Here is a 120091-nt window from a genome sequence, read left to right on the forward strand (position 1 = left end):
TCGCGGACAAAGAATCTGTCCAGGATATCTAACAAAGTCATTCAACTCAACCTGCACCCCTATCCCACAGCAGCAATATTAATATGCCCGGAAGACCAAAGAAAATACTCAGAACCATGATTTTTCCAGTGGCCCAGTAAATAGATCCTTTCTGCAGACCCAAGAGTCAGAGCAACTGTGAAGTGCAACATAAGTTGCCATGACAAGCAAACATTTCCTGATGCAGCAGGAAGAAACATCAATAGTACAAGGCTCCAATAATAAGAAAAATTAAAAATGGAGAAAATATTTGGAACAGATACTTCACAAGAAATGCAAATAGTCACACAAAAAGATGCTCGATATTGGGGTGGCTGGCGGGGGGGCACAGTCCATTAAGTGTCTGACTCTTGGTTTTGGCTTAGGTCACGATCTCAGGGTCCTGGGATCAAGCCCCCCACTGGGCTCCACACTCTCACAACCTGCCTAACATTGTCACCTTCTGCCTCCTCCCCTGCTCCTGCTCACTCACACTCTCAAATCTTTTTTTTTTTTTTTTAAAGATGCTCAACACCAATATTCATCAGAGAAACACAATTAAAATCACAATGGGAGGGACGCCCAGGTGGCTCAGCGGTTTAGCACCACCTTCAGCCCAGGCGTGATCCTGGGGACTGGATTGATCCTGGAGATTGGATTGAGTCCCATGTTGGGCTCCCTGCATGGAGCCTGCTTCTCCCTCTGCTTGTTTCTCTGCCTCTCTCTCTCTCTCTCTGTCTCATGAATAAATAAAATCTTTTTTTTTTTTTAAAAAAAAAAGGTAAATATAAATAGATCAATACAACATAGAAGGACTATACTACACGCAGTACTATGGATGAATCTCAAATCTCCCTTGCTGAGGGAAGACATCTAGACACATGGAGTAAAGCCCGTATGGGTCCATCACATGAAATTCTAGAAAGGGGAAATTTGTTCCGTAAGCAGAGGTTCTCAACCAGTGTGAGACATCTGGAGACACTGCTGGCTATCACAACTGCAGGGACGATTACTGACATCTGGCAGGCAGATGCAGATGTTTAGCAGAATCGCTACACATCCTACAAAGGCACACAATGGCCTCCTGCATGACAGAGAGCCATCTGGCCCACAATGGCAACAGTGAAAACTCCAGTTGTCCAGTGCCAGGAGGCCGTGTGGTGGTGGCCTTGAGCTGCAGTGGGAGTGGGGAGCTATCTACAAAGGAATCCATACAGGGAATTTCCAGGGGTAATGTAAATGCTCATCACCCGAACTGTGGTGGTCTCATGAATGTGTCCAAATGTCAAGTCAAACTGCCCACTTAACATGGGTGCGTTTTACTCTACGTAAAGTCCACCTCAACAAAGTTACAAAATGAAACCATCAGGGCATTAGAAGTAAGCACAGGAGACATTTCTAATATAGACTCAAACAAGGAGGGTCTTTTTAGAGGACACAGAAGGTTCATATATTTGACTACATAAAAATGAAAAGCTAAATTTCACATGGTAAAAGGAAAACATGATAAAGTCAAATGACAAATGGGGGAAACATCAGTCACTCGTATGATGAAGGACTGATTCCTTCCTACAAAAACAGTTCTTAAAAACATAACATCTAACACAAAGAAAGCTTGGCCAAAGGACAAGTCCTTGTGACAGGAGATACCAACGGCTCCTGGTGTGTGAAGATGATCGGCCTCACTCACAAAGACACAAAGTAAAACAACCTGGCAGCAATGGTACCTGCTGCTCTCACAAGCCATACAAACACCAGCATGGGGCGGAGATGGGGCACCAGCACCTGTGTCGCTACTGGGAGAGTATGTGCACTGGTACCAATGGGACGGCAGGCAGCATGGCAACAACTACTAACTAGGCAATATTTACTAATGCCTTTTGAGCCAGTAATTTTCACTTTAGGAATTTATCATACGTTACGTAAATGTACAAGAATAGTCACTGCAACAACACACGCAACGGCACAACTAGGAACTATCCAAATGTCCTCTGTAAGGTTATCAACTTAATTATGAGACGGCAGTAAAACTATATACACCATGAAGCACTTAAAAAGCATGTGTAGAGATCCAGAAATATGATCTGCAACCAATATTAAGTGGAAACCCTGGGTACAGGTACAGACCAGTGTATGTGGTGTGTGGGTACCCAGGAAAACAGACTGAACCTGCATCCGCACGGCCAACAAACCACCTCTGGAAGGGCGAGAGAGGCCCTGGCTGCATTAGCTTCTAGAGCCACTGTAACAAAGCCCCATACGCCAGCACTCAGAACAACAGAAATGTATTCTCTCTTGGTTCTGGAAGCCAGGGGTCTGAAATCAAGGTGTTAGCAGAGATGTACTCCCTCAGGAAGCTCTGCAGGGGAGGGTCCTCCCTACCTTTTCCAGCCCCTGGTGGCTCTTGGTGCTCCTGGGCTTATGGCCATGTCCCTCCAGTCTCTTCCATCCCCATCCTCACACGGCTGCTTCCTGGTGTCTCCTCTGTATGCTCCTCATAAGGACATGTGCCATTGGCTTTAGGGCCCACCCTAAATCCAGGATGATTATCCCATCTAACCACAGTCCTTAACCTAACCTAACCACACTTTCAAAGACCCTTTTCCCAAATAAGTTACCATTTACAGGAGATTTGGGGGTAAGGACATGGACACAGCTTGAGAAGCCACCATTCAGCTCATACCAATTGTGGCCCTGAGAATGCTTTCCTGTTGGATTTATCGAATCTGACCCCTTGTGTCTGTTCTCCTACTGGCACACAGCCCAGCTCCAGTGCCATCTCCCTGGGCCTCGGCTGCAGAGGGCTCACCGTGAACCCCATGCACCTGCCAGCATGCTCCTTCTCAAGCAGTCGAGGCAGGGTAGTCTCTTGCTCAAAACCCTCTGAGAGCCCTCTCTCTCCCTCAGAGCACAAGACAAAATCCATCCCCAGAGCCCCAGCCCTGGCTTCTCTCCAGCATCCGCTCCTAATGGTTCCTGCTCCAGCTACAAAGAGAGGCCTCCTGCGGGCTCCCCAAGAACACCAAGCATGCTTGCCCTCAGGGCCCCTTCCCCAGATATAGGCACATTCCCCAAGCCAGGCCTCTGTGCGATGTGCCCGCATCAGAAGGGCTTTCCCCTCAGAAGGCAGCACCAATCTCCTGCACCCGCCCCTCCTGCAGGTTCAGCACACAACAAGCCATGGTCTGACATGGTTTCTGTAGAGCACATCTGGCTGGAACATAGCCTTGCATCATGTATGCACCATCTATGGTGACCTCTGCAGAGCGGCCCAGAGGCAACTGGCACCATGTGGCCACAGAGCCGAAACTGCTCACTCCCCAGCCCTCGATGGAAAGAGCTGCACATTCTTGCTCTATCCCTTACCCACACCACCAACCACATCCCCGCTCTTACCATCGCCTGACATACCCATCTGTCACCTGTCTCTCCCCATGGCGACACCAGCTCAGTGAGCACAGGGAACATGGGCATGCTCTCTGCACAGCCAACCATCAGGGCCACAGTGGCAATGAGAGGACACACGGGCAAGGCTCAGTGCCGGAGTGGGGGTAGGACGGCCTTTTACTCCCGACCTTTTATTTTTTAAAGATTTTATTTATTCATGAGAGACACAGAGACGGAGAAGCACAGACACAGGCAGAGGAAGAAGCAGGCTCCATGCAGGGAGTCCGACGTGGGACTCAATCCCAGGTCTCCAGGATCACGCCCTGGGCTGAAGGCCGTGCTAAACTGCTGAGCCACCCGGGCTGCCCTACTCCTGACCTTTAAAAAAAAACTTCTCATTTCATATCTTGTGTGTGCATTACTTACTAAGAACATAAATAACTGCCTATTTAAAACATGAGAAAAGATGGTCAACTAGTCTTCACCAAAGCAGGAAAAGAATATCCAATGGGAAAAAGGACAGTCTCTTCATCAAATGGTGTTGGGCAAACTGGACAGCCACAAGCAGAATAAAACTGGACCACTTTCTTACACCAGACACAGAAATGAGTTTAATGCACTAAAAACCTAAATGTGACACTGGAAACCATCAAAATCCTAGAGGAGAACACAGGCTGCAAGCTTTTTGACCTCAGCACAACTTCTTGCTAGACACATCACCAAAGGCAAGGGAAACAAAAGCAAAAATGAACTACTGGGACTTCATCAAGATAAAGAGCTTCTGCACAGCAAAGGAAAGAGTTGACAAAACCAAAAGACAACCGACAAAATGGGAGAAGATATTTGCAAATGACGTATCTGATAAGGGGTTAGAATCCAAAATCTATGAAGAACTTATCTAACTCAGCATCCAAAAAACAAATAATCCAGTCAAGAAGTGGTCAGAAGACATGAAGAGACATCTCTCCAAAGAAGACCTACACATGGCCAACAGACACATGAAAAGATGTTTAGCATCACTCAGCATCAGGAAAATACAGATCAAAACCACAATGAGATACAACCTCACACCAGTCAGAATGGCTAAAATCAACAACAAAGGAAATGAGATGTTGGAGAGGATATGGAGGAAAGGGGAACCCTCCTGCACTGTTGGTGGGAATGCAAGCTGGTGCAGCCACTCTGGAAAACAGTATGGAGGTTCTAACTTAAATACAATCATCCTAAACACACACACACAAAAACAAAACAAAACAAAACAAACAACAACAAAACCAACTACCCAATGATCCAGTAATTACACTACTGGGTATTTACCCCAAAATACAAAAACAGTAAATCAAAACACAAAATGATAGGATGCACGCATCCCTATGTTTTACAGCAGCATTATATAGTCAAGATATGGAAACAGACCATGTGTCCATCAACTGAATGGATAAAGAAGACGTAGTATATATACACTGGAATATTACTCTGCCACAAAAAAAGAATGAGCTCTTAACCATTTTCAACAACATGGATGGATCTAGAGAATATGATGCTAAATAAAATTAGAGAAAGACAAACACCGTATGATTTCACTCATATGTGGAATTTAAGAAACAAAACAAATGAGAAAAGGGAGAAAAGAGAGATAAACCAGGAAACAGACTCGTAACTACAGAGAACAGACTGATGGTCACTAAGGGGGAGGATGGGGGGGGGCAGGTGATGAGGATGAAGGAGCACACTTGTGATGAGCACCGGGTGGGTCATGTATGGAAGTGTTGATCTCTTATGCTGTACTCCTCAACCTAATATCACACTGCATGTTAACTAACTGGAATTTAACTAAAAACTTTAAAAACACCATGGAACCAGAAAAGCATGCATGTGAACAGCAAGGGAGTTATCACCTAACTTCAAATTATGTGGGGAACAATGTTCACTAAGCAGTAACATCCACAGTAGCCAAACTGTGGAAGGAGCCACGATGTCCTTTGACAGATGAATGGTTAAAGATGACAAGATATGTATATATAATGGATTATCACTCAGCTGTCAGAAAGGACGAATACCCACCATTTACATCGATGTGGATGGAACTAGAGGGTAATATGCTGAGGAAAATAAGTCAATCAGAGAAAGACAATCATTATATGGTTTCACTCATACGTGGAATATAAGAAATAGTGAAAGGGACCATAAGGGAAAGGAGGGAAACTGAGTGGGGAAAAATTAGAGAGGAAGACAAACCATGAGAGACTCCTAATTCTGGAAGACACAATGAGGGTCACTGGAGGGAAGGAGGGTGACTGGGTGACGGGCACTGAGGAGGGCACATGATGAGATAAGCACTGGGGGCTATACTATATGTTGGCCAACTGAAGTTAAATAAAATATTAAAAAAACAAAAAAATCATGTGGGGATAAAGAAGCCATCAAATGTGCTACCTGTTTTGGCAGAAAGTAGAGCTACTGTGAAGAACGAGGACAGAATTAACCAGCTACGCAATGTGGCTGCATGGGGTGACGGAGGAACCAGGCACAGAATGATGTAAAGAGCTCAGTCTTCCCTCATTCTAGCAGCAAGTAAATAATGACTATGGTGGAAACTGAGAAGAAGCATGATTTACCTGATGTAATATTTACCAAGATGGAGGCAATTCCAGAAAAAAAAGAATCCAAATGGTTTTTTTAAAAAGATTAGAACCACAGAAACAAAGGAGCTGGATTTTTTTTTTTTTTTTTTTTTTTTTTACAGCAAGCCATTCATTACTATAATTTTTTAACCACTCATGGAACTTTGACTGGAACACAAACAGCAGAAAGAGCGCAGGACAGCTCATGGGACCATCTGCTGCCATGATGACCCCACCTGGATTACCACGGCGCCTGCCTTAGACCCTGGCAAAGGGAAGAGCACCCAGCTGGGTGGAGTATCCTATCGTTTCCCACGAGGTCTTTCTGAAAAGACAGGCTGAACGCCGACCTTCAATTCAAGCTGAACTTCTTTCTGGTTGCTCTCAGGCATGGCACAGGTGGTGCTGCCAGCGTGGTGCCCACCTCCTGCCCACGGCTGGGGAATGCATTCCCAGAGGCCCACATCTGCACAGCTTTGGCTCCAGGCTCAGCAAGACCGGGGGCAAGTGAGACATGCGTGACGGTGCCCAGAAGCTCATGACAGTGACACCATGATGCACACACAGTGTTGTGCGCCCCACAGGCTTGCTGACTGCCAGTCCCGCAGACCAACAAGGCCCAGCAGAAAACGGGCTAGGCCCCCAGTTTACAGAAGCTCCACAGACTGCCAGTTTCCCAGTCCTTGTACACGAGCTCCTCCTGGTCACCACCCCACAGCCCCCAGATACACAGGCTTCTCAGATTTTCTCACGAGCTGCCCAGCTGTGAACCAGCCCGTGTAGGCAGAGCGCTTCTCTTGTGCTTCCAACTTGCCTCTCGCAGATCCTGATGCCGGCACCTCTGCCACCCGTGGGAGCCAGCGGGGATCTGCTCCTACCGCTGTGCAGTGATGGCTGTTCTCATGTGACCTTGACTTGACTTCACTTTCACCAAGAGGCCTATACTCCCCTTTACCGGTTTTCTCAATTCTGAGGTTTTAGAATGAAATAGCTTTTAATCTCCTCTGACTAGAAACTGTCAGAAACAGAAACTTAGTCTAATGCTTTTATTGCTTTAACGTAAACATACTAGTTGCCAGGTAATCTCCCTGATTTCCAAAATTTGGACTTAGAATTATAAGGCAGATAAAAATCTTAAATATACAAAACTAAAGTTAGTTTTACCGAACTTAAATATTTTCCCTCACGGAAAAAAAAAGAGAGAGAGAGAGAGAGAATGCCACAAGAAACACGCAGTTCTCCTTTGTGGTAACCTGGGGTTTGGGATGGTGGTTCCCCTATATCCCAGGTTAAATCACTGTAATGAAACAGAACATACTAGCACATACCAGAACCTTACATGTTCAGCTATTTATATTTACCTTAATAGACTTAAAGCAAAATACACCTCTTTTCCAAAGTCTTCTTTCAGCCAGTGGATTTTCCCTAAATCTTTAACACAGTGATTTTCTGTTTCTAGAAAAGACAAGACTTTCCAATCCTTCCCAGCTGAACAGAAACACCACTCTCCAGCCACCACCCACATGGAAGAGGAAGCAGGATGGAGAAGACCTTTCGGATGCAGCAGGCAAAGACTGTCACATTCAGATACAGAGAAAGTCATCTGCAGATGCTTTAATCCAGCTGTGTTTGGGGTGGGTCTCGGTTCCTTCAGGAGGAACTGGGATACCAGCTGCCGGCACAGCTAGGTATTGAGAACAATCAGTTTGTGGAGCTGGTAGAGAAAGGTGTTTTTCCCTCGGCTGCTTTCCCGGTCAGCCTGCTCCATGACCAGCTTTGGGTCGACCTGAGGGGGAGACAAAAGGACCAGTCAGACCTTTCCAGGACATGGATTATTCTAGACATCAGTTAAAGTAAGTACAATGAATATATATAACTAGACACACACACACACACACACAGACATGTTAGACCAGAGAAAGTTGTCTTTCAGTTTCCAAAGGTGTTTCTAGAACACCTTTCTCGGTCCTCTCCAGCACTCACTGCTCTGTGTCTGACAACGTACCTTTAATACAGTGACCTTTCCTGGAAGCTCACAGGCATCCCCCCCCACCCCCAACATGAACTTTAACACTGTCACAAGATTTCAAGTATGCATAGGTCTCCTAAAACACATCAACCTCTAAATAAAGTTCTGCTTTCAAAGTCAGTCCTGCTATTAACTTGAACACCACAGAGTCTGCAGGAAAGGTGCTGGCGCCCCTCCTGTCACAGGCAGAGCCTTGCTCTCAGGGAGCTGGCTCGGGGTCTGTCCTGAGGGCTCTAGAGAGGGGCACCAGACAAGGAGCACACGACAAAGGAAAGTCTCCTTCAGACTCAGATGGGAAAGCACCACACATCCAGGGGCATCTTGTTGCTTCAACTGCAGCTGGTGTCTGTACAAACACATCCCTGGCTCCAGAATTAAAGGTGAAAGCCCCTCCTTTAGTTCCCTCCAGGTCAAATTTTACTCTGTTTTCTAAACTTTCCATGTAAATGTAAACATCAGGGTGCCCCAGGTGGGCCCTGCCTGACTTCCCCCACTGCTGTGGACTGAACTGTGCCCCAAATCCATAAGTTGAAGTTCAAATCCCTACTGTCACAGTATCTGGAGATGGGGCCTTTTGGTGGTAAGTGGGGTTCTATGAGGTCACCAGGGCAAGGCCCTCACAATGGGATGAGAGCCCTTCTCAGAAGAGACACGAGGGAGAGCTCACCTCTCTCTGCCATGTGAGAACACAGTATGTGGGCTCGTGTCTCCCAGCTAGGAAGGGGGCCCTCGTCAGAACCTGGCCCAGCTGTGCTGGTGCCCTGACCTCCGAATTCCAGCCTCTGGAACTATAAGAAAATAAATGTCTGCGGTTAAGCCACCTCGCTGTGGTGCACTGTCAGAGAGCGGAGCAGACTGGGGCCATGCCAATGTGTCTGGATCTACTTCACTCAAAGTTAACAGGCAGTCGCCCTTGGCATCAGAGAGAGCGCACCACTGAGAGACAGCAGATCCCTATGACACCAGCCCATGAGCCAAGAGAACCGTCCACACTGCCTGTCCCATTCTACTCTCTCAGGACCCTCCACGACCCTTGCCATGCACTCCTAGGGGGCAGGCTGTCCTCACGGCACTATTTCTCACTCACCTGATTCCATTCATATGGTTTTTCATGCCACTTAGGGACAATTCTCTGTCTTGGTTTCAACTGACAGAACAAACTAAAATTAAAAATAAGAATTAAATCTTAATTATATGTCAGTAACCGAAAAAACTATGATTAAAAAAAGATTTAAATCCAGAATTATAACTACAGTAAATTTTTAAAAGGTCTTTATGTAGCTATGACCAGAGAATAATCCACTATCCACTAAAAAACAGGACAACAGAGCGCAGGTACAGGTGCAGAGGACCAACCCCCATTCTCCCTGTCCCTTCACAGCAAGCAGCGGTTGCTCCGGCCCATACATCACTGCATCACTGAATGGAGCACGGATTTTATGTCCTCTCCTCTTAGACAGCCTGACAAGCTGGAAACGCCATCAGCTTAAAAAGGCAGAGTTAGAGACTTCTAGCAATGAACAGAGTATAGAGGTCTGGAAATCTTCTTGCCCCCAAAACAACTGTAAAACTCAACAAAATACTTAAAAAACAAAAACAAAAAAAAAACAAAAAACAAAAAAAACCCCAACCCCACAAATCCCCAAACATTTGAAGGCTCTGGAAATTAACCAAAAGCAAACAAGTTGAGAAGTATTCATTCACAAAGAACCGCTGAATTCAGGTAAGAAGAGTGGAGTCTGGGGTGGAGCTCCGGCCTGGGGCTAGCTCCTCCCACCATCCCCCAGCTCAATCTAGGACCTGAGGGCTAGCAGGGCCAGTCTGGCCATGAAAACCAGCACCTTCGTCACAGCCAGACTGAGCTTACTTGATTAGGTGCAGAGGGTTAAAAACCCTCCCAGTGTCTGGCAACACTGTCAGCAAATAAATGGGGAAAGCCCATGGCTCTGCTAGCCTTAGGTCACGGTCCTCCTTGGGGCCTGGGCAGACCAACAGACAATCTAGAAGCCCAAAAGGAAGGTCTTGGGAGTGAGAGTACAAGAGGGCCAGGCAGGCCCTCCACACACTCCCTGGGGGATGAGGAGGCCTCACACACCTCACACACATGCAGACAAGACCGATGGCAGCCCTTAGCTGGCCACAGAGCCCTGGATGACTGGGAGGAGCCACGCATGCACAAGAAAGTCCTGGGAAAAAAATAAAAACCAGGGAAGAGTTCAGAATTGCCTGAACTTTGGCTGCACTCCCCAAACCACAAGTACATCTCCTAGCAGAGAGTAGAAGCTTAAAGGCTTAGGTATTGAAGTACAACTTCTCATTAATCACTGGCTGAACACTAAGCAATGCACACCCAAGAACAACTCCCAGTAAGCCAGGATGAAAAGGAGAACTAAAACAAAAACGAAAACAGAAACCAAGTATCAGTGGCCTCACAACACGGAGGGAAACATACCCAGCAGAACCCTGCAGGGGGATCAGGACCCTACATACTGCTACACTACCTCATCGAAGAAATGGGCAGAAGACATGAATAGACATTTCTCCAAAGACGACACACAAATGGCCAACAGACACATGAAAAGATGCTCCACATCATTCGGCATCAGGAAAATACAGATCAAAACCACACACCAGTCAGAATGGCTAAAATGAACAAGTCAAGAAACAACAGATGTTGGCAAGGATGCAGAGAAAGGGGAATCCTCTTACACTGCTGGTGGGAATGCAAGCTGGTACAGCCACTATGGAACACAGTATGGAGGCTCCTCAAAAAGTTATAGGATCCAGCAATTACATTACTAGGTATTTGTCCCAAAGGATACAAACATAGTGATTCAGAGGAGCACATGCACCCCAATGTTTATAGCAGCAATGTCCACAATAGCCAGAATATAGAAGAGCCCAGATGATCATCAATGAATGAATGGATAGGGATCCCTGGGTGGCGCAGCGGTTTGGCGCCTGCCTTTGGCCCAGGGCACAATCCTGGAGACCCGGGATTGAATCCCATGTCAGGCTCCCGGTGCATGGAGCCTGCTTCTCCCTCTGCCTATGTCTCTGCCAATCTCTCTCTCTCTCTCTGTGTGACTATCATAAATAAATAAATAAATAAATAAATAAATAAATAAATAAATAAATAAATAAATAAATTTAAAAAATTTAAAAAAATAAATGTAAAAAAAAAAAAGAATGAATGGATATAGAAGATGTGGTATATAGACACAATGGAGTATTCAGCCATCAAAAAAACCTTGAAATTTTGCCATTTCCAACAACATGAATGGAACTGGAGAATATTATGCTGAGTGAAATAAGAGAAAGATCCATATAATCTCACTCATATGGAATTTAAGAAACAAGACAGAGGATCATAGGGGAAAAGAGGGAAAAATAAAACAAGATGAAATCAGAGAGGGAGACAAACCACAAGAGACTCTTAATTCTGGGAAACGAACTGAGGGTCGTTAGGGGGGGATGGGGTAACTGGGTGATGGGCATTAAGGAGGGCACATGATGTGATGAGCACTGGGTGTTATATACAACTGATGAATCACTGAACACTACGTGTGAAACTAAAATTTTAAAAATTAATCAATTTTCAGCAAAAAAGCATGAGACATTTCACAAGAAACAGGAATGTGTGATCTACATTCGGCGAGGGGCGGGGGGGGAAGCATCCCAAAGAAGCTGAGTGGGTCCAAACGTGGGTTTTAGCACACAAGACTTCAAAGCAGCCACTGTGAGTATACACAAAGAATTAATAAAGCAATCCATGTTTAAAGAAAATACAGGAAAATAGGACAATGACTCAAAGATAATTGCAATAAAAATTAAAAACTATACAAAAAAAAATTCTGGAGTTGAAAAGTACAATGACCAAAATGGACAATCCCCTACAACACAGCACACCTGCAGAGCTCAGATGGCAGGGTAGAGTAGCAGTAAACGTATGGACCAGTCAATAGAAACTAGTCTGGGGTGCCAGGGCAAGAGGGTACAGTCGGTTAAGTGTCCCGACTCTTGGTTTAGCTCGTCATGATCTCAGAGTCTCTCTAAAATAAACAAACCTTTTTTAAAAAGAAAAGGATTATAAAAAGATTCTGAACAACTTTATGCCAACAAATTAGTCAATTTAAGTGAACAAACTCCTACAAGACACAAATTACCAAAACTACTTAAAAAGAAATAGAAAATCTGCACTTGATCTTAGCCAAAAGGCTGAGAAGCGATAGAAACAGAGAATCTGAACAGACCTAAAACACAAGAAATTGAATTTGTAACTTAAAATTTCTCCACAAAGAAAAGTCCAAGCTCAGATGGTTTTACTGAAAAATTCTGTCAAATGTTTAAGGAAGAAATAATACCAATCTTACACAAACTCTCAGAAACAGAGTAGCTGGGAACACTTCCCACCACATTCCTGGAAGCCAGTTTTACCCTGATACCAAATCAGACAAAGATATCACAAGGAAGCTTGCGATAAACCAACCACCCTCAAGAACACAGATGGAAAAATCCTTAACAAAAACATATTGCAAACAATCTACAAATATATAAAAAGGATTATACACCATGTGGAGCTCAAAACAGAAATGCAAGGCTAATTTTAACATCCAAAAATAAGTGTGTAATGTACAGTATAATACAAAATACCATAAAAACTGAATGAAAGGGGGGAAAAAACAAACATGATTATCTCAAGGACAGAAAATTATTTGGCAAAATGCAACATCCTTTCCTGGTAAAGGCTCTCAGCACACCAGGAACAGAAAGGAATTCTCCAACCTGACAAAAAGGAACCACGAAACACCTACAGCTAACATAATAATAGTGAACAACTTAATGCCTTCTCTCTAAAACCCAAACAAGACAAAGATGCTTTGAGAATCTGCCTTTGGCTCATATCATGATCCCAAGGTCCTGGGACTGAGTCCTGGATCAGGCTCCCCACAGGCCTGCTTTTCCCTCTGCATATGTCTCTGCCTCTCTCTCTGCATCTCTCATGAATAAATAAAACCAGAAAAAAAGAAGCCAAAAGCACAAAGGTCAGTAAAGAGGAAGAAAAACTGTCTTTACCCACAGATATTCTCCTATATGTGAGAGAAAAATCCTAAAGAATCTACAAAAGCTACTAGTATTAACAGGTTTAACAGGGTCATGGGATAAAGATCAAAACATAAAAATCAATTCCTCATTTCTAGCAATGAATAATCCAAAAATAAAAATAATTTCATTCACAATAGCATCCAAAAGACTACAATACTTAGAAATAATTAAACAAAAGTATAAGACCTGCACGCCGAAAACTATACAAACTTAGAAGCAGCAAAGTGAACAGAAAACTACTAAACATTCCATCTTCATGAAGCACATAAATTCAATACTGTTAAGATGGTAAATCTCCACAAACTGATCTGCAGATCCAACACAATCCCTACTACAATTTCAGCAAGGTTTATTGCAGAAACTGACAAGCCAGTCCTAAAATGTATATGGGGGGGGGAGAAGGCCGCTGGCTCAGTTGTGCGGCATGTGACTCTGAATTCAGGGTGTTGAGTTTGAGCCTCACATGGGGTCCAGAGATTACTTAAAAATAAAATTAAAAAAATAAATGTCTAGGAAAAGGAAAAGGATCTAGAATAGTAAGCATAATTTGGAAAAACAAGAACAAAATACGAAGACTAACATTACCTAATTTGAAGACTAAGTATAAAGCCATAGCAATCAAGACAATATAATGCAAGACGAGTATTGGCATAAAATACACATAAGTAGAATAAGATAGTCCAGAAATAAACCTTTACAATGTTTGTGGCCAATTCATTTTTGACAGGAGCCAAAGCATTTCCATGGAGGAAAGTAAGAGCTTTTCAGCAAGTGAGATTGTCATGAATGGATGTTCATCTGAAATAAGATGAACTTTAGACTCTCACATCTTATACTATACAAAAGTGTCATCTCACAACAGACCAAAAACTAAAATACACCAAGTAAATATAAAAGAGGAAAAACTTCTGTCACACTGAGCTTAGCAAAGATTTTTCAGATATGACACCAAAAGCATAAGCCAAAAAAAAAAAAAAAAAAGATAAAGCAGCCATCATCAAATCTAAACATTGTGTTCTTCAGAAGACAGCATTAAGAAAATGAAGACAACATGCTGGGAAAATATCTGCAAATAGTATATCCACTAGGAAACTTTTAGCCAGAATTTAGAGCTTCTACTACTCAAAAATAAGACAGCTCAATTTAAAAATGGGTAAAAGATTTAAACAGATATTCCACCAAGAAATACATAATTGGTTAGATGCTCTCTATCATTAGTCATTTAAGAAATGCAAAATAAAACCAGAGCGATACCCCACCAGACTGTCAACAGTACATATGCCGATGGTGACGATGATGGCAAGTGCTGGTAGGAATGTAAAAGGCCAGGCACCATGGACAACGGTTTGGCCGTTCTTTAAAAAATTAACAGGAATTCATCATATAACCTACCAATGATACTCCCCTAGATCTCTACCCCAAGGAGCTGGAAGTAAGCATTCACCCGAAGACTTTACACAACTCCTCACGGTAGCGTATTCACCACAGCCTGATACTGGCAACAATCCACACATTTCATCAACTGGCAAACAGAATGTGGCACACAGACTATGGAGTATCACCCAGTGACCAGAAAGAACATGTTACAACATAGATGAGCCGCAAACATGTGCTAAGTGAAGGAAGCCGGATTTAAAAGAAGAAAATCAAAATCATCATGATTCCGTTTACATCAGGTTTATGGAGAAGGCAAATAAATCCACAGAGACTGGGCGTAGATCAGGATTTGCCAGGGTTGGGATCAGGGGGTTGCCGCTTACAGCTAGGCTACAACAACTTCTGTTTTTAAAACAGCTTAATTGTTTTAAAAGTAAGTAAGTAAGTAAGTAAGTAAGTAAATAAATAAATAAATAAATAAACAAAACAGCTTAATTGAGATACAATTCATGTACAACTATTAAAAATTTTAAGTATACAATTCAATAATTTTCATAAATTTGTAAAGTCATGCAACCATCACAATTCAGTTTTTAAATATCTGAGTGAAATTTTGAGGATGACAGAAATGTTGGAAAAACCAAGTCATGGTCAGGGTTATTAGCACAACCATACAAATGTAATATAGTCATTGAAGTGTCACCCTCCCCGCCCCACCCCTCCCTATGGCCTAGTCAGAACATGGTCACCCTTGCTGACAGCGGCTATAAGGAGCTAGAAAGGATCATCGGTCACACTGGTCCTTGTTTGCCCAAGGCAGTGAGTGTCCTGTACCATAAGGACTGAAGTTGTGTTGGCCAAGTAGCATCTGACCTCCTGATGACATTCCACACCTTCCCATGTGGATTTTGGGTGGATTTCTTTTAGTTTTATATAAGCATTTTTAAATGTTTTCTAGCATTGTTTCTGATCTGGGTGCCAGTCCCTTAGGCAAATACCCTGAGATGGCCTGAGCACTTTATGAGTGTCAAACTTCACAAAGTTCACAGAAAAAATATTTTTATGTAAAAAAGTGAAGAGAGAAAACTAAAATTAGCCTTTCTCACAATTGCTAAGGCAGCTTTGTATATTTAATACCTTTTTAAAAGTGTACAACTTACCCTAGAAGTTTCTGACGAGCATTATCCTGTAACTGTGCAATTCTTTCCGGCCCAAGAAATTTCGATCCATTTGGTCCATCACACACTAGCTTGTTAATAGCAGCCCTGAGAATATTAATCTGTAAATAAATAGCAACATAAATATTCATATGGTTTTACTATAACTGAATTGCATTCTACATTAAAAATAATTCATTAGCATTCAGAGTTGTTCATATTCTTTTTAATATTTATTTATTGATTGAGAGAACAAGTGAGCACACAGGGCAAGAGTGAACGGGGGGAGGTGCAGAAGGAGACAGAGAATCTCAGGCAGACTCTGATGAGCACGGAGCCCAATGTGGGGCTTGATCTCATAACCCTAAGATCATGACCTAAACTGAAATCAAGAGTTGGGACACTCAACCAACTGAGCCACCCAGGTGCCCCCAGAATTCATGTTCTCACAACTATGTCAATATGGTTTCTGGAACAAATTATTAAAACACAAACAACATCAATAACCACTACTGTAATTTAAGAAACAGTAACAAAAGAAAAAATTAAAAATCAGCAAGAAAAGGCTCGGATTTTTCAGTCTAATCACACTTATTAAGTTCACAAGGTCACACGGCTCAACATCTACCTATATCATATGGATTCTTCTTGCTTTGCAATGTTTATACTGAAGCCCTAGAAGTAATCTCACCCCCAGAGGTATGACAAGCCATGTTCTACCAGTCTCTGTCATGGTTTTATAATAAAACTTTCCATTCTGACTAACTGGAGATCTACAGCAGAGCTGCACAGACAGACAATGAAATGCGCCCCCAGCCCAGCCAGCGAGCGCCTCACGCTCACAGCTCGCAAGTCCCACTGAGAAGCTGACTCAGAGCATTACTATTAAAGCCCAGGTTCCCTCTAGACTGACCAGATCCTCTTGTCCTTTCTCTGTCCCTGCACCTGTGTCATGACTCCCCAGTGTCCTCTGATCTAGAGGTTTCTTAGCCTTTTCTTGTTTTTCAAGACCCTGACTGTTCTCTAAAGAGTTCTGGGCAGGTCTTTCATGGGATGTCCCTGGTTTGGGCTTGTGTGACATTTTCCCATGATTAGACTGAGGTGATGAACTCTGGAGAGGAACACCCAAAGGTAAGGTACCCTCTTATATCATCACACTAGGGCATGGGTGCCATCACCATAATAGGTCACTGGGATGTCGGCCTTGAGCACTTCGCTGAGGTGGTGCCTGCTGGGGTTTCACACTAGAGTCTCTCCCTCCTCTCCCCTCTTTTTCTGCTTGGAAGTACATCCCTAAGTCCAGTCTACTCTCTGGGGACACATTAAGGTCCACTCCCTGGAGGAAGGTGTCTACAGGTACTATTGCCAATTCCTCTGTATGCAAGATCTGTCTCTTACTCCTCGTTTATATCCTTATGGACACACAGATAATCATCTGACAGTGAGCTCTAATCCAATACATTTATTTTGTTGCTTTAGCCCGTAGGAGCCCTTTCAGTTGGCCCACGTGTCCCCCTAACATGCCCCCAACCTTTTGTTGTCTGAGCACTTCTTTACTTCCTGGCACTACAAAAAGCTCTAAGGCTCATCCCTTATTTTCCCTGCTCCAACCCTAGGGAAGTCACTTCCCCAAGGAGCCCTGGTTCCCTTTCCTGGAAAATCCTATCCAAAACCAGTCTGGGCACCAGGTTTGAGGGGTCATTAGGGCATCATGGCTATGGGGTGTCATGGTTTATCAGCCCTCACAGAGCTAGGTATCAGATGTATATGAAGCCACCACCACATACACACACAATATGCATCCATGCACGTGTAAGTTAAACATGATTTCACACTGATGAATGTCTGGCTCCTCGTGTGTCCCAGAGTCCAATCTGGCCCTCCTGTCCTGTCTGGAACTCCTCTGTGTCCAATGAGAAACCTGGCTCCCTCATCCAGGGAGCTACCTGTTCAAACCACCCCCCCCCCCCCCCCAGTACCATGTTAAAGCAGTTCCAGAGCAAAGCAGCCAGACCACGGAGGGAACAGTAAACACTGTATGCAGCTGCTTTCAGGTGGCAGCCTTATAGGTTCCAGTCAAAGCACTGCCTTCCAAAGCTCCTCTCCTCCTCAGTGCAATCACCCATCATGTGTGTGTCTCAAATGCACACCTTAGCATGCCCCTCCTTCATGAGGAGTGTTGTGTGGGTTAAAAGGCACATGGAGTCGTGCATCCAGTTCCAAGCATCCACAAAGCAGCCCCTCTGCTTGCAATAACTGCCAATCTGCTCTCTGACCTATGGCCTAGCCTTCCCCAGAATACGTCGTATGAAGGGGATCATACATAGACTCCAAGTCCTGGCTTCTCCACCATGGAGACACACAGTCAACACCTACTCATGTCGCATGAATCAATTCACTCCTTTTGTACTGCTGAAGGATGCCCCACTGCATGACCGTTGCATGGTTTCTTCAAGCATTCCCCTACTGGACATCCTGAACATCTTGATTGCTTCAAGTTTCCAGCAGTTACGAATTATGAATGAAGCAATTAGCATTCATCTACAGATTTTATGTAAGTGTTCAAATCTCTTACATAAATACTTAGGAGTGGGATTCTTGGATCTTACGGTAGATGTGTTCAACTTTTAAGAATATTGTCTCCCAAAACAGGAGTTCCATTCTGCATTTCTACCTGCACTGAACAGTTTCTGTTGCTCCACGTCCTCTCCAGTATTCTTTACTGTCAGGTTTGAGTCAGTCATCGTAATAGGCACACACAGGAAGATCACTGTGGTTTTGGTATTTTGTTTTTTTTTTAAGATTTTATTTATTCTTGAGACAGAGAGAGAGAGAGAGAGGCAGAGACATACGCAGAGGGAGAAGCAGGCTCCATGCAGGAAGCCCGATATGGGACTCGATCCCAGGCCCTGGGATCACGCCCTGAGCCAAAGCCAGATGCTCAACTGCTGAGCCACCCAGAGGTCCCGGTCATCATGGTCTTAATGTCCATTTCCTAATGAACAGGAACAGTTGAGCATCTGTGTTTACTGCTGTCCATAGTTTCATTTAGTTACTTTTTAAAATTACCAGGTCTTAAGAGTACCTTACATATTATGGGTCTTTTATCACATAAATAATTCACAAGTACTTTCTTCTGTGCATAGTCTGTCCTTTCATCCTCTTAGCAGGGTCTTTGGCAGATCAAAGTTTTTAATTTTGACTAAGTCCAGCTTCTCAATTTTTTCTTTAACAGATTGTGCTTTTGATGTTGCATTTACAAACTCACTGCCAAACCGTAGGTCATACAGATTTTCTCCTATACTTCTTAAAATTTTATCATTTTACATTTTACCATTAGGCATATGATCTAAGGAGTATTTTTAGGTCCAAAAGCACCTCTAAATGAAAGAGCAGTTAAATCAATAAGACGAAACGCTGACAACTGGTAACAACAATGCCTTGGGGACAAGTCAAGCTTGGCACCGCTCACCTTACTACCTCCTTTTCCCCACCCCCTTCGACGAAGTGATGCCAACTTCGTCTACTTTATATGCAACTTCTGAAAAGAAAAAGGAGACAGGTACTCTACAGCAGTGCTGCTCAAGCCATCTGTGGTGAAGGACCAGCTTTATTTCTCACTTTGTATAATGCAATGAAACTGAATAGCTGAATAACTACAACATATAAAAGTAAAATCATACAAAATAAAAGCCCCAACTTTTCATTATTAGATTTAAAAACCATGAAATTACTTTGTCGAATTGCTCCCTAACTTTCTAAGTGCTTCATCCTAACGGCTCCAGAGTATCTGCTCAGCAGGTACCTCTGTGTCTGTAAACAGAATGAGGCCGACCAGGATTTGGCTTCCTTGCTTCCCACCAAAAACCAGCAAGATGTGTAGCTTGTCTTAACCTGGAAGGAGACCTGGACAGAGATTCACAGCAGTCCTTCTGCCCTACCGTTTACTTTCACTGCCCAGAAAAGCTTACTGCGTCAGGAGATCCCACAGGAGTAATTCAGAGAGCACCATCCCTGATGGTGATCCCACTAACAGGAAGCTACTTCATACAGACAAGGTGAATAAAACAGGCAGGTTAAGGTAAAGTGAGCATTTCCAGGACCAGAGGTGTATGTCTGTATTTAAAGCACTACGTCAGACACCACGCTCACTGTCAAGTGGGTGTGTAGACCAACCAGGAGAGGACAGCTACTACAGCGTGATGGACACACCAGTCTTACCTCTACAATATCCTCCACGTTGAACTGAACGTCAAACGCTAGCTCGATGTCATGCTCTGGCAGTATAGGAGCCCCTGTAGTTGGATTCCACCCCAAACCACAAAGGACTCCTGTATAGCATTTTCCATCCCGATCAACCCTAAATGAAAAATTTTTTAAAGAGTTAATATTTCAAAATTATTAAACTACTATTTTAACGTCAAAGGAACTGGCCAGGGCAGCCCGGGTGGCTCAGCGATTTAGCGACGCTTTTGGCTCACGGCATGATCCTGGAGACCCAGGATCGAATACCACATCAGGCTCCCTGCATGGAGCCTGCTTCTCCCTGCCTGTGTCTCTGCCTCTCCCTCTCCCTCTCTGTGTCTCTCATGAATAAATAAAATCTTAAAAAAAAAAAAAAGAAATGGGTAAAGGAACTGGCCAATATAATAATCCGAAGTTTTGCCAACCCGAGTACAGCAACTAATCTCATTTTTGCATTTGCTCTTCCAGTTTTTATACTGGAAAGCATAGAGTATACGTAGTTATAAGGACAGTAAGTATGTTTATTAATCCCTCACTTAGGTTTCTATTCTCACTGCAGCAGATAACATAAAGAATATTTTAGCACATTCAGTTTTTTTCCCTACCTTTGAATTCCTCCCATGGGTTAAATTCTTATTAGTGAGGTTTCTGCAGAAAAGGTTATACACATATATTTATGGCTTGTGAAAGAAGTCTAGCACTTAAGTAAAAGCTTACAAGATGTCTGTCCCACCTTCCTATCCTGAAACAGCTGTATACACAATACAAATCTTTACATCCTCATTTGACCAGAAACTGCCCACTACGCCCCTCCAGTATGTGTCCTGTACCTTCTATATTCAAAGTTTCCCTAAATCTGATGATCCTCTTCATCTAGGTTGCCACCTGCCTGGCCCAAACAACTGCCACTTCTTGCCTGGACTCCTCTTCCCCACACCTACTCCTGCTTCTTCAAGTCTGGTTCCCATGCAGCAGAGAGTGTTAATTAGCTTTTCAAAACAAATCCAGTCATCTTACCCCCTTGCTTAAGGGCTTCCAGTGGTTTCCTGTGGCATTTTTGAGCAAAACCTGAGTCTACTCTGAGCCAGAGTGTGCATTCTCTGCTTTGCTTCCCCATGTCATCTCAAACCACATTCTCCCTGCATCCCCCCTCCCCCCACCAGGCTCCAGCAACTCTGGCTGCCCTGCAGGCCTGTCAGGCTCCTCTAGGGGGAACTCTTCCTCTCTTGACATGCCCCGAAAGGCTCGTTCTCCTGTCCTAGGTGGTAGTTTGAATACCACCAGCACCATGGCCCAGACAGGTTCAACAAATGATTATAAAATGAATGAACAGTTAACACTTAATACTTTTTAAAACATTTGGCTCATTTTCTTTGACTCTTAACTCAGACCTTTCCCCACAATCCAGATCAATAAAGTTTTGATGAAAATAATCTAGGCAAAAACAGAGCTTTTTTCTTAGTTCCAGAGACAGACATACACACACAAACACACAGACTTCCTTTTACTTCAATGAAAATGAAAGAGAATCCCACTTTAAGTAAAGTCAAAGAAGAGAGAGCCAGAATTGAGACTTATAAATTAGGTACTGAGCATCTACTTTACAGAACAGTCATCAAAATGTCTCTTTAAATAGTTCATTCCCCACATTATTTTTAATAGAATGTAATTTATTATTATTTCAATTCATATAAAATATTTCCAGAAAAGCAGTAGCAGCCCTAGGCCACCAACAGTAAAACTAATAATGGCTTTTCATCAGGTTAATAAAGTGTCACATCACCTCCACCTCACTAACGGCTGTGACACTGACACAAGTCCCTCACATGTACTAACAAATGTTCATCAACAAGGACAGTCCCGCTGTCCTTGCACTGACCCATACCAGGGTAGTAACTCCCTGCTCATCGGCTCTAAACCTTCAATCAATAAAGGTAACCAAAGCATTGGCTTTGAATCATTTCTGGGGATCTTACAAACTTATGTGAACCTACTAGTAATTAGGACCACAGAAATATTTTTACTTCCATTATAATACATATTTTAAACTCAGATGGAGAACTGCCAAAATCAGGGAACAAAAGCAAGCGTGTTCCATGAAGATACAGCCAAGGGCCTGCCGGAGACATAATTCATTCTGAGACAACTTACATAAAGGAACTCAAGTTTATAGAAGCTGACAACTGTTATGCTTGCAAGAGCTAACATCTCCAGACAATTATGTTCAAAATAAATACAACAAAAGAACAACCTGTACTGCAAGCTAATATTCTAGAACTCCCTCCATGAGCCAAAGAAGGGAATGTATTTCCTCAAAAGACACTTCCATATAAAAAGTTCTGTTAAACATTCTGCAGTGTGCATTCTTATGAACCTGCAAAGTTCAGCTGACCCTGGACAACACGGGTTTAAAGTGTGCAGTTCCAGTTACATGTGAATTCTTTTCAATGAATACACTGGAAAATTTTTTGGAGATCTGTTGAAAAAATATTTTTCTCTAGGTCACTTGATTTCAAGAACATGGTATAGCATACATATAACACAGAAAACACAGTTATCAGAAAGGCTTCCCTTCAACAGCAAGCTATGTTGTTTAAGGGACAATTGCATTTGTTAAAAAATCTACTGACACTTCCAAATCCTGGTGAGGCTACTCCCCAGGAAGGACCTTCTGCTTCCTTCCACTTCCCAGTGATGCTGCCAGGAACAAGAGTAGGATGGACATTACCATCTACAGAGTGCTGCCCAGGCCCCATATGCCATGCTGAGAGCACTCTACATCTCAGGGACCACCCCCCCCCCAACAAACCCATGAGCTCACAACAGCCCTTTTTTTACCACGAGGGAAACCTCAGAGTCTGGAGACCCTGCCCCAGGCCTGGAAGCATGTGGCAAGCCAGAGAGAAAGCCTAGGTCCACCTGCCACCACAGCCTTCCCACTAGACCTCAGAGTGCCTCCTCTCACCACACATTCCAATCACCTCACACTCCCAATACTTAAAGACACCTTTGCTTTATTCTCAAGTTTTTTAAAGCTTTTTAAAAACATGACTTAGGGCAGCCCCCGTGGCTCAGAGGTTTAGTGCTGCCTTCAGCCCAGGGCGTGATCCTGGAGACCCGGGATCAAGTCCCATGTCGGGCTCCCTGTGTGGAGCCTGCTTCTCCCTCTGCCTGTGTCTGTGCCTCTCTCTCTGTGTGTCTCTCATGAATAAATAAATAAGATCTTTAAAAAAAAAACATGACTTAGATCAATATTCTTTTAATTATAAAAACAGTACATGATCACACCATAAACAATTCAGACAATACATCACTGTACAGAAAGTGGCATATTGTACAGACAGTGAGGTCCATAGCTCCCATCCAACGTGCTGTTCTTACAACAGAAAGCTGACACTTTCCAGTGAGAAGTGGGGTCTGTGGTCCTGCACCATGCGCTTGAGTGTGACTGTGGCACTTCTGTGTCTGGTCATGAAGGGGACACAGCTTCCACCCAGCTCTCTCAGGATGCTGACCTTTAGCACCAGGCATCACGCTGTGAGAAGCCCCACTGAGCCCACACAAACAGCACAGAGGAGGTCCTCGTGAACAGACACTGAGGCCTCCCGCCCCAGGCCAGAATCAGTCACCAGACATGCGAGCAGAGAGGCTGAGGTGTGATTTCCACCCCTCAGCCGTCGGGGTCTCCTGCCGAAGACCCAGATGCCAGGGAGCAGTGACAAGCTGTCCAGGGTGGGCCCTGAGTCCCTTCCACAGTACCAAGAGGGCTGCTGGGGGTAACTATCATGCAGCCATAGAAACTAGAACGAACAGTAACAAAGTTCCCTTTTAACCCACTCCCATTAGTTTTTAAGTTTGCCCAGTGGATACTGTTGTTGTTTCAGAAGGCTGGAGCGCTGCCCTGAGGAAGGTGCTATAACACCAGGCCGAGACCACTTGTGGTGCCCTTCCACTAGCCATGAGACCCGGTGGCAAGACCCCAGCAGGGAGATAAGAGTGGCACCATGGCACCACACTGAGAACGCCCTAGCCCATCTTCGCTGCCCTTCCTGTAACACTAGGCTCACTGCTATGGCGTAATTTCACCCTTGCCAGGAAAACAGTACAGAGGACACCACAGTGGACGTGAACAGACATTCAGGGAAGCACACAGGGGGGAAGGGGCTGCAGGAACAACAGGAGAAGCGAAGCTCCCCTGGGACAGGGGTGCCAAAGGGCAGCTCCAGGCAAGGGGGACAGGAAACCCACACCCTTCTTGGGGGCAGAGCCACCAAGGCCCAGTCACCGGGCTGGCTGAAAGCAAAGGGAGGTGGCAGGAAGCACAGAGGAGGGGCTGGGGCCGGGAGCAGAGCAGCGGCTGGTCAGTGGTCCCCAGGTACCAGATGCGACCGGACAGTGGCCTCTCCTGGCTCTCTGCTTGCTAGCAGAGATAACCACCCCCCACTCCCTGCCAGTGTGCTGGAGGTAGCAAAATTTCCCTCTGGTCTTCAATTTCCCACCATTTTTGACAGGACAGTGATAGAGCTGACCCAGAGGACATGCACTCTGTGCTGGGACAGCTGCTGGCCAGCTACAACTGTCCCAGAGCCACACCCAGGAGGGAGCAAGACTCAGAGACCCACAGCAGCCACTCTGCCCTGAAGGGCCACCAGGCCCTGGGCCTCAGGTGAGAGGAACAAGCTTGCCTACATTAAACCCCCTTTCCCTCCAAAGCTCTGCAAAAAATGGTTCCTACTGACTCATCAAATTAAAAAAAAAGCTTACTCAGAGGCAGGCTCCATCTTTCCCTCCTGGGGACCACCTAGCTGAGCCTATGCATCTGGTCATCCAGTATCACCCACATGGTCACAGAAACTAGCCCATGCTGACATCTTTAAACTAAACTCAACAAAATGAATACAAGGTATCAGCTATGTGCAAACCACTACATATTGTTTACAATCTTCTTCTAGTAATTTTATTTTTCTTCTAGAAAGATGGTATTTTATTTTTCTAAAGATTGTATCCATGTAGGGACACCTGGAGGGCTCAGCAGTTGAGTGCCTGCCTTCGGCTCAGGGCATGATCGCGGGGTCCTGGGATCAAGTCCTACATCAGGCTCCCTGCAGGGAGCCTGCCGATCTCTCTCTCTGTATCTACCTCTCTCTGTGTGTCTCTCATGAATAAATAAATAAAATCATTAAAAAATGTATTTGAGAGAGAGAGAGAGAGAGAGAGAGAGAGAGCGCATGAGCAGGGAGCAGGGAGATGAAGAAACAGGCTCCCTGCTGAACAAGAAGCCGACAATTGGGCTCAATCCCAGGACCAAGACCTGAGTCGAACGCAAACGCCCAAACCATCGAGCCACTTAGATGCCCCCGAAAGATGGTATTTTAAATACCAATTACCTCCATGTTTCCTTAAGCATCTCTATAACATCATCACTTTCTACTTTGGCGATTTTAAAAATAATATGCCGTTGTCACACATACTCTCCAAAAAAGATCGTATTTAACAGAAAAGTCCAAGCAGGAGCTTGGTCTAGTGAGAGAAGCAAGGAGAGGGTCAGGAGCAGTCAGTGAGGAACTTCCATGTGCACGTTCGGAGTCGCCTCCTGACTTCCACACAGTGGCATTCTTCCTGATTAGATAACCACATGTCAGGCATTGTTCTTAAAGGTCTGTCTCCCCTGGGGGGACTCAGAAGCTACCCTATTCTTCAAGATTATTCCCTACATCATTTTGGCAAAATGAGAGAAAAGTCCAATTCCAACATTTAAAGGCATATTAAATCCTTTCAGGACAAGAGGGAGTCAGAAACAAATGCATATATAAATATAATAGGGCAGTGTTTATAACAGCCATTTTACGTCCACTCAGTGGTATATGATGCAATTATGAAAACAAGTATTTACAAAGATATCATAACAATATGAAAATGCATTTATGGAAAAGATACAGTAGAAAAACCTAAAAAATGTTTTGTTTGTTAAAAAAATGTACATAATAATTCTGAAAATACTTTAAATGTTTAAAAATGATCACAATACTTTCTTCCCATTCAGCTTTTTCCAGATTTTTCTAAGTAGTACATACAGAATCATTTCCTACTTGGAAAACCACCACTATCAGAGACTGTGCTAGTGGGCTCTGCAGAGGCACATGCTGAGGGGCTGAGCAAGCAGGGTTGGGGGGTGGTGCCAGCACCCCAGCCAGCTGTGCATCTCCTTGGGGCATGAGGCCTTCCCCAAGACCAGACCTTGTTTCTCTGCAGCTGCCGCCCCTCTGCAGAGGCCCACCAGTGCTTCCCTGGTGATAATGCTCTGCACGCACGAGCTGTCAAATAAAAACCATATGACGCAGCTGTCCCCATTGTAAGGATGACCATATGACTGACAAGGTGTCCTGCAGACCACCCATAGCAAGGAAAGATAGAGTAACCTTGGCAGCCCCTTAACAGAACAGCCATCAGCACATTTATCCTTACTTTCTTTTTCCAGCCCCGCTTTTCCTCAGGCTCCCACGAGATACTATCTATATCTGTGCAAGCTCCCTGAGCTCCTTCTTGCATGATGTCCAAGTGTAGGTGGCGGTGATGGCAAAGCCACCTCAATCACACTGGAGCACCAGGATGATCAACAAGCAGCCCGACGTGCCATGGCCAGGTGCCCTTGCATGCATTTCCTCTCCCAAAAGAGGAAGGCGGAGAGGTGCCCGCTCCTCCCACCTACGTTCTCAGTTCACAAAGCCTGGACAGAAAGGATAAACATGCCCACACCTTAACTCCATCACTGGTGCAAACAGTGCACTGAGGAGAGCAGGGAGGCCAGGAACATGCGGCATCAGAGAGGTCTCTCTCAGCAGCATGGTGGACCCTGTCGGACAGTCAACAGAAGGGATGTCAGGCACAGACTTCACTCTACAGAACGTCCCATGTGCCCCCCCGCACAACCTTCATCCCCTTGTCCACGGAGTCCATCCCTGCGGGCATGCTTCCACAGCAAAGTGCCCCCTGGAGTCCCACCCCACAGAGCCCTGCAGCATCTGCCTGGTCAGCATGCTGCACCCTTCATCCTGTGGGGGACAATGTTTGTGTCGTTACTCTTCTTCCTCTCATCATGCTATCGAGTTTATCCCAGGGCCAAGAAGCTAGATTTGTTCTACTTGGTAAATAAGCATGATGGAATGAATGATCCATCAAGAAATCAACACCCACACCCCATACAAAAGGAAACGTGGTATGCTCCATTTCTTAAACTTGCATCAGCCAATGCAGTCAGAAAACAGCCTGAAATTATAGCAAGAGCACATACTTGCTCACTAATTATAGGCTAAAACATTCTTAGTAACGGAGGAGAGGGAGGGGATAGAGCAGACAAGAGAACACAGCCCTTGGCTCACCGGTTGCATTGACAGAAAGGGAAGCTGCAACCAGCATCCTCTGGTGAAGGTCCTCAGGGGCATCGCTGATGATAACAGAGTTGATGCTTTCCTTCTCGATCCAAACGCATCTGAAAGGGGCATCATCAGCAGATGGAAGCTGATCCACCCAGTAGGCAATGTGCTGTGTCCAACCCCCAACTAACCCACCTCAAAGACAAGGTCAAACACGCAAGTGCAGTGCTCACAGGTGAAAGCTGCTTAACATCCTGCTGTCCTTGCCTCTTCTTTCCGTCTGGGACCATCACCTCTCCACCCTCCTGTCTCTCCGACCCCCAGGCCTCGAGTACCACCTGCACGCTGACAATGCCCAAATCACTACCTCTGCCCCAGACTTCGTGTCCTGTAACCCCAACTTCAGGCCACCACCTACCCCAGAAGGGCATCCTCCATCCTTCCCCTTCCCATATCACCAACCCTTATCACATGCCAATCTGTTGATTCCACACCCAAAAGCTCGCATAAAGCAGTCTGTTTCCACACCTCCTGCCATGGACTCACGGTGGTCCACAATGTCCCCACCCAGGATTATAGCAATAACCAGCCTCAGAAGTATGCTCCTACCCAAGTATCCTTCTACTCCCAAACCCAATGCATTCTTCACACTGGGTTCTGCATGCCTTAAAGTGCCTACAGACCACCTGCAAATCTTATGAAAATGCAGGCTCTCACAAAAGGTTCAGGTGGGGCCTGAGCTCTGTTTCTGACAGGTTCTAAGAGGTGCCTATTCTAGACGGTTTGCATTGTAGCCCAAGGATTGTTTCAAATGAACATAAGGCTTTCCAATTGTGTTCAGATGAAGTCTGGATCTTGCTTATGAAGCTCACCCCATCTGCCACAGCTCTGAAGCCCCTCTGCTTCCCACCCACTCTCCAACCTCACTCCGCTTATTTGGAAGCACAAAGTCAAACTGAAGCTGAGCGCTCACACTGAGGAATGCCCTCCAGCTAGCCTTCACCTCCCCACTCACTGACCTTAGCCAACTCCTCTGCATCCCTCACATCTTGGTCTCTCTGGAAACCTCTAAGGCTGCTCATGGGATCCCTTCAAGATGCTTTCAACATGTTCTTCAGCCCCTTTCATAATGTGCAAAAGCCTCATCAACCCTTCTTCGGGATTTTTTTTTGTCCTTGCATACCATCCCCACCGGACACACAATTTTTGGGATCACAATGATTTTGTTCACTCTTTTCCCTCCAACCATACACTGTTCCCAGAACACAACAAGCATTCACAGGGTTGCTGAATGAATAACAATTATAATAAAAACAGAAAACACAAAGCCCTTTTTGGAAGACGTTGAAGACTGTCTCATGCAGAATGGCTTCCATGTAAGAGAGAAAGAAGACTTCAGATCTGGAGCTAAGGGAGGAATGAAAAGGAACTGGAAAAGAGAACAGCCCAACAGTTTAAAGAAAGATTAGTTTCTGATAAGCTCTGTAAAAAAAGCAGCAGTGTACAAAGAAATCCATGACGAACCTAAGTTAATCATACCTGAACTTGGATATTCTGGTCAAACTATGACACTTCAGTTCATAAGGGTTAAAAGGCCCATGAAGTATCGCCTGTAGATACAAAATATGCAAAATGCTAGCAATAGGCAAGTTGTCACTTAATATGCATTTTTTAAAAATCCAAAAGTCAGCTCAAGTTTTGAAACAGAAAACAGCTTCACCTTAGTTATAATATCTTTAAGATGCAGTGGGGGGGAAATGCCTTATGGTGCTTTCTCTGGGACGCAGTGATTCTTTCAATGGCTTCACTAACATTCCTCCTCCACAGATATACTTTGGCCAAAAAAAGGAAATACTACCCAACACTTCAGTAAAAAATATTACTCTTTCAACTGCATCAGACTAAACTAACGGAGTAGGGAGGCTGAGAGCATGCGGCCATGGGCTGGGGTAGCAAGATGGGAGCCCTGACCAGGGGTAGGGCATGTGGCAGCCCCTTCTCGGAAACAGGCAGGTGCACCAACTCCAGCGCCCACCAGGGTTGGGGCACCTCTGGGGTGGGCCTGGTTCTCTATAGCACACACATGGCTTCAACTGGGTATAAATAAGCATCAGTTGCCTTAAAAAGACTGGGTTAGATAAAGAACTAGTCCGAGCATTTCCCTACACTAGACCCCAAGTTCTGCCCTTACTAATACAGGCACCACTGTGGAAAAAAAAAGTACCAATGTTGAAAACCAGGAAAGAAAAACCCATCATGACTACTGGCTATGACTCAGCATATAAGTGTACAATGATTTTAAGTTTTAAACTGTATTTTAAAACAACTCCTATAAGTTACCTTGCAGTTGGGGGGACCTAGTTTATTAGAAGAGAAGCTCTCTAACAAAACCCGGATCAGGTACTTTTCATCATCCTTCACGGGAGATGACACAGTCATGTCTGCCATGTTTTGTATGGACTTGGAGAAGAGACCCTTGAGAGCTTCGTGGCTTTGCTAAGCAGAATAAGGAAAGTTCATTTGCTGAAAGGAAAAACTGTATTAAAAGCACTTAATTTGGGATCCCTGGGTGGCTCAGCGGTTGAGTGTCTGCCTTTGGCTCAGGGCATGATTCCACAGTCCCGGGATCGAGTCCCACATCGGGCTCCCTGCAGGGAGCCTGCTTCTCCCTCTGCCTGTGTCTCTGCCTCTGTGTGTGTGTGTGTCTCATGAATAAATAAATAAAACCTTAAAAAAATAAAAAAAAAAAAGCACTTAATTCCAAGCTAACCAAAGTATTTTAGGGGTATGATTAGTAGGTCACTAAGGTCAGGGAAAATTCTATCAAGCACGTACACCTTAAAATTCAAACAAAGGAAGACAGGACTCATTTAAGGTTCATCAGCCTTTACTACCTTTCAGTCAGAAAACTGACAAGGGTGAGAAACAGTTCTTAAAAAGAACTTCTACACACAAAACTTCTACTCCACACCAGAAACACTACCAGAATTCCAAAAAGGGTTTCTCACACATGGAAATACAAAGTCCAGCAGACTCTGTCACTGCCATTCTGTTGCTGGTTTCCCCTTTCCCGAATCCCAGCCCCCTTCAATGTCAGCAGAAATTACAGACGGAAAATAAATGGCCTTCAACATCTGACTCAAATGTGGCATCTCTGAAACTTTCAAAGAAAAACAGCTTCACAATTGATTTTGAAAGAAATAGTTGAAAGTCATTTTGAAATATCTGAAATACTTGAAACAAGTATTTTATTAATTGCTTTCATTAGGGAGCTAAATCCTTGAATCCAATACAGAAAAAAACAACTCCCCAGAGAACATTTCTACATCTAATTTTTATTCCAGGAAGAAAAAAATAACCTAATAGAAGGAAACTAACAAAAGTAACAGCCAGTCACCATAATTTAGTGTCAAAGAAACCTAGAAGACATTTAAAATGGTACCAGACACTACACCTAGCTATATTCATCCCTCAGTGAGAGGAAAACAGCACCCCGCTTCTCTGCTGCCTCCCCACATCAAACACCCCCCCCCCCATGCACACATGGCCACATGCGCTCCAACAAGGACAGATGAAGGTGCATACTTTGGACTCATAGGGCTCCTCGGCGAGCTCCGCGTAGCCTTCCTTGATGAGGATGTCTCTCACGTTGACAGTGTCCTGGACCCCTGCATACCGGTACACATCCACATGCAGGACACTGTGCACCACAGAGAAGACCCTGACGAGGAGAGCACAGCCACTCACCAGGGAGGCGAACCGCTGGCTGGCCCCACCGCTCCAGTGCTCACCACACACGAGAGACTTTGCAGAGGGGCGCATTTTGCAAATCTTAAATTCCAACGCCTACAGGACAGAAAAAGATGGCTGAACCAGCTTTATAAATGAGTAGAACACTCCAAATACTGCTGAAACGTGGCCCAGAACATGGATTTTCACCAATGTGCTCATAAAAAGCCTATTAAAAACAATTCTGGTCTATTAACAGATGAACGTATAAGGAAGACATGGTGTATATACACAGTGGAATATTACTCAGCCATCAGGAAGGATGTGATCTTGCCATTTGCAACAACATGGATGAAACTAGAGAATATTATGCTAAGTGAAATAAGTCTGAGAAAGACAAATACCTATTATTTCCCTTATTTGTGGAATCTAAAAAACAAAAGAACAAACAAAAAGCAGACAGACCCATAAATATGAACTACAAAGTGGTGGCTGCTGGGGGGGGGGGGTGCAAAATGGGTTAAGAGGCACCAAAAATATAGGCTTCCAGTTACGGGAGCAAACAAGTCACAGGCGTAGAGAGGACAGCATGAGAAATGTAGTCAGTGGTATTGTATTTGTATTGTATGGTGACCACTAGCAGCTATGCCTGTGTGAGCAGACCATAAGGTATATAGTTGTGGAATCACTATGCTGTACATCTGAAATGATCATATTTTGTGTCAACTATACTTCAACAGAAATAAGTAAATGATTATATACAGTAAAAAAAAAAAAAACTTGGGGGGGGGCGGTTCACAAACAAAGTGAGGATTTCATAGGTAAAGAAATCTGATGTTGCCTTTCAACCCAAAGAGAAGTCTGGAATGCCTCTGGATACACACAGGTACATCTAGCTCACCAAAGTTCTAGCTGTTTGCAACAAAACCAAAAACATCAGAAATAGTTTTCAAAATTAATTGAGTTAAACAGCTAACTTTTTTGCTAAGTGTGAAACCTTCCGTATATTTTAACTCCACAAATAATACTGACAAATCTATTGGAAAAAAGCAGATAAATTTGGCCTGTGTGACCAAGCAAGTCCCTTCCCACTCTCTGTGGGCTGAGGGTAGACCATGTGACCTCTAGATTCACACCATAGGAGCTTCTCTACCTTACCTGAAATGGGAGTTCAAGAAGTTGATAAGGAATCTCCATTAAAAGATCCAGGTCGACATGAGATCTATTGCCATAGTCCACGAAGAACACCTAGAGAATGGGCAAGAACACACTTTCATACAGGGTCAGACACTGAGCGCCACCTGGCCAGTGACCACACAAGGATCTACTCTAGCTCCAGAGTCCAGTAGTCTTATGACTGGAACTTAAATCCACAATCACTGAGGTACATAACTTTTTACAAGGCTACTTTTTGAACTGAAATGATTTTACATTTAATTTCCACTTAAAATTAGAATAGGCTTTCTATAAACTGCTACAAGTTTGTCTCATTTCCTTTTTAGTGATTAGTTATAGAAAAACATACCTCAGCAGAATTTCCAGAAACATAAAGGATTTGAGCTCTAAAGTAGCTTTCTTTATCAAAATCAGCAAAAGGAGCCAGACAGACCAAGTCTGGATGTGGGTGGACAGGCAAGGGTACTAATTTCAGTTGGTTTATTTCAGCAGTAAGCTTTTTCAGAATCTCAGAGTTTTTTTCATCAATCCTATATCCCCAAAAGTGTCCCACCTCAACAACCTGAAAAAGGAAAAAGAGCAAAGACTAAATTTTAAAATGATTTCTATAAAAAGGTTCTCATAAGTTCACACTGCAGGGCCAACATTCAATACTATACTTCCTAAACTGGATCCCTGGACCTTGAGTAATTCTCTAGGCTTTTAACAGGTGCTTACAAACAAGGCGGTTCCCTGGCCATGAGGAAACGTGTGTCCCAGAGCCCTCTCTTGGTTAGCTCACTAACACCTGAAAGGCTCTAGAGGGCACAGAAGACCAGGACTGTTTCCCCATGATGGGCCCAGAGTCCTTAAGCCCAGCCCACAGAGTGCAGGCAGCTCAAGGGTAGCAAGGGCAGGTGTGGTGTGAACAGACAGCCCCTGGAAGAGCAGTGACAAACGGGAGGAGGAGTAGGTGTTCCATGGAAAAGGGCCTCATGGAGCATATCCCACTCATCCTGCCAGGCCACTCCATGGACCCACAATGGCTGCAGCTTCTCAGTCAGCCTGGAGCCTAGATGTCTGTGTGAAGTCTCCTGGTGAGTGCAGTCACAGATCTACCAGGAAGCAGGTATGTATTTCCACTGAAATTTTATTTGAAGTAAAAACCACACCTTACACAGTATTGATGCTGATGCCAACTTTGTTGACATAAACTGAATTACACAGCCATGTACCACTAATGCCAATTAACATGTTCACATGTATCATGTTCCTGAAATTACTGTTATAGCATTTTAAAAGGTACCTAGTCTTTTTAAAATTACACTTTGATTCCAGAAGTTCTGTTTCATTGTTTACAGCCACATTTCAATTCAACATAACAGTAATTCAAGCCCATGTTGCTAGATCACTAAGTGTATAGGCTGTGTTACCTGTGTGTACATGTACTATTTCACATTTATAGCATGACAATTCTAGGCTAAGACGACAGAAAAGGGGACGCCTGGGTGGCTCAGCCGTTAAGTGTCTGCCTTCAGCTCAGGGTGTGATATTGGGGTCCCAGGATTGAGTCTCACATCGGGCTCCCTGCATGGAGCCTGCTTCTCTCTCTGCCTGTGTCTCTGCCTCTCTCTGTGGCTCTCATGAATTAAAAAAAAAAAAGAAAAGCGCTAATGATTCAACCGCACCATCTTACCTCTGTGACATCAACTGTTAGGAGGAGATCTGTAATTGTCTGAGATGGGTCTAATGTGTTAAATGAGACTTGCATAGGATCTACTGTCTGCTTCTGGAAGTCCACATTCACCCTACATAACGTGATTTAAAATAAGTAAATATATGTCAGATATTACAGAGAAAACATGTTTATATATGTGAAGTTACTGCCCCAACTATTCTACTGCTTATACAAAAAAAAAAAATTTCTGACAGGATGAGCACGGGGTGTTATTCTATATGTTGGCAAATTGAACACCAATAAAAAATAAATTTATAAAAAAATTTCAATAAAATGCCAAACCCAGAGATGACTAATTTGATTTCATCTCAAATTGGAGTTTCCAATGGCTTCCTGAATGCCCTAGAGGGCTGTGCACCCCAATAGTTACACACTACCCTTGAAAAATATATTCTAAAGGTCAAGACTCTTACAGAAAACTTACTTTTAAGGATATACATTCTAAATCTAAGACCTGCAATGTATCCTAATTTCTGGTTTTAGAGAGGAGTGACCTTGACCTTTCCTAAGTACCAGAATCCATGCCTGATTCAATTCTGTTACAAACACATACATGATTTTCTAATAAACCAAGGACCTATCCCTTCATCTCTTAGAATGGTAAGATAGTAAATGCTGAAGTTTGAGAATATGAAATATAAATTTGACAAAAATAAAATGTCCCTTTCCTAATAGGTTTTTATTTCTAAGATGAAGAGGAAGAATCATACAAGAGATCCTGACCCAACTCTCTCCCCAACTTTTTTTTTTTAAGATTGTGTTTATTTATTCATGAGAGGCACAGAGAGACAGAGAGGCAGAGACACAGGCAGAGGGAGAAGCAGACTCTATGCAGGGAGCCTGACGTGGGACTCGATCCTGGGACTCCAGGATCACGCCCTGGGCCGAAGGCAGGTGCTAAACTGCTGAGCCACCCAGGGATCCCTTTCCCCAACTTTCAAACCCATTTATGACTAAAAGTGACTCAGGCAAAGTTCCCAGAAAAGATCTCCCATGGGTTACAGATCCCCAAAGTCTCAGAATTCAAAAACTCCCCCCCCAACCCCCGCAGGATGATACTTGATGGGACAGATCTCCCTTTCTCAACAATTCCCCAAATTCCTGTCCAATTCCTCACAGAATTAAAAAGATCACATATAAGAAATGATGATTGAGAATTCCTACACACAGTACTCAGAGAGTGTGACCCAAAGGCAAAGGCATCTGTTACAAATCCTGAAGGGTGATTTAATCTGGTCCAAGAAAAGAAAACCCACACACAAAAAAAAAAAAAAGAAAAAGAAAAAAAAAGAAAACCCACACACCCAATAGCAGCTGCCAAGTGGTGAATGTCACTACTCAGCCCTCCTGTTCCTCAGCAAGGAAGGGGCAGCTGTGCTGACCAGCACCCAGGCACTCCCACCTGCATCTCTGTTTTGTCCCACTGTCTGCTCTGCTGAGAACAGAGAATACTCTACTATGCTTAAACGGAGGAAATGAGGAACTCTAAGATTGAAGAAAGTTAACTAATATTATGTCCAATCCCTACTATTTAAACTGAGAATTACATGATTCCACTCAATCTTCTCAACAACCTTGTAAAATACCATATCTATTAAACAGACACAATAGAAAAGAAGATTTTGTAATGGGCAAAAGACCTGATACAGATTTCTCTGAAGAAGATACACAAAAGGCCAATGAGTACATGAAAAGATGTTCAACATCCCTAGTCATCAGAGAACTGCAAATAAGAACCACAGCAAGGTAATAGCTCATGCCTGTCAGAGTGGTCATCACCAAAAACACAAATGTTGAGGTGGATGTAGAAGAAAAGGAAACCCCTGTGTGCTGGTGGGATTGTAAACTGGTACAGCCACTATGGAACACAGTATGGATGACCCCCCCAAAAAATCAAAAAGAGAACCACCATATGACGCAGCAATTCCACAAAAACACTACCTCAAAAAGTATCTGCATCCCTGTGTTCAGAGCAGCATATGTACTAGAGCCCAGACATGGAAACAACTTAAGTGTCCATCACTGGATGAATGCATAAAGAAGTTGTGGTATATATACCCAGTGGAATATTCAGCCATAAAAAAACACGGAAATCCTACCACGGACAGATCTCAAAGGCATTATGCTAAGTGAAATAAGTCAGAAAGAGAAAGACAAATACTGTACAGTCTCACTCACATGCAGAATCTATTAAAAAAAAAAAACTCATAGAAAAAGAGATCAGACTTGTTATTACCAGAGGCGTAGGGTAGGGGAATAAGGATGAGGCATTGGAGGAAGATGGTCAAAAGATACAAATTTCTGGGACGCCTGGGTGGCTCAGTGGTTGAGCATCTGCCTTTGACTCAGGTTGTGATCCTCGGGTCCTGGGATCAAGTCCTGCATTGGGCTCCGCACAGGGACCCTGCTGCTCCCTCTGCCTATGTCTCTGCCTCTCTCTGTGTGCCTCTCATGAATAAATAAATAAAATCTTTAAAAAAAACCCACAAACTTCCAGTTCTACGGTAAATAAGTACTTGGGATGGAGCATGCAACATAGTCCCTACCACTACCACTATACAATAAGGCATACAGGAAAATGGTTAGAACAACGGATCCTAAGAGTCCTCATCAAAAGAAGAAATTTTTGTTCTTTACTTTTTATTGTATCTCTATGAGAAGAATGATGTTAGCTGAATGTACTGTGGTAGTCCTTTCACAGCACAGGAAAATCAAACCGTCAGGCTGAACGCCTTAGACTTACACAGTGATGTATGGCAATTATTTTGCAATAAAACTAGAAAAAAGACATGAATTAAAGCGCTGAGGTTCAGAGAGATCAAGTGACGTATGCAAATACAGCCAGGAGATGAGGAAACCAGGACTCTGGCTGCAAAGCCAGTGCTGCTAGTGTGAGCTTAAGCAAGGTTCATTTAAATGCAGTCTCTGAAACTGTAAAAGCAGGTGGACAGAGTCCTAACGGACCGCCTCCTGAAAATACCTGGTGCTCCTAAGCTTTGAGACAGCCCCTCCTTGCACCTTCCCTTCAATCTCCTCTGCAGAGTGGACATTCAGTTCAAGGGAGACTTTCAGCTGAGACATCTTAATTGCCATATACACTGCTGGGAGAGTTTTGAACCTCTCCGTTGGATTCCGTGAAAATTCCACAAAGGCTCTGCTCCACAAATATAAGGAAAAAATTAGTCTATAGGCATCTGAAAAAAAGAACTAAGTGCATATTAATTTCTGTCAAGATTAGATAGAAATTTTTAGTTCCACCTCCCCTTGAAACATCAGTAACTCTTCATTCTATAATTAACCAAGAAGTGTTTACTTAAATGAATATTATTCACTTAAGAGAAGTAAAAATCCCAATGATGTACCATTAAAGTAAGACCAGGTATCAACCGTATATATTACGTAGATAATGCAGAGCAAACACCAAGCACAGACGAAATTTTTAGCTACTAAATCTTAATTCTCAAAATGAACACAGAATGACTTCTTAAGTTTTGGGTTTTTTTTTTTCTATTTTACCATAAAATAAAACACAGATAAGAGAAAAATCACACAATGAGTAGGTCAGGGATCTCCCTCCACAAACACTATCCATATTTACCACCTAGTCACGCTAATGAACATCCCACACTACCAGCCCCTCTCCCATCTCTGGGTGCTCCTCCATCCCAGTCTCTGGGGGATGAGAACCAAGCATGCACTAAGGGTGTCTGCTGAGCATTTCTTGATATCAAGAAATAAAGCTTCAAGTTCACATTTGCTTGTACATGAATACCCCTGGGTCAACACATACTCATGCATACAGACCTATAACCCCTACAAATACCGTCATGGAAAGGTGTAACTGAGCCCTGGAAAGGACGCAGCCAGTGAAGAGCATCAAGCAGAAAGGAGAGTTAGTCCCTAACTCGGCCGGCCTATTCAGTGTGCATCCCTGTGCCAAGCCCCTCTGTGGCCTGAATTTGCTGTCCTTCGACAGCTGGCTCTCCTCTACCCTCCAGCCTCCTCACCTGCCTCCTGGTGGACTCACTGCTGAGCACGCACAGCCTCTCCCTCCCCTACAGCCTATGCCAATTCGCTCACCCCTTGTCCTGTCACCCTTCCCTAGAGGGCTCCTAAGTCCCTCCTCAGAAGCAGTTTCTTTCACACTTGAGATCACACTTCTATGATGCTCATCTTGCAGTGGGATTCTGAACTCCCACTTGTGGGACCCTGACCCACCCCTCTCCCGCCAGGATCCGCTCCTCACAGCCCTTCTTTGGTCAATGGTGTTTGAAAGACCTGCCCTCCTGGCCCCCCCTTTTCTTTGTCCTATACATGCAATCAACAGCCAAACCCAAGAGAGCTTCTGTCTCACGTGTTGTCTTTGTTTCAAACGTTACCTCTAGTTTAGGTAACTACAAAGACCCCTCTCTCACCATTCCCTGACCAAAGCCTACAAAACACTGCAGCTCAGAACAGTCAGGAGTCTCTGACATGCCCATCTACTCATGTTCATACTGGTCAGGCAGCCACAAAGGACCATCCAGAGCACCGCACCTGGCCTCCTGGCACACGCAAATCTGACACAAAGTCAGCTGCTGGCAAAGCGGCCTCCAGCTGTGCCTCACACACACCCCACAGTCTCCAAAATCCCATCTGGGCTTACACTGGGCTCCTACTGGAGCAGCAGCCCCAACCTGCCCCACCAGCCAGCTCCACCGCCCACCTCAAACTCCTCCCTCAGGAAGTCCCAAGTGAACATTACTGCTCCTAAGGCCCAGAAAGAAGGTCTTCTGACCACCTGGGCTTCTCCCATGACATTTCACAACAGGCGAATGTCTACAGAACCCCACAAAGAGGATGAAAGCTTCATAAGAGGGGAAACCGTGTGCCTATGTACTTACTACCTGTGCTCAGATGCCCTTCACACCCGACACGGGTTCCTCACTAAACTAGACCCTGCGTGATCCCAGAAGGAATATGGCTTTTTACCCTTTCAAATAGCGATTCATGTCATCCTCTGCCTTTAAACACTTGATACATAAGAACTGCCTATAAACAGAAGAAAATACATACTTCTCCAAGTAACTGATATGACATTGCTATGTGACTAAAAAGCCAGAAATACAAGAAATCATGTAGGATTAAAATACCTTTTTTTTTTTAAAGACTTTTTTTTTTCTTTATTTATTTATGATAGTCACACAGAGAGAGAGAGAGAGAGAGGCAGAGACACAGACAGAGAGAGAGAGGCAGGCTCCATGCACTGGGAGCTCGACGTGGGATTCGATCCCAGGTCTCCAGGATCGCGCCCTGGGCCAAAGGCAGGCGCCAAACCACTGCACCACCCAGGAATCCCGGATTAAAATACCTTTAAAGAAAAGCTCAGACACAAAGAATATGAAACACACAGAATCCAACCCAGTGATAAAGACTAGTGAGAGCCCAGACTGTAGGCCACTCAACCCATCAAAGAAAGCCCACCCATAACTGGAACCTCAGTCAAGGCAAATGGACTTCCAGTATTCAAGAAAGAGAGCTTCACTGTGTGATGCCAGTTTTAAAGAAGTGATTTTGTAAATGTGATTAAGAATTTTAGTGTAATTTGTATTAGAATATTTAAAAAGGCTCAAGATGTTATAAGTTTAATTAATAAAATCTGTAATGGTTGTTAAAAGAACTCAGACTTCGTTGGGGTTATGAATTTGTCATGTGAGGTATTTACATGCTTACAGAGAAAATCAATGTTAATCATAGGACTAGAACTTGAAATGTTTAAGGGAATTAATCCAAATTGAAAAGGAACTAAATATGCTCAACATGGGTTACTGGACATCAGTCAAAGAAACAGTAGAAGTATTTCTTGTTCACTAGATTTACAAAGTTTTATAAATGAAATACAATTTACAAAACACCAGAAAAAATTTCTAATTTTAAAACTAAAAATCAACTTAAAACTGTGAATAGTCTTTTCTGCATATTAACAGTCCCCCTTGGAAATAAAAAACTCAAAATGATACTTCAAAAACACACCTTATCTCATTTTCTATATCTGCAACTAAAATAAGGTAAAATGTAACTGAGTTTTTACAGTATTTGTCTTTCAAAAATATTTGGAACATTTATGTTCTAAATAATTACAAATAATTACAAGCAGATAAACCATACTCTGGGGCATCTTTGTGGCCTACAAAGTGACATATCACTAGGGACACCCGTGAAAAACCATGGACTGGCACACACTCCAAGCACCTGTCACAACACTGCACGGCACAGAGCTTTCTTGGTATCAGACCACCAACCTCCCAGCTTAGCTCCTATAGGAGCTCACTTGGTTGAAAAAGATAAATCACTACTAACAAGATAAACCAAAGCTGCATTCCAAGGCAATGTGAAGCAGCCCAAATAGACACCCATTTCCATATGCACTCAGTTGTAAGAATTTAGTTCCTGCAAATACCAAACACACTATGGCTCTTTCGTAACTGCAGTTAATTACAGAAATACACAACTTACTTTGCACCATCAAATACAATGGATTTGACTTGACCACACTGTCGAAAGAGAGACTGTAGTTGTTTATAGTAGAGAAATCCATAGGGAGGAATGTGTTTCAACTGTAACACATAATGCAGTACTCATCAGAGCAGACGTCAAAGTTAACGGAACAGTAATAATATTCATAAGCTAAAGCTATTATTTTAGTTCACAGATACATAATTCACTACTTTAACCATAAAGTGTAGGTTCTATAGATAGATATGTTTCATGAATAATGACTTTTACATTATAACTAAATTTTAATAATAAATATACATTACATATAAGATAATTCTTTGTTAAAATAATCCAAAGTCTTAACACAGAAGTACTTTTTCTGTTTATGTTTTATTTTGCCTTAAAATAAGCTGACTAAATCCATCTCTTTAGAAGACTCTTCCTATGTAAGGAATAATGGGAACTAGAGGGGAGCTAGCACTGGTTAGGGCAGGGGGCATTTCCCCCACCACAGCCACAAGTAAAGCACACTGAGCTGCAGAAGAGCTTTTCCAGCCCTGGGAGCTCACTTTCTCCCTTCTGTTCTGGTGACTCACATTCTAGGCTCTGGCTCTGGCAGGAAACGAGGGACCCCAGCCCTGGCCCCGGCACCCAGGTCCTACATGTCTCAGGACCCAGTCCAGCCCCACGAAAGGCGGTAGGGGAGAGTGCCGGGGCTCCAAGGTGTCTCATCAAGTCTCCTAAGGGAAGGTATGGGGCCGCCATAGGACTCAACCACCCCATGAAGTAAGGCTGATGGTAAATCCCAACCTCAAGGGGTCAGCGGGAGGCTCAGAGAAGCATGAACATGAAGTATGTAACAAGGGGCTTCTCGGGTAAGTGGTCAATGCTAGCTATCATCTGGTTTTTATAACACACACACACACACACAAGTTGTGGCCCCGAGACAGCATGGAAAACAGACTGTCTCATGGATGGAAGAAGCAAGCACAGCTCCGCATCTGAGGACAATCCCGTAGGATCCTTCTCCAAGTACACAAGAGACGAGAGAACACCATGAAGGGATTCAAGGAAGCCAATCAAAAGAGCCTGGTCCACCCTGAAAATCCACAGGAGCAGAGTCCCCAGAAGTGAGAAAAAGCTAATGATTGCCTTTTACATTAAAACCCCTTCCCTAAATATGAAGTGCGTCTCAGCCGCCTGTCTCCAGCCTGAGCATCAGCAACTTCTAGGCTCCTCAAAGGCCTCCACAACACTCTAGTAATCTGTGACCCTTCCTGCCCTGTGTGCCCTATCGCTTCAGTAACTGATGACAACGAGAATAGCTGGCATGATTGAGAGCTTACTGTTTGCCAGCAAGTCTGCCAAGTGCTTTACATCCCTCATCATCAGAGAGACTGATAATGGAACTGAGTAGTCCAATAAAAGTCCAGTTCCTACATGCTGTACTCCAGTTGTGCATCCTGAGTGACCATGTGCTCAAGCGGAAGCAAACAGTCCACACATGCAACCCAATGGTCTGTGCCTATGGCTGATCATCAGACTCACTAAAAACACGTTCTTTCAATGCTTATTTTAGGCCATTCCTTCTAGCTAAGATTCTGTGGCATGGGGCCCTCAAATACGAATTTAAAAATAAACACTCTCTAGGTGATTCCATTAGACACTCAGGTCTGGATCACAGTTTAAATCCCACTAACATTTTTACTTTGTGTGAAATGAAGTTGTTAACTAAGTATTCTTAAACTTATGGAGAAGTATCTTAAACTCTTCAAAGAGGCACATGATCAGTCAACATTAGCTATAAATTTTTAATTTCTCAGGGCTTTCTTTCAAGGCCAGGTCTGCAAAAAAAGGAAAGAAGACTGCTGAGCAATTAGATGTACTTGAAAAGGTCACACATAATATTCACTGGAGGGGGGGGGGGTGAAATATACCAGGTCTTTGTAAAAAAGGGAACTGGAAGAACATAATGATCTGTAGTAACTACTACAGAAATGGAGGTCCTACCACGATGGTTGTCTTTGGGTCTTTGCCAGCCAGCTCTCTCACCGCCATCTCCTCATCAGGCTGTCCGAAAGTGAAGTAATTTGGGTAAAAAGCACCTGCCAATACCACCTGGAAGAGAATTGTATTTTCATAAACTAGCAACATTATCATCTGTCTCACCAATACGTTAATCTCTTCCCAAAATTATGTAGCAAACATCTGTAAGGTAAAAGATGAATTTATATAAAAATACTAAACCTTCTACCAATCAAGCAAAAAAATCACAATTCTGATATTTCACGGTCTCTAACAGAAGCACTCCAGACATGCTCCTTCTTCAAAAGAGCTGGAGCCTATCTCAAAAGATTTAGCAAGCAGTGGTGAGCTGAATGAGGGCATGAATGACTGTACACACTTTCCCATCTGCTGCCTAACATACTCACCTCTACTGGCCAGGCACCTCTCTAGACCCCAAGAAGCACATCCAATAAGCATTTCTAAAAAGCACTCTGCAAAGAGTCCCTTCAATCAATCAAAATACACCATTTGAAACATATATTCGTGGAAGACTCCCCAGCCTCAAAGCAATATGACATCCAGAAAAACAATGTTTTCCAACATGACTCTGTTCACTGAAATTACCTACAACCCAATTCTACATGCTGATGTACACAGATGTAGTCCTTCTCTAAACCCCCAAAGTAGAAGCATTAGCCCCTTTCTAGAATATGTTTCCCTCTGCACAATCCCTGAAAGGTCCCACCCAACAAGCTAGCCTGATCAGGGCCTCTGAAGTTGGTATTTCAATTGCAAGGGAATAGCTACGTGTTGAATAATAGTAAGAATGTTTTTAGTTTCTTAAAAGCAAGAACCCAAGGACTTCTCTTGAAGTAGTAAAAACAGTAGTTGGGTGCTACAGAAACATTCCTCTGAAAGTTAGGTGTGGGGCTGGATGACCAACTTAACTCCATGATGTGGAAAACCTGAACTATGCAAGACAAGGTCTCTCCTACCCCCAGAGCAGTATGAATATCATGGGCCTAAAATAAAATCTCCTGAAGCATGATTTGTACCAGAAAGAAGGCATAAGCACTTTCTCAACCACACCACCTAGTAAGAAAAAAGGATAAGAAGAGATGTCCAGGAAACCCCAGCACACCTGCAGGATGAACCGCTGCTTATATATATACTCCTGGTCCATGACAGGCCGCCGAGAATCAACATACATGTTGAACTGGGAGATCCTATTCTTCAGTTCTTCATATAATTCAGCCACCTAAGAAAAACACATTGAAATATGATGTCTCAAAGTACCTATGCTACTCAGAATAGTGAACACACTGGAAAATAAGTGCATGATGGGGAAAGCATTCATACATCTACAGGATCAAACATCACATTTATTAAGAATCATCTTATTAAAGATGAATAAGAAATGGAAAGGATGTTCAATGTAACACTAACAAAATAATAAGACACAAAACCTTACAGATTTCATGATATGCATCTATAAGTGCCAAGTGTGCACAGGTGCCTGTACGTGCGTGCAAGCACACACACACATGCACTACAAACGTGTACTCACAATGCCCTCTGGGGATCTAAGAGCAAGTAACCAGAACCATATCCTCTGCCTTAAGTCCTTTACACACCTCAAACCTCCGCATGAATGTGTACTGCTTCTGTGATTAAAAACAACCTGAGAACAGGGGCTCCTGGGTGGCTCAGTTGATTAAGTGTCTAACTCTTGATTTTAGCTCAGGTCATGATCTCAGGGTCATGAGATTGAGCCCGTGTCAGGCTCTGCACTGAGTGTGGAGTCTGCTTGAGATTCTTCCTCTCTCTCAGCCCCTCCCTGCCTCAAATAAATAAATAAATAAATAAATAATAAATAAATAAATAAATAAATAAATCCTAAAAACAAAAACAAGCTGAGAAGAAACTGAGGGTTGATGGAGGGACATGGATGGTAGACAGGTATGGAGGGCATTTGCTCGGATGAGCACCAGGTGTTGTAAGTGACGAATCACTAAATTCTATACCTGAAACCAATACTATACTATATGTTAACCATCTAGAATTTGAATAAAAAACAAAAACAAAAACAAGCTGACCAATGGTTCAACATCTGCTCTGATCAAATCACCCAGATGCAATAAAACCACCTGACACAAAACATCAAACTTCAAAGTGCATACATGAGAATACACAACCCCACATACCTAGAAGTGGTTCATGAATTATTTTACCACAAAATTATCTCAATAAACTAAAGAAGTTTAAAAAAAAAGCATACAAACCACAGGTGTGAATGTTAACTGGAAAAAAACTGAAAAGAACTAGAAAGACAGAAAAACTTAAAAGCCATGACCTGTAAGGTGGAAAAGCCTGGAACATGAGAGGAAGGACCAAGCCCATAAACCACATGTCAGCCTATATACTTCTGTGTTCTGGAAAGTTTTCTTAAGGCTGTGGTCACATAGGACTTCTCTAGTTAAAAATCAGCCTAAGAGTATGCAAGTCACTTTTTCTGACCAAAATACAATAAAATCTGAAATGAACCACAAAACAATATATCAAAAATATTTTTTTAAAGATTTTATTTATTATTTATTCATGAGAGACACAGAGAGAGAGGCAGAGACACAGGCAGAGGGAAAAGCAGGCTCCATGCAGGGAGCCTGATGTGGGACTCGATCCTGGGACTCCAGGATCATGCCCAGAGCTGAAGGCAGACAATTAACTGCTGACCCACCTAGGCGTCCCCTTTTCTGTCTTAACCTAGAATTGTCATGCTATAGATGTGAAATAGTACTTGTACACACACACACACACACACACACACACACACACACACACCACAGCCTATACACTTAGTGATCTAGCAACATGGGCTTGAATTACTGTTATGTTAAATTGAAATGTAGCTGTACACAAAATGAAACACAACTCTTCTGGAATCAAAGTGTAATTTTTAAAAGACTAGGTACTGTTTAAAATGCTATAACAGTAATTTCAGGGTCCCTCAAAAGTATTTCTAAGTGGAAATTCAAATACCATTCTTAAAAACTCTTCAGTCAAGGAGGAATCTGACACTAAAAAAAGTTAGAGAAAGGAATAATGACAACCCCTACTTATCAAAAATCAAAGGGATGGGACTGAACTGTGCAAACAAGAAAATACACAGCTTTAAATACTTTTTAACTTGAAAAACCAGAAGTATTAATGGATTAAATACTCATATCAGAAAGACTAAAATAGTAAATCAAGAGACAAAGAACTAATAGAAAAAAGATTTTTACTTTTTACTTCAATTAAAATTGATTTTTTTAAAAAAGATTTTATTTTTATTTATTTATTCATGAGAGACACACACACAGAGAGAGAGAGGCAGAGACATAGGCAGAGGGAGAAGCAGGCTCCATGCAGGGAGCCCGACGTGGGATTCAATCCCGGGACTCCAGGATCACGCCCTGAGCCTAAGGCAGGCGCTAACTGCTGAGCCACACAGAGACCCCTCCTAAAATTGATTTTTAAAATTTAAAAAAAAAAAAGGGGGGGGGGAATCCCTGCGTGGCCCAGTGGTTTAGTGCCTGTCTTTGGCCCAGGGCGTGATCCTGGAGTCCCAGAATCGAGTCCCACGTCGGGCTCCCTGCATGGAGCCTGCTTCTCCCTCTGCCTGTGTCTCTGCCTCTCTCTCTCTATCATAAATAAATAAATAAAAATCTTTTTAAAAAATTAAATTTTAAAAAAACCTCTAACTTTACACTTCCCCTAAAAAACCTACACAATAAGACGGACAAACCAAGCCAAGAGTAAGTCCTCTGAAACTAAACCAGGCTAAGCATGTGCAAACTGAGCAGTGAAGGGTTAACTCACAGCAGGCCTTGAGATATCCACACCCTGCTCATTCCAAAGCCTGTTTGGTTCCTGGGACAAAGCCTCTCAGCCCTTGGAACACCCTGCCTCAATAGTGTCCTGTTTGCCTGAGGCATTGGGGCTGACTAGTAGTTCCAGGAGCAACAGGATTTATGGTGGAGGCACTGTTGCCATGTAGTACCCGTGTGACCTCTGGAGAAGACAGCAACTAAGTAACTAGGGTCAGCTATGTGGGCGCCCTAGGCCTACATAACCACCCTCACATAAAATCCTGGACACTGAGGTCCAAGTGAGCCTCTCCGGTTGGTAACACTTCACAGGTGCTAACTCCCATGGCTGTTGGCAGAGCTGGCCATGCCCACAAGCCTGCAGGGGAGACAATGGGTCCTTGCATATTGGTGTTATCTGGACTTCTCCCCATGTGCCTTTCGCCTGTGCTAGTCTGAACCTGTACCCTTTGTTATAATAAACTGTAACCATGAGTAGAATAGCTTTTCTGAGATCTGTGAGTCCTTCTATCAAATCACTGGGCCTGAGGATAGCCTGTGAACACAAATATCTAATCAAGAATCAGAGAGGACAAAATACACGATATTCAGAATGAAGAAACGATGTTATCCCTCTTGAAATTATAATAGTAAATAAAATGGATTAAATACATATAATCATATATACAGCTGTAGAGATGTACTGCATATTATACTTAAACATAAATATTCATGAATCACAGAATACAAAAACTGTATCATAAATATGCAACGTGTACACAGACCCACCCCCCCATCCCCACCCCGGAGTCAGAGCACTCCTGACAACACTGCATACCATAGGCACTTCACACACCTGGACACACGATCTTTATTCTCATCCACAGAACTTACAACTTACCTCTCTGATCCTCTTGATCTGAACGTAATGTAACCGCCCCCAGTCAAGTTCATCCTTTAAATAAATAATACTCCATGTTAATTCACAAATTAGAGCAAATTTGGCTACCATAATACATCTGCGTCACCCAAAAACAGATGTCAAAACGACCAGAGAAAAATCATGGCTGACTCTTTAAAAGGAAGCTTTAACCTTAACACAGATAGCTGTTATAGGGATGCCTCTAGGCATGGCAAATTTAAACACACAACCCCATTAACAGTCTTTTGAATCTCATCAGTTTAGAACAAAACCTGACAGTAAAAAAAAAAAAAAAATGAAGGCCTACGTGTTGAATTCTTGTAGGCCTATTCTCTAAAGCTTAGCTGACAACACCTAGAGGAAAGGTTTCAGGGTTCTTAGTTAGGAACAGACACCTCCAGGCTCCCAGCTGCAAGCACTAAGCTCTAGCCACCCAGGTGGTTCCTGACCCTCTGGTGGATCACGGGGACTCAGAGGTGGACGGCCAGCCACACAGCGGGGCTCTGCCACAGGCTGTGAGAGTCACCCTAGTAAAGGACCGCTGCCACCAGAGACAGGCTTTTGCCTCAGGACAGCCCGTTCACTGTTATGGCCGCTGGGCTGCTGCTCTCTGGAGACAGGCTACAGGGGCCTCAGCTCAGGCCCGGCACTCTCCTGTGTCACCTGCAGTGATCAGGCCCAGAGAGAGGCCACAGGGAGTCTCCCCAGATCCCTTACAACCAGCCACAAACAGAAGAAACAGACAACCAACCTTTGGATGGCGCAGTTCTCCACTCTGTCGGCAAGTCTGCCAAGTCTAAAAGTAAATGACCCAGTTTCAAAACATTTCATTAAGCTAATTAAAAATTTTTTAAGTCTAATTTCAACACATTTTGACCGCTGAAAAGTTACAAATTTAATTTTTTCCAATCAACTTCATAAAACTGGCCTCCCACCCCCATTTACTTCTTCCAACATGGTCTGTTCCATGTTGGACATCAACAAGCCTCATGATGCTTTCAGCAAAGACAGGGCTATGGTATGAAAATGTACTAACAACCTGTGGTAGCTGTTTCCTCATTTGCACAGAGAAAACTTACCTTGAATGCCTCAACAAGCGCAATACAGTCACTCTTACTATTGCCAGAGAAATTCACTTTGTTCCTATTAATAGATAACAAACAGTGTCATTCCATATCATTAAAACAAAGTGACTTTTAAAGATAAGAATGTCATGTACCTGTATCCATCAAGATGCTGCCTAAAAGGCATCGCAAAAAAATTCTTCAAAGAAAGAGCTGCCGCTAACAACACAAAAACAAAGATGAGGCAAGATCATTCAAGTGGCATTCCACAACCCTTCCAGCGGAGTTCTGTACGCTCACACTTACCTATAATAAGACATTCATCTAGACATCCAAATACGTGTCCAAGAACTATGAGTTTACCGAGTTGTTGATTAACAGGAAGCTGGGCTAAAACTCTTCCTAAGAAGGTCAGTTCACCATCATGGGGGTTCTCATCTTCTCTCTGCCCACTCACTGCAAGTGCCCCCACCTTTAGGAAACAAATTAGCCCCGTTAGCAAGTACTGACTTCTTCTCTTTTTCCCTTACAGTACCGAGTCTAAACAGGAAATAAAGACCAAATTCCAGCGATTAAGATCCTAAAAGACATCTAGGTTGACTTCTGAAAAACTGATGCTACCAAAAAAATTTTTTTAATTTGCTTCTAGTAACTTAGAATATATTTTATTATTTTTTTTAAAAGGGTGACACTGCAAGGTAACACTCAAAATACTCCCACAAAAGTCTACTTCATTTACAATTTAACAAATATGGCATGCATGATATGAAACCAAAGATCTAACTACCACATCATGGTGGTCACAACTCAACTTATTTACCTATAGGGAGAAACCTCCTTAACTTGACAAAGTGTATTTCAGAGAAACCAATACAGGAATCAACAGCAAAATGCCAGAGCATCCCCAAGTTCAGGGCTAGCAGCAGAATATCTATAGCCCCATAAAGAGGTATGCAGACCAAGGCCCAGGGTGCAATCAGCAAGTGTGCAGAGTGTGAGCAGGGTGTAGAGTCGAAGAATCGGAGGAGGCAAAGCTGTTTCCAGCAATCCAGTATGGATTGCACACAGAAGTGCAAGAAAAGAGTCAAGGAGCTGACGGGCACCACAGGCAGATGTGGCCAGGTGAAACTGCCCCAGAACCCCCTCCAACACTGCCCTTTAGGCTCATCCCACATGGCCTTCGAAGAAGAAATATGCAAACGCCATTTGGCATTCATTACTTTAACATTTGCAAAAAAGTATATTCAAGAATAACCATTGCATCCCATCCTACACCTCTCTTCTCCCAGTGCACCGCAGGCAGGCAAAGCCCTGGAAAGCTAAGGGCCTCAGCAGGACAACTAACGAAAATAGGTCAATGACAGGTATGGAGTCTGCAGTCAACAATGAGGCATTACACGTTTTCAAGCAAATGCGGATTTTTTTTTTTTTTGCGGATTCTTTTATGATAATCAAAACACTTTAAAGATACCCACACATTATGAAACTTCTAAAATTTACCCAACAAAATCTTAGCTTTTCCCAACACTGATGTACATCAGACACACGTACCTCCTTTAGTAAAAGGATGGTTCGTTCAATATCACTCAGACTAGGTGGAGAAAGGGCGGTTGCCAGCAAAGCTCTTGGTTCACCCATGTCCAGCAATTTCACTTTCAATACTGTGCTTCCTAAGGGACAACGCTGAAAAAAGCAAAAACTGAGAAATAAGGAAATAATTAACCTACCCACATGACTAGTACTTCAGACACAGAAGCAGAAGAGAGGAGGAGAGAAAAAGAAAGAGGGAGACAGAGGGTGAGAGGAGGAGGAGGAGGAGGAGAGAGACAAGAGAAGACACAGATAGGGGAGGGAGGGGAGACAGACGGACTGGGGATGGAGAAGATGGGGGGGAAAGAGATGGGGTAGGGAGAAGAGGGGAGAGAGACAGATGGGGGAGGGAGGGGAAGAGAGACAGATGGGAAGGAAGCAGGGAGAGAGACAGTGGGGAGGGAGAAGATGGGGAGAGAGATAGATGGGGGAGGGAGAAGGGGGAGAGAGATAGATGGGGGAGGGAGAAGGGGGAGAGAGACGGAGGAGGGAGAAGAGGTGGGGGAGAGAGAGACAGGGGAGGGAGGGGGAGAGACACAGATGCGGGATGAAGGGGGAGACAGATGGGGGAGGGACAAGGAAGAAAGACAGGTGGGAGAGGGAGAGGAGGGAGGAAAAGGAGGAGAAAGATAAAGCAGAGAAGGGGAGACAAAGAGGAAGCAAGCAGCCAACCCCACATTCATGAGCTGTAAAGGGGCTGAGGAGCCCACGGACACGAGGAACCACTCCTCCCATGAGAAATGTAACATGCATGTGAAGTCCCAGCACAGCACCTGGTGCTCTGTAAACAGCAAACCAGCACTGTGATTAAAGACTAGTTTGGGCAGATGATGATTTTTCTGGAATCAAAATTATAAAACACTTAAAATTATATTACTTAGATAATTCAGTAAAACTTGGTCTATAAATGACCAGAGTGTATTACCAGCATCTCCGGAATGACATGGTCAGGGATGGAGCTGTCCCAGAAATCCCTGTGGACCAGCCTGTAACAGTACCCTTTAGACACTCGTCCCGCGCGGCCTGCACAGGGGAAACATCCAGTGTTTTGCATTAGTCACTTTAACACTAGCAGAAATATATAGTTAAGAATCACCATTAAGTAAGAAGGAAACCTTTGTTATCTGGTACCAGACCAGGTCAGTAAATGCTTTAAAACAAGTTAGTGTCAGAAGTCATCCCACACAGACTCGGTATCTGATGTCTACTCGGTGATCTACGGCATTAAATCCAACGCATTTTTTTTAAGATTTTATTTATTCATGAGAGACAGAGAGAAAGAGGCAAAGGCACAGGCAGAGGGAGAAGCAGGCTCCATTCAGGGAGCCCCACGCAGGACTCCATCCCGAGACTCCAGGATCATGCCCCAGGCCGAAGTCAGGAGCTCAACCACTGAGCCACTCAGGCATCCCCCAATACATATTTCTTTTTTTTTTTTTTTTAAGATTTTTTATTTATTCATGTGAGAGAGAGAGAGAGAGAGAGAGAGAGGCAGAGACACAGGCAGAGGGAGAAGCAGGCTCCATTCAGGGAGCCCCACGCAGGACTCCTCCCGAGACTCCAGGATCATGCCCCAGGCCGAAGTCAGGAGCTCAACCACTGAGCCACTCAGGCGTTCCCCAATACATATTTCTTTTTTTAAAAGATTTTTTATTTATTCATGAGAGAGAGAGAGAGAGAGAGAGAGGCAGAGACACAGGCAGAGGGAGAAGCAGGCTCCATGCAGGGAGCCCGATGTGAGACTCCATCCTGAGACTCCAGGATCACGCCCCGGGCCAAAGGCAGGTGCTGAACCGCTGAGCCACCCAGGGATCCCCCCAATACATATTTCTAAAGAAACCAATGTTGGTCCTGAGATGGCATAGAAATTAAAACATTTTAAACATAAGACATTTTCTACAAATGCAAAGCTCATACTAATAAAAACACCAAAACATAAAGTTGGTGGGAGCGGGTGTGGCTCCCCCACTGACACAGCTGTGATAGGACACATGCGCAGGCCGTCACCATCTGCCTTGGGCTTTTCCACCAAGGCCCCTGCAAAGACAACCGTCAGGACAGCTGCTTCACATGAAATGGGGGCCAGGGCCAGGCCTGGCCCTCACAGACCACATAAATGACTCTTCTCTTGTAACTGTATAGCTTGTGAAGCAGAAACTCCTTTTATCCCAAAACATAATAAAATATCCCACACAGAGAGAATAGGTCAAGGGGGAAGAGTGTCCTTAATAAATACCCAGCTTTACAAAATGAGGCAGCCCAAGGAGGTTCTTTCCTTCCTCAAACTTGGAGTCAGGAAAGATGGAGGAGGGGGTCTGGACTGGCGCTCCTCACCCCCACCTGTCTCTCCTGGTAGATCCCCTCACCACCAGGAGGTCCAAGGGAGAGTCCAGACTTCCAGCGCTGCCATCAACCTACCCCACACTGTAACTGCACATGACAGGGCTGTCTAGGTAGAGAACTCCAAGGTAATGACTAAAAACAAAAGTAAAAACTCCTAGAACCAATTAGTGAATTCAGCGAAGTCACAGGATGTAAGATCGACACACAAAAAGTCGATCACATTTCTATACAACAGTAATGAACACGTAAAAACTGAAGTTAGAAATGCAATGCCGGGGGCACCTGGGTGGCTCAGCTGGTTAAGCAACTAACTCTTGATTTTGGCTTAGATACTGATCTCAGGGTTGTGAGATTGAGCCCCATGTCCGGCTCCATTCTGGGCATGAAGCCTGCTTGGGATTCTTGCTCTCCCTCCCCTTCTAACCCTTCCCAAGCTCACACTCTCTTTCCCTCTATAAAATAAATAAATATTTTTTTAAAATGTGATGCCGGGGTACCTGGGTGGCTCAGTCGGTTCTACCTTCAAGCTCAGACTATGATCTGAGGGTCCTGGGATTGAGTCCTGCATTGGGCTCCCTGCCTCTCCTCTGCTCCCTCCTCTGCCCCCTGTTCATGCTTAGCGCTCACTCACTCTTGCTCTCTCTCTCGCTCTCAATAAATAAAATCTTTTTTTTTTTTTAAAGGCAATGCCATTTACAATCATGCCAAGTAAAATTAAATACTTAGGATCTGTATGCTGGCAACAACACAATGATGGTTAAAGAAATGGACGAGCTAAATAAATGGAGACACACATTGTGTTCAGGGATCGGATGACCCAACATAAACACACCCACACTCCACAAACTGACCAACAGGTTTAACACCATTCCTACCAAAAGCACAAGATGATTTTCTTGGCGACCCAGACAAGTTCATTTTAAAATTGACAGGGAGAGCAAAGCGGAATAACTACAACAGCTGTGAAAATAGAGGAAAAGGCAGGAAGAATCCATATGTTTTAGGTAAAGTCTCACTATAACCAGTGCACTGCTGGTGAAGGGAGAGACACTTCCACCAACAGGATGTCACCAAGCACCCAGACAGAGCCCCACATAAGCGAGCCCCATGGACACTTCACAAGGTGCAGAAGCCACTCAGTGGGGAAAATTCAATGATGCTGGAACAACCAGACATCCACAGGCAAAGAATGAACCTCACCCCAAACCTCACACCTTTTACAAAAATTAGTTTAAAGTCACATTAGTTCAAATGGCCACAAAACATTCAGTGAGAACACTCTGAGAAGAAAACACAGGGGAAACGCCTTTGTAAGCCAGGGCGAGGTGAAGCACTCCTACAGGTGACATGCAAGCACAATCCATGAAAGGAAGAAATGATACACTAGACTTCAGCCAAATTTAAAACTACTCTCTTTGAAAGAGCCTGGAAAGAGGATGAGGAGACACAGAACAGAATTTGACTAACACGTGCAAACCACACAGTAACAGCTCACACAGGATTGGTATCACAGGTGCACAGAGAACTCCCAAACTCAACAGTCAACATGCACACAGTCCAATTGTAAATTGGGCAAAGACACGAACATTTCTTTCCAGACATTTCTCTGGAAAGAAACAGATGGCAAATAAGCACAGGAAGAGCCGTCACCTCTACCGACACAATCACAACAAGGCACAATACTTCTTCAGAAAGGCCATGGCAAAGAGCAGCAGTGTCATGGCAGGCAGGCAATGACATCTGGTAGGACCATGAAATGGTGAGGCCACCACAGAAACAGCATGAGGCAGTTTCTTACAAAACACATGCTTGAACATGCTCCCTGTGTTCCCTCGGTAATTGCACTCCCAGGCTTTTATCCCAAAGAACTGAGAACTTATGTCCACATAAAACCTGCACATCAATATTCACAGTAGCCCTCTGTGTAACTGCCAAAAACCAGTGATACTGAGATGTCCTTCCAGGGGCGAGTGCACAAGGGGACGCAGCAGCAGGACTGCTGACACGGTGGCAGCCGGGACGGACCTCAAGGAGGTTATGGTGAATGAAGAAAGCTCATTTCAGTAGTTGCCTGCTGCGTGACTCCATACATACGATATCCTCACCATGGGAGGATGCCAAACAGACCAGTGGTTGGCAGAGAGCAGTGCGGGTGTGACTAGAAAGAGGCAGCACCAGGCAGCCCTTCTAGGCAGCGAACAGAGAACAGGTCTTGTGTTCTGACGGCTGTGCCGACATGGGTCCACATGTGCCTCAAACTGCACAGAAACACACACCAAGCTCAGGATAAACCTGCGCAATGCAGGCCTGGGGCCTGACTCCGCTTCAGGCAGAGGTCCCTGCTGACAAGCTGGGGGACACTGGGGAGAGTGTTCAATGGACTAGTTTTGCGACTTCTTGTAGGAGAAAGAATTATTACAGAAATTTTAAACATACAAAAAGACAAAAGCTAAAACTCCTATAATCTCAAGACTGGCCCAAAGATAATCATGTAACACTTGTGTATTTATTTCTAGTCATTTTTTTCTGAGCATCGGTTGTTTGGGGGGCACTTCTGGGTATATTACGTATGTTATGTACTTCCATAACACAACATCCAGTTTTTCCACGATGCCGAATGAGAAGCTGCTTCTGCCTGTACTTGAGGGCTGCTCAATCATTCAGTCTTGCTCCACCTCTGGGTGAGCAGCATCAGGGGAGGCAGCAGAGGTGCGTGTTAAGGACATGGGCCCAGGTAGAGCAGCACCAGCACTGTGAGCACAGCCCAGACCACCACGCCTTCTCTAGCTCTCAGCCACACCATTAAGTGAGGGTATTAACAGTGTACTAAGGCACAGGGTGGGATGAGGATCAAATGAGTTCACATCTGGGGCACCTGGGGGGCCCAGTGGTTAAACGTCTCCCTTAGGCTCAGGCTGTGATCCTGGGGTCCTGGGATTGAGTTCCGCATCGGGCTCCTGTGGGGTGCCTGCTTCTCCCTCTGCCTGTGTCTCTGATGAACAAAATCTTTAAAAAAAGATTAACTTTGTCTCTGTAAGTATCCTCTACTTTTTTAATTCACTGCAAAAACTGGTAGTGTTAAGATGAGCAGATGCTTGCCTGTTACACACAAAAACTGTCACCTAATTGTATGGATGAGGGGAGAATCAGATTTAAATGAAGAGTCTGATGATATGAATTATTGTTGCTGAAAACTTAAAACTGGTTCCAATAAAGAAAATATCAGCAAAAGGGTAACAAATACAAAAATAATTTTTTTAGACACCTGAATGTGCCACCAATTCATTACCATGGAACACAAATGCCTTACCTTTTCTCTGATTACAACTGGTTTTAGAGGCCCAACTCAAACGCAGACTCTGATAATTCGTATCTTCATCACAAACCAGAGTTCTAGTCAAACAAAAATCTATAACTGTCATTTAAAAAAAGGAATGTAAACACCATGCTAACAAGAAGTAACTGTGCAATAATCACAATGCATAGTGACAGAACAGTATGAAACATGCAGTCTTTAGCATCAGTGCACACACAGAAGCCTCTGGAAATGCACTGGCCCCTCCTTACTGCCCAGGCTCACGTTATTTCTTCTAAGGACTGGGAGCCTCTGGGCATAAACCACATAAGTCCTATAGACCCAACGTGCCACAGAAGAGCCCATGTGGACTGCACCAAGAGCGCATTGTCAGAGGGGCACAAAGCAGCAGCACAGAAGTGGCAACAGTGCTGGACTGCAGGGCTCCAATGGGGAAGGTGGGAGGAGGGGGTGGGCCACTGCTCACTTTCCCTGGGCTTTGGTGCCCTCCTCTGTGAGACCAGCTGACAGAAGCCCCTCCAAGTCCCCTCTGGACAGATCCCCCCGACTGCAGAAAGCAGGCCATGCTGGCAGGCAGGGTGCCCTCTTCTCCCTGACCCTCACACGCTGAGCCTGAAGGAGCACCTGGTGTCCTCACGGCCACTGCCTCCTGGAAAACCTCTGTCTCGTTCATTTCACCACCACCACCCCCATCTCCCTCCTTGCTCCCTGGTCCTCACACCCTCCAACACCACTCCCACCAGAATTTTTAGTGACTTCCACGCCCACCAAACAATGCCAGGGCCACCCAGGATCCCAGGTCCTCGACTCCCTCCTCTGATCATCCTGTCCACCCCCCCACACCCTCAAGCAGCTCCTACCCAGGGCCACACCAGACACCAGCCTCACACTGATAGTAAGCACCCCTCTTACTGTGAACCAGAACTATCCTTCCTCTGCCTGTCTCCAGCCTAACCCCATAATCCTTCACCCCTGCAGATGGCCCCACAATCTGCCGCCTCCTCTTCTCCCATCCCTGCTGACCTAACCTCAGCTACACGCCCTGAAAGTATCCTCAACTCTGTGCCCACCCATTCTGATCTTCTCATCCAACCAACTGTGGCCCCAGCTGACTGCTGCTCTCCACCTCCACTGTGCAGTCCCCAGAGCCAGAGGAGGACAAACCAATCAGGCCAGCAGGGTGACTGTCCCTTTTCCCTTCCTGGCTACTAGGCTCAAGTGGCCATCAGGGGACACAGAATGTGGCATACCACCCCCCCCCCACACACACACACACACACTCTTTAGGGTCTCCTCCTCAAACCCCTACGGCTTCCCATTCTGACTGCACACTAAGGACCATGTCTCTGGCTCACCGGGAGAAAGCAGAGGCAGTCAAGGACCTCATGAGTTCCCTCGGGCACCCACCCTCTTACCCTGGGTAAACTGCCCACACACACACAGAGGCCAAGCACCCCTGCAAGGCCCCGTTGCATCCCCTCTGCCCTTCACAAGAACAAAACCACAGGAACCGGGCCCTCTCCCCTGCATTGTCCTCTGTACCTTTCCTATCACCCAGGGAAAGTGCTGCTTCTCCTGTTGGTGCAAGAAATGTGTTCTCTTGGCTCCAGCTGCCCTTCAGCTATTTCTCTGTTGCCCTTTACAGCAAAATGCCACAGGAGTGCTGACTTCACTGTCTCCAATGGCTCTCTCCTCCCATCACTTTGTGACCTCCAACAAAACTGCTCTGGTCAATGTCACCAATGATGTCCATATTATTAAATCCATAGCCAATTTCCAGTTTTCTTCAACTTTGATCAATCATCAGCATGACATGCTTGTCCATCCCATCTTCCTCAAAATACTTTCTGACTTGGTTTCTAGGACTTTGCTAGCTGCCCCCCTGCAGCTCTTCATTACCCCCCATCTTTCAATACCAGAAATGCCTTCCCCGTGTGCACTCGATGGGAGCCTAGCCATTCACCACTGACTGGTCACCAGGTCTACACAGCCAACTACTACTGGACACACAGCAGGCATCTCAGCCTTATTGCTCAGTGTCTCCCACTAACCCACACCAGATCCCCCAGCACACCTCTTCAGTACTGGCCACTCCTTATGTCCCTATCACTGACATCCCACTGTAAACCACCACTGAGAGTCTTGCCCACCCTCCTCACTCAGCCCCTCCACCCCACTGTCTTCTGTTCATGAATCAACTTTAGGCAATGTCATCCTTATTCTAAAAATACTTTCTCACCAGCAAAACCTGAAGTCTTCACAAGCCCTAGAAGGCCCTGCATGACCAGGTACCCCTCCCCTTTACCTCCCTGACCTCTCTCCAACCACTTCCTCCCGGCTCACCTAGTCCAGCTCCCCAGCCTCCCTGCTCATTTCTGCACTTGCTTCACAGACTTTGCACAGACTTTGCACTCTCTGTTCCTCCTGGAAATACTGTGCCATGCATCCACCCCTTCCCTGGCCACTCTGTTGACAAGTCAGGGGCCCTTCACCACTACTCCCTGCCCCCATCTCCTTCCTCCTATTCCACCATCAGTTTACACACTACATGTCTCTATTTTGTCTCTCAGTTCCCCACCCCTGAAGGTGTCCTGAGAACAGAGACTTCTGCTTATTTACTATTTCTCCAGCACCTAGAATCATCCCAGGAATAGACACAAGACACTGTCATTTCCCAAGTTCATGTGTTTATCTGTCCAGCCATGCTGTCCTTGCTGCTCCTCAACCCATTCCCTAAGCCTGAACCACGTCTTCTCATGGCTCACTCCCCATTCCATTCAGATACTGTTTCCTCAGTGAGGTGTCCCATATCACTCTGCCCCAGTCACTGTAACCCACCATCTCGTGGACCTTCCTACGCAGCACTGAGCTCCCCTGAAATGGTACACACTTCTGCTTGCTCATTGTCTCTCCCACCAGAATGCAGCCCCCGTGAGACAGGGCTTGGGCTTATTCATCACTGTTCCCCTACCATCGACAACAGTGCCTGGCACATGTGAGGCTTTAAACTACGAATTAATGAACTTGGAAACTTCCTTAGTAAAGCCATCACACACTTGATCAAGGGCAAATACAGAGAACACCCAATCATGAGTTGCTCCTCTTCCAGGTGACACAGGACCCCACACTAAGCTACCCTGAGTGACAGATGAGCTGAGCTCCAGCCCACCCCCTCCCTCCTGCTGCAAAACTCCCCACTCAGGGCAGCCCCAGGCCCCCCCAGAGGAGAAGTGGTAAACCACAAGTGCAGGGAAATTGTATGAGCCTACTCTTCTAACTTCTCTCCTCCGAACAGTGGAAGAGATGGGGAGGAGGAAGAAGATCAACTCCTGAGAGGCAGATACACCTGCAAACATTACAGTTTACGTTCTGGGGAAAACAGAGAAGTGTCTTACCATATTTGACATCTGGAACTGTGACGGAGCTCTCTGCAATGTTGGTGGACAGGATAATCTATCAAATACCAAAAACAAAGCATATGACATTCCTACTATGTACTGGAAACATCAGGCAGAAATTTAAAAAAAAAAAAAAAAAGTCAAGCTCAAAAATTTTAAAGTTTAATGTAAATTTTTAAATTAGTTGTTTTCCAGGATGCCTGGATGGCTCAGCAGTTGAGTTCTGCTTTCAGTTCGGGGAGTGATTTTGGAGTCCTGGGATCAAGTCCCACATCAGGCTCCCTGGGGGGAGCCTGCTTCTCCCTCTGCCTGTGTCTCTGCCCCTCTCTCTCTCATGAATATATAAGTAAAATCTTTAAAAAATTAAATTAAATTAATAGTTTTCCTATTTTCTACAAGATACAACTGATCAAGGATCCAGGAGGAGTGTGGAGGGAACCAGGGCAGGGTGGGCTCCCAGCTCTGCCCTACACCAGGGTGGGGCATTGGGTTAGTTACTTACCTCATTGTTTTCATACATACCATGCACTTAATAATAATGGTGCCCCCCCTCCCCAAGAGGGTTGTTGCGAAGATCATAGGAATTAACAAGGGTAAAGTGCTTAGAACTGCTGCTGGCATGAACCAAGCGTTTAACAAACAGCACCTATTTACTTATAGCACTTGCACCCAGGCACTGTGCCACTTCTGTAATGTTAGTCCAGACACCTACTACTCTAATTAACCTTCCTAACTGCTCTGCATTCAAACAATAAAAGTTTAAGTCTCAGAGAAGTGATTTGCTCAATGTCACATGATGACAGGTGACGGATCCAAGCCATCTCTCTGTCAAGGACCACACATATGATCTCAACTATTACCCCTCTTCCTGGTATAATTCCTCGCACACAAAGCCCAGCAACACAGCAGGATCTTAAAAGCAACAGGCAAGGGTGCCTGGGTGGCTCCGTCAGTCAACACAGCAGGATCTTAAAAGCAACAGGCAAGGGTGCCTGGGTGGCTCCGTCAGTTGGGCATCTGCCTTCAGCTCGGACAGATCATGATCCCCGGGGTCCTAGGATTGAACTTCGCTGGGCTCCCTACTCAGCAGAGAGTCTGCTCCCTCTCCCTCTGCCCCTCCCCCCTGCTTGTGCTCTCTCTCTCACTCTGTCAAATAAATAAAAAAAAAAATGGAAGCAAGAAGCTAGGCAAAGACAGCTGCCCCAGACCTCAGACATGGAGCTTTAGGAGTGCTGGGACTACCCCAGGGGCAAAAAGCACAAGCAAGGACCCGCTGGGCCTGTGACTGCACTGGACACCATGCAAGATCCTGGCTACCTCCAGAAAGTCAGAACACTTGTGCTGGAAGCAAGGGGGGTTGGGTTGTGCATTCCAGGTTCCTGATCATCTCAAGCAGCTCTAGAAGGGTTGTGATAAGACACTCCAATGGTCCACGCATAACCTGAGATTAAAGAAATCCTCTTTAACCAGGACTGAGAATGTGGGTGCTAACCAAATTCGCTAGCACAGTGCTGCAGGCACCAGAAGAGTCCCACAGTCTGAGAAATACCAAAAAGTAAAAGGCATCAAAACCACTAGCAACAATGCTCAGAAGTTGAGGAAATTAAAAAACGTTAATCAACTTACAAAATAGAAGACAAAAGTAAACATACCTGGCTCATCAGGCAATTACATTCTTAGGTAGTAACCACTAGCTACAGAAAACATGATACAAATAAGCTGAAGCATTAGCATCCTTCTTGGAAGAGTCTCTAAGGAAAATGTACCTGAAGTGCTTGCAACTTGCCTCCTGGTTTCCTACCTTTCTGTACCCAGGAACTGGGCTTAAAAACACATTATTCTGTTCTTCTAAAGTCACACTTGAATGGAGTGGATAAACCTGTAACCTAGGGAACAGATTAATGAAATAAAATGTCCATGAAGAGTAGATATACGTGAGAACACACAAAAATGATTATTCACTGAGATGATCAGAATTATTTAAGGCAGAAACAACACAGTAATAAGTTAGTAGAAACAGAGCCCATTTGAAACACACCTTTTGTGAACCATGTTTGTGAGAAGTTCATGCATATAGTTTATTTCACCCAGACCTGGGGAAGAAAAAAAGTAGGGGGAGGGGAAGAGATGTATTACTAAAAAACAACCTTTATATTAAAAATAACATATTTTTCAAAAAAAGGTCAATTCATGGCCTACCAATTCATGTTATTTGACCCTGTTATCCTCTCTGCGCAGTTACATTACAATTACAAATAAAAATGTACAATGACACTGACCACTAGTAACTCAAAAATATGAAAAAAAACTCCACATTCTTCCAGGTTTTTCAACAACAGTGTCTGCAAGTGTGGCCATCTGAACAATTTTATATTTTTTACTTCCCACTGACTTTTCCAATTTTCCTATGATGAACATGTAACATTTTACTACCAGAAAAGTCATTTTTATTTTCTTTTTTTTTTTTTTTGAAAAGTCATTTTTCAAAAGTCTTGGTCAGAGATACACTAAATTATCATTAGCTTTAAAAAAAAAAAATGTCTAGGGGATCCCTGGGTGGCTCGGCAGTTTAGCGCCTGCCTTCAGCCTGGGGCATGATCCTGGAGTCCTGGGATCGAGTCCCATGTCGGGCTCCCAGCATGGAGCCTGCTTCTCCCTCTGCCTGTGTCTCTGACACTCTCTCTCTCTCAAGAAGAAATAAAATCTTTAAAAAAAAAAAAAAAAAGTCCTAGCCCCAGTTCGGGAGAACGTGACTTTATTTGCAAGCAGCATCATGGCAGACATAATGAACTAAGGTGAGATCATAATGGAGTAAGCAGGCCCTTACTTCAAAAGGACTGGTGTCCCCTACAGGGGAAAGGAGAGCGACAGCAACACCGAGTGTGTGCCACGTGTTAACAAGGAAGGCAGAGACAGGAGGGACACCAAGGATGGATGGAAGGTGACTATCAGAAGTTGCCAGAGGCAAGGGAGGACTCTACACAGACTCCCAGAGAGAGCAGAGCCGGCCAACACCTTCTTTTTGAACTTCTAGTCTCCAAAACAGTGAAAGAATACGTTTGTAGTTTGAAGACTTACAGTTTGTAGCCTTTTATCACAGCAGCCCTACAAAACTAGTACAGAACTGTTCCCAAAAGATCATAATGAAATAAACATTTGTCAAACCTGCATTCACATAAACACAGAACAGAAAAACAATAAAGTAAACTGAAAAATATCATTTGTAAATATTTTCTACAGACAATACTAAGCAGTTAAAAGGTATTTACCTCATAATCATCACAGTTAAAAGGTATTTACCTCACTTTTTAAGCTGGGAGCACTGTAGCTCACTCTGGTCAAACTTTTCCTTAGTATGCTATTATGCACGCAGCAGTCTTTGACAAATATTTATTGGGGTAAATACAACTCCACCCCACTGTCAGCTAATGGTTGTTTCCTGAGTCCAAAACTAATCCATAACCTAAGCAAAACATGATCGAAGTTGTAAATTCAAATGTTGTACCCCAAAATTATGTAAGTTACTTTTACTCAGGCTTTTTATTCTCTAAATCTACCAGCACATATGATCTCTACCTTCTGACAACAAAAAAATATGTGACATACTGACACATTTCACCAAACTATACCACAAAATTAAAAAAAAACAAAAATATCACTTTGAAAAAGTATAACTTAACAAATTAATCTTTACAGGTATCTGAAGAGCCAATTTTCCCAGATATTAAGAAACAGACACAAAGACTCTCCCGAGGACTCCTGTGGTGTCACAGTAACAACACTGTCATTAAGTGAGCTTTGAATGTACACTGATGGCCATTACCTCACGTATATAACCATATACTTTAAATAGCAAACTTAACAAAACCAATTATTTAATTGAAAATTTTGAAGGTGGTAAGACTCCCTTCAAAAAATTAAACTTGGGCAGCCTGGGTGGTTTAGTGGTTTAGCGCCGCCTTCAGCCCAGGGCATGATCCTGGAGACCCGGGATCGAGTCCCACGTCGGGCTCCCTGCATGGAGCCTGCTTCTCCCTCTGCCTCTCTCTCTCTCTCTCTCTCTCTCTCTCTCTGTCTCTCATTAATATATAAATAAAATATTTTTTAAAAAATTAAACTCTTCGTGTCAATTGCATTAATACAAAGGTTACAGTAAGAGATCAAACGGAAAATCACACTGTTCATGTTTCTCAGGGTCTAAAAAGACTAAACACTCACAGTGAATACCATTTTCACAATACAGGCTGGGCACAAATGAAGCCTCCAACCGACATTAGAATTCCAGGTCACACGTATGATGCTCACCTGGCAAAAACACCAACACACTGCTCCGCTCCAACACAAACTGGGCACCCGACCAGGTCTTGCTCCTGTTACAGATGGGAAGCCTAAAAACGTTAATCTGGGCAAACATAGCCACTGCTGTTCCAGAACTTTAACAGTGCAGGTTTCTTTTTTTTCTTCTTCTTCTTCTTCTTTTTTTTTTTTATTGGAGTTCAATTTGCCAACATATAGCATAACACCCAGTGCTCATCACATCAAGTGCCCCCTCAGTACCTGTCACCCAGTCACCTCAATGCCCCCGCCCACCTCCCTTTCTACCACCCCTTGTTCGTTTCCCAGAGTTAGGTGTCTCTCATGTTCTGTCTCCCTCATTGATATTTTCACTCATTTTATCTCCTTTCCCCTTTATTCCCCTTCACTATATTTATATTTCCCAAATGAATGAGACCATATAATGTTTGTCCTTCTCCGATTGACTTCTTTCACAGTGCAGGCTTCTGATCACAAAAATCTCTTACAGACCATCCAGTATAATGTTCTGTCTTGTACATAAGAAAACACAGAGGCCCCAGGGAATGGCCCAACAATTGATAGGGGGCCCCAAGCCCCTCAACTCCCACTGTTTTCACCTATTAAAAACTGATTATCTGCCAAACTTCCCCTTGAAATTCAGCTATTGTAATCCAGATTCTCAAAATAGAACACTTCAAAAGTAACTACAACTTAAACCATCAGCTTGCCTTTCCACTCCCGCCAAAATACTTCCTTTGCATAAAATCAGAACTTTGATTCTCTGCACCCTGTAAGCTCTTGGCAGCAACAAGACAGATGCAGTCCCTGCTGTTTGTAGCTCATGTTCTAGCCCAAGAGACAGACAAGACACAGGCAAGTAAATCAGGTGCCTCCACTTTAGCGGGAAGATGGCTGGCAGGAACAGACAAGAGGCCCTAAGCCACCGTGTTGTGCTTAGTAGCTCACCCCACATCCCTTCTCCTCTGCACTTACTGTTCCCAAGCACAGCCTGGATAGTTTCTTCACTCCTCCAAGAAATAATAAAGACTAGAGTGAGAAGTAATAAAACAGAAAGTAAAAGAGAGAAAAATCAAACCCCAAACCCAGTCTTTAGAAAAAAAAAAATGAATGAAATGGACAAATCTTTACCTACTTGGAAAAAGAGAAGATTCAAAATACTAGATAGAAAAAAAAATTAAGAAATGAAAGAGTACATTACTACTGACTTTTAAAGAAACAAGGAGGTATATAGCAGACAACTGCATGTCCACAAAGTAGACACTGACATGAAATGGGACAGATTGCTAAAAAGACACAAACTACTGAAACTGACCCAAGGAAAAAAAACATCTGGATAGACCTACAACAAAGGAAGAGATTGGACTGATAATTTCAAAACTACTCATAAAGAAAGCCCAGACCCCAGTGACTTCACAACTGAATTCTACATTCAAAGAACTGATACCAATTCTTCACAAACTTCCAAAAAAATAAAACATTTCCCAACTTATTTCATGAGGCCAGTATTACTCTGACACGAAAATCAGACATAGACATCACAAGAAAACCACAGACCAAGATCTCTGATAAGTATGAATGCAAAAGGCTCAATATAATACTAGCAAACCAAATCCAGCAACATAATGAAATAATGATATACCATGACCAAGTGGGATTTATCCAAGGAATGCAGAATTGATTTAATAATTAATGTATTACATTATATCAACAGAAGAGAAACAAAAATTACATCATTATCTCGGACACAGTAAAAGCATTTAACAAAATCTAATTAAAAGTTTCATTATTTCATTAAAAGTTTAAAAAAATAATAGGGCAGCCCAGGTGGCTCAGCGGTTTCATTAAAAGTTTAAAAAAATAATAGGGCAGCCCAGGTGGCTCAGCGGTTTGGTGCCGCCTTCAGCCCCCAGCATAATCCTGCTCCCTGCAAGGAGCCTGCTTCTCCCTCTGCCTGTGTCTCTGCCTCTCTCTCTGTGGCTCTCATGAATGAGTAAATAAAATATTTTTTAAAAATAACATAAAATAAAATAATAAAATTTAAAATTTAAAATTCAACAAACTAGGGCAGCCCCCGTGGCGCAGCGGTTTAGCACCGCCTGCAGCCCGGGGTGTGATCCTGGAGATCCGGGATCAAGTCCCACGTCAGGCTTCCTGCATGGAGCCTGCTTCTCCCTCTGCCTGTGTCTCTGCCTCTCTCTCGCTCTCTCTGAATAAATAAATAAATCTTTAAAAAAAAATAAAATAAATAAAATTCAACAAACTAGAAATAGAAGTGAACTCCCTCAGCCTGACAAAGGTTATCTACAAAGAGTCCACAGCAAACATCATACTTAAGGGTGAAAAACGGGCTGTCGTCCCTCTCAGATCATGAACAAGACAAGAATGTCTGCCCCTCCGCTTCTGGTGAGCACTACTTTGGAGGTTCTAGGGCAATCAGGCAAGAGAAAGAAATATAAAACATCCAGACTGGAAAAGAAGAAATAACATTATCTCTGTACATAAACTACATGACCTTGTATACAGAAAACTCTAAGAAATACTACTAGAATAAATGACTTCAGCAAGGTTGCAGGATAAAACATCAGTATACAGAAATCAATTGTCATTTCCTACACTTGCAATGAATTATCCAAAAACATAATTTAAGAAATAATTTCATTCTAGCGTCAAAAAGAATAAAACACAAGAATAAGTTTAACAAAGTAAGTGCAAAACCTACACTTTGAAAATTACTAAACATTGTTTAAAATGATTTTTTTTTTATTTTTATTTACTTATGATAGTCACAGAGAGAGAGAGAGAGAGGCAGAGACACAGGCAGAGGGAGAAGCAGGCTCCATGCACCGGGAGCCCGACGTGGGATTCGATCCCGGGTCTCCAGAATCGCGCCGTGGGCCAAAGGCAGGCGCCAAACCGCTGTGCCACCCAGGGATCCCTAAAATGATTTTTAAAAATCTAAAGAGAAAAACGTTCCATGTTGGAACACTTAATATGGTAATAGTTAAGATGGTAATACTCCCCCAAAACTGATCTCAAGACTCAACACAATACCTTTCAGAGTCCTGGCTTCTCTGGAGAAATTGACAAGCTGATTCTAAAAATCATACAGAATTATAAGGGACTCAGAATAGCGAAAATGATCCTGAATAGGAATAAAGTTAGGAACACCCATACTTCTAATTTCAAAATTATTTCAAAGCAATGATAATCAAGTTCATGTGGTACAGAAAAGGGTGCCAATGCTATATCATGGGGAAAGAAGAGTCTTTTAACCAACAATGATGGGACAAGTGAAATAGCACACATGCTAAAGAAGGAAGCCAGAGAAGATCTCTGGGTGGCTCATCAGTTTATTGCCCGCCTTCGGCCTAGGGTGTGATCCTGGAGTTCCGGGGTTGAGTCCCACGTCGAGAGCCCTGCGTGGAGTCTGCTTCTCCCTCTGCCTGTGTTTCTGCCTTTCTCTCTGTGTCTCTCATGAATAAATGAATAAAATACATTTTAAAAAAAAGAAGGAAGCCAGACTCTGACCTCACACATTCATAGAAATTAACTCAAATACTTAGGACCTAAATGAAAGAGCCAAAACTATAAAACTCTTAGAAGAAAACAGAGGTAAATCTTCATAAGCCTGAACTTGGCAGTGGATTCTTAGCTATGTCACCAAAAGCATGAGCAACAAGAGAAAAATTAGACAAATCAGACTTTACCAAAATTAAAAATTCTGTGCTTCAAAAGATACTAGCAATAAAAAGATAACCTGCAGAATGTGAAAAAATATTTGCAAACCATGTATCTGGTAAAGGGCTTGTACCTGGAATACATAAAGAACTCTTACAATTCAATAATAAAAATGTAATCCAATTAACATGGACAAAGGACTTATGTCTCTAAATATAAATGCACACACCTTTAAAGAGGATATACAAATGGCCGACAAGCTTATAAAAAGATATTCAACATCATTTGTAATTAGGGAAATGTAAATCAAAATCACAGTGTAATATCACTTCCTACCCACCAGGAATGTTGGAAACAAAGTTCAGACATCAACCAGTACTGGCAGGGATGTGGAGAAATAGGGCTATAGTGTGAATGTAAAATGATAACAGATGCTCTGGAAACCAGTCTGACAGTTTCTCAAATGTTAAACAGTTTATTGTACGACCCTGCAATTCCAATCCTAGATTTATACATAAGGAAAATGAAAATGTACTTCACATGAACTTTCATAGCAGCATTATTCATAAAAGCCCAAAGGAGAAAGAGAACCTAATATACACAAGTGGATCAACAAAATGTGGTATATCCATACAATGGAATTATCAGTCAGCCATAAAAAAGAATAAAGTACTGACACATGCTACAATATGGATGAGCCGTGAAAACTTACAGTAAGTTAAAATTTACAGTAAGTCACTGACCAAACATCAGATTCCATTCATATGAAAGTCAAGAATAGGAAACCTACAGAGATGGAAGGTTGATTAGTTGGTTAGAGCTTGGGGTGAACAAGAAGGCTGAGGGAAGAGAACAATAGGGCCAGGGTTCCTTTCTGAGATGACGAAGAGGTTTTAAAATGGACTGTGGTGAGGGGCACCTGGGTGGCTCAGTGAGTTGATCGTCCAACACTTGATTTCAGCTCAAGTCATGATCTCACAGTCCTGAGATCGAGCCCCACCACTGGGCTCCATGCTCAGCAGTCTGTTTCAGATTCTCTCTCTCTCTGCCCCTTCCCCCACTCGCACACAAAGCTGTCTAACAAATAAAATCTTTAAAAAAATAAAATGGACTGTGGTGATAGTGGCTCATATATGTGAATATATCAAAAATTGCTAAATTGTAAAGTTTAAATGGGTGAATTATATCTCAATAAAGCCATTCTTAAAATGAGGGGGAGGGGTGCCTGGCTGGATCAGTTAAGCATTCAACTCTTGATTTCAGCTCAGATCATGATCTCAGGATCGAAGATCAAGCCATGAATAGGGCTCCACACTAGGCTTGGAGCCTGCTTAAGATTCTCTCCCCTCCTGCTCACACTCACTCTCTAGAAAAAAAAAAAAAAAAAAAAGGGCGGGGGGGGGTGGGAGCAAAAAGGTGAACAGGAAGGCAAATAGGAAGTTCCTTGTTTGCCACAAAGCTGACAGGTAGAAGTCAATGACCATTTTCTTAAGCTAACAAGTATCAGAAGCCTATGCAAAGAAAAAGATGACAGGCCTTATATAAAGATACGTAATCACAACAACATAACTATAAACATTCCCAACTACCAAGAAAGAATTTTATTTTTTTTTTCAAGAAAGAATTTTATTTTATTTATTTATTCATTCATTCATTCATTCATGAGAGAGACAGAGAGAGACACACACACACACACACACACACACACACACACACACACACGGGGCGGGGGGGGGCGGGCAGAGACACAGGCAGAAGGAAAAGCAGGCTCCATGCAGGGAGCTGGATGCGGGGACTTGATCCCGGGTCTCCAGGATCACGTCCTGGGCTGAAGGCGGTGCTAAACCGCTGAGCCACCCGGGCTGCCCTTCAAGAAAGAATTTAAAAAAAAGAAAAGGAAAAGGCCATGTAGTAAATATGACACATCTGAGACTAAACACATCTCTTATCAATAAATACTGATAGATCAACTCAATAAGCAAAAGAAAAAGATTTTCAAATGGTTCACAAAGTAATCCCAACTCTACTACATGCAAAAGACACACTTAAACATAAGCAATTCAAAACGGAATGAAAATAGGGGTACCTGGGTGGCTCAGTCAGTTAAGCATCTGCCTTCAGCTCATGATCCCAGGGGTCCTGAGATCGAGCCCTGCATCGAGCTCCTTGCAGGGAGCCTGCTTCTCCCTCTGCCTCTCTCTCTCTCTCTCTCTCTTGAATAAAATCTTTAAAAAATATATATATGCCACATGATCCAGCAATCACACTCCTTGATTGATATTTACCCAAGTTGAAAACATAAATCCACATGAAATCTGCACACAGATATTTACAATAGCTCTATTCGTAATTGCTCAAACCTAGAAGCAACCAAGATGTCCTTCAGTAGATGGAGAAATAAACTGGGGTCAATCCATACGATGGTGCTGTTTGTTCAGCGCTAACAAGAAATGAACCATCAAGCCATGAAAAGACATGGAGGAAACTTAAATACTTATCAGTAAGTGAAGGAAGCCAATCTGAAAAGGCTACATATTGTAAGATTCCCAACTACGTGGCATCCCGATAAGGGCAAAACTACGGAGATCATGGTTGGCATGTGTTCTGGGGGAGGGAGGGATAAATAGAGCACAGGGGATGCAAGGGCAGTAAAAAAACCACTCTGCAGGATATCACAGTGGTGGATACATGTGATCATACACTTGTCAAAATCCATGAAACATACAACACCAACGGTGAACCCTAAAGTAAACTATGGACTCTGGGTGAAGATGGGTCAATCAAAACAAAGGTACAACTCCATGCAAGATGTTGGCAACAGGGGACGCTGTGCATGTGTCGGAGAAAGGATATCTCGAAACTCTGTAACTTTTTCAATACTGCTGTGAACCTGAAACTGCTCTAAAAAAGTAAGTCTATTTAAAAGGAAAAAAAAATCCATGAGTCACTGATATTAAAACAAAGAAGCAGGGTAATACAAGGGAAATTCCTCTTTATAGAATAATCTCAGGGAATAAGAAAGAACAATCACATTAAACCACCATGTGGTAGGATCATCAGCAAATGCTCACACTATGGATGAAAGGCTGTCAGGTGCCATAAGAGACACCAATGTTCCTACTCCGTGAGCCCGCCGAACCTCAAGCAAGATCAATGAAGAGAAACCCCACCTTCTCACAAAAGTCAAACCACAGATCCTCTAAGACTAAGAGTGTGACTGCAAGTCAGCCAGAGCCAAAGGGCAAATATTCCTGCAAGGAGGGATTAGACCAAAAGGTGATTTCTCACTGCAGTAAGAGAAGCCAGAATCTGTGAAAACATCATCAAAATACAGAATGAAAAATAAAAATGAGTGTATTTAATGTATGCAAATTACATCTCACTAAAGTTATTTAAATGAAAAAATTAGAAAAAGCAGGAGAAAAAACCACCTACATTTTACACCTAACAAAACTATTTCAAGAACAAGAGTGAAATAAAGACATTTTTAGCAAAATAAAAACTGAGAACATTTACTAACAGACTCTTAAAAAAACTTTTGAAAGATGTACTTTAGGAAGAATGAAAATGATCTAAGGAACGTCTAAGATGCAAGAGACAACGATGAGTAAATAAAATGATATATATATTGGGTAAATCTAAACACAAGATGATATAAAAATAACAAAAATTGGTGGAAGCTCAGAAACAGAGCTAAAATAATACACAACTGCAAGCAGGTTGGACAGGACAGGAGACTGGATTATAGCCGACTCACTTTCAGGTCGTGTTCCAGAGGAATGTAAGGCCATGAATAACTTTACACTTCACAGATATTTACACTTGGCAAGGAACAGTAAAAGGAGAGAGGCACGGGTGTGTGTGTCAGGCCTGTAAGACCAGCTCCCCAAACTACCCACAGTCACACTCCAGTTGCTGTGAGGAGGTGGACAATACATTCTCTGTATTTGTTGTTCCCAACAGATAAACTCTATTTACCTACTATAGTAAAACAAGCACAGGAAGGTTCATAAAACAGTATAATATTTTTTAAATTACAGACTCTAACCACCACTTAAAGTTCCTAAGGGAAAATATGTTCCAGACTCCGATGGCCCAGCTAAACAAACGAGTGAATGAATGGGTGACAATGAACCCTACTTGGAGGTTGGGAGCAGAGCTTCCAAACAGACACCCAGGCAAAGACAGGCTCTCACAGTTCCTCCCAGTCTGATCCCTTCAGTTTTGCCTCAGACTAGAAGTTGACAGGACTTGGCACGTCTGGAAACCATTCTCTCTTTGGGCTGTGATTACTGGCTTCTAAAACTGTCCATCTTAAAACTGTACTTGGTTTGAACTACCTAAAAGTGGAAATTTCCAGTAAAAAAAATACCCTGCAATGTACTAATATTATTTTAAAATATATACAATGACTACTGGAAAAAGCATCTACACTTATACCTTAATGTTATAAAAATACTAAAAAGTTTCTAAATGAATACCACATTTTTAAAAATCATACTTTAATTACACTGCCATGTAGAGCATCTCTTACCCACTCTCTTGCATATCCAAGTTATCAAATATCTGGATCAGGGACACAGCAACTTCATAGATGTTCTTAGGAATCACTGGCTCTTCCAGGACATGAGGAGAAAGCTAAACACAGGAAAAGAAAAGGCTGGAATATCAGAACAAGATTACAAGGGGATTCTGGGGTTGGAAGGGTGATCCCTTAATACATCACTGTGACAAATAAGAATATCATTTGCAGCCAGGAGAATAGCATGTGCTAAGTGTCAAGCTCTACTCAAGGCTCTCAACATAAACAGTACATACTAGTACATCCTTGACCCGTCACTGGACCAAGAATAGAGTCAGAGTCCAAACACACAGAAGTGAAATGTGTATCTGGAAATCTAGTTTGAAGACACAGTAAGTTGCTCTAAATGTGTATGGAACCCAGAGGAGTTTCTGATCCCAGCGCCAGCATTCCTCCCCTGTTAAATGGAAAATCCTGAGATGTCAACACCATCATAATTACAAGGAGCAAGAACAGGTAATATCCCATGTACCTCTGCCAACTTACAGTAAGAATATAACCATGTCATCTATCTGCCAAGGTTTAGGAGATCACTAAACTACTTTTATTTTTTTTACATTTTTTAATTTAAGTTCAATTAATATATAGTATATTAGTTTCAGAAGTAGAGTTCAGTGACTCATCAGCTGCATATAACACCCAGTGCTCATCACATCACGTGACCTCCTTCATGCCCATCACCCATTTACTCCATCCCTCCATCCCTCTCCCCTCCAGCAACCCTTAGCTTGTTTCCTATGATTAAGAGTCTCTTATGATTTCACTCCCTCTCTGATTGTCTTATTTTATTTTTCCCTCCCTTCCCCGATGATCCTGTTTTATTTCTTATATTCCACATATGAGTAGAATCATATAATTGCCTCTGATGGACTTTTTTTGATGGACTTATTTCACTCAGCATTAATACCCTCCAGTTCTGTCCATGTCACTGTAAATGGTAAGCATTTATCCTTTTTGACAGCTGAGTAATACTCCATTGTGAACATATAGCATATCACCTTTATCCATTCATCTGTCAATGGACATCTGGGCTCTTTCCATACTGTGTGTTAAAACAAATCCACACTGAGCCCGGCTAACTTAAAACTGCCCTACAGGTAGCACTGCAGAATGCTAGAGGTCATCCTAATGGAGGTGGCATCACTGGTCTGAGCTAATAGCTTCATGGGACCAAGACCACCACTGCATAAGACTCTTTTCTCTCTACCGTATCCTGCACAAACAACAGTTGTGGCATAATTTCCACAAAATAAATTTCATAGCCATATTGGGTTTTCTTGCACCATGAGTAAGAAGGCTTTATTTAATCATTTTACTTATCAAGTACTATATGCAAGGCATTGTATTTGACTTTGTGAAGGACACATCAGAAGTCTACAAGTAGAGGGCACCTGGGCGGCTCAGTGGTTGAGCACCTGCCCTTGGCCCAGGCTATGATCCCGGGGGATCCAGGGATCAAGTCCTGCATCAGACTCTCTGCAGGGATCCTGCTTCTCCCTCTGCCTGTGTCTCTGCCTCTCTTTCTGTCTTTCTCATGAATAAATCAAATCTTTTTTTTTTTTTTTTAAAGGTAGGGATCCCTGGGTGGTGCAGAGGTTTAGTGCCTGCCTTTGGCCCAGGGCACGATCCTGGAGACCCGGGATCGAATCCCACATCGGGATCCCAGTGCATGGAGCCTGCTTCTCCCTCTGCCTATGTCTCTGCCTGCCTCTGTGTGTGTGTGTGTGTGTGTGTGTGTGTGACTATCATAAATAAAAAATTATAAATAAATAAATAAATAAATAAATAATTTTAAAAAGGTAGTAGTAGTTTAAAGGTAGCCACAAATACAAACCGTTTTTTCCAATTTTTAGAGTAAATTGAGTCAAGTAGTAATAAATCAATTTTCATTATTACAATCCTAATGTAAATATCACAAACTGACTTTTAGTTAATCAATAATTGTGAAGAAGCATGCCTAATAAATCCATTCTTGTTCAACCTTTACTTGAAACCATTTTATATTTTATCCAAACAATAACTGTAATACAATTGTACAAAAAAGAAATAGAAAAAAAGTATAATTTTCACAAACTCCAATGTGGCATTCACAACCATCTAGAACTTATTTCCTACACACAAACCGCAGAAAAAACATGCCATCAATTCAAAAGTAACTTCACCTAGTTCTAGGAGCCAAGCCCAAAGAATATTGTTTAAACACAAACTAAGATACCAAACATGGCCAAGCTTTCTCCAAGCAGGCTTCAGGTAACAAAGGAAGGACAAAGGAGTAGGTTCCAGGCCCATCAGTCCACTGCTGAATTTGTCTACCTCCATGTGTGAGAGAGGCCAACAACAGACAATTTTCCCAGTTCTCTGAGTAAGACGGAATGCTCTGACAAAAACCAAGTGGGGAACAGGGATAGAGATGTGGAGAGAAGCACTTTTATTCCTACAGGTGGAACCAGGGACCCTCGTTCCTGCACTGAAGTGTTTAACAATCAGGACTCTGTCAACAGGAGGCAGAAGCTGCAGTGTTTCTGCCCCATGTGGAGAGGCCGGAGGCCCACACCTCTGCCACCATACCACAGGCCAGCCAGTACCAGCAGGAGAACAAGACGCATGCAAGAATGGGCACTCCAGGTGGTGGGAAGCGAATGGTGCCAAGGCAGCTAGCTGGGCACCCACGAGGGGCAAGAAGGCAATGAGCACCTGCTTCACACCGTCCTCACCATCCCCCTTACATAGATTACTGCACACCAGGAAACAGGATGACCTGAAAGCCCTGCTGAAGGGCAGAGGGGCGTGGTTCCAAAACCCCACATTGGGAGCTGCGGACTTAGGCTGCAGGTCATGAAGGCTCCCTCCACAGTCTCATTAGAATGCACACTTACATTTTATGTATTTTTCTAAGGGCAGGGTGGGTTTATTTTTCACCAGAAAAAGTTGAAAATAAATAATGAAAAGGACTCTTTAAAAGTTGTTGAAAAGAGCCAGAGCTGGCAACAGAAGGACAACACCGAAAAAAATTAAAAAAAAAAAAAAAGGAGGAGGAGGACAACACCGGCCCCAAAGGAAGGGTGACTTCCAAGAAAATCAAAGTGGCCAACAGTCCTGAATGTTACAGAGAGGTCAAGGTAAGTTCTGGGCTGGTGTTCTTGACATAAGGAGGTCCCTAGTGATGTCGGGCATTGCTGTATCAGAGCAGAGGTGGTGGGGGCCAGGCCACAAGACACAGGGGGCAAAGGGATGTGACTGACTGCTCAGTCAGAACATGCAAATCTTGATCTCAGGGCTGTGAGTTCAAACCCAACAGTGTTTGTGGAGTTTACTTTTAAAAACAAACCAACTAGGGACACATGGGTGGCTCAGTGTTTGAGCGTCTGCCTTCAGCTCAGGGTACAATCTCGGGGTCCTGGGATCGAGTTCTGCATTAGGCTCCCATGGGAAGCCTGCTTCTCCTTTGGCATATGTCTCTGCCTCTCTCTGTCTCTCATGAATAAATAAATAAAATTTAAAAAAAAAAAAAAAAGGACACAGTGCAGAGAAAACACTGGGTGCTCCCACAGTTTGCCAAAAGCTGTGAGAAACATGGGACCTAATGAGAGGGTTGTTTAAATGGGGACAAGAAAGGGACAGAGGAGGAGCTGGTGAAGGTCATGCAAGGAGGGGAAAACAGTGAATCAGGAAAGGTCCCTAAGAAGGTGGGAAGGGTGGAAAACTGGTGTTCCAAGGATGGAAGGCTGCTTCTCCTAATGCAGTAGATAGTATTTGCAGGTAATACAACGGTAGTAGTAACAATAAAACTAGAATTTTAACAAAAGTCCTCTGACTCCAAAAACCATGTAGCAGAATCTATTCAAAACACCACTTTGGGGGAGACAAACCATGAGAGACTCCTAACTCTAGGAAATGAACAAGGTTGTGGAAGAGGAGGTGGGCTGGGGGTTGGGGTAACAGGCACTGAGGAAGGCACTTGATGGGATGAGCACTAGATGTTATACTACATGTTGGCAAATCGAACTTCAATTAAAAAAAACCCACCACTTTGGTAAGGCTTACAAGTTAATATCTGGTTAGGTCTTGACTGTTCATTCACTGAAATGTTTACTGGGCACCTATTAAGTACCACAAACAGGATATTTGGTATAGAACATGAACACCAGGTATTCTCCAGTCTGTGGAACACAAAAGCCACAGGTTGGTGAGCAGCTCTGGCTGCCTGGGCCACAGGGGCTTAGAGGGCAAAGCCCTGGCCTGACAACTCCTCAGCAAATCCGTAAGCAATCATCTAAATGATTCCAACACTTAACGGCCAGTTAAAGAGAGACTTGTAAACCATGGCTACTCTCACATTCCAGAATGGGTCAGAAAATGCAGAAATATATGTTTTTAATGTAAGATTTTTAAATGTGACAAGTGCCCTTTCCCCTCCACCTTGAATATGGACTGCATTTGGTGACTGGTTTCCAAAGAGCAAAGGAGAAGACATGTTCCTCCTTACCCTATTTACATCTCAGCAGGGCTGAGAGGCAATGAGCAAACCAACCAACCAAATGTACAGAAGGTACACATGCACACACCCGTGAAAAAGAAGGGGGCAGTAACGTTATAGGGAGAAGTCTGGCAAACACCTTAGCCAGAAGGTCAAGGCCATCACCACCAGGGATGAGCCATGCTGGTGGTCACAATATGAAAATACAGCATTTTACCCCTGTGGTCTTCATCCCCAAGCACAGAGCCCCAAGTCTACTCTTGAGAAAAACATCAGAAAATTCCTGAGTGAGGCATCCTACAAATATGTGACCTGTACGCCTAAAAACTGTCAGGGCCATCAAAAATAAGAAACATCTGAGAAACCATCAGCCCAGGCAAGCCTAAGGAGACATGACAACTCAAAGCAATGTGGATAGAAAAAGGAAATTAAGGGGGAAAAAAAAACAGTAAAATCTAAATAGATACAACTTTAGTTACAGTAACAATTTTTTTTTTAGTTCTGACAGTTTTTTTTAAATCCTACAAAGTAAATGTGAACTACAGGATCTAGGTGATAGACATGGAGGTATTCATTATAAAATTCTTTTACTCTTGGTTTTTTTTTTTTTTTGAAATATACATTTAAAAAGCTGGGGGAAAAAGACATGCTACATTTTAATGGCCATCCCCACTCTCCCCCACAACGTGATTGGATTTGACAAAATGTGTCTTCTTCCATCAGGTGGGACCTAGTCAGCCAACTCACTGAGTCACTACTCTTCATGTCCATAGCACGGATGTTTGTAATAAGAGTCAAACTCCTACACACAGCAACTTGGCCCCACCCATCAAAACTATAAATGGGTAAACTCTCTGACCCAGCAATTCCATTTCCAGGAGCTTATTTTCTAAAAAGGCATAACTTACACAGGGGTCTCCAACAGAGGCAGTTTACTGCCCATGATTGTCTGTAAACACCTTAGGTTGTCACAACAGGGGGGCCCTACTTTTATCTAGTAGGTCAAAGCCAGAAATATTGTTATAAACATCCTACAGCGAATGAACAGGGCAGCCTTCACCACACGGAACTGGCCCAAAATGTCAACTGCTAAGGCTGAGAAAGCCTGGCCTCCAAGATACACTGTCTGTCACATGTGTGGAGTTGTTCTCCTGCAGCAGTGTTTTGTTTGTTTTTTTTTTTTAATTTTTATTTATTTATGATAGTCACAGAGAGATACAGAGAGAGGCAGAGACACAGGCAGAGGGAGAAGCAGGCTCCATGCACCGGGAGCCCGACGTGGGATTCGATCCCGGGTCTCCAAGATCACGCCCTGGGCCAAAGGCAGGCGCCAAACCGCTGCGCCACCCAGGGATCCCTGCAGCAGTGTTTTTAATAAGAGAAGTCCAGTGGAGCACCGGGGTGGCTCAGTTGCTTGAGGGGCTGACTCTTGGTTTCAGCTCAGGTCATGATTTCAGGATCCTGGGATAGAGCCCCGCATCCAGCTCCACCCTCAGAGGGGAGTCTGCTCCCTCTCCCTCTGTCCCTCCCTCCACTTTAAATAAATAAATAAATCATAAAAAAAAAAAAAAAAAAAAAGTGGGGCACCTGGGTGGCTCAGTCAGTTAGGTGTCTGACTTTGGCTCAGGTCACGATCCTGGGGTCCTGGGATCTGGGCAGCATTGAGCTCCCTGCTCCTCAGGGAGCCCGCTTCTCCCTCCCTCTGCCCCTCCCCCTACTTGTGCTTGCTCTGTTTCAATAAATAGGTAAAACATTAAAAAAAAAAAAAGTCCAGAAACACCAGAGATTAGTGAGATACAGAATGGCATATACACTTGAAAGAACAAAATAAAGCTCTAAATAGAGAATGAAGAACCTACACACTGTCAGGAAAAGATAGGAGTGGCTGAGGGTGCAAGATGGACATGGAAGGAGCACTGCCTTTCTGTAAAGGGGAAACAGTATGTCTGCATTTGCTTATACAGACATGCCAATTTATGGAATGGTTCCTAAGAAATCAGTAACAGTGGTTTCCTCTTGTTGGCAGGGAAGCTGGGCAGAGGACAGGAGTAGGAAGGAGATAGTTTACACTTGCTCATACTTTTTGATTTTCAAAACCTGTGAATGTATTATTCACACAAAAATAATTTTGATTCAACTGCAGCTGTTCATAGGAATACATTATCACAGTTCTTCTCCCCCACAATACATCCTCCTTCAGTCTAGAGCAGTAGAGTTCATATTAAAAGAAATAGTTTAGGGGCTCCTGAATGGCTCAGGTGGTTAAGTGTCTGCCTTCAGCTCAGGTCATGATCTCAGGGTCCTGGGATCAAGCCCTGCGTCGGGCTCCCTGATCAGTGGGGAGTCTGTTTCTCCCTCTCCCTATGTCTACCATTCCCTCCCTCTGCTTGTGCTCTCTCCTCCAACAAAATCTTAAAAATAATATTAAAAAGTAAAAATACAAAAATATAAGCACTTTAATCAAAATGAATTTTAAAAAAGATTTTATTTATTCATTCATTCACTCATGTTTTTATGAGACAAATAGAGAGGCAGAGACATAGAGGGAGAAGCAGGCTCCCTACAGGGATCCCGAGGCAGGAATCAATTCCAGGACCCCAGGATCACAACCCAAGCCAAAGGCAAAGGCTCAACCACTGAGCTAACCAGGCACCCCCAAAATGATATTTGAAATAAAATTACCTCCCACCCCTAACTGAATCTACATTCTGTAGATGACCAAAATCTGACATTTTTCATCAACAAAGTATAAAGCCAGTCCAATAATTTTCACCAGAATATACAATGTGGATGTTCATACACTCACAGTTTACAACAACAAATGACAGAGCTTCCTTCCTCTTACTCTTCTCTAGACTCCTCACTTATCTCCTCCTGGTTTGGACTTCTCTGCTATGGTTAAACATCTGTGCAGCTGATGAGCACAGCTTTAATCAAACACAAAAGTACATTCACCATAAAAGAAACAATGCACTCCAACATACCCTGCCATGATGAATGTGCCCCAAATCATCAAGATAATACTCTTCAATTGAATGGGGCTTTCCTTCCACTTCAAAAACATATGCAGGGTTCATCTTATTCTGAACAGGAACAGCAAAGTAATCTGCAAACTCCTTACAGTTAATGGTTGCCGACATTAGGATTACCTACAGAACAAGAGAAACTATTAAAACAAATAAAATGATAATAACTGAAGTACTGTTAAAATGACAAGCTTGTGTTCTGCTTTAATAATTCTCAAAACTTTAGAATACACTGATTTACTCTGTAGTGTAATATCCATTATTACAGCTTAAAGAACGTTCAGAAATACCACCTTCTACTATTATTTACTATCTTATTTTATCAAGTGAGAAACTACATGTCCAATAAAGCTAAGTTATAACCATTTAACTAAAAGGAAACTTTGTGGGTTGCCTGGGTGGCTCAGTGGTTGAGTGTCTGTCTTTGGCTCAGGTCGTGATCCCAGGATCCAGTCTCCCATTGGGCTCCCTATGGGAGCCTGCTTCTCCCTCTGCCCCCCTCTCTGTGTCTCTCATGATTAAATAAATTTAAAATAAATATTAAATAAAAGGAAACTTTGTAACATAAAACAGAGTAAGTTACTAAGTGACAGAGTCAAAGCAGCAGAGACAGACATGGAGTCAGAACACCTTGGCTTAAAGCCAAGAGGAACCAGTCCAGACCTGAGCAGGACAAAGAGGCTTGGGGACCCACCGTAGGTGTTTCTGTTGCCAAAAAGCAACAATATGGATGACACCTTTAAGAAAGCCAGCCATGAAAGCCAGGAGCAGCATCCACAGCACACCAGATACGTCCTAGACAAGGCAGCAGCTCAACAAAGGATGTCCAGCATCCATCAGCCTGGGATATGCTCCTGAGGGGTAAACACAACTGTCTGCTGGCTGCTGACTACCCACTGCGTCCCAGCAAGTAGGATCTCTATGGTGTACATCTTAGCAGACCAGTAACAACTTTATATAGGCATTATTAGCAGTTACTGGGTATGCAAAATATGCCTATTTTCTCCTTAGACATATAGATCCAAATGGTAGAAAGCATATTAACCAGAATTCACTTTAAGATGAGATGCTTGATGTTGGAAGGAAGGCTTAGAGAAGCCACTTGGGTGTAAGAGTGGCCCCCGAGGGGCACAGCCAATCACAGAAGATGATCTCTAAACTGTCTTCCAAAGGACAGTGAGGCTAATCACATGCAGGGCCTCTGTTCTGTTGAGGCAGCATAAGGACATCAGGCCAAATCAGACTGCTCAGGCCAACCACGATTCCACACTGCCACCAGCCTCTCCTCCAAATGGACAAGTTGGCAGCCTGCCCAAGACACCTGCTTGTCCAGGGTGGGACTGAGCTGAGTGTGGTAGCAACAGGGTAGCAGCTACAGGGAGTACAGAGCCAGGAAACTTGACATGTCTGTGCGGCAGACCTTCAGGCCCATCTACCCAGGCTCCTGAATCTAAGTCTCTGACAGCAGCTATTTAAAAAGTAATAAAAAAAATTTTTTTGAGCATTTCAGAAAACTTAGTACAATGCCATCTAGAACTTGACTTCTAATTTCTTGGCCCAGAAAATATTCTGCTTTGTATGTTTCTTAATAAATCAAGAAAATATTGAAACCAATGGTTTGCTGCAATTTATACAGTAAGTACCAAACTCTGGAGCACCACTTGCAGCAGGCTATCTGCAAAACTTCTTTAAATCCACTAGTATGCTTAGTTTTCTTTCCTAGCGAAAACTAAATGAGCGTAATTAAGTCAATATCTAAAAATAAAGTCTTAAAATGACAACCAAGGAAGGCCCCAATTTGTCCAACAATCTTTAATGTCATCACCAAGAGTCCAAAAAGGAATAAGACACCTAAATTCCTGTATTCTTTTTACAATCACCTCAAATGATAAGACAACCAAGTGCAGATGTCAGGCTCCATTCATTTAGTGTCCAGCAGGTGAGAGGCTGCCAGCCCCATGTTGGGGGTGTGGCAAGGAGAAGAAATGATCCCCTAAGCAAATAAATAGATGACACACTTGAAGAAAAGACACTTTAAGTTGAGAAAGCAACTGCTTTCCAACAAACAGCAGCAAAGCCCTGTCACATGATGGTGTCACATGATGTCACATGACGATGCCACACCCCAACCCAACTCCAGCTGCCCTTCAGAAAGCTGTCCCCCACCCACCAGCCCCCTCCCTCCCTCCTTCCCCCCTGCCCCCGACCCCCCGGCACCAGACAGGGTGGCCTGTGTCCAGAATGCATTATCATTATAGCCCTTGGTTATTGTGTCTAGTTCACACCTTGTTCCTTTTGGTTTCCCTAAGATGCAAACAATGCTCACCATCCCCACAGACTTTCAGATAACTCAAAACCTAAGTCTCTAAACCAGTAGTGCACGTAACCACTCTGGAGCTTCAGGGCCCTCTCATGCTGTTTTTAACACAGAAATTGCGGATGTATTCGCATACCTTCAAATTATGGTAATTTTTCAACCAAAAGCAGTGCTTCAACACCCAGCATTTCATTAGCGTCAACTATTACTACATCATTTTCTGCCTAGAGAAAATTTTAGATTTTAATACAACATAATAACCATAAAGTATTCCATACTCTGATCCTAAGAAAATGCCCCTGAGCCAGCTTCCTAGCAAGATGTGGAGAAGTACATGTGACAACAAACTTTAAGAGTCACTGTTTTCTATTGTTTCTGTAAAAATAAAGAGAAATAAAACTAAATAACAAACCTTAACCCTGAATATTTCTGTACTCATGAAATCAAACTTACCTTCACAAAACGTGAATTTGTTCTTAAAAGTTTGCGGACTACCAGCAGCAGGAAATCCATTTCTTCAGTTCGCTCATGAACCTACAAAATAAAAAAAGTGAGGAACCCCACATATCAAGCAACACATCCGTGACAGCCCAACAGAGGGAAGTGGTTCTAATGGCGAACCCAGGAGACAGGGAACAAGCTTTCTCTCCTTGCCTAAAGGCCTTTCCTTGGGACTGATGTGACTCCTGGTGAAGAGGAAGCTGGGAACACTGGCCTGCAAACCAGAGGGCACAAGAGAGGTCATGTGGGTCACTGACCCCTCGCCCCCACCACCAGCCTAGTGTTTCTCTTTAGGGCCCTACTGATGTGGGCAGAGTAATGTTGAGCATCCTTGGGCCCTCAATGCCAATAAGCACCCCAGGTCACTTTACAACCAAAAATCACCCCCAACCTGTCCCTGACACAGAGAACCAACAGACCAGCCTCCCCATACTATCCCTGGCCAGTCACACACTCTTGCCTTGGTCTCAAGTTACACTTATTTTAGCAAGTAAGTACAAGGTGAAAGCTGTGGCCAGCCAGCAGTGTATCTGGTCCATGATGTGCAGAGCTAGAGTTCCCAAGGGTGGGCAAGGGATGGCTCTGGAACAGTTAGTTAGGTCAAACAGAGGGCAAGCAGACCCAGGTTATGAGCTGAGGCCACCAGGACAAGCTACAGGAGCACTGGGGAAATGGTGTCAAAGGGACTACCCCTGGATTGTTCACTCAAAACTCTACTGCTCAGTTGGGCATGGAGGAAGCATCTATTCCCCTACCCCCTTCTTCTCTGAATAAGCTCCTCAGGACAGCCCACCAGAAGACCCCCAGCTCCCACAGCCTCCCCCACACTGCCCTCCCCAGAACCAGCACACAGCAAAGGATCAGGTCATGTGAGGCTTATTCTACAAGGATCCCGTTCCTCTGTCACTTAGCCAAGATACTTCAACACACAAGGGGACAAGAAGATTCTATTCCAGGACATTTCACTGCTAAAGTCGAGAGATTAGCTACAGAGGCTGAAGGAGGGAGCTCCCTTCCCCCTTGTGTGAATGATCCAGTCATTTTTCTATAGCCATGTCTGCTCTAGGTCCTGTTCCTTCCTCACTCCTCACTGAAAGGGAGCTGAGGAAGGACAACAGAAAAGAAAAACAAAAGAGCAGCTGGAAAGTGTTTCTGTTCATGTAAATGGTTGGAAATCCTAGAAACACCATTTTTTTTAAATATTTATTTATTGATTCATAGAGACAGAGAGAGGATCAGAGAGACAGGCAGAGGGAGAAGCAGGCTCCATATAGGAAGCCTGACGTGGGACTCCATCCCGGGTCTCCAGGATCACACCCCAGGCTGCAGGGGGTGCTAAACTGCTGCAACACCGGGGCTGCCCTAGAAACACCATTATAAATCTAATTCTTATTTCGTTCTATCAACAGACTCCAGAACACCTCCTCAACACACATCCCCTTGAGAAAGAAAAATACTCATCAGTGAAGAGCCCCAAAGTGACATCTCATCAGCATTCAGCTCCCTGCAACCTTCACGCTCTGACCTGAACAACCCAGCTTCTCCCTAGGTTCTTGAGGCTGCCCTGCCTCCCTCCTCTCCCGCCCTGAGGACCTCTTCCCACCCTCTCTTCCTGGGATGCCCACAGCCCTCTTCCCTGCCACTGGCCTTATCCATAGAATGTAAATGCACATTATCTGTCTCCACAGGAAAATGGCTCAAAGGAGAAACCTCAACTTACCTATCTTTATTACCTTGGCACCTGATGAGGCAAGTACTCAAAAAAATGCTGCTTGGATGAATGGTTTACCTGAAACTAGTTTATTCTTTTTCAAGAGCTACAAATTAAAAACATTATCATCCCATTTTCAACTGCCTGGCCATCTTCAACCTTTGCTCTTAAAATTCCTTTGAAATTCAATCATCCCACACAATAGGAATAATGTTGTTTGTTTATAAACCTAAAATTTCAAGTACAATCCAATCCTACCTTTGAAGCACATACTTATCAACATGCCTACTATGTGCTGGGGATACAGCTGTAGAAGCTGTTAGAGTGACAAGACACTTCTTTGCTAGCTACCACTTCCCCACAGGGCAAGCTCTTGCAAAGAGCACCCAACTCTTGTTCGGCTATTATGGCATAGCTTCAGGAAAGAATTAAGTCAGTAACAAGTGGATGGCTGTGTCCTCATGTAAGTGGGCTTCTTGTACACACATAATTGAACGATGAGGAAGCCCACTTACACGGTCAGAAAGACAGTGGATACACAGAAAATACACCACGGCACCAGCAGCAGAGCTCTAGAATAAACTTCCCAGGGCAAACCGAGCAGTGACATTTGCTGTGTGGAGTCTGTAGTGAAAGGCTCAATAAGCAGTAACTGCTGTGTACTTGGCAATGACACCTTTGTGTACACTACACAGAAAATCTGCATTTCCGCTCTACCTAATCCAAAGACACTCAAAAATACCAAAAATCATAAAGAAAAATCCTGAACCATACTGTCAATTCACACTATTTTGCAAAGAACAAGAGATCATTTTTCTACCTTCTATTCTCCCAAACACCTCCTAGCAATTTAAAACCATGTTAGGGGTGCGTGGGTGGCTCATCAGTTAAGCATAAGCATCTGCCTTTGGCTCAGGTCATGATCCCAGGGTTCTGGGATCAAGACCCATGGCTGGCTCCGTGCTCAGCAGAGAGTCTGCTTCTCCCTCTGCCCCTACTCTATATTCATTCATTCTCTCTCTCTCTCTCTCTCTCTCTCTCTCTCTCTCCCCCCCCCCCTCAAATAAAATCTTTAATAAAAATAAAATAAGGGACACCTGGGTGGCTCAGCAGTTAAGTGTCTGCCTTCAGCTCAGGTCGTGATCCTGAATCAAGTCCCACATCGGGCTCCCTGCAGGGAGCCCGCTTCTCCCTCTATGTCTCTGCCTCTCTCTCTCTGTGTGTGTCTCTCATGAAAAAATAAATCTTTTTTTAAAAAAGACACTTTTATTCTTGTTTTACTAGATGGAAGGTATCTGTGATGCACACAAAATACCTACATACAATTAAAGTTCTTCTAAATGTCTGATGTAGCTAACACTCTAAACCAGGGGTCGGCGGACTGTTCCTGTAAAAGACAGAGTGAAGATGTCCAGCTTTGCAGAACATGGTGGCAGACGCGGCCATGTATCTCTTCCACTGCAGTGCAGCAGCGTCCATACATAAACAAGTGAAACTGTGTTCCAATATAACTTTAATTACAAAGACAAGTGCCCAATTTGGCCTGAGGGCTGTAGTTTGCCAAGCCCACCCTAAACAAGGAATCTAGTCATACTTCCCAACCTCCATGGCTGCATTGTAGAACTGAGAGCGAAACACAAAATCAACATTTATAAATAGCATGGAGCAGGTATCGACCCACGGTACTTTACAACACTTTACAAGTAGGGAACACATATGGTAATTTGCAGTGTTCTCTACTAAAATAAGAGCATGAGGGGCATCTGGGTGGCTCAGCGGTTTAGCGCCACCTTCAGCCAGGGTATGATCCTGGAGTCCCAGAATCGAGTCCCACGTCGGGCTCCCTGCATGGAGCCTGCTTTTCTCCCTCTGCCTGTGTCTCTGCCTCTCTCTCTCTGTCTCTCATGAGTAAATAAATATTTTAAAAATAAGTAACAAAATAAGAACATGAGTATCAAAAGAGAACTGTGTAAAAGTACTTACCTCATCAATGAAGACATGGGTGAACTCCATCAAACTCTTAGCACTAACAATTTTCTGAAGAAGGACCCCCGTTGTCATATAAATTAACTTGGTGTCTTCTGTTGCTATTTTCTCCAACCCCACCTAGAAGTAGAAAAGGAAAGGAAAAGAGAAAGGAGAAAACTTTCAGGTTTAAGTGGTATGCATTCAACTACCAAAAAAAAAAAAAAAAGGAAAAAAAAAAAAAAAAAAAAACAAAACAAAAAAAAAAAGGCTATTATGTCCATTTTATACTGGAGATAAGAAAGGAATAAAAAATATAGGACCTAATTAAAACTATTGTTCTTGGGGCACCTGGGTGGTTCAGTTGAGCATCTGACTCTTCATCTCCACTCAGGTCTTGATCTCGGAGTCATGAGTTCAAGCCCTATGGTGGGCTCCACACTGCATGTGGAATCTACTTAAAAATAAAAACAGGGGATCCCTGTGGCTCAGCGGTTTAGCACCTGCCTTTGGCCCGGGGTGCAATCCTGGGGTCCTGGGATCGAGTTCCACATCATTCTCCCTCTGCCTCTCTATGTGTGTCTCTCTCATGAATAAATAAATATTTTTTTAAAAATAAACAAAAACTGTTCTCAAGTGGATTTTTTCCTTCTCTTTTTTAGGGGTGGGAAGAATGTGGCTTTTCTAGTCATATCTTATTCTCTGTACTGTTTTTACATTAAGATGACAGTGTATGGAGATACCCACATACGAAATTTTAAATGTCTGAGAATTCTCACTTCTTTCCTGTTCAACTAAGAAAGAAACAGAAATTATCAAGAAATTCAGTTTCACTATTTTGGGGGCACCTGGATGGATCAGGCAGTTGAGTATCCCAACTCCTGGTCTTGACTCAGGACCTTGAGATCAAGCTACATATCAGGCTTCATGCTCAGCAGGGAGTCTCCTTTGTCCCTCTCCCTCTACCCCTACCCCCTCTCCCTGCATGCACTCCTGCACGCTCAAGTGTGCTCTCTCTCGAATGGATAAATTTTTTTTAATTGGCTAAGAAATTCAGTTTCACTATTTTTAAAATTACACCACAGTTCTGCTCTGAAAGCAATTGGTTACACTTCCATTTCTGCCAAAAATAACCACATTCTGTCATTAACTTACATGGAACGAAAAGTTCACAAGGAGGGAGACAGCTCGCTCTCAAACTCACCTGATAACCTACCAGACCACCTAATGTCCAGGCCCGCTCTCTACTGATCCACCTGGCAATACTGCTGGCTCCAATCTTCCGAGGCTGGGTCACCACAATGTTGCAGTAGGCAGAGCGCTGAATGTAATGATCCAGGATGTATTGTGGGAGCTGAGTACTTTTACCACTACCCGTGGCACCATGTATAATCACCACAGAATTACTTTCTATCAGAGAAATAACCTAGAATTTAAAAAAAAGAATCTTTTGAAATGGCCACAAAATTAACAATGACATACAATATTATCTATAAGCCAAAAACTTTACCTTGGGAGGATATTCAGGTTATTACCTAACCATATCAATATCATAAAAGAGAGTAAGAAGGCTACAAATGACTGCGACTGTGAAAATCAATCTGACTGATGAGCACAGGAACTGCTAACAGCTACAGAAATCCAGACTGGGTCAGCTGCAGGGCTCCACACCTCTACATCTCCATCTAAAAATGCAAATACTTGGGGTACCTGGGTGGCTTAGCCGGTTCAGCAGCTGCCTTTGGCTCAGGTCATGATCTCAGTGTCCTAGGATCAAGCCCCCATTGGGCTGCCTGCTCAATGGGGAATCTGCTTCTCCCTCCACCCTTCCCCCTATTTGTATTTTCTCTCTCTCAATATTTAAAATAAAATGAAAACATTCAAAGATTTTTTTTCATTCAAATATTTCTATAGCTCTTGCTAAGTCTAAATGCCTATTATTTTAAAATTTTGTAATGAACCTATGTAATTGTCCTAAGAAATATGAAAGCACTGCTGTTACTACCCTCAGGTGGCTTTAAAATTTCATTTGAGGGGCACCTGGGTGGCTCAGGTTGTAATCCCAGGCTCCTGGGGAACAAATCCCACATCAGGGGCCATAGGAGGCCTACTTCTCTCTCTGCCCCTCGGTGTCTCTCATGAATAAATATAATCTTTAAAAAAAATAGTCTTAAAAAAATTTCATTTGAAGTTATGCAGATACATTTTCAAACAATTAACTTCCACTGTTCCACTTACAGACTGTATGGAGCATTTTTAAAACTACAATCCAATTCCTACCCACCACTCCCTGACTCCATCCTAAATTTATCTAAGCTCTCATCTCTCTGGCAATTGCTATGGTTAGAGAATTAACAAATTAATTAGAGTATAGGCCTCTAAAACGTAATAAAGATCTATGGGGACGCCAGGGTGGCTCAGCGGTTGAGCGTCTGCCTTCAGTTCAGGACACTATCCTGGAGTCCCAGGATTGAGTCCCACATCAGACTCCCTGCATGGAGCCTGCTTCTCCCTCTGCCTATGTCTCTTGCCTCTTTCTCTGTGTCTCTCATGAATAAATTAAAAATAATAAAAAAAAGATCTACGAAAGTTGTATGGTTCACTAAAACAAAAAACTTAAATTTGGAACATTAATGGTTTAGTTTTATCTGCAATTGATCCTTCCGCTAACATATTAAAGGTTTCAACATACTCATTTCTGACCTGGTTTAATAACATGTAATTAGGGGCACCTGAGGTGGTTCAGTCAGTTAAGCATCTGCCTCTGGTTCAGGTTATGATTTCAGGGTCCTGGGATAGAGCCCCGAGTTGGGCTCCATGCTGAGTGGGGAGCCTGTTTCTCCCTCTCCTCCCTTTTTGTGTTCTCTCTCTCTCTCATATAAATGAATAATATATTTTAAAAAGAATAACAACGTGTAACTAATTAAAAACGTTATCCTGCTGCAATATCTGGCCCAGTGCTGTTCAAAAAAGTGATATGTCAATGACTGATCAATTAAAGGGCCAGTAGAATGCTAAAGAGAACTGTGGCAAGGGGGCATTATTACTTTATAAAAAGACTTGGCAGTGAGTTTTTTCAAGAAGCTGCTCTCCCAGAGACAGCACATGTTTACATATAGCTATCTCAGAGGAGGGAAAGCTGAACTGAAAACAGAGCCAAAAGGAAGACCAGCAACATGGTTATTTTGCAGCCCAGGCACTTGCCCCTCTGTCTGCTGTGGAGTCTGGCACATGCCAGGTGTTTGCCTGGCACCTTGTCACTTTCAAACTATAACCCCAAAAGGTTGGACCTCAGACATTTATTCAAAGAGAAAACTTATAATGTGACAAAAATAATTTTACCTCTTCTTTACATCGATTTATAGGCAAATCAGGGTATTTATAATGTGTCTCTGGGATGCATGTCATATTGTTTAATTTAGTCGAAGCTGGCCTCGGACCTGTATTCAGACAAAAGAAATGCAATGTTATTAAGTATCTGAAAAAGGAAAAGGTAAACCACCCAAAGTTATGTCTAATCTATATACAGCATATACACGTATACACAAACAAATGCAGAAGTACATTCTACAGGCTAATACTGAAAGCATGGTAACCAGAAAATTCCCTCAGTATCCACTATCAATCATTTATGCAAGCTGTGCACACTCTTACACTTCCATCACAGCCATCAACCTGGTAGGCTCAGCACCATCTTCTAGATTAAAAACCTGCCAAAAAAAGGGCTGGGGGGAGGAGGAACGCCTTGGTAGCTCAGTGGTTAAGTGCCTCCTTGGGCCCAGGGTGTGATTCTGGATTGAGTCCCACATCAGGCTCCAGGCAGAGAGCCTGCTTCTCCTCCTGCCTACATCTCTGCGTCTCTCATGAATAAATAAAAATATTCATTAAAAAAAAAAAGCCTGCGGGAATCCCTGGGTAGCGCAGTGGTTTGGCGCCTGCCTTTGGCCCAGGGCGCAATCCTGGAGACCTGGGATCGAGTCCCGCGTCGGGCTCCCGGTGCATGGAGCCTGCTTCTCCCTCTGCCTATGTCTCTGCCTCTCTCTCTGTGTGACTATCATAAAGAAATAAAAATTTAAAAAAAAAAGCCTGCAAAGAACAGTAACTGTCACTTAGTAATGTGAAAATTAGTAAAATGATGCCTTTTAGAATGGCATCAGGAGCGCTCACTCCCACCACTCACTGACCACTGCAGACCCCACAGGAAGATGTGCCCCTTACTCCTGGACACACTGCTACCATCCCAGCAGGAGGAAGGAAGGTTTTCTCCTGCCCTGGCAACAGCCCAGCCAATGGGAGACTGTCCCAGCCCAGCCAATGACAGATGGTCCAGCCAGCCAATGAGTGACTGCCTCAGCCCAGCCAATGAAAAACCTCTACATGCAGGAGTTCCCAGCTTCCTCAATGGACTTTCTGTTTACAACACCCCCCACCTACCCCATAAAAGAGCCTCCTGTGCTTTGTTCTCAGGACTGTAGGTGGTTTTCCCATCACTCATCCTGGATGGGAATTCTGTAATTCCTGGATACATCCATGTTTTGCTGGTGAGATAACTGGCAGTTTTATTTTTTTAAGGTTAATAAATAAAGAACAAACTTTTATTTGAAATTTCAATATAGTGCACCAATTTGTTAAGTGCTAGTTCCTTACTACTATAATAAACTGGTGGTAGACACCAAATACCACTTACAAAGTACAGGTATCCTGAAAAGGAGCAACCTGACTCTGATAAAGATACACAATACAGCACTCTGACCACTAGCATCCTCCTGTAAATGCATCCCCTTCTCTCCAGCAATGCTATAAATTCTGGACCTCAAGGCATCACCTGACAAACTGACACGTCATCAAAATTCATGGGATACAAATTTTTATTGGGAAATAAGTTTTTACTTCCTAAACACTCTTTCAAGGCTCCCATCTCTTCAAAATTTAGCACACACTCCCTTTCCTCAGATCTTCCCCAATGCCCCCCTCCTCTTCCCTTTCCCTCCCAGCCCTTCATTTCTCTGCCCCAGCATCTCCTCCCCTCCTGTGTTCTACCACCATCCTTTCCCACCTGACACATATTGTGTCATAAGTAGTCTAATCATAAATAATTTAAATAGAGCTATTCTCCCATTTTTTAATCAAGATGTGTAGTACTTGTTCCAAATTTTAAAAACAGAGAAGCCACATCTGTTAAAATCTCTCAGAGCAAAGGTAGCTCTTTGGTGGACAACAGCACTCTTCCTAGGGCACCAGAAGTCACGGCCACAGGACACTCCTAGTCCTGCCCTCAACTGCTCTCTGATCTTCTGCTCAGTACAACTGGCTGCCAGACTCTCAAAAACATGCATTCTTCTTCCATTCTCCTATCTCACTTTCCTCCCAACAATCTTCTCAGCTTTTAAAGAACACTCACTAATGCCCTGCTGTTTTCCCAAGTGGCTCACCTACACCTGGTCCCACCCCTCCAGAAGGCTCTCTCAACGAAGGAGTCCTTAGAATTAACAACACTACCTGACAAATTTGAGTTGGAGCAAAATTCAATGTCTTGGATAGTTCCTAATTTAAAAATGGTTCCAACAGTTCTTTTATTATTTAAAACTCTGAATGGTGGCTGGGTATCCAGACCAACCCACAAAGGTAAGAACTGAGATATTTACAAAAATGGAAAAATAAACACCTTCCCATGCTTGATGCTGGTAAGTTTATCAATCAGTAATAGGCCTTTTTAAATATAATATAGGAGAGAAATGAGAATCCACACAGCAGCCGGGGCTACTGAGCCAGGATGCCATTGCAAGATGTAAGAACAAGCAGTAGGGAGAGTGGGATTGACAAATGCAGGAGGAGCTCTACAAAGAAGCGCTAAGGTGACAAAGACTCTAAGAATTACAAAAAGGCAGCAGCTATGTAGTTTGTGAAGAGACTTTTAAGTCTCACTGTACTGTGCTTCTAGCCTAGCCATTACTTTGACAACATTGATGTAACTTACATTCCTTGATTACATGCATTCTGAAGGCTGCTACCTAAAAGACAGAAATCTGACAAGAAAAAACTTCTGAAAGTCTTAAATCTATTGTCTAAACCCGAGTCCTTCCTCCACGGAATATAAACACATTGGATGTTTCTAGGTCACTGGCTGAAGCACACCCAGCACAAATCATGTCCTGCCTCCACATCGACCGCCAGAGGGGGACAGGAAACCAAACAGGGAAACATTCACTGCCATGTGGCTCTTTTATCTGTGCATCAGCAACAAAACCAAAGGGAGGTGACCAGGAAAAGCATCATGGTTAATTTCTCAAAGAAAAGGAAATGGATAATTTAGAGCAAGCCAGCAACCTACAAAGGGCAAAGTTAATCCAAAAATGTCACGAATAAATTAATTTTTTAAAAAGCAAAAGTGTCATAAAAACTACCTTAAGCCCAAAATTCACAATTTTTATTTTCCTATTATAATTTTATCCTGTTATTAACATTAAAATATTTTAGGGGCACCTTGGTGGCTCAGTGGTGGAGTGTCTGCCTTCTGCTCAGGTAGTGATCCCGGGGTCTTAGGATTGAGTCCCACATCAGGCTCCCCACAGGAAGCCTGCTTTCTCCCTCTGCCTCTGCCTCTCTTTCTCTCATGAACAACAAAAAAAATTTTTTTTAAGATTTTATTTATTTATTCATGAGAGAGACAGAGAGAGGCAGAGACACAGAGGAGAAGCAGGCTCCATGCAGGGAGCCTGACGTGGGACTCGATCCCGGGACCCCAGGATCACACCCTAGGCCGAAGGCAGGCACCAAACCACCGAGCCACCCAGGGATCCCCCAAACAAAATATTTTTAAAAAATTAAAATATTTCACATGAACAGAAAAAAACTGAAAACATAAAAATTGCTAGTTTCTCTTCACTAAGTCACTCTACTATAGTCCCATCAAGCATATACAAAAATCTAACAAAAAAATTCTGCAGTTATCCAAACAGTATGTACTGGATTTGAACTGTGAAATATAACATTTCTTTACTTAAAACTTAGACACTATACGTTACACAAAATAAGTTTTATTACTGCATTACTGATTTAACCATGAAATTAAATCTTCAAAATAAGTCACCATATATCACTTTTTTCAAGTACTGACTGGCATTCTGAATACAAAATTAAACATAACGGGTTTCCCTTTGCAGTTATTATATATTTCATACAAGCCATTCTCTTAAAATCAGAAGAAAAGCTAGGAGTAGGATAAAAACAACTAAAAATATCACGTGAAAAAGGAAGTAGCATTTAATCATAAGCTGAAGACATCATCCCAGGACAACTCAAAACTGTTGTAGGAAAGCAAAAAAAATGCTGCAGGAGTCCACAATCTGAGATCAAGCTCAACCAATTCAGAAATGCCATCAGATCTCAATTTTTTAAAAAGATTTTATTTATTCATGAGACACAGAAAGAAAGAGGCAGAGACACAGGCCGAGGGAGAAGCAGGCTCCTCAAAGGGAGCCTAATGTGGGACCCGATCCCAGGACCCCAGGATCACGACCTGAGCAGAAGGCAGATGCTCAACCACTGAGCTACCCAGGCGTCCCTAGATCTCAATTTTTTAAAAACAACATACCTTTAACTATCTATATAAAACAATTCTAATGCAATTTATAGAAACTCAGTGAGTGTGCATTCTTGGATTTATATTTAGAAATAATTTTTTAAACTTAAATTCAATTAATTAACACATAGTATATTAGTTTCAAAGATAGAGTTCAGTGATTCATCAGTCTTATATAACATCCAGTGCTCATTATATCACTCACGCTCTCCTTCATGCCCATCACACCTAGTTACCCCACACCACCCCCATCCCCCTTCCAGTAACCCGTTTTTTTCCTAGAGTTATTAAGAGTCTCCTGTGGTTTTTTCTCCCTCTCTAATTTCATCGTTTTATTTTTTCCTCCCTTCCCCTATGATCCTCTATTTTGTTTCTTAAGTTCCATATAAGAGTGAGTTCGTGATAACTGTCTTTCTCCAACTTATTTCACTTAACATAATGCCCTCTAGTTCCATCCACATTGTTACTAATGGCAAGATTTCAATTTTTTGGTGGCTAAGTAATATTCCATTGTATATATACACCATGTCTTTAATCTTTATCCATTCATCTATGAATGGACATCTGGGCTCTTTCCATAGTTTGGCTATTGTAGACACTGCTACTATGAACACCAGGGTGCATGTGCCCCTTCGGATCACTACATCTGTATCTTTGAAGTAAATACACATAGTGCAGTTGCTGAGTCATAGGGTAGTTCTATTTTCAACTTTTTTTTTTTAATTTTTATTTATTGATGATAGTCAGAGAGAGAGAGAGAGAGAGGCAGAGACACAGGCAGAGGGAGAAGCAGGCTCCATGCACCGGGAGCCCGATGTGGGATTCGATCCCGGGTCTCCAGGATCACGCCCTGGGCCAAAGGCAGGCGCCAAACCGCTGCGCCACCCAGGGATCCCTATTTTCAACTTTTTGAGGAACTTCCATACTGTTTTCCAGAGTGGTTGCACCAGTTTGCATTCCCACCAACAGTGGAAGAGGATTCCCTAGAAATAATTTTTAAAACACTTTTATATAGATGGAAGTAATATCTGTATCACATCAAAATCAAAAGTACTTTGAAACTAAGTATTTTATAACTGGATATAATCCATGGTGCATGACTGGTTCTGGAGGTATGGGTGTGACCTCCTGGCTCTATCTAATACAGACCAACCCAGAGACAGACACAGCTGTGTGTACACACACATGTACCGTATTAACCTCATCTCTCTTCCCCAATGCTCCAGAGGCACCTCAAAACCTGGAGCAGCACCTTCCTACCTCCCATGGCCCCAGATCCAACCCATCACCATACCCTGTGCACTCCATCCCATGCCCACCCATCCCCCCACCCCCACAGCCCGACTGCCATCAGTCATCACCACCAAGTCTCTTGCTGGGCAAGACCACCCCTCTTAACTCTCATCCGTTTGCTCTGACCCCCTCTCAAATAGGACAACAATGGTCTTCCCAAAACACGGATTTAATCATATGACATCCTCCTCCTCCATTCACACTTATCCCAGGATTAACCTAGAACCTTTTTTTGTTTTTTAAAGACTTAAGAGAGAGAATAAGCAGGGGGAGGGACAGAAGGAGAGGGGGAGAAGCAGACTCCCCACTGAGCAGGGGACACCACCCCTCTGCAAATGCGGGGCTCGATTCCAGGACCCTAAGATCATGACTTAAGCGAAAGGCAGATGCTTCACCAACTGAGCCACCCAGGCACCCCTAACCTAGAACCTTTAATGGCTTCCCACTACTCTGAGTATCAACACCAAAATTCCTAGCTATGGCCCACAGCCTCTGTCATTGGCCATGCCTCTGTCTCATCCAGCCCCATCCAGTACAGCCGAGGTAGTTCTCTACTACTCCTGCAATAAACTAAGTGGCTTAAAACAACACACTCTCTCTTACAGTTGTGAAAGACAGAAGTCCAAAACCCATCTCACTGGGCTAAGCACAAGGTGCTACATGGATGTTTCCTGCATCTGAAACATGGTTCTGAAAAGAATCTGTTCCCATACCTTTTCAGCCTCTAAAAGCCACCTGCATTCCTTGGCTTGTGGGCCCATTTCTCACATCACTCCAACCTATGGCTTCCAGTGTCAGATCTCCTACTGACTTAGATCCTCCTGCCTCCCTTGTTTGAGAACCCTGTAATGTCACTGGGGCCCCCAAGGCAATCTCCCCATCCCCCCATCCCAGCTTCTATGTTCCTTTTATCCTTGAAGGTATTGGAGTCACATATTCAGGGGATCCAGATGTAAACTTCTTGGGAGGGGGTGCTATTACCCAGCCTACAACTAACCATGCCCAGGCCGCCCACCTCCACTCTAGATTCCCCAGCAACAATGTCTGCTTAAGGGATGGAGCACCAGGCCTCCTCATCACAGACCCTCTTTACATATTCTCTCTACCCAGATCTTCACACTGCCCAGGTAACTTCTATAATCCTTCAGCTCTAGGCTCCGCTGTTACTTTCTGATATATCAGCTCATATCAGAAACCCCTGTCTCAGGCCCCCATAGAGCTGTCTTTCAGAGCATTTATTTCCAAAAGCATTTATTTGTGTAACTACATGATTAATTGATAATCTCTGTGATTGGAGGGATCAGTTCTTATTACTTATCATATTCCCAAAACCTCACACAGTCCCTGGGACACACCGTGACAAATACTGGTCACTAAATGAATCCTCTGAATGTAGTCAAAGCTGTAATTTATGTGACTGCCTGCTGAAAAACTCCCGAAATATAAAGATGCCAGAGACAGAGAAAGCAAATAGCAGTTCCAAATATTAATCCAAATTAAAAGTTACTAGAGCAGACACTTCAAACTGCAGGCATTCATTGGTAACCCAGCTACTTTCAGACAATGGCAATCCCATATGGCATACTCCAGGACCGCCAGGTGGTATGTCCCAGGGTCAGTACATATGGGTGTAACCAGAAGGATCACATTACACAGTCATCTGAAAACTAATACAATTCCCCAAATGGCAAGATTAGATGATGGATATCTTTGCACAATAACACATATGGCTATTTCACGCTTCTACAGAAGATTTTACTCCACTACACATCCTCTGTCCACTGACATTTAAGAAACCTCCAAGTCTTCCCCTAGACAAGCAGTGAAATAATCAACACTCTTACATGTACAACTCTGTACTTTTCTTAATGTAGGTAAAAACTGGATCAAGGGGCACACACATTTTGAACTATCACTTCTGGTGATAAGTGTACTGGACTTGTCAGACAAATATTCCTCCTGAGGGCAACTAAGCAGTAGAGAAAATATACAACAAAGGGCACTTAGTGAGGGAACACCGTAATGAGGATGCCTACATAAGGTTAAGAACACAGAGATGAAGGCAAAGAACTCAAGGGACTTTTGCTTTAAGGGGAAACATAAGCAATGAGAAATCAACTTGAATACAGTATAGTGACCCAAACAATGAGAAAACAAAACTAAATGAGACAGTGGGGCACAGATAATGGCTCAGGATTTTTCCAGAACTGGTGAAAGATACAAATATTCTGTACTGTCAAGAAACCCAAATAAATCCCAAGGAAACAGATTAATGTACTATTATGTATGGACTATAATTTGCAATTTTTAAAAAGGCTAAAAAAGGAAAGGAAAATACTCCTCTAACTTCAACTTCTGCCCCAGAGTCTGAGAAGTACATAACGTAGAAAAACAGGAGACAGTACTTAATAAACTGATAGAAAGTTTATGAGAAGGCAACAAATCAAAAGTTGACTTCTGTCATACAAATAGAGCTTGATGCTAATAAGGTAACTAGCTGAGAAAAAAAAAAAACTGCATACTCACAGAAAATAAGCAGCTAATCCAACACTGAACAGTTATACCCAAGGCACGTGGCAGGTCAGGGGAACAGGTATTAGGAAGAAAATTTTTACTTTATACATTCATTATTTAAAAATTTAATGCATTTGTTGTTTTAAAAAACTATAATCATTTTTAAATAAAAATTTTAGGTAATTCTAGAGGGGCACCTAGCTGGGTCAATTGGTGGAGCATGCAACTCTTGATCTTAGGGTTGTGAGTTCGAGCCCCACACTGAGTGTCAAATAAAATCACTAAAATTTTTTTAATTTTAAGTAGTTTGAATTAATAGTAAGGTAAAGGACTACTATTAGTCTTTCAAAAAAAAAAAGACTATTTAGAAACTGTATTTAAAAGAGAAAAGGGATCCCTGGGTGACTCAGCGGTTTAGCACCTGCCTTGGGCCCAGGGCATGGTCCTCGAGTCCCGGGATCGAGTCTCACATTGGGCTTCTGCATGGGGCTTGCTTCTCCCTCTGCCTATGTCTCTGTGTCCCTCATGAATAAATAAATAAAATCTTAAAAAAAAAATAAAAGGGAAAAAAATGACTGAGTCCAACATACACTCACCCTCTCAAAAAAAAAATCTTGAACTAGCAATACGAATTCTTTGTTGACCAAAATATTACATTTTTTTTTAAATTTTATTTTATTTATTTATGATAGGCACACAGTGAGAGAGAGAGAGGCAGAGACACAGCCAGAGGGAGAAGCAGGCTCCATGCACCGGGAGCCTGACGTGGGATTCGATCCCGAGTCTCCAGGATCGTGCCCTGGGCCAAAGGCAGGCGCCAAACCGCTGCGCCACCCAGGGATCCCCAAAATATTACATTTCTTAAAGACTTTAAAGAATGTTTTAATTTGTGAATAACTCATGCAGCATACTTTACAATATTTAAAGATACCCACTTACCTGGCCTGCTGGGTGACTGATCACTGCCATACATATCAAATTCTTGCGCTTCAAGCTGTCTGTATTTGTTAATATACTCCATTTCTGAGCTCTTCCGGCTAAGCGGTCTGCAAAGAATATTCAGTGTTAGTATACTGCTTCTGAAAACTCAAGAAACCCCATGTGCCAGAAGAATTTTTGAATAGTTCCTTTTACATTAAGTCATAGAAGAAAACATGCAAATGGTCAATCAGCAAATGAAAATATGCTCCATTCCACATCTACTCACCACTTAGGTGCAAATTAAAATAGTGAGAAACCAATTTCCTGCTTCAGAGTGGCAGAAAGAAGGAATATTGTCAGATCACAGCGGAGAGTGGCAAATGAGAAGACCCTTTGGTATCCTATTTTTATTTATTTTTTTAAATTTTTATTTATTTATGATAGAGAGAGAGAGAGAGAGAGGGGCAGAGACATGGGCAGAGGGAGAAGCAGGCTCCATGCCCTGGGAGCCTGACGCGGGACTTGATCCCAGGTCTCCAGGATCGCGCCCTGGGCCAAAGGCAGGCGCCAAACCGCTGCGCCACCCAGGGATCCCCTCCTTTGGTATCCTAAAGGGCAATCTGCCCGTATCTGAGCCACACTTTCCCCTCAATGTCTTCAGTAGAGCAGTATTTCAACATATAGACAAGGAAGCACATGCACAGACATGCATGGAGGCATTTATTTATTCAGCAAAGATTTATCGAACACTCAGCACATGCAAGGCACTGCTGGAGACACTAGAGATACAGCAGGAAACAAAATGAAGTCCTTGACCTCATGAAACCATCACTCTAGTGGAGAAGACATAACAGATACACATACTTAGTGATATGGAGGAAAAATGTAAAAGGCAAGGGTATAAAGGACTCTAGGGAGGAAGAGTACCTTTTCATAAAGTTTGTGATAGTTAAAACCTGAAAACAAATGTCCAAGGGAGGGCTAGGCTAAACTACGGCACACTCCTACTTAGTTTGTATCTTTTTAAGGACTGCCATGGCTATATTCATACTAATAGGTAAAAATGTCCAAGATGTTAAAAAAAATAAAAGACAACTGCAGCATGATATGCAAAATATACTGTCAATTATAATGTTTGCATTATCAATATCTAATTTAATTGCTGTCAGAGAAAAAAACCATACAGTATCAGTCCTTGAACTATGAGATTTACTTTAATAAAATGCTATTTGCATTAAATCATACTTTTGCCTGATATTCATAGCTGATAGCATTCTTTTGGTTACCGTTTACCTGACACACACTCGTTAATACATTCAACAAATTAATAATTATGGGCTGTCTCCATGCCTGGTGCTGTCCTAAGTACCTGGGACAAAGCAGCTGCCAGGGGCACTTGGAGGGCTCAATCAACTAAGCATCTGACTCCTGATTTTGGCTGAGGTCACATCTCAGCATTCTGGGATCGAGTCCTGTGTGGGACTCCATGCTGGGCACAGAGCTTGCTTGAGGTTCTCTCTCCCCCTAAGAAGCTGGCCAACTATCCTCACGGACTTATTACTGTCTAGTTGGGAAAAGAAAGTAAAACACAGTATGTTAGAGATAAGTCCAGAGAGAGTAACATGGCCAGGAGGAGAGATGGGGGGAGGATGGCTGTGATGCTAATATGATGATAGAGTGACATTAAAGCAAAGATCAGGGATGCCTGGGTGGCTCAGTGGTTGAGAGTCCAACTTCGGCTCAGGTTGTGATCCTGGGGTCCAGGGATCGAGTCCCACATCGGGCTCCCTTCATGGAGCCTGCTTCTCCTTCTGCCTGTGTCTCTGCGCCCCCCCATGAATAAATAAAACAAAATCTTTTAAAAAAATAAAGCAAAAATCAGAAGGAAGCAAAAGAGGGGGGCCGTGCAGCCCTCTGAGGGGAAAGTCCTCTGATGGAGAATATTGGAAAGCCCTGAGGCAAGTATGCCAGAAGAGTCAGGAGGCACAGGGGGCCTGGAAGAAAGGTGAGGAGGCAGGCTGCAGGCTGGCACAAATTATAAAGATTTTGGCTTTTGCTCTGAAATGGGTTTTAAGCAGGGACACAGAAATAGCAAGATCAAACTATTTTAATAGGATGCCCCAGAGCAGCTGAAGCAGGGTGAGGTGACGGGGGCAGACACAGCAGAAGCAGGGAGACCACCTAACACAGCAGCACAACAACCAAGGCCAGAGACAATGACAAGGCTTGGACAAGAGTGGCAGCAGGTAAGGGGGAGCCACTGAAGTATGCTGGCATTCTAGAGCTGGGTATGAGAAAACAAGAGTCAAGAAAGATTCCCTGGTTCCCACTGCTGGGAAGACCAAACACACACACTGCACCTCACGAAATGAAGCTATAAAGCCAGGACAGAACATGTGGGCTGTTGTTGGGAGTCTCTGAAAGCACAGTAAGGGGAAGACAGGGGAGGAAGACCAGAATTCAGAGCACCAGCAGGCAAACCAGGGGCACCCTGCCACTGTTTACCTCTGCCATCCGCTCGTGGCAAATGCAGACACAGGCCCTGGTGCCAAGAGAGCACCCCAGAAGTGCCTTGGTGCCTCGGAGAGCAAGAAAGGATCTTTTCTCCTTTCTCTCATGTTCCAGGGGTCAGTAAGAGCCTCAAACTCTAAGGAGGGGAAATACTCTCTCCAAGAGGATAGGGTGGACCCTCACTGCCTTCTTTCCTCCTGGGTCTTCCCACTGCTTCAGGCCCAGATGTGAATGCAGGCAATTGCACGGGCAGCAAACGTGTAGTAGAGCAGAGAAATAAAACCCCAGGCCTCTGGCCAGAGGACCAAAAAGGGGAGCTGCCTCCGGGACAGGAAAGAAATCGAAACCCCCCCCCCCCCCCCGGACACACACACACACAAAGGCCATCCATAAGCTACTGGACTCACTCCAAGGCTGTGCAAGCATGTGCTGACTCCAACAGCTCATCAGGAACTGAGAACTCAGGGCTCAGCCAGAGAATGGCCAGCAGGTGGCAGCGGGCAGGACGGACCCAGATGGCACTGCAATCAATGGCTCTGAAAACCCGAGACACCTCGAACCCCACAGGTAGGCTGGTGAGAACTTGCCGTCTAAACACAGCTGCTCAGGATCCCTGGGTGGCACAGCGGTTTGGCGCCTGCCTTTGGCCCAGGGCGCGATCCTGGAGACCTGGGATCAAGTCCCGCGTCAGGCTCCCAGGGCATGGAGCCTGCTTCTCCCTCTGCCCATGTCTCTGCCCCTCTCTCTCTCTCTATCATAAATAAATAAAAATTTAAAAAAATAAATAAACATAGCTGCTCAACTGCATTCCCCAGAGGACCCTGCAAGCCCTAGGGTCCCATAATACTCAAAATGCCCAGGATACACCCAACTACTCAGCATACAAAGAACGAGGACAATCTCCAGAATGGAGCAATGACCACTTAGTTTGGATACTGGCTATCCACCCTGGGAACCAAAAAGTCTGACCCTACACCTCACATCAATCTCAAATCAACTCCAAGCTGATTCAAAACCCAGACACTTCTGTTTTCAAGTCTGTAAAGTTAATAATGTTCTCTGACATTCAACAATTTGAACTAGAGGAGACCCATAAACGAGAGCACAAAAAAGGAAAAGTCAAAAAGGAGAAGACCAACAAAGCAAACTATCATTTAAGCTGATGAACAATGTCTCTAGAAAGGTTAGAGAGCAAAAGCTACAGTCACTCAGGAGAACACATTTGCAGCACATGGCATAGGTGTACGTTAATTTCTGTAAATTGAGAACATATGCACAACCCAATATAAACCTGATTTTTAACTTTAAAAAGTACATGCATCAGTGTATTTTAATTAAAATATTTTAAAGAAAGGACGCCGGGATCCCTGGGTGGCGCAGCGGTTTGGCGCCTGCCTTTGGCCCAGGGCGCGATCCTGGAGACCTGGGATCGAATCCCACATCAGGCTCCCGGTGCATGGAGCCTGCTTCTTCCTCTGCTTGTGTCTCTGCCTCTCTCTCTCTCTCTGTGACTATCATAAATAAATAAAAAAATTTATAAAAAATAAAAAATAAAGAAAGGACGCCTGAGTGGCTCAGCAGTTGAGAGTCTGCCTTTGGCTCAGGTCGTGATCCCAGGGTTCTGGGATCAAGTCCCACATTGGGCTCCCTCTGGGGAGCCCGCTTCTCCCTCAACCTGTGTCTCTGCCTTCTCTCTGGGTCACTCATGAATAAATAAAATATTTTAAAGAAAATACTAGAAAAAAAATTAACACAGTTTTAGTTTTTCCTCAAATATTAACTGCATCTTTTTTTTTTTTTGAAGATTTATTTATTTGGGGGGCAAGGCAGTGGGAGAGAATCCCAAGCAGGTTCTTCTATGAACCTGGAGTCCGATGTGGGGCTCAATCTCATGACCTTGAGATCAAAACCTGAGCTGAAACCAAGAGTTGGACACCTGACCAACTACACCCCCTAGACACCCCTTACCTGCATCTTTAAGGGCCGAAAGAACGAACCAATAATCCAGAACTTTAAATCCAGTAGCAGAGGAATTAAAAACAGAAGGCTACCAGTCTCCTTACAGCAACAAGTCCTCCCTTCACTGCTGTCAAATGCTGCTGAACACCATATGAGAACGCCCTGATGGAAACATATCAAAGTCTCCCTGGCTCCCCAGTATGCCCTCAGGTTCCCCAAATGTTGTCTTCCCAAACTTATTTTATGTGCTTCCTTGCACATCTTAAAAATTTACATACAAACACACACTATGAATGCTACGGTCCTATTTCACTCCAAGTCTTAGAAAACCGTGTACCATTCAGCTAACAAGACACAGCCCAGAAAATCAAGATAATGACCAAAAGAGAAACTCATTGGTTTCATAGTTTTAGTTTCATGTCTTCCACACAAAATATCCTAACGTTGCAATTCATTAGAAACAACTCATTTATTCAACTTACTAAAATGTTTACTAATAAAATCCAAGTTAGGGACACCCGAGTGGCTCAGCAGTTTACCTTCAGCCACCTTCAGCCCAGGGCGTGATCCTGGAGACCTGGGATTGAGTCCCACATCAGGCTCCCTGCATGGAATGGAGCCTGCTTCTCCCTCTGCCTATGTCTCTGCCTCTCTCTCTCTGTCTCTCATGAATAAATATTTTTTTAAAAATCCAAATTAACCTGATTATAGCCTAATAAACATGGAGGATTAACACAAAGGTACTTTCTTACCCTGATCTACAAATATTTACTTTCTCCATCTACATGGTAGTAAGAGCACAACTGGAATACTTAGGCTCTATGTCAAACAGTCTCAGGAGCTAGGACAGGATAAATACATTTGATAGCAACACCAGTAGCATACCCTGAGTGCTAGAAACACAAGTTTACACAAGTAACACACTAGAGGATGGTGTGCTGAATGTAAGCTGACTGGTAAGAAAAGCTCTGCGACGGCTGGACCAGAGCAGTGGTCACAATGACAAGACAGGTGCTAAGTGTCCTGGGGAAGGGAGACTATCTTCGAGCAGCTCTTTGTGTACTAGCTCACTGATCTTCAAATCTCCAAAAGGACACTCCTTCCCCCAAAAGGCCTTCTTCCTTGCCGTCCCCATAGAAATGGGAGAGGCCTACAGTGGATTAAACCACCCCAGTAATCTGTGATCAGTATACTGGACAAGTCATGTGCTCCTACTGTCTTGCCACTGGAAGGTCCTCTCCCCAAGGACAGACTAAGTCTGTCGTGTGCACCACTGCACCCCCAGTCCCCAGCCAGCATCAGGACACCACATAATCCACAAACATCTGCTGTGACGACTGAAAGCCAGCAATTCCAATGGAGGGCAGAGCAGAATCTAAACAGAAGGGAGAAAGAGAACAAGAACAGAGACCAATCTTTCTACAAGTTCGAACAAATAGTACAGCCAAGGAAAATATGCTGATGTTTTCCCTCAGAAGAAAAACATTAGATGGTATTTAAACTGGGCCCTAGAAAAGAGAGTTATGATGTAGATAAATGGAAAAGAGAAAGAATAAATACCTCAAAAGACAGAGCCAGTGTGAGACAAGTGTCAGGGCCATCAGGCCTGCCTGAAACAAGACATACTCCAGGGGAGAGTGAAAGGGAAAGTGGTAGGAAGGGATAACGCAAGACTGTGGAGGGCCTTGGAAAGAAATATAGTTTAGGTTCCACACCCAATATATTGGATGTTATTATCTCAGAGGCAAAAAAAATAAAAATTAAAGCAATAACAAGGTGGTTATTGAAAGGGAGAAGTGTCAGGATTCATTGTAACTTTAGCAGAAAATCTGGTAGGACATTTCTGTCATGATGAACTTTCCATTCCTCTCCTTTTCATACTACACACAATGTAATGTGAAAACCCTCCCGTTGAAGACAATGAATGCTGACATGGGGCTTTTTCTCACAAACAAGCAATAAGAGCTGCAGGCTGACCATACACATCACTCCTTATCATGCATGACATGCAGGGCTGATGTAAACCATGTCTATTCTTCATGGTTCATTTGCAGGAAAAAGCAACAGAAAAAAATAAATGTTATAAAAGGAAAAGCCACTAGGTAGTCATCTAACACAGAACCAGAGAGTAAAAGACCTGTCCGCTCTTGAGCCAAAGACACACAACAGCTGAACAAAAAACAGCACGATAAAGAGCATTATGCATTGATAACTCGCCGCAACAGTAAGTATGAGTCTCATCTTCAGTTAAAAAAAAAAAAAACCTATAATTACCTTCTTTAATGAATTAGAAGATTTTGTTTTTAAGTTTATATGTTCTATTTTTCCCAACCTTAATCCATTTTTGCTGTTTTTAAGGAAATCATAAAGCATATTTTAGAGTTACCTACCTAAGCATTTACATCCCCTGGCAATACAACTTGCTTAAATATACAAATGAAACTACTATTTTAAAAGAGAATGAATACAGAAAACCTTCACTAAATACTTCATATGACAGATATCAGCATTCTCTGCCTATTTTCCTCAATCATAACAAATTTTCTCAGAATGGGTATTTTGCAAATCATCAAGACTGATCTGTTTTTCCAGCTTTCATTAGAGGGGACAGTGACCTGGCTTCTAGATGGCCTGAAAGTTAAGCTGAAGAATAAAAGCAGTGTGGTTATTTTTAGAGCTCTACAGGCATAAAAATACAGCACTAAACTGTGACCTACAGCTATGCACAGCAGAGCATCACACCATGCGACAGTCTTCACCGTAGCTGGGAGCACATCCGTGGTGCCTCACACAATCGTTCTCATTTCATCACCAAAGTCAGTCTGAGTGCATTTAGGACCAGAAGCCCATTGCTGCCGGCATCTTTTTCAAATAGACTGAGCAACATTCAGAAGGTAGACCATTATATAATTTATGAAGATTAAATAGTAAGTTATTTTTGTCATTTTTTTCTAGCTTACTTACAAGGTGAATTAATGAGCATTCTCTCTAAATGAAGACATCACAACCTCATTCCTAACATAGAAACTTATTTCAAATACAGTTTCAGTGGGTAAATAATAAGGCGGCTTATTCCTTCCAACGGAGGATATATCCGGGAGAACCCATGCCCAAGTAAAATACAGCTTCATCACTAATTCAAGCAAACTCTTTGGCAACAACACATCGGATTCATCGACTTACCAGGTACGCTTTAAACCTTTTCTACACAAAACCAAAGTCAAAAGTATGTTTATAGATAGCACTCCCTATACGTTAATATTTTAAAGCCTCCTAAGAACTTTTAATAGCAAGTATTAATGTTATTTTTCACACAATGTTCAGTCTGGAGATTATCTCTGACTTTGTTATGTTTCGTTTCTGCTTAGCTACATAAACATTTTCAAACCTTGGTTTTTGGTACTGACCTACTTAGAAAATGAAAAGCTTTAATCCATGCTCTAATCTTATTCTGACCTGCATATCTAACCAGTGAAAAACTCATGCACTTTTCTAGAAAATTTATTGTAAAGAAACATATTTGCTCATCAGGACATTTTATGCAAATAAACAAGTGAGAATATTTCCATAGGCTAAAAATGCCACTTTTTGGCTGGATGAAATGGCCAAAATATCATTCCTACAATCCCACACACTATCCTGGCTCCGATGTAGTGACAAAGACTCTGCTTCGGGAATTAAAGTGGCATCTGAAGGAGCGAGAGAGATTAATACAAGAGATCGAAAATGAGCAAAAAGTGAAAAAAACAGGTGTGGATTACAACTGGCTGAAAAACTATCAGAATCCCCACACAACCATCCCAGCTACTGAACAACGACAACTTGAAGTCCTTTGCTCACAAATTCAGCCTTGTCAAACTGGAACTATTCTCAGCAGGTAAAAATACTATGTTCTCTTTTGTGATATTTTGCTACTGTCAAGTCTAAGTTACTCATACATCTAGACTAGAAATTGTATTCTATCATGTAAATTCTTTAATCATGTGTATCAAACCTGGCAACCAAAATCCCCAAGGATAGGTTGGACTAAAATATCCATTGACATCTTACTGGCTAGGAAATATTTTTAAACCACAATCAGAATCTCTTTACTAAAGAAGCATAATTTTAAATAAATGTGCAGATTACTCAAAAAGGTGAGCAACTACTATACAGGATTACATTACTTAAGCTTGTATTTTTGGAGATAAACAGAGATGACAAAAGAAAATTTCTGAATTGAATATTCATTACTGGTTTCCCTGCAGATTTCGAGAAGTTTTAGCAGAAAATGATGTACTGCCATGGGAAATAGTCTACATCTTCAAGCAAGTCCTGAAAGATTTCCTAAATAGTACTGACAAAGGTAACCAACAAGAAGGCCCAGAAGAGTCAGGGAACACGGACTGTCCTATTCCTTCTGTGATTCCAGGTGCAAGCTCCAGGAGTTCAGACAAAGATGAAATACCCACCATTTCCAGTTATGTGGACAAAGCCACAAAGAACAGGTTCCCAGCATTCTCACATAGAATATGGAACCTACCATATTATTATCCATCAAGTTAAGTTACTTATAAACCAGAGCAGTTTTTATAGCCATCTTTAGAAGCAGAATTCTTAATATTAATACGAAAATGTAATGTGATTTAACATTTCTCTGTTGCAAAGTCAGATGTTAAGTAGTTTTTAACTATGCATTATGTGTTTAAAGTGCTCCTTTTTTAATCCACTCTAAAAATGCAATGTTTTATTCAACTGTACACTTTTAACTAAAATGATTGCTAACATTTTGAAAAAAATGTTTGAAGTATTTTCTTATGCCTCAAACACATCTCACAAGAACAAGTATGGACTGGACAAATTCTGTGTGAAAATTAGACATTAACCTTAACTTTTATTCTGAAAGGAAGCTGTGTATAGAATAAAATAAATTATTGATATGAATCTTACCTTTACAATAACACAGAACCCACTCCAAATCAGTCATTTTCAGTGGGGAAGGGGAAGATGGGCAGTGACAGAGGAAATAATGCCCAGTTGAAAGTCTAAGTGGTCCTTTCCTTCAACACTCAGATTTGTTACTAATAACGTTTTAATCTCGGTCTACATTATCATATAGATATCAGTGGGAAACAAACAAACAAAAAAAAGACTTGGTTCATTGAAAATAGCAAATATTCTGGAGCACCTAGGCAGCTCAGCAGTTAAGTGTCTGCCTTGGGCTTATGGCATGATCCTGGAGCCCCAGGATCGAGTCCCACATGGGGCTCCCTGCATGGAGCCTGCTTCTCCCTCTGCCTGTGTCTCTGCCTCTCTCTCTCTGGGTCTCTCATGAATAAATAAATAAAATCTTTAAAAAAATATATTCAAGACTAAAACTCAATCCACACTCTAAAGAAACCTATCTGACTTTTTTCCTGGATTCTTGCACAATATCTACACCATTCTGAATGGGGCCCAATTAAGTCTTTAATCCTGTCATACATGGGGTCAACCTGATCAGTGTTTCATAAGACAAAGTAAGTGGAAACACAGCTCTAAGTGTATCTAAAAGACCTCACTCCTGTTCCCTTTTGATTGTTTTCATGAGCTATCTATGGCTCTTCAATCACCATAAAAGTCTTAGAGTGGAAACTATGTGAGGTAGAGCTAAGTGTCTCCAGAAGTGCATGATTGCTTACTGTGCAGTGAATACAGAACAAGAATTTTAGTATTATTGCCCTAATGGTGAGAACAAAATTTGTTTTAAACAACGTGGAGTCTGTCTATGAAATGCACCCTAGAACTGGCCACCTCACCATGTGGATTAGGAGATATAGACCAGAAGGATGCCCCAAACACTATTCTCCCTACAAGGCACCTCCATCAGCCACCACACGAAATGACCAAGCCCACCACACTGTTGAGAGGCACCATTCTCTGTCCAGACAGGAAGAGGATTTTAAGTTCCTCTTGTCCAAAGCTTCCTGCAACTGAAGAGATGCAGATAGTTACATGGCCCACTAGTCCAGGAGAACAGGAACCCTATGCTGATCTAAGTCACCCATGATGTAATCAACTCCAGAACTAGACTCTAAAGGGGAATGGAAGAAATAACCTGCATTTTGGTATGCAAAGTCTCCATCTCTCACTTTGTTTCGGCAATATCCTAATAACCACGTTTCCTATGAGAGCACTGGAGTATGTAATTTAAACTACAGTTGTTCCTAGAAAATCTACAAATCAAATAGAAATTTTAACACAAATAATTTCCTGAATATTAACAGATCCCCATTCTGTATGTTGAACTGCCTATAGTACCTACAGTTGGCAAGAAGATTAAGGTAAAAAACATGGGGGTGGGGGGCTGCAAATGGAGAATAATATCAGGAAAGATTCAGGCATGTTTTATAAAGAGAAACTATTGATGTAGGAGCTAAAAGCTTTAGCTGGGAGGGCACCTGGGTGACTCAGCGGTTGAGCATCTGCCTTCAGCTTAGGTTGTGATCCTGGGGTCCCGGGATCAAGTCCCACATCAGGCTCCCCGCAGGGAGTCTGCTTCTCCCTCTGCCTGTGTGTCTGCCTCTGTGTGTCTCATGAATAAATAAAATCTTTTCAAAAAACAAAAATAAAAGCTTTAGCTGGGAAATAGTGAGGTAAATTAATCCAGATAGAAATACTCTGCATATCTGCACATAATAAGCTCTCACAAGCTATCGTTATTAACCAGCCCAATCCATTTAACGGTGCTAAAGTCGTTCTTCCATATGCCAGGCACTGTGCAAAGCACCGTGTATACACCCTCACTCAATCCTTACCTTAAAAGTGGGTAGTATTATTCTTACTTGACAAATGAACACACAGCCTTGGACACATTCAATGGCTTGCCCAGTATCAGTGAACAAGAGGGCAGATATTCAGGTCACTCTGTCAGGCCCCCCCGCATGCCTCCAGCCCTCGCTTGTCTTCTGAGCTCCAAATGCATACAGTCAATTGCCTACTTGACACCTCCTTTTGGATGCCCACAGGCAACCAGAGTCATAGAGGTTTGTTTTTTAAAAGAATAAAAATCAAGAAAGGAACAAAGAATCAAAACACACATACACAAACAAAAAGCACAGTTCCTTAAACACAGCACTTCAGCTCAGTAAATGACACCACCACCAAGCCAGCCAATTCTAGGAACCAGAAATATCAAAATCATTCTGGATGGTGGAGGAGCCAAAAAATACCCCATAAACAAAAGACTTGGGGCACATGTTAAGTGCTTTAGAGGAGGAAGAAAACGTTGAAAGAGATTAGAGAGGCAGAGAGAGGAGGTGTGGGAGGACTCCTACAGCTGTGGCGGCCACAAGAGGCCTCTGTAAGAAGTAAACATCGGAACAGGGCCCAGAATGATGGGGGCAGTCATGGGAAGAAACTGGACAGGAAAGAGGGGGACTGCTCCAGGAAGAGGAGTAAATGCAGAAGCCCCAAGGCAGAAATGAGCCCAGTGTTTTCAAAACACAGAAAAAAAAAGCCAGTGTGGCCAGAGCGCAGCAGATTAGGCAGATGCTAGAGGGAAGAAGGTCTGGCAAGCCACGAGAGTCTATGCTTTATCCGCATGGCAGTCTACTCACAGAAAGTTACACATCTACTCAAAGAACTTTAATAGGAGTAAATGTTTGCTCATTTGCTCATTCAACCGATGTTACCTGAGCATCTATCTCACGTCAGGTATTCTAGGTGCTAGAATAAATTGTTGGGGGAAAGGAGGGAAGCTAGGAGAATAAAAATAGAAGGCTTTTGCAATAATCCAGGAATGAGATGATGGTGGTTTATTTAGTCCAGGGTGGTGAAAGTACAAACAGTGAAGTGTACTCTTATTCTAGAAACATTGCTTTGATATTTTCATTTGCATTGATATAGTTGCCTTGATAGTCTCATTTGCATTGATTACACTTACTTATACACACACACACACTCACCTCTCAGGGAAATCAGCTATGGTCAAAGGAGTAAGGCTGATTTCATGATTCAGTCAAGGCAGGAAAGGACAAGGACACCACTCTCATTTCTAGCATATCATAAGCACCCAAGAATTGGGATCTACCAAGATGCTTCATTCACACAAACAAGTATCTGGGTTCCTACTGTATGTCAGGCCCTGCACTAGGAGGTGGAGATTCAGTGACAATCCATTCCCTCACAAAATTGTTACATGGGTAAAACAACATAAGGCAATTCCTTTAAAAAAAAAAAAGATTTATTTTTATTTATTTATGATAGACATAGGGGGGGCGCAGAGAGAGAAGCAGGCTCCATGCCGGGAGCCCGATGCGGGACTCGATCCTGGGACTCCAGGATCGCGCCCTGGGCCAAAATCAGGCGCCAAACTGCTGAGCCACCCAGGGATCCTCAACAGAAGGCAATTCCATACAAGTACTGAGACAGGCACAGAAGGAATACTAGGAAAACAGCTGTTTACTTAAAGGGTTACAAGACTGGGCAGCCCCGGTGGCCCAGCAGTTTAGCACCACCTTCAGCCCAGGGCGTGACCCTGGAGACCTGGATCAAGTCCATCAGGCTACCTGCAAAGAGCCTGCTTCTCCCTCTACCTGCGTCTCTGCCTCTCTCTCTCTCTGTCATGAATAAATAAAATCTAAAAAAAAAAAAAAAAAAGAGGGTGACAAGATCACTTGTATTTCCTCAGAACCTTCCAGCTGTTCCTTCTCACCGTCCTTTGTTCATTCCAGCTTGTCAACCTCTCAATGTTAAAGGGCTCCAAGCTTGGGTCCTTGGACCTCTTCTCTCTCAGCTTTCACCCCCTAGGATCCAGCACCCATAATGTGGGTGAGCTCATCGGTCTCAAAGCCTCTAACCCCCCAAACATCTGGCTCCAGCCAGGTTTCTTTCCTCAACTCCAGACTGCCTATGTTTACTGTTATCTACCAGTGTTGTCAGGTTAACGTGTTCAAATCAAACTCCTACTGCTTCACCATACACCAGCTCCTCTTGCAGCCTTGCCTTTCTCACTGGATGGTAACACGTTCCAGGGCCCCAGCCAGAAACCTTGGTGTCACCCGGGATTGCTTCCCCGCTCAGGTTCCGTATCCGATCCAGCTACAAAGTCCTTGCCTCTGCCTTAGGAATGCACCCAAACTGCACTACCGATTACCACCTCCACTGCTACAGTCCTGGTCTAACCTATCACCCTCTCTTCCTGGATGATAGAATAATGAGCCTTCTCCAGAGAAACAAAACCAACAGGCCTTGTGTGCAGATACACAGAGAGAAAAGGGAGAAGGAGATTTACTTTAAAGAATTAGACCCGCAGCCTGGAAACCCAAAGAAAAGTTGCAGTCTGAGTCTGGAGGGACTGGCAGAACTCCTCCTTGCTTCAGGAGGTCAGCCTTCGCTCTAGCCAGGTCTTCAACTGATTTGGTAAGGCCCACCCACAATTTGGAAGGTAATGTGCTCTACTAAAAATCCCTCAACTTAATTTCATCCAAAAAGTATATTCACAGAAACCTCCAGAATCATGCTGAACCAAATACAGGCACAATGGCCCAGTCAAGCTGACACAGAAAGGTGATGTCACAGATGATATCAATAGACTCTTCCCTGATCTCCCTGTTTCTGCCATAGGCCCCCTTCAGTCCATTCCACACGGCAGTGACTGTTACAGCCAGGGGTCACGTCACAGCTCTACTCAGGACACCAGAGAGCCCTCCAACGGTTCCCCAGTGGCCTCCGATGAAGCAGCAAAGTCCTCTGATTTCAGAGACAGTTCTGGACCCAGCTCCATTCCCTCTCTGACCTCGCCTATTCTATGGCAGCCGCTCCAATCCAGTGGCACATAGATACAGGACACTTTAATTAATGGTAAAATGATCTAACAAATTAAATCTGTTAAACAGACAAAAAGGTCTTAAAAAAACATAGCCTTTGTGAGTGAAAAGAAAATAAGAATCCTTGGAGAATGACACATACCTATATGAACATCGTGCAAAGCCCAGATACTGAAAAGCAACTCTGGAGTCAAACATCCATCCTACGTAATATAGTAATATGAGGAATGAGGGTAAGTTTCTCAACTTATCTGATCCTCGACTATAAAACGGGATTTCTCTGGTCAGAAGGACTGAGACTTGTCTCACCTGTGTCCCCTGACACAATGCTCAACATGGCAGGCACTCAATTCACATGACACATATCGAGAAGGAAAAACTGAATTAGGTAAAAGAAACTGGGTAAAAAGAAATCACCAGATGTGATTATTTGAAGTGTTTGTATAGGAAAGTTTTCCCTAGAACAAAGTACACCTTAAGGTGCTAAAAGGTCTCATATTTTCTATTTCTCACTTTTAATTTTTTTTTTAAATTTATGATAGTCACAGAGAGAGAGAGAGACACAGGCAGAAGGAGAAGCAGGCTCCATGCACCGGGAGCCCGACGTGGGATTCGATCCCGGGTCTCCAGGATCGCGCCCTGGGCCAAAGGCAGGCGCCAAACCGCTGCGCCACCCAGGGATCCCTCTCACTCTTTTTAAAAAAAAAAAGATTTTACTTATTCACGAGAGACACAGAGAGAGAGGCAGAGACACAGGCAGAGGGAGAGGTAGGCTCCATGCAGGGAGCCTGATGTGGGACTCGATACCAGGTCTCCAGGACCACGCCCTGGGCTGAAAGCGGCACTAAACTGCTGAGCCACCCAGGCTGCCCTTCACTTTTTTTTTTTTTAATACTAGTGGTCACTACTCACATGACTCAAAGTTGATTTAACGACTCTTGTGGACTGAACTCCAGAAGCTCAACGCAAGTATCTGAGCATCGCTGTGTGCCAGCCAGTGTAGTTGAGACTGGCTTTCAGGTCAGTTCACCCTAAATCAATCCCAACCCTACCAGTGTATTATTTTCTGTTGCTACCCTAACAAATCACCAAACTCAGAAATTCAGCAGCTCAAAACAACACAAATTTATTATCTCACAGTTTCTCTAAATCAGAACTTCAGGTAGAACCAAACTAGATCCCCTGCTTAAGGTCCCATAAGGCTAAAATCAAGATGCTGGCTGGGTAGCTCAGTCGGCTAAGCCTTTGACTCGATTTCAACTCTGATCATGACTGAGCCTCGGGTCAAGCTCCATACTGATCATGGAGCCTGCTTAAGATTCTCTACTTCTGTCCCCCCACTATGCATCCCTCCCCCGAGACGCTCTCTCTCTCTCTCTCTCAAATAAGTAAATAAAAAGTTGTTGGCAGGACTACATTCACTCCAAGAGGCTCCATTCTGGTTGTTGACCAAATTCAGCTCCTTTATGTTGTAGGATGGAGTTCCCCATTTCCCTAATAGCTGTCAACTGGATCCCATCTTTGCTCCCAGTTGCCCACATTCTTCTCCTGCTTCCTTTTGGCCCAGTCTAGCAACAACTGGTCAAGTCCCTCTCATGTTTCAAATCCCTGGCTCCACTCAGAAAAGGTCTCTGCTTTTAAGGCTCATGTTATTAGATAATCCAGGTAATCTCCCTATTTTAGGATCTATAACCTAAAAAAAAGGATTTTGCCGGTGTAATATAAGGTAGTCATGGGTTCCAGCGGTTTTCTTTGTTGAGGAGTGAATCATTCCACCTATCATGACTATTAATCACAGGAAGTTAGGCAAGCTACCTTGCCACCCAAGTCTGTCTCCTTCAGATTTCTACAAAATCAAGAGAATGCCATCAATCTCAGTGGGTTATTTCAAGGACTCAGTAATATAGCTGTATTTGAGTGCCTACTACAAGGTAGAACCTCTGGTTACTAGGTATGTGGTAAGGTCCCAGGATGGGACTTCCCGAAGTACTACTCATCAGGCTCAAAGCACTACACAGACAAGCAAGCCTCGGCATTATTTACCTGTCTCTAGTCATCTACTTGTTTCTAGTTACCTACAAAAGTTGAAACGTTTACAGCAATTTTACAAAACCCTTTTGTATGCTAAATATGATATTTTACTTTTAAGATTTTATTTACTTATTCATTGGGGGGGGGGCGGGCAGAGACACAGGCAGAGGGAGAAGCAGGCTCCATGCAGGGAGCCCAAAGTGGGACTGGATCCCGGGTCTCCAGGATCACATCCTGGGGCTGAAGGCGACGCTAAACCGCTGAGCCACCCGGGCTGCCCTGTAGTATTTGAAATTCAGCTTGTATTTTGTCTGTTTTTCATTCCGTTACTCTGAAATTTCATTTTTCATTAATTTTTCAAAGTCTTAGTCCACGACGGACTAGAAAGTTTAAAAACTGGTCCTGTACGGTTATAAGGACATTTAAATCTGCACTTTCGGTCCCTGAAAAGTTCAAGAATTTACTTCCACTACCACAGTGAGTTCTTTAAAAGCAATTCTGCTCTGCCCCTTCCAAGCTGGGGAGGAGCATCAAAGAGAAGGATCATTCACCAGAGTAATTCAAGGAAACAAAATGTGCAAAAACAGGAACAAAACAAGCCACTCTAAAGCTGCACAAGGGTCTCTTTGTCCCTTCCCTGCATCCCAAAAAAAAAAAAAAAAAACCAACCAAAAAAACCTACCAAAGATCCCCAAATTGCCCTTCACTCTACAAGGGCCTGAAGTTGGTCTACAGGTGCTTGAAGCAAACCCCAAGAAAGCCTGATGGGGCCAACACGCAAGAGCAACTTTTAAAAAGTAAGAAAAACAGGGGATCCCTGGGCGGGCTTCCACCCTGGCCCCTCGAGGGAGGGAACAGGTGTGTCTCCACACCAGATCCGGGCCTTCTAAAGACAGACGACCCCCTCTTGCCTTTTTATTTCCACCGGAATCATATGAACAGATGAGCCAACAGCAGTTACTTAAGTCAAAGAAAAAAAAGTAGTGGGGAGAAAACGGGGCATTAATAAAACCAAAAAGAAAAAAAAAAAAAAAGATCCCGCACTCCCGCTGCTTGGAATTCACCAAAACGGGCAGAAAACTTCCGACGCACAAAAACCTGCGTGGAAACGTTTGCCACAGCCTTACTCCTACGCGCCAAAACCCGGAGGCCAGCCCGTGGCCGTCTACCTATGGACCCTGAGAAAGGGCCCCGAACCCTGGACTGGCCCTGGACTGGCCGGCGGGGGGCGGGGGGCTGGGGGGACCGGCTCACGTGGCCTGGGGGAAGGCGCCCGCCTCGCGCACCCCCGCCCACGGCCTACCTCCTGGGCGCCACCGCCGCCGGCTGGGCCTGGGCCGCGGGGCCGAACATGGGGGCCGAGTCCCGGCGCTGCGCCTCGTCCCTGGCCGCCTCGGCCGGGAAGGCGGGCGGCGAGCCCAGCAACTCCACATCCGTCACGGTCTTGCCGATGGTGAACCAGTCGTTGATCTGGTCGAGGGTCAGCTTGCGCAGCATGTCGCCGCCCTGGCGTCGAGGCCTCAACTGCCCCGCGGAGCGGCGGGAACAGACGACGCCGGAAACGCGACCTGGCGACGGCGGGAATGCGGCCCGGCCCCGCCCCGCCCAGGCCCTCCTCCAATCAGAACGCGCCAGCGCCCCGCCCACGTGACCTGAACCTCGTGCGGCAGGCCCCGCCACGCCCAGGTCCTCCAATCAGAACGCGCCAGCCCACGTGACCCGAACCTCGTGCCGCAGGCTCTGCCACACCCAGGTCCTCCAATCAGAACGCGCCAGCGCGCCGCCCACGTGACCCGAACCTCGTGCCGCAGGCTCTGCCACGCCCAGGTCCTCCAATCAGAACGCGCCAGCGCCCGGCCCACGTGACCTGAACCTCGTGCCGCAGGCCCCGCCCCGTCACGAGTCCGGCTTGCAGGGATCTCCCGCCCCTGGTCCGCCCGCGCCAGCACCGCTGTCCTGGAGGCAGCCCCTCGGCGCCCGGGCCTGACCGGGCCATCAGCCACCAGCGAGGCCAGAACCCGGTGTGCGCCTGCTCCCTCGAGGACCCGTCCGCGACGGGCGCTCGGGCCCACGCGGGACAGACGTGGGCTGAGCACCGGTTGCGCCGCCCCGGGCAGAGCTCCTGGGGTACCGGGCTGGGTCTGAGGGGCTGCTCTCGCACACTCCGTGGGAGATGACCCTGAGGTGGACCCTGCAGGACAGCCGGGACCGGGAGGTGACGGTCCTCTGGCGGGAAGGAGCTCCATGGGGCGCGACGAACGGGGTGGCCCTCGTGGCAGGTGCAGCGCCCGCCCGCAGCTAGCGGGGAGAGGCCGCCCCCAAAGCGGTGGTGGGGACCCCGGAGAGCGGCTGCAACAGCCCAGGCCGAGCTCCGGAGCAGTGACTACGGACTGGAAAATGCTCCAAGAGTGCGTTGCAGTGCGCGGGAGCGGACGAAAGAGAAGAAGCGAGAGGCCGGCTGGGGAACGGCGCGGACGGAGTCAGGCCCCGCGGGGTCACGCTCTCCGCGGTTCGCCGGGACAGTGAGCCCGGGTGCCCACGTCCAGGCCCTGACCACACCCCCAGCTCCTGCTGTGAGCTCTGGGCCTCCTGCTCGGACTTATCCAAATCCAGCAGCCTGCAGAAGTTCTCAGACACACACACACACTTTTTGGCGATCGGAAAACAACTTGTTTTTCGATAAGTGAAAATGTGATCATAGTCATTGACACCCTTGATGTGTCCTTCAACGTTGATTTAAAAAATACTGAGATTTTATGTGAAAGCCAGCACGTGTTCTGAATTTTCCAAAATGCATTGGAACCATTTCAAACAACTCACATTTGTGTCTCCTACTGTAGTGCTGTTCCTGCACTGGATCCTCCCTTGAGGGTGTCACAGTATGTTTTCAGGTGGCAGCGGTTTTTTTTGTTGTTGTTTTCTTTTTGAAGAGGTTTCCTTTCAAGAGAACATTTTCCAGAGAGCTTTTTCTTTCTTTGAGTCAGTTGACTGACATTGCATTATAGTAAGGTTACATTAGTTTCAGGTGTACCGTGTAGCGATTGGACAACTAGACCGTAAGCCGCGCTCACAAGCATAGCTGCCATCTGTCACTATGCAACATTACAGCATCATTGACTGTATTCCTTGCGCTGTGCCCTCCATTCCCATGACTTATTCATTCAATAGGTGGAAGACTGCACCTCCCCCTCCCCTTCACCCGTTTCACCCAAACCCTCCTTCCCTCTAGCAACCATCACTTTGTTCTCTGGATTTATAGGTCTAATTCGGCTTCTTGTTGCTTTGTTTCATTTTGTTTTTAGATTCCACATATGAGTGAAATCATATGGTATCTTTCTCTGATATTTCACTTATTAGCAAAATATCCTCTAGGTCCATCTATGTTGTTGCAAATGCCACAATCTCCCTTTTGTGGCTGAGTAATATCCCGGTGTGTGTACGTGTGCATCTTCCTTACCCATTTGTCTATCACTGGATACTTGGGCTGCTTCCACCTCTTGGCTCTTATAAATAATACTGCAATAAACATAAAGGTGCATACATCTTTCCAAATTTGTGTTTTTGTTTTCTTTGGGCCAATATTCAGTATGGGAATTACTGGATTATCTGCTATTTCTATTTTTAATTTTTTGAGGAACCTCCATACTGTTTTCACAGTGGCAGTAGCACTTTACATTCCCACCAACGGTGTTCAAGGGTTCCTATTTCTCCCAAGCATTTCTCTTGCCAACACTTGGTATTTCTCGTCTTTTTGAGCTTAGTTATTTTAAGAGGTGTGAGGTGATTGGAAGGCTTTTTATATGTTCTTTGAACCTTTTGGGTCACTGTCTCCTTCAGTCTTCTTGAATTTTGAGTTTTTAACCAGTTTAAGGAGACCATCTTGATGCTTCAGTTCAGAAATTTGTTCTCATTTAATTGCCATTTCCCTGAGTAGTGATTAACATTCTGTGTCGTCACAAAGACTAGCTTTGACCCTTTTATTTGATTGGTAGCTCTTGGTGCTTCGTACTCAATTAGCCCCGCTCATCCTGCATTCCTAAGGCTGAAAGAGACAGCTTGACAATTCTTAATAGGCTTTTAGATACTGAAACAGAGTGCACAGGAAGCCATGGGCCTGGGTGGGGGTTTTGCCTATTTGCATTCCCAGAACAGTGTCAGCTGCAGACCCAAAGGGAGAACAAGCAGCTGAGACCATCACAAATGATGTTGGTACCAGTAAGCAGCAATCTTGACAAAGTCGGGGAAGCTGCGTCCCAAGTATTTCATGTCTTCTCTGACCTTCTCAGCTGCAAAACGCAGAATCCTGCGCTTTGCATAAATCTATCTGCTGGGGTGGCTCTGTCTTTAAACATTGTTTCCTTTGAAGATGTATTTTTCATGAGGTGTTTTGGCTTTGCCACAAAGACATGAAAATTCTGTTGATCTCAAGTGGAGTTTGAAGTTCAAAAGCTTTGTTGTCTTAAAATAGATTATGATGATACTAGTAAGTTTTTCCTAAACAGTTGTTGTCATCCTCAGTAGTTTTCTACTTTATTATAGTCTCCAACATTCTTTGCCAAGACAGTGGTTCTCAAACTGAGTCCGTATCTCAGGACCCCTTTATGCTCTCAAAAATTAATAAAGCCCCTAGAGAACTTTTAAGTGGGTTACACCTACTTTATTAGAGATCACAACTGAGACATTTTGTTTACTTATTAATTCATTTTAAAACAATAACAAACCCATTTGATGTTAAAGAGAATATTTTTTATGAAAAGTCACTCTGTGTGTGAGGAGAGTGACACTTAGACATTTTTGTAGATCTCTTAATGTCTGCCTTAATGGAAGATAGCTGGATTCTCAGATCTGTTCCTGTGTTCACTCTGTTGTGACATCACAAGCCAACTTCTGGAAAACTCCGCAGAACACTTGTGAGATGATTCTAGTGAAAAAGACAAAGAACAGGGCAGCCTGGGTAGCTCAGTGGTTTAGCACCGCCTTCAGCACAGGCCGTGATCCTGGAGACCCAGGATCGAGTCCCATGTCATGCTCCCTGCATGGAGCCTGCTTCTCCCTCTGCCTGTGTCTCTGCCGCTCTCTCTCATTAATGGATAAGTAAAATCTTTAAAAAAGAACATCTTACCATTGTTATGAAAATAGTTTTGATGCCAGGGGAACTTGGAAACCCCCAAACCACACTTTGAGAACCCCTACCATAAAATAGCAAGATTTTCAAGGTTGTGAGTGCAGCTTCGATTTGATTCTAAGCTTTTGTCCCTTGGAAGCAGGACTTCATGCTCATTGCTCTTCCTTCCTGGGTCCTCATCCCTCCATCTGAGCTCACATTCCTTTGGCCTCAATAATGAATATTGAGGGCAGCCCAGGTGGCTCAGTGGTTCGGCGCCTGCCTTCAGACCAGGGTGTGATCCTGGAGTCCCGGGATCGAGTCCCACGTTGGGCTCTCTGCGTGGAGCCTGCTTCTCCCTCTACCTGTGTCTCTGTCTCTCATGAATAAATAAAAAAATTTTTTAAAAATAATGAATATTGATTTTTTTCTTAATTCTGCATCTCCTGGTAATCATTCCCTCAGAAAATGTCTTTATTTCACCTTCTTTGTTGAAGACTAATTTCTGTATGCATAGAATTCTAGATTGGCACTTATGATTTTCTCATCTCTAGTTTTCTATGGTTTTTCAATGATGTTTCAAAGTGTTGGTGTATTTTCACGTGTCTTCCTGGTGGATTTCTGTAAGGCTTCTTGAATCTTTGGTGTAACTTTTTCCCCATCCCTTTTGGAAAATTCTCCAGCCAGCCATTATCTCTCCTGATATTTCTGCTCCCACTCGCTCTCCTGTCCCTCTGCGGCTCCAATCACACCTAAGAGGGACTTTTCCGCTGGATCCTATCTCCTGTCCTCTGGTCGCTCTGTGCTGCTGAATGGCTTCCTAATGTAGCTTTCAATCCAGTACTGCTCCATCTGTCCAATCCACAGCTCAACCTACCCAAGTCCTCTGCGACTTCTTCAGATGGACCGAG

The 120091-nt window shown here is 43.6% G+C and overlaps 2 protein-coding genes across 3 annotated transcripts; one reads left to right on the forward strand and one right to left on the reverse strand.

Annotated features, from left to right (window-relative positions):
• Positions 1 to 6623: 6623 nt before the first annotated feature.
• TDRD9 (tudor domain containing 9) lies at positions 6624 to 115701 on the reverse strand. The gene is made up of 37 exons (XM_041759113.1): positions 115380 to 115701; positions 100706 to 100834; positions 97806 to 97912; positions 88820 to 88917; positions 86682 to 86903; positions 85496 to 85618; positions 81754 to 81834; positions 78942 to 79106; positions 71433 to 71536; positions 63209 to 63273; positions 60942 to 60996; positions 60705 to 60789; positions 58901 to 58958; positions 55500 to 55604; positions 50772 to 50869; positions 49808 to 49939; positions 48563 to 48728; positions 48412 to 48475; positions 48272 to 48335; positions 47944 to 47988; positions 47172 to 47225; positions 43564 to 43680; positions 42426 to 42533; positions 40434 to 40534; positions 36919 to 37092; positions 33897 to 34008; positions 32571 to 32783; positions 32204 to 32293; positions 30902 to 31162; positions 29657 to 29812; positions 28856 to 28926; positions 27323 to 27432; positions 26700 to 26796; positions 19920 to 20058; positions 15702 to 15820; positions 9146 to 9218; positions 6624 to 7815 (listed from the first exon to the last, which is right to left on the reverse strand). The coding sequence occupies exons 1-37, from the start codon at positions 115571 to 115573 to the stop codon at positions 7714 to 7716; spliced, it is 4257 nt and encodes a 1418-aa protein (XP_041615047.1). The 5' UTR covers positions 115574 to 115701; the 3' UTR covers positions 6624 to 7713.
• Positions 104965 to 107547, forward strand: RD3L (RD3 like). Of its 2 annotated transcripts, none has more exons than XM_041757718.1 (4): positions 104965 to 105184; positions 105301 to 105443; positions 105829 to 106134; positions 106505 to 107547. In XM_041757718.1, the coding sequence occupies exons 3-4, from the start codon at positions 105836 to 105838 to the stop codon at positions 106800 to 106802; spliced, it is 597 nt and encodes a 198-aa protein (XP_041613652.1). In that variant the 5' UTR covers positions 104965 to 105184; positions 105301 to 105443; positions 105829 to 105835; the 3' UTR covers positions 106803 to 107547. The 2 variants fall into 2 exon arrangements, with proteins under 2 accessions (XP_041613652.1, XP_041613653.1); XM_041757719.1 differs by having other exon boundaries at positions 104965 to 105151.
• Positions 115702 to 120091: the final 4390 nt, after the last annotated feature.

This window comes from Vulpes lagopus, chromosome 6 (genome assembly GCF_018345385.1).
Source record: "Vulpes lagopus strain Blue_001 chromosome 6, ASM1834538v1, whole genome shotgun sequence".
In the NCBI taxonomy this organism is placed as follows: Eukaryota; Metazoa; Chordata; class Mammalia; order Carnivora; family Canidae; genus Vulpes; species Vulpes lagopus.

Bases quoted from the DNA above. Each gene is read 5' to 3' on its own strand.
- RD3L (XM_041757718.1), top strand. From the start codon at position 105,836: ATGCCACTTTTTGGCTGGATGAAATGGCCAAAATATCATTCCTACAAT. The intron at 106,135-106,504 runs GTAAAAATACTA...GTTTCCCTGCAG, and splicing joins ACTGGAACTATTCTCAGCAG to ATTTCGAGAAGTTTTAGCAG.
- TDRD9 (XM_041759113.1), bottom strand. From the start codon at position 115,573: ATGCTGCGCAAGCTGACCCTCGACCAGATCAACGACTGGTTCACCATC. The intron at 85,619-86,681 runs GTGAGTTTGAGA...TTCTACTTCTAG, and splicing joins GTGGTCTGGTAGGTTATCAG to GTGGGGTTGGAGAAAATAGC. The intron at 47,989-48,271 runs GTAAGTTTTCTC...ATTTACTTTTAG, and splicing joins CGCTTGTTGAGGCATTCAAG to ACTTGGCAGACTTGCCGACA.